This window comes from Saccopteryx bilineata, chromosome 4 (assembly GCF_036850765.1).
Source record: "Saccopteryx bilineata isolate mSacBil1 chromosome 4, mSacBil1_pri_phased_curated, whole genome shotgun sequence".
In the NCBI taxonomy this organism is placed as follows: domain Eukaryota; kingdom Metazoa; phylum Chordata; class Mammalia; order Chiroptera; family Emballonuridae; genus Saccopteryx; species Saccopteryx bilineata.
This window is the reverse complement of record NC_089493.1, coordinates 254,148,163-254,292,341: the sequence shown is the minus strand read 5'-3', so window position 1 is coordinate 254,292,341 and position 144,179 is coordinate 254,148,163. Positions and strand designations below refer to the sequence as shown.

The following is a 144,179-nucleotide window of genomic DNA, read 5'->3' as shown; positions in this document are numbered from 1 at the left end:
TCAAAAGACATCATTAAAAAAATAAAAAGGTACCTGACCAGGTGGTGGTGCAGTGGATAGAGCGTCGGACTGGGATGCGGAAGGACCCAGGTTCGAGACCGCGAGGTCGCCAGCTTGAGTGCGGGCTCATCTGGCTTGAGCAAAGAGCTCACCAGCTTGGACCCAAGGTCGCTGGCTCCAGCAGGGGATTACTCGGTCTGCTGAAGGCCCGCGGTCAAGGCACATGTGAGAAAGCAATCAATGAACAACTAAGAAGTCGCAACGCGCAATGAGAAACTGATGATTGATGCTTCTCATCTCTCTCTGTTCCTGTCTGTCCGTCCCTGTCTATCTCTGCCTCTGTAAAAAAATAAATAAATAAATAAATAAATAAAATAAATAAAAAGGTGAGCCCATAGGCAGAAAAATATTTACAATGCATATGGCTCATATAAGTCTTGTATCCAGAATGCATAAAAACTATTACACCTCAATAAGAATATAAAAAACTAAAAATTAGGCAAAAGATTAAAATATATATTTCACAAACGTGCAGCACATGAAAAATAGATTGTGAAAGAAAGCTCAGAATCATTAGTCATTAAGGAAAATGCAAACTAAACAATGAGATACCATCTCATAGCCAATGGCTAAAATGGGAAAAGACTGAAACAGCAGAGGTTGGCAAAGTTGTGGAACAATGGGACTGTTACAGGTGGCTGGTATAAATGTAAAATAATATAAGTACTTATAAAAATATTTGACAATTTCTTATAAAACTAAACATGTTAAACTTGTACCTTTTCTAAATGTACAGCAATTCTAACTTTAAGTATTTACCAAAAATAGCCTGACCTGTGGTAGCGCAGTGGATAAAGCGTTGACCTGGTATGCTGAGGTCACCGGTTCAAAACCCTGGACTTGTCTGGTCAAGGCACATATGGGAGTTGATGCTTCCTGCTCCTCCCCCCTTTCTCTCTCTCACTCTCTTTTCTCTCTAAAAAATGAATAAAAGTAAATAATGATAATATTTTAAAAAGAAAACTTTAAGTATTTACGAAAAATAAATAAAAAATACATCCATGGAATAACATTCAGATGAATGCTCAATAGCCCCAATCTGGAAAACAAACAAACAAACAAACAAATAAATTATGGTATGTTCACAACATGTAATACAGTGGTACCTTGAGATACAAATTTAATTCCTTCTATAACCGAGCTCGTAAGTCAGTCAACTTGTATATCGAACTGCCGATACTGGACCCGTGCGCCAATGCGCCAACTAGCGGCAGCTTCCCGAATCATGACTCGTATCTTGGAATTCCGCTCGATTCTCAAACAAAAATACGGACCGAGTTGCAAAAAAATTGTATGTTGATCTGTTCGTATTTCAAGACCACTGTACCCCTTATAAAGAAAAATAAATGAACTGTTAATTCAATGACAGCACAGAAAAATCTTACAGACATATTGAGCAAAAGAAGAGACACAAATGAGTAATTTCCTGTATGAAGTTCTAGAGTAGATAAAACTAAACCAAGTGGGGAAAAAAATCAGACCTGCAGTTTCCAGGGGCAGGGGTGGAGTAGCTTCATGGAAACTTCCCAGAAAGATGGAATTACTGTCTTGACTGTGGTGCTGTTTACAAAGGGATATACACTTGTTAAAATACATCACACCATACACTTGAAAGTTGTGCACCTTATTTACATAAATTACATCCCAACAAAGTTGATTTATTTTTCAAAGAATCTTTCTGTCTCAAAGTAACATAATAGGCATTTAAAAGCAAAAAATTAAAAGGTCCCTTTTTATTATTATAGAAAACTCCTTTCTATACAACTATCACAAATAGACTATTCTTCTTTTTTTAAATAATTTTATTTTTTTAATGGGGTGACATCAATAAATCAGGATACATATATTCAAAGATAACAAGTCCAGGTTATCTTGTTCAATTATGTTACATACCCATCACCCAAAGTCAGATTGTCCTCTGTCACCTTCTATCTTGTTTTCTTTGTGCCCCTCCCCCTCCCCCTTTCCCTCTCCCTCTCCCCCCTCCCCCCTCCCCCCCCCCCCCGTAACCACCACACTTTTATCAATGTCTCTTAGTTTCATTTTTATGTCCCACCTACGTATGGAATAATGCAGTTCCTGGTTTTTTCTGATTTACTTATTTCGCTTCGTATCATGTTATCAAGATCCCACCATTTTGCTGTAAATGTTCCGATGTCATCATTTCTTATGGCTGAGTAGTATTCCATAGTGTATATGTGCCAGATCTTCTTTATCCAGTCATCTATTGACGGGCTTTTTGGTTGTTTCCATGTTCTGGCCACTGTGAACAATGCTGTAATGAACATGGGGCTGCATGTGTCTTTACGTATCAATGTTTCTGAGTTTTGGGGGTATATACCCAGTAGAGGGATTGCTGGGTCATAAGGTAGTTCTATTTTCAGTTTTTTGAGGAACCACCATACTTTCTTCCATAATGGTTGTACTACTTTACATTCCCACCAACAGTGTATGAGGGTTTCTTTTTCTCCACAGCCTCTCCAACATTTGGTATTACCTGACAAATAGACTATTCTGACTTTTAAATTCTAATGTCCGAGTAACAAGCAGTAACAACAGCTACCATCGCTTCAGTGCCTAATAATCCACTAGATTCTTTGCCATACACTTACAAACATTTCATTCTCACAACAGCCTTGCGAGATAGATCTTATCATCTTAATTTTGGGTTGAGAAATTCAAGTCTCAGAATAGTTAAGTAATTTGTTCAAGAACACCCTGTTAGAAAATAGTAGAGGTAGCTGTTATCCAAGGACTGTCTCCATTACCCATGTTCTTTCTATTACTTGTCACTTTCCAGTTAATTCGCATGTCACATTTATCCTAAAGCCATTTACCTATGGGCATTAGGTAAACAGCCACTGCCAGTCTGTTCACTTAGTTGGCTTGGCCACAATCTCCTTGTCATGTTACCTTTAATGAGTCACTCATTTAAAAATTATCCCAATAATTAAAACAAAGAAAGAAAATCAAAGAAAAAATACTTACCTTCTTTTTACTTCACATGGCAAAAGTTTAACACGGACTTTATAATAGGCTAGACCTGTGTTCAAGATCTAGCTTTGCCAATTTTTAACTGAGCATATTGCTTAATCTCTCTAAGTTTCTATTTCTTATCCATAAAATGAAAGCATTAATAACCACCTTATAGGGTTGTTATGAGGATAGAATGTGACAATGCATCTAAGCACTTTGCATTGTGCCAGAAACATAGTAAATGACAAGAAATAAAGATGCTTGTTAATAATGAGAAAACAGGTATTGTTAAGAGAGACTGATTAATTGCTTATTTTTCTATTATTGCATATTTCCTTATTATTTCCTTGTTCTACTAGCAAGCTTGAAAAGGCCCTGTGCATTTGACTCAATTATTTGGACATCAGAGATTCTTTAGCCAAAAATCATTGAGGTTGTATACATTCACTTTCCACTTAATATTTATTTAACATTTTTACTCAAACAATTCGTTTAATATTTTCCATATGCCATTGTATTACAGGCCCTTGTATTACTTGCTAAAAACTTAAAGTATAAAATATATGCCACTGTCTTGATCTCATAAATCGCCCAAAATAATGGTCAAACTGTCCAGTGCCATTATGTGACTTAGAGGAGACACAATTCCCACAGACTAGGAGTTTTAGGTTTTCCTTTTTATCTTTTACTTTCTGGAAGAGATCTATGAAATAGTTGAAATGTAAGAGAAGAAAATAGGTAGAACCCAAAGAAACCAATGTTTATAAGTAACTGGGCCTGCTTTAAAGACTCCTAGCTTTAAAAGCCATTATATAAAATTCTTTTATTCTCTGCTTAGGGTATTAGATTATTGAGAAGTAAGATGATAAAATGAGTAGTATCTTAATGGTAATAGAAAGTATGGTTTGCAAAACTGATCTTAAACACAATTAGGGAACAGATTTCCACATGGGAATCTTCCATTTTGCCTCTATTCCAAACATACATAACCCTCAAATGTTCTGAGAAGTATTGTTTTTACAGGGAAGAAAAAACAACTTCATGTAATTTGCATTAGGTTGTCAGTAATTTGTTGTCTTGCTTCTCCTGGACCCCCAAAATAAGCAAGGAACCTTGGGTTAAGTTAAAGCAGAGGGATGACTATGGTGGGTTGCAAGTACTGCATGCGAGAAGCAGATAAAGAAAGATGCCTTTATTCCATACGTAGGTGGGACATAAAAGTGAAACTAAGAGACATTGATAAGAGTGTGGTGGTTACGGGGGAAGGGGGGAGAGGGAGAGGGAAAGGGGGAGGGGGAGGGCACAAAAAAAACTAGATAGAAGGTGACAGAAGACAATCTGACTTTGGGTGATGGGTATGCAACATAATTGAACGACAAGATAACCTGGACATGTTATCTTTGAATATATGTATCCTGATTTATTGATGTCACCCCATTAAAAAAATAAAATTATTAAAAAAAGAAAGAAAGAAAGATGCCTTAGTTAAGCATGAATGTCCTTCTCACTGCTATCTCACCATTTTAGAGGTTCATGACCAGGTTATATTGCTATATATATATGGCAGTGGAGCTGAATCCAGGAAGAACTGAGGAGCAGCAAGTAAACTAGGAGGTAGACCAGGCACACTATTCTATCAATTAAACAGAAATGACCTAGCACACTCCACAGCATAAAGAACAGTTGCCTCATTGTCATTGGACAGTCTGTAAGGCCCAATCATATCACTTGGACTTCATTTGTAGGCAGTTTTGCCAGCTGGCTGATCCCTTATTTTTGTGGTCAATATAACCAAATTACTTTGAACTCTGATTCACTGAATTTCAAAGACCCATTCTCCTATCATAACTTCACCTTTTCTCATTTTTCCATTTTGTTATGGTGATTAACATTATTTAGTTAATCACATATGACTATGCACTAAAGACACCAGCATAAAATACTTTTCCATTCCCTAGGGTTCCGCTTTTCCATTCCCTAGGTGGCCCAAGGGGATAGGTAACCAAACAAGATATATTTAAAATTCATTATTTCTGGAATTCTCCTACCCAGTCTGTTTACAGATTTTTTTTCCAGTTCAGTCTTGACACACAGACAAGTGTGTACCAACTGTCTACTTTTTATATTTGGGTGAGTACCTGGAAGTGGTATGTGGCAGAAGACAAGAACGAGGAGAAGGAAACACAAGCACACTGTTAACAGCAAGACTAACTTACCCCTCTCCTTCACTTTACGCCCAGTAAAAAGACTCTGGTTCTTCATTTCACTCTCTTACTCTTTCTGATTCACCTTTCTTTTTCTTTTTCTTTTTCTTTTTTTTTTTTTTTTTGTATTTTTCTGAAGCTGGAAATGGGGAGGCAGTCAGACAGACTCCCGCATGCGCCTGACCGGGATCCACCCGGCACGCCCACCAGGGGGCGATGCTCTGCCCATCCGGGGCGTCGCTCTGTCGCGACTAGAGCCACTCTAGCGCCTGGGGCAGAGGCCAAGGAGCCATCCCCAGCGCCCGGGCCATCTTTGCTCCAATGGAGCCTTGGCTGCGGGAGGGGAAGAGAGAGACAGAGAGGAAAGAGAGGGGGAGGGGTGGAGAAGCAGATGGGCGCTTCTCCTGTGTGCCCTGGTCAGGAATCAAACCCGGGACCTCCGCACGCCAGGCCGAGGCTCTACCACCGAGCCAACCGGCCAGGGCCTGATTCACCTTTCTCAATGTGCTCACGTCCTCATTCACTCCTCAACTCACCCCCTTGTGCTGGATGTCATACCTACCTCTTTTCTCAATCATTTTCCTCTATGTGTCTCCAACTTCACACTTTCTTACTTTTACTCTCTGCAATATTTTCACATTACATGGCATCAGAGCACATATGAGCATTAGTCTTTACCAAAGAACAAGATTTAGATGAGCTTCCTGAGCCCCAAGAATCTATGCTCAACCCAGAGCCCTTTGACTAGACATTGGTGTTCTGGGACTGGTCATTCAGTAACACTGTCATATGATTTGGGATTTCTATATAACAGTACTTTCCATTTATATGAATTATCCCCAAAATATAAATTCAGTTAACTATCAGGAGCATAGCCTTATGACAACTTTCACTTTTTGGTCAATGGGGCAAGCACTGCAGTTTAAGTCCTTAATATTGATAGTCTGGAAACTTAAATTAAAAGAAGGTGACATTATTCTCTTCCTCTTCCTCTTATGGTATAGACTGCAAAATCGTCCACAAAAAGAAAGTCTCAAGGTCAAAGTGAAATCAGCAGTGGATCTTATCAAAGTAAAGGTATCTTGATGTAGCTGCAGTTATTATTATTATTTCAGTGTTGAGTAGAAGGAATTGAAGTTTCTCCAATATTGTGAATAACAGTTTTGTCATTAAACAGAGAGCACAGTGTGTGTCTAGACTATCTCCCATAGGGCTCACAAACACTTTCAATTGTCCCCAATGTGGCAGCCACATGTTTGTTTTTAGCTGGCTGAGTCTTAAGCCAGAGTTGAAAGAAAGTAGAATAGAGAGAAAACCCACTAAGCGTCTCTTCAGGTTGTGTTACAAAGGGTAATGTGTTTCCCCTCCCTAAAGTATTGAGTCTGAAAGAAAACAAATATTGCACACCATTACTGTTCTTGCTAGATATTTATAGTCTAATAAGACATTTTTAAATCTGTTGGAGCAAATTCAAAAATATTGGTGAACCCACTCAGCTGTAAACTTTGAGAATGAGTGAGTGGATCCCAGGACATTCATTGAGTGCTCATGTGTACCAGTCACCACTATACAACACTCCAGAGCATCAATGTTTTCAAGAAGTATCTGTAAAACAAATAAATGTATATTAAATTCCACCAATGGAAAATAAGTGAAATGGAAAAATGACAGTCTGCAAACTCTAGCTCACACATAAATACATCCAATGTCTTAAAGTTCTACTGAAGTAATTATTTAATTAAATATTAATAATCATGAAACATTATAGTGAATGAATTGAAAGTCATTGAAATTACTTGGATATTCACAAAAATCAGAGATTTTAAAACCAGGAAAACTACTTTAGAAGAGATTTGGATTAATTCTTGATTCCCATAGATAAGTAAGAGCCAGGGAAAGTAAATCAGCTGTCCAAAGATACACACACAGCTTTTTTGTGTGAGCACCAGGATTGGAAACAAGGCTATTTTATCTGAGATCCAGCATAAACTTTCTTCCCTCCCATTAGAAGCTGCTGTGGTCGGCTGCTCTGACAGTGTGACCTCCATAGCAGAGGCCTTCCCTCAGAAACATGTGGTCAAGCACTAGCAGTTACAGGCTTCTCTCTCTGGGGAATACACTGTTCATGGGTGCACGCAGAATCTTTTTCAAATGAGAGATAATTATAATCTCTCCCTTCCTGCTTCTCCTATAATTTGGCCTGTCCATTCAAATTATATACACCTGCTTCTTTTTACTCTATCTTCTCTTTGTGGGTTTGGAGAAATCGAGTAGTTTAATTTTAACCACGGCATCAAGTCTGTAAAATAACAGCTGGAGATGTCTCTTACCGTCACAGAAAAAAATGACACAATTGACTAGCGATCGGTGGGATTTGCACTTGAATTTTTATCTTCATCATGTAGGCAATAGATTTGCTAATTTACTGGCAAGCTTCTACCTGACACCTCTTTCTGACCAAAGATGCTATGTGATCACGGGCAGAGAAAATCTAACTTAACTCAAAAAGAACCAAACTTGCATGACTAGGCAGTGGCACAGTGGGCAGAGTGTCGGACTGGGACTCAGAGGACCCAGGTTCAAAACCTCGAGGTCACTGGCTTGAGCGCGGGCACATCCGGCTTGAGGGTGGGCTCACAAGCTTGAGTGTGGGGTTGCTGGTCCTGAGTGTGGAATCATAGACATGACCCCACGGTAGCTGGCTCGAACCCAAAGGTTGCTGGCTTGTGCAAGGTGTCACTCACTCTGCTGTAGCCGGTGGGTCAATGCACATATGAGAAAGCAATCAATGAACAATTAAGGGGCCGCAACAAAGAATTGACGCTTCTCATCTCTCTCCCTTCCTATCTATCTTCCCTCTTTCTGTCTCTGTCACCCAAAAGAAGAACCAAACCTATCACCTTAAACTCAAAATTGTGTGCTCTGACTAGATGAGAGAACCAGCCACAGTTCTCTTAGTGTCACTCAGGGTTCTTTAAGTAGCAAACAGCAGAAATTGACTCTGACCACGTAAAGCCACAAAGGAGCACATTGGAAAAATAGAAGCTAAAGCTGAAGAACCAGGTGCTGAAAGGTACTGGTGTAACACAGCTCAGAGAAAATTGTGTCTCAATGCTCCACAGACACTTTTTTTCAGTAGTGGGAAGAGTGGACTCCAACATTTTTGACTCTTGTGTTCTTCTGCTCAAGATTCAAATACAGTACTAGGGAGACAGTTTGATGAACCAAGCTTGGATCTCATGATCATTACCTAAAGTGGTAGAAGACTCATGAATGCTGAGTCCCACAATTCAGTTGAGTAGAGATCATTTCCCAAAGAAAAATATGGTTGTTCTGGCCAGAAAAAAGGGAAATGGATGCTGGACAGTCAAATCAGCAGATGTCCACGACACCACCAAAATGCAGTGATTAAACGTGGAAAGACAGACACTAACAGAGAGCTGAATATCGAAGTATATCGACAGCTCCATGATGACACAGATAAAAGGCTATTAAAATCTGGTTTTGAGTCGTACTTTTAAATCAGGCCATTTAGCAGCCAGTTTTCTTTGAGACTCTTCCAGCGCTACAAAAAACCTGTGTGGTACGTGATGAACTGATCCAGTAAGTATCTCTTTCCAGTCAGCATTTCCAGTCAGCATTACCTACTTCCCACCCTTTCTCCTCTGGCCTCTCCCACTCCCTTCTCTTTATCAAAATCTGCATCCCAGCGCTGTTGCTTCAACAACTTCTTTGTTGAAATTAGAAGATCAATCAAACAATCTAAGACTTTTCAACATTTAACAAATGGTGGCTTAAGTTTTTAAAATTCAAACCTAATTATTAGCTGTAGAAAGAGAAAATAAAAGTCAGACAAAATGCTTTGAAGCTAGCTGTCTTCTGAGTGCTCTCCTAGGCAGACTTACTCTAGCCTCCTCCCCCACCCCCATACCCCCCCCCCCAATAGAACTTCCTGGGAGACACTGTTAAGGTGAAAGATGGCTCCTCATTTCCATTCAAAGTACAAATCCGGCCAGCATTCTGAAAAAATAAAAAATAAATACAGGTTTATGCATCCATTGCAGTGTTAGCTGGTTTTTGTTCCCTGAAAAAATTTCACTTTTAGTTATTAAAATATTCACTGTAGGAAACAACTTTCTAACCCATTTCTCATATTACCTACATACAAAAAAACAAAATTTGATATCCTGGGGTTTATTTGCTGAGGACACTTCCCATAAAATCGAGTCAGTATGCATTGGGAAATTTGTCTGGTTAACTCCTTATGGATGAATGTTAGTCACAGTCGTTCCGCCCCCGCCCCCAACTCTCGCCCCCAGCACCCTCCCCATCTCCTGACTTCCCGCCTCTCCAGGGCTGGTGACCTAATAGCATTTTTCTTCATGCATATTTTGGCGTCGCCCCATGGCCTGGCTGCCTTCGCCTGTCTGAGTCTTTTGAAATTCCTGCATGTTCGCCCCAGATTAAGCCGAGTGTGTCTCAGGATGTGTGTTCCGTTTTTGTTCTTTCCCCTTAACGCTCCCTGTGCAACGTGTCTGGGGGGAGGAGGACAGGACGCCGCGGGGAGGGAGGGGCAGAGGCGAGGAGCTGTCCCCCTTGCACGTTTCCAATCGCATTACGTGAACAAATAGCGGAGGGATGGCTGGGCCAGAACGGCTTGTGTAACTTTGCAAACGTGCCAGAAAGTTTAAAATCTCTCCTCCTTCCTTCACTCCAGACACTGCCGGCTCGCCGGGCGCCGCGCCGCTCCCCATCGCCTCCCAGAGCACTGGGAAAGAGGAGAGAGGAGGGTGCCACGTCCCAGCGGCCACCTCTACTGAAGCAGGGTCTGCAGCCCACCCTTGGTACCGCTTGGTGGGGACTAATATCCCCGCGCCTCTACCGCCTCCCCGGTTGAAGAGTTCTCCCATCCTCACGTGATTTAAGCCGCTTTTCTCTTAACTCTGAGCTACGTCCTCCCGGAGTGGGGGCAACTGGGAAAGGGAGCGATGCGCTTCGCCTGGACCGCGCTCCTGCTGGGGCCGCTGCAGCTCTGCACGCTGCTGCGCTGCGCCCCGCCAGCCGCCGGCCCGCAGCAGCCCCGGCGCGAGGCACCGGCTGCTCCCGGCGCCTGGAGCCAGAAGATTCAATGGGAGAACAACGGGCAGGTGTTTAGCCTGCTGAGCCAGGGCTCACAGTACCAGCCGCAGCGCCGACGGGACCCGGGCGCCACCGCCCCGGGCGCCGACAACGCTGCCGCCCCGCAGCCGCGCACGCCGATCCTGCTGCTCCGCAACAACCGCACGGCGGCGACTCGGGCACGGACCGCTGCCTCGTCGGGAGCCGCGGCCGGCCGCTCCAGGCCCGCCGCCCGCCACTGGTTCCAAGCTGGCTACTCGTCGTCCGGGGCCCGCGACTCCGGAGCCTCACGCGCGAATAACCGGACCGCGCCGGCAGAGCGCCCTGCGCTCAGTAACTTGAGGCCGCCTAGCCGCGTGGACGGCATGGTGGGCGACGACCCGTACAACCCTTACAAGTACTCGGACGACAACCCCTATTACAATTACTACGACACGTACGAAAGGCCCCGGCCTGGGAGCAGGTACCGGCCCGGATACGGCACCGGCTACTTCCAGTATGGTAAGCGCCCCAAGTTACTGGAACCACGCGCGCACCCTTCCCCAACGTGGCTGGTGGCTCCCCGACGTGGCTGCCAGGGCGCGGCAGGCCCTAGTCCCCGCAGATGCAATTCCTCCCCCTGAGCCTGCAGAAGCAGCCCTGGAATCTAGTGCAAACCGCGGGCCTGGCCCCTCCTGCTTTCTTTCCACTTCGCTTTGCAGCCCGGGGCATCCCTCATTCTCCTGTTACCCGCAGCCCCACAGCATGATTGGGCCAAGGATGAGGAGCTGGGACTCGGAGGGATCAGTAGCCAGGGTAGGGGGTGCAGGGTTGTCTCACTCCTATGCTCATCGCCTGCTGACGTTTAGGTCTCCCAGACCTGGTGCCAGATCCCTACTACATCCAGGCGTCCACGTACGTGCAGAAGATGTCCATGTACAACCTGAGATGCGCTGCGGAGGAAAACTGCTTGGCCAGGTAAGAGCTAAGAGCTGCTCGGCTTTCCCGTCTTGATTCCGGGGGCTGATCAAGTGCCTGGTCTTGACCACTCTTGTTTCTATAAAGAGTTCGGAAGTAGGTCATGCTGAGCATGCTTACCTGGATGGAGAGTTAAAATTTTGAAGATTGTGTGGGTTCTGCCTTTCAAACTACACACAAAGCAGGGAGATGGAGCAAACTCTTATCTTGGAGAGGGGTTGCAGATCTCACGTCTGTTTTCCAAGATCCTTCAACTTTGGAGCCAATAGCTTTGCATTAGACAATTTACTGTACAATAATGTGGGGGGAAATACTATAATCAAAGAGCTTAATACACCTTTAAAAGATTGGGGGGCTAATTTGCCAGTATGGGACCCCTAATTGGCAAAGGTTTTTTTTCTTTTGTCTGAAGCCATAATTAACTTAGTTATTTGGATATAACCTTTGCCAGAATAAGACCATGGGCAAGAACTTTGTTTTCCCATCAGTCCTAAAATAAAATCATAGCAATTTTGGGAATGGATTTCTCTAAGTTTGCTGCTGGGAAACCAGCAGAGGGAGCAAAAGGACGTGTTGATAGGTCTCAAAACATTTTAAGGTGTAAAATAAGGTCACCAATAGTATTTGAATGTCACCAATAGTATTTGAATGTATACTCACACAAAACATATTAGAAGGAACAGAGTAATGCTTATTTGTAAGTTTCTTCCACTTTGACCCTTTATAACTGTCAGGCTAAAGGAAAAGAAGAAATTGAAGCTTATTTTCATTCTTGAGTCTTGCATCACTTACACCATTGCACTCCCTATATTATCATAGTAATGCTGTTGTTTTGAAGATAGTGAAGTTACAAAATTATATATCTAATCTATGTGTACTCTTTTAGAGTTATTTCCCCACCGTACATCTTAGTTGTTCAAGAAATGTACTGCTAAATTCAAAGTCCTTAAGTAAATATGAATGATTTTTTCATAACTGGTGTGATTTCCACCTCAGTTTCACAAATTCATGATTAAACTCGATTATAAATACAAAGTTTACTTTTCACATATATATGTGATTTTGTTAGTTTTTTACATTTAAACTGAGGGTTTCCATAGTTGTCATGCATTCACCCATTCAACACATTCACAGTGCTCTGACTACGTGTCAGTATTGTAGGATCTGGAGATTCAGCAATAAATAAAATAAGCAAAATGCCCTGGTCTCTTGGAACTGAAAAGCTAATCCTGGGAGTGGGGCAGTCACTGTTGCATATTGAAAGGTTTTGCTTATAGTTTTGTCTTTAGTCAACACTCTGAGAAAATAACAGTGTTTCTTTTTTCAAAATGACAGCTCAGCATATAGGGCCGATGTCAGAGATTACGATCATAGGGTGCTGCTAAGATTTCCGCAAAGAGTGAAAAACCAAGGGACATCAGATTTCTTACCAAGCCGACCAAGATATTCCTGGGAGTGGCACAGTTGTCACCAGTAAGTAGAAGGACCTCCTGGATACTTCTGAATTGCTTTTTCATTTTTTCAAATGATTCTTATACAGAGGGAGAAAATTGCTGTTATTTACATTTAGAATTTTTCTCCATGTATTGTGGCATAACCAGTGGAGTCCATCTTTAAGATAGTACATCAATTACTAGATCCTGTTAGCTTTTAAATTAGAAACTATAAATCCAGCTTATTAAAACTGTTAATAGGAACCTGACCAGGTGGTGGCACCGTGGATAGAGCATCAACTGGGGATGCTGAGGATCCAGGCTCGAAACCCTGAAGTCACTGGCTTGAGCACGGACTCACCAGCTTGAGCGCAGGGTCATTGGCTCGAGCGTGGGATCATAGACATGACCCCATCTTTGCTGGCTTAAGCCCAAAGGTTGCTGGCTTGAAGCCCAAGGTTGCTTGCTTGAGCTCAAGGTTGCTGGCTTAAGCAAGGTGTCACTGGCTCAGCTGGACTCACTGGTCAAGGCATATATGAGAAGTAATCAATGAACAACTAAAATACCACGACTAAGAGTTGATGCTTCTCATCTCCCTTCCTGTCTCTGTCTCTTGCTAAATACACACTCTCTCTCTCTCTCTCTCTCTCTCTCTCTCTCTGTTGATAGGATATAGCAATTGGCTTCACTAGAATTTTACTCCAATATCTTGCAAGTAAGATTTATTTAAAAAGTCCATTGCATCAAAGATCATCTATAGTTAGTTAGCATTTAACAGCATTTGATGAAGATCACAAATGGTTACCAAAAGTGTTCAGAAAACTTTCTCAAAGGTGTATACGCTCTATTCCATGGGCTGAGAAGGATCTGTCTCCAATAGCTTCTTAAAGACCTGTATCAATACAGCTGTGCCTGTTCTGTACTGAATTTAAAGATCTGCACATTAGGTTATTCTATAATTTGCCTTGATAAATTGCCCAGGTATTTCTTGCCAGGAAATCCTGATGTGTGCCCTTAAACTTTCTGCAGTTTGAGCCATGTCCTCTTGTTCTTTCCTTTAATGTAACATGAACGGCTCAGCGCCTTCTCCTTAATGAAGGGATAACAACAGATATGAGCACCTAATCTGCTGATAAAATAGAATTACTGTATTTTCAAATAAAAGTTTATACCAGTTAAATAATAACGGTGGGTAAAACATGCCATTTTCCTCTTTAGCACTGTAGTAATGACTTCAAATCTATGAGAACTCAATTTTTTAAAATCTCACAGAAACCTCCCAAGAGTCATGTGCTCTTCTTTTTTGGAATGAAACATAAGTTGTGGCAGCCAAGGAAAACATACTAGAGAACATGTGTCAGGTTCCACTTAAACACAGATAATTTATTGTCTATTTCTATGTAACATTCAAAGATAAAACAGGGTATTATAGAAAAGCAAAATATTCAAAATTCTCAAATAAGTCCTCCTCACCACCCCAAATAGCAAAGTTTAAAGCTTATAATTTTGACAGATTTCTGACCCTGGTTGGGGTAGGGGGAAATCTAGCATGAACCTTTAAGAAAATAGTTTCCTTCTAAAGCACTTTTAAAAACTGTCTCTTTATTTCGATTTTAATGTGCTAACAAATGTGAGAGGCAGCAGGGAAGTTAACTAAAACTGTCATTGCCTTTTCTCTGTATGTTACTGACCACGGTCTCTGTGTTGTTTCGGACATTAGACATTACCACAGCATGGATGAATTCAGCCACTATGACCTGCTTGATGCCAGCACCCAGAGAAGAGTGGCTGAAGGCCACAAAGCGAGTTTCTGTCTTGAGGACACATCCTGTGACTATGGCTACCACAGGCGATTTGCATGTACTGCACACACACAGGTAGGTTGGCATTATCAAATCAGGGATCCACAGGCTTCAGAGAGAAAATAAAGGGGTCTTCTATTTTCTTTCCTCCTGCTTGTCTTTTATAAACTGTTTCATTTAGGGGGTCACCTAGTCCAGATGGAAAATAGTTGGGAAAACTGATGGCTTGATTATCTAAATTATTTTGAAAGTTCTTCATCATCATAGAAGGTCACCGCATACTCGTTATGTCCCACAATCAAAAGCAGCACTCTACTCTCTGAAAAAATCTGAATGGTTTCCAATATCTGTACTCATTCTGTACACTTTAACAGGCTTGGTAAATAACTACAGAAAAGATACCTGTTTTCTCACCTGCAAAATCATTCCTCCCTCCACCTAGTAAGCTAAAAATAGGATACCCAGTGATTGTGGTTAGCAAAAGGAGAGAAAATAGGTTTCTTAAAAAGCACTTTTAAAAACTGTCTCTTTTAATCATGCAAATAAGAGCAGAAGGATACAATTTCTTTCTTCACGCATATATATATTTAAAGCTACAGTATAATTGATGTCAGATGTTCTTTGGATGGATTTTTAGAAATCAGGCTGAACTAAGCAGTTTGTATGTCTTATAATGGGAAAATCTGTGTCAGTTAAAAGCTGTGCCAGTATTTCCATAAGAAACTCTAATTTGTAAAAGGACATTTTAATTTTACTCTGGCCAAAATCTTGGCAAGGAGCAGTGAATGTATATAACTCAGGGCACAAAGGGATCAGCAGCTAGAACCTGGGGAAGCAAATCCCTGGCTGCAGCAAGAAACTTTTTGGCGACTTAAATGTTACTGTTGCTTCTTTCTCTGAGCTTAGAACTTCATAGCAATTGGAGGCAGGATGGTGGTGGTGGTGATGATGGGAAGGTTGGGGGGGGCAGAGAGGGAAGTCCAATTCCATGTGCTCTGAGGCAGCACTTACTCTTTAAGCATAAGATGCTGTACCTTTCCCACACATTACATATATATGTGCATACAGAAATTCCCTTTTTCACTCGGTGATCTCCAAGTCCCATAGCACCTCCCTGGCAGAAACCTGGAGTTGATTCTCTTCATTTAGAAAGAGGCACTCAGGACAGCTCACAGCCGAAATGCTTGAATCTAGGACTACAGATATTTATAGCACTTCTAGTCCCCCAATTATTGGGTAACCCCACTCTACTTTATATGGTACCTTTCCTGTTAATCGTCATCCATTTGTGTCCTATTTAACTGTTATTCATCAGGTTTTGAATTACAACTGATTTATGCTTTGTGTTTTTCACTTAGACTGGTGTTTCATTTAAAGGAAAAAAAATTTTTTTCACAAAACCCCAATGTTGACTTAGATGAACTGTATTATAATGTTGATTAAATGTACCCAAATATAACTAGACACAACTTCCTTCTATTTATACTTTCATATAAGTTAGATAACAAATGTACATATTAAATTTATAGCCCTGGCCAGTTTGCTCAGTGAATAGAGCGTTGGCCTGGTGTGCAGCCGTCCTGGGTTCAAACCATGGTCTGGACACACATGAGAGGTGACCACCTGCTTCTCTTCCCCTCCCTCTCTTCCCCTCCTGCAGCCAGTGGCTCAACTGGTTCAAATGTTGGCCTCAGGCACTGATAATAGCTTAGTTAATTTGAGCATCAGCCCCAGACAGGGGTTGCTGGGTAGATCCTGGCTGGAGTGCGTGCAGGAGTCTCTCAAACTCCCCTCCTCTTACTTAAAAATAAAAATTATAAAAAACTAGAAACTGTCACATTAACCTCATTCATTTAATGTAACAAATGGTTGTGTTTTACCAAAACCAAATAGCTAATTTAGGTCCTCATTGAGTGGCTGCATGGATAGAGCATTGTCCTAGCTAGCAAACTGAGTCTGCAGGTTTAGTCCCTGGTCAAGGCACGTAACAGCGGGTGCACAACTAAATGGATAATATAAGTGGAACAAACTGAAGTGTTCCTCTCTTCCTTCCTCTCTCTCTCTCTCAAATCAATGGAAAAAGTTTAAAAAAATAGCTAGTTAGGCAGCCACTGGTAAGGGTCTACATTTAATATTTTTTTTAATGTCTGACTTTGAATTTATGAAATGCCTGTTTGCTTAATGGCCTTAAAAACTCCCATATTTGTTTGCTAGTTCAAAGAATCAAAGCTCATATTAACTTCTGACAGCTGAGTTACCCTAGAGTGCCCACTTCAGCATTCTTTAAAGCTCTTTTGTTCACTTGAGAGTCAGATAAACATTGTAGCATTATTTAAATTTGTATGAAAGAGGTATTTAATCTGATGAATCCCTTATAATGCCATGAATTTAGTAGTAGCAGTAGCAACAATAGTAACCACTAAGACTTCTTAAGTATTTATTATGTGCCAGAATCAGAATTATGTGCTAGAACCAGAAAACAAAAATGATTCATTATATATTTACTCCTTACATACTGGTTGGTGTGAACTAAGGTGGGTATATGGTAATCATTACCATGACACAGGGACTTTTGAGTGTGGCCTGTCCGTGCTATATTGTGCGCAGCACGACAGCACAATTCTCCCTCTTTCTTCCCGAATCAGGTGATAGCCCAATCAGCATTGGCAGGACATGCTTAGATGATTCTGCCATCTCTTTGGTGACCAAGGTGATCTTCAGCACCAAAGCAATTTTGGGTGCTGCAATTAAATGACAGTATTGAGTTAAAATGATCTTAGCATATGCTTTATAATTTACTTTAGATTGCCATTAGAATGAAAATGCAATAGTAAAACTTCTCGTGAAGAACTAATGGAATCATGAATGTACCTACGGATTTCAATTTGAACAAATTGCTCCAGACTAGAACTTTCTGGAGGGCCAGGACTCTGTTTCCTTGGTATTCTTCTGCTCTCGGCCCATAAAAGTCACTCATTTACTGAAATGAATACCTTAGCAAGTGGAGTGAGGTGGGATCATACGTTGAGACAGTCATCCCTTTAATTCAATAAATCTGTCAGTGACCATGAGAGAGAGAGTACAGTGTGGCGGTTAAGATCAGAGAATCCGGATCTGATTGCCTAAACTCAAACCCTACTCAGCCACTTACAAGCTGCATTTCCTACCATGCCTTGTGACCTCACTGTGCCCGATTCCTTATTTGTAAAATGAGAATAACAGCACCTACCTCATTTAGTTCTAGGAACCCAATTTACATATGTAACATGTTTAAAATTGTTCCTGACATGTAATAAAGTTAGTGTAGGCTATTCAAAAATGTATAAACCCTACCCTTAGAAAGCTTATGACCTAGATATGTTTTTATATAGTATAATTATAATTCAGAGCAGAAAAGGATAAATATTATAAAATCTATACACACAAAAAGTATCATGGGCAGAGTATCAGAAGGTAATTTCCAAAAGGGGAAACTGGAGAAGGTTGTACTGAGAAGAGGACATTTGAGCCAACCTGGTTATTATGTGGCCTTTATTCATAAATGGGTGATAGTCTCGAATTCTGGTGAAGGCCCATGTTGTCACTTAAGATTGTATTTATTTCTGGTGATTATGACACTTTTCAGAAGCTAGATGTACTACTACTTATATTAGTCCTGTATTTTTTTTAGCTGGAGGTGCTATAAGGCTGAGTAATGTATACTTCTCAAGGGAGATGCAATATAAGTATAGTTTTATGTCAAACTCTTGTAAGTACTAACTTAAAATTTAATTTGCAAATAATAAGCATATTCTTTAGCATATTCTAACCATATATCATCTTTTAAAATTTTTAATTCTATTTGTTTTAGGGGTTGAGTCCTGGCTGTTATGATACTTACAATGCAGATATAGATTGCCAATGGATTGATATTACAGACGTAGCACCTGGAAACTACATTCTGAAGGTAGAGACCTTTGAAAATACGTACTTGTAATTTATTTCGATTATAACTCAATAGATCTCTTCCTCTGGATTTAAATGTTAAATAATCATGGCCCTGAAATCAAATTATATGTCTCCTAGAGCTATTTTAAAAGATATATGAAAATTCTTCTTATTTTAAAGAACTCAAGGGAAAAAAATATAGCCTCTCCCTAAATCTTCTCCAGAGGTTTAACCACTTGTCTGACTTAACCCTCTCTGCTTCAGTGAGGTGAAGCATGCTAGCCCTGTGAAAATAGGAAGAAATTAACCAGTAAACACTGCTGATAGATCTGAAATATGGATGATGTTTGTGTTGCCTAGGTCAGTGTGAACCCCAGCTACCTGGTGCCTGAGTCAGACTATTCCAACAATGTCGTGCGCTGTGACATTCGCTACACAGGACATCATGCCTATGCCTCGGGCTGCACAATTTCACCGTGAGTCTTATCTGCCCAAGTGATACTCTTTCACAAAGCATTTTAGTTCATCAGCAGGCATTATACAGGAAGTGTCTGTTTACACTACTACTATAGCCTCCTTGTAAATTAGACCAAAGGTAGAAAGTGTTAGTCATCCTGGCCACTTGACTCAGTGGTAGAGTGTCTGCCTAGCATGTGGAAGTCCCAGGTTTGATTCCTGATCAGGGCACACAGGAGAAGTGATCATCTGCTTCTCCACCCTTTCCCCTTCTTTCTCTCTTCCTCTTTCCTCTCTCTCTCTCTCTTCCCCTCCTGCAATCAGCCATGACTTGGTTTGAGCAAGTTGGCCCCAGGCACTGAGAATGGCTCCATGGCCTCACCTCAGGCACTAAAATAGCCTGTTGTTGAGCAACAGAGCAGTGGCCCCAGATGGGCAGAACATTGCCCTTAGGGGGCTTGCCAGGTGGATCCCGATTCAGGTGAATATGGGAGTCTGTCTCTGCCTTCCCACCTCTCACTTAATAGGAAAAAAGAAAAAATAAAAAAAGAAAAGAACAGAAAATGGTAGCCTGGCCCTATCTGGGTAGCTAAGCTGGTTGGAGCATTGTCCTGATTCACCAAGGTTGCGGGTTCAATCCCCGGTCAAGGCAAATACAAGAACCAACCAAGGAATGTATAAATAAGTGGAACAACAAATCAATATTTCTCTATCCCCCACTCCCTTCCTTCCTCCCTCTTTTTCTAAAAAAAAACAAACAATCACTAAATAAAAAATTTAAGAAGAAAATGGTAGGGTTTACACTATCACATAGTTGAAACAAGCTTATCTTTCTTTTTTTTTTTTTTGGTAATGCTAGAGAAAGGGAAATGTACTCAGGTTTGTAGTACCCTGAAGCTTAGTTCTGAAGACAAGACATATACACAGAACATATTGTTTACCCAGAAAGCCTGTGTGGAGGCCGAATATGTAAAATATGCATATTTTACAGCTCATTGTGGGTGAGCTGTGGGAGCCCTAATGGTTGGGCTTCCTGCTCCTGCCGGAGAGTCCTTGGAGGAGCTCTGGAGAAATTCCTGGAGTTCTTCAAAGTACAGTCTGAAAAGTCACTGCCTTAAAGAATGCAACTGGAGACCAGACTGCCTGTTCTATAGAATCGAGAGTTGACATATTTGAGTTCTAGAACAAGTCCTAGGGAAATATCTATTTTGTAAAAGGAGGGTTGTGAGGAGGTGCCTTCATAATTCTCTTAGTCCTAAAATGAATGAAATCTTACATAGAATCTCAGCACATTTATTGTAATAGGGGTGGTGTGTTGACAAAAGTGCTTAAAGAAATCTGGGTAGGTTTCCTGCTTGTCTGTCTGTCCCACCCAGATCCCTTAAGTACTGCTGGCTCGACTGTTGCTGGGTTCTAGATTCTCACTACAGATGCCACCTTGAGTGACAGGTTCCAAAAAATGAGAACACCATTAGAGTGACACTGAACACACACCAGCTCCGCTTTGACGTCCGAGAGGCACCGGAGCCTCTGTGTTGTACAGAAAGGTCTCACAGATACACGAGACACAGTTAATGGGAGGACACAGTTAATGGGCATTTCTCCGTTACACAAACCAGAACAGTGTCTTGTGCACACGAACCTGTAGTTTGTCGTTTTCCCCAAGAGCACCTGAACCTGGTTGTGCGGGTTCTCACACCTGGGCTTCTGGCGTAGGGGGACACAGGGGCTCCATTCCCAGAGCCACCTACTGTGGCTTGGGCTGCACTCACCTTGCAGGTGTGCCTTTTCCTCATCCCCTTAGCGGAGCAGAACCTGTGCTTTACAAGGGTCATCATGACTATCATGACTACATACAAACGAAGCATGTAACAGCAAGGGGACAGCACTGAAAAAAAGAGATAAAGATATTCTTCTGAATATGTCCGTAATACAGAAAACCTAGATAGTTTTATGTCCTATATTACATAGGGTTGATCATATAGTATAACGCAAACCCTCAAAATATCAATTTAAGGTAAATAAAAAAATAAATGGATTAATTTCTCTTAATTTTCATCATTCCTTAGTTTATTCACAGTCTCTATTTATTCACTGGTATGCTCACATTGCACTATGTATTTATTAAGCTCCTACATTAGATATCAGAAAGCAACGCAAACATAAGGCTCCTGATTCTGTAGTGCTCCCTTATAACCTTACTACAATAACTCCAACTCAGTACTTGTCCCTTCCTTTGTTTAATGTCTGTCTCCTCTGTACTCTGTCATGGTTGGGACCAGCCTGCTGTCCACTGTCTATCCACTGCCAGGAGAAGGTCTGCTACCATGTAGCCTCCTATCCAGTACTTGATTAAGAGATAAATTATAGTTTCACAGGAATTTAGAACGGAGAGGGTGAGAGACACGGATAAATAACCGTAACAGAGAAGCAATAGAAAAAGTTCCATGAGGGGTAAAATGAAATGCAGTGGGACCAGGGCCTCTGTGAAAATTATCAAGGTGACTCCCAGGGACAACTGCTGACCTTCCTCTAGGAATAGGTCTGTGGAGGTGACTCTGTTGTTGCACAGAGCGTGTCTTGCTTTTCATCAGTAGAATCTACTGAACTGGATGTTGTCAGGTTATTTTGAGCAAATAAAGATTGTTTGCTCTAGTCTAGAGTTGCCTTTTTAAAAACCAATTACCACAACTGATGGTAACTAACCTGCAAGAATGTCTGAGGTAGAATTTTAATAATAAATACCAATCAGATGAAAATATGAAATGATTTAATGACCCATAACTACTGATTTGTAATAAAATAAAATCATCCTTATCTATGAGTGGGAAATAAGGGGAGAGGTGCAAAAACCTTGACTTGAAAACGAAACCCTCACCTTTAAGGCAACTGGCTCTTACATTTTGACGTGCACTTCCGACCCCCCTTGCTAGGAACCAGAGGTTAGAGGAAGGAGAGATTTCCTCTGGCTGAGAATCAGGGATGGCTTTAGGACAGACGGCCTTTGAACTGGGCCCTGAAGGCTGAGGAGGTCTGCTCTGGGGAGAGTTAGGCAAGAGCATGCGGGGAGGAGTCGTCCACATCACCAACACCTCCATGGCCGGAAGCAATTGCAGAACATGTTTGGAAAAGCAAACGTTCTAGTTTGGCTAAAACACGTTTCATGGAGTTAAGAGGCAAAAACAATGGAGAAGTGAGCTGAGACCAGATCAAAGAGAGCCCAGAAGAGCAAGCTAAGAAGTTTGAACTTCAGTTTGGAGGCCATGAAGAGTCTTGACAGTTTCTTGGGAAAGCAGTGTGCATTGCCTAAAGTTATGTGGTCAGTCTCTAAGCAGTGGTGTATATGATTCCCTTGGTAATGGTACTGTACTTTTGTTGTTGTTGTTTGACTCTTAAGGACATGTCACCTCTCAATTTACTGATGCTTTTCACATTAATGAAATATTTGAGACTATTCCATTTGTGTGAACAAACTACCCAGTTAGAAAGTATGTTCCTCTTATGTGTCCTCTTCTCCCTCGCTTTCCTCATTGTAAACAAAGCATATGGACCCAGTGACTCTGTGGTCAGTCCTGTTCTACAGTGCTACTATTAAGTTCTCTTCTCACAGAATCTACTGTACATCTATGGTTTATGATTTGGATTAAGTGCACTCTTATTTCCTTTACATAGGCATCTATGATCGTAAAATCAATACACTAATGTTTGATTTATTGGCTTTGATCCAGTGTCTTGCCCATTAATGCCTCATTGTCCATCCAGAATCATGCTGGAAAAGGTCTAACACAGGACAATGAAGAGGCCATGACCCTGCTTCTTGGTGCACGCCATACTTACTCCAGGGAGTGCACTCACCAGGGCAGGGCTGTTGATCTGATAAGTCCTGCTTTATACTTCATTGTTTCAGTGGATTTTTTTTAAACTATAAACATCAAGTCTGTAGGCATCAGGCATACACTTCCTGCTACTGACACAGTTTTGTTTAAACTAATATTAAAACCAAGTATTAATGGATAACTTCAGAAGGTGACTTGCTTAGGTGGAGGGAAAATGATACCTAAATTTTTAAAAAGGTCTCAAACTTGTCTACTATATTCATTTATAATATTATCAGGTTAATAACTTGTTTTATTTTGTTTTTTAATATAGGTATTAAGAAAGCAAGCCACGACTCCCAATGGATAAATCAGTGCCTGGTGTTCTGAAGTGGGAAAAATAGATTAACTTCAGTAGGACTTATGTGTTTTGAAAAAGAACAGAAATCAACAAAGGAATTTCTGTTTGAACTGTTTTATAACTTAAGCACATAACTGGATTTTGAACATTTAAATTGGATTCGGAAAAATTTTAATATTATTATTCATATTATTTTGTGAACTAACATAATGTTTCAATTCTGTAGTTGCACACTTGGATCTTTCAAAGAAATCCAAATTCCTTATGGTCTTTTTGAAATTATAATACAGAAGAGAAAATATCATTTCAATGAATGAGCCGAAATTACTTTGAACTGGGAATTTTCTAAAGTGCTGAAACTTTCAGTGGACCACCACAATAACTGGTTTATATATGTCCTGGCATCGATTAATTTAGAAATGGGATCCTACTGTGTAACTAGATATGGACACATTTGGTGCTGAGGAAGGAACAAATACATTGGTGTCAAGAAATATTACTATATAGCAAAGAAATGGCAGTATATGTATTCAGATAGTTACATCCCTATATAAAATTTATGTTTACATTTTAAATTAGTAGATAAATTCCTTTCTTTCTGACAAGTGTACAATTTCATTCTGACTTAAGTCAGCTTTTGTTTTGGAACAAATTAAGTTCTTGAACTGCCCAACTTCTCCCTGACATTTGTTGATGCTCCCCTCTACTCTCTAAATTTCCTTTGGGCAGAGACCCTTTAAGTGGCACTGTTTAAAATACCATTCTGGGGACTGGTATACGTAGAACCAATGTGTCAATGGGAAGTTATGCTGATGAGATATGATAGCCTATCCAAAGATAATGCACAAGTAGACTGAAATATAAGCCAAAAAAATTTTCTTTCTGACAGAAAATAAAAATCATACAAACAAGTCCCTCAATCCATAACTGTCGCTCAAATACTTTTAAAAACTTGAGAAACATCTTAGAATTTTTATATTTTCTACGTTTTAAAAAAAATATTCAGCTTTAAAAAAGAGGAATGCTAAAGAAAAGTTAAGTTATCCAGAATAGATGACATAATATGTGTGGATCCAGGAACCTTCTCCCAAGTCATCCAGGAATCAGTCATACATGTTCATGTGTGTGTGTGCGTGTGTGTGTTTGTCTGAAATATAATCGAAATTAGCCGAGCACATAGCATTACATACTTGAGGGGTTGGTGAATAAGGGGAAAAAGTACTTTCTGCAAAACCAAGGATGTGCTGCATAATGAGACAGCTGTGATTTTATTTTAAACTGTGAAACGATGTGCCACAACAGAATTTGGAGAATTTCTCTTTTTCCTAGATTCAAAAGGTGCAGAAAGAAATTAAATTACACTTTTAAGCTAGTGGTGCTTAAGCTGAAGTTTTCCTACATTAACCAGCATTAAAATCTCAAGCAAGGTATTTCAAGTGCCAGGACACATCAGGTAGAATTTAAAAATGAGTTGGCATCCCTGTATTATAGGTCATGGAGTTGTAAAGTCAACACCATTCCGCACTCATTTGGTGCCTAGCGTGTTGGGAGGGGTTAGAGATGGACAGTCATTGAGGGGCAGGTAATAGAGGGCCACAGAATCCACATCTACCAGGGCACACGCTTACCAATAGAGAATACAAACAGCTTAACAGAGGCCAGAACTTTCACTGGGCGAGTATCTGAGCTCTGGGAGAGCCTCTTTGATGTACCTCTTTGCCTTAAATTGCTTGTTAGTTTTAAGATTGTAGAATGATCCTTTCTTTTAAACTGTAATCTTTTCAAATATTTTAACATACTTGCTTTTTTAAAAAAAACTACTGTCAGTATTAGTACTGAGCCAGACTGGCATCTACAGATTTAAGATCTACACTTTCATCAAGATTCTTACCCCTGTATTAAAAGCTAGCCAATAGCATGGCCTTTGGATACACATGAGATGACACATTTACTATCATTCACTGGGCCCTCCATCTGTCCATTCATCATCTAGGGGCCTCATATATGCCAGGCATTCACAGGCCAGGCATTGTGATATAAAAAAGGTTGTCTCTAACCTCAATTAAGTATTAAAAATGTCATTACTACACTTTAGGTTCATCTTTTTTCATTTTTAACAACTATATGTCTAAAAAATTATATTTTAAGCACTATTGTTTTTCATGACTACATTTTATTTTAAAAATAAGTTAAAAATTAATAGTTGTATGCATGTATGTGTTACTAATAATTAAAAATATGTTTCCAATCCCTAAAATGTCTGCCTTTTAAATATAACCTGTACCATTTGGTTGATAAGGGGAAAAATTTCAAATAGGAGGCTAAAGATTCTCACTTATTCCTTATGTAAGCAATCTACCCATTCAGTTACCCTAAACACTACCAAATGACTCACAAGTCTTGATCTAACACTAGATACTTATAAGCCCCAAGGGAGCTCTTCCCTGAATAACCACAAAAACTCACAGAAAATGACAAACTGGTAAAAATTATCCATTAATAAGATAGGCAATCCAGCCTTACCAAACTCTAAATTTAAAAAAAAGTTTAAATAAAAAGTAGAAATGATACAAACAATATTGAGTACTGAAAAGAGTGGCTTTTAAGCTAAAAAAGATGTGAAAAAATGGGCTAAGTAGAAAAATAATTTAGTGAGTCTTCCATATGCCATTATTAGTGGGTTCATAATTATTCAGACCACAGTCTGGATTAAAGATGTCCTGACCTTGGAGGCTAGGATTATCTGCCAAGAGTACAAAAACATATGCATCCAGAACTTGTCTATTTCCAGGAAATCTTTATATTTTTACACAATAATTTTATTCACAATTTCAATCACTAGGCATTATCTATAATAATGAACAATATATTTTTTCTCTTTGAAGCTTCATAGGATAATCACGTTCAGAAGCATTCTCAATATTCAGATTCTAGAGGAAATACAGATCCTTAAAATGGTCATGGCACTGAGAATTCATCTTCAGCAAATTGTGTGAAAATGAAGAATTTCTTGTCAGAAGATACCTTATTTTTAAAGTAACTTGTTTTGATAGTAGCAATATAGTAACTGATAAGTAAAGATTACCCTTTTTTATATTTTTTATATTTAAAATTCATATTCACAATTAATATATTCGAACAGCAGCCATACAGGATGGGACAAAAGTAGGTTTACAGTTGTGCGTATGGAAAATAATAAAATAATTAAGTAATAATAAAAGAATAAACTGTGTCTCTTATACTCACAACTATAAACCTACTTTTGCCACACGCTGTATTTCATTTCCAGCTATGAAAAGTCCTGGGCCACTTTTAAACACTTCAAGCTCAAATGGTGCTGAATTATTTCAACTTGAATGTAAAATGTGTTGTCTTAGTTCACAGGATATAAACGTTTAATTAATATATAACTGCTCGCTACTAACTACATGTCATTTGGTAATGTAATATTTTTACTGAAGATTTAGTTTATTCCAAATTTTTCAGGAATCCTATTTGTAAAACACCTGTAACTTTTTTGAAGAGCTCTTATTTTAAACGTCCAGACGCTGGCTTTATATTCTTTCCTACACTCTCACATTCTTTTATTGTATGCCTATACTACGAGTGCAAAATTATATAAAAAATGCCTTGAATAAATGATTTCAAGTATCCATAGTGGTTATTTGTTGTTTCGTATAAATACATGATATGACTTTCATTTTAGATTAAAGTCTTAAAGCCATATATATATATATGGCTGGTGGTTTTGCTTAGTTCCCGCTTGTATTAACAAATGGTTTAAAAAGCTCACATGACTTGAAACTTGTCTATGATGGATAAAAAATCTAGCTAATGTTTTACAAAAGAAACTATCATACATGAATGAATCCTAACTTTTGTCATCATTACCAACCACTTTAAGGATACAGAGCAGGCATTCTGAGAACACCCACACTTTTAATTAGTATTTACAAGAAATATGCGTACGCATATATACACACAGGACATATCCATCTCAAGCTACAAACTATTTATATAAATAAATCGTTGCTATCGTAGTTATCCTTTTTGAATGTGTACCAGATTAACCTGGAAACTGGTAACCTGAGAGACCAAACCAGTCTCAAACTGTGGACACGTGTTTTTTTTTGGGGGGCGGAAATTCACAAAACCCACAAAACAATTCACCTTTAAAGAGTTCTTGCAGGTAAAACAGATGAGTGGATAAGAAAGCAGTTGTACGTTTACACAATACAATACAACTTGGCCAAAAAATAAAGGCACTCTTACTCTTTACAACAGCATGGATGGACCTGGAGAGCATTATGCTAAGTGAGATAAGCCAGCCAGAGAACGACAAGTACCATAGGATTTCGCTCACCTGTGTAATCTAATGAACAAAATGAACTAACAAGCAAAAGAGACAGATTGTTTAGCCCTTTGAGTTGTACGAACGTTCATGTATGTCCTCGTGCCTCCTGACCATCCAGAGTACGATCGTAACAAAAATTTTTATTTTAAAAATGTGTAAGGCAACATTAAAAAAAAGGTAAATATATGTTCTTCTTGTTTCTATAAATTGGTTATCAAACAAACATGATTTTAAGTTCATAAAACTGGAACTGGAACTAATTTCATTTTTTTGGAAAAAAAAACCTCACTCCCAGGGGTCAGCGAGCATGAAAAAAACTCACTACTCAAAAGGTTAATAAAGAGTAGACTGATAGATGGAGGGTGAGAAAGAAAGGAATTGAACAAAAAAGAAAAATAAAAGAAAGAACTTCATTCTTTTGGTTTAGTTTTTCCATGAGGAAGGAGGCTTTGTTGCCTGCAGATTTCAGTACTCACTTTTTTTTTTTTTTTGACAGTGACAGAGTCAGAGAGAGGGACAGACAGGAAGGGAGAGAGATGAGACGCATCAATTCTTTGTTGTGGCTTCTTAGTTGTTCGTTGATTGCTTGTTCATTGATTGCCTTCTCATATGTGCTTTGACTGGGGGGTTACAGCAGAGCGAGTGACCCCTTGCTCAGGCCAGCGACCTTGGCTTCAAGCCAGTGACCTTTGGGCTTCAAGCCAGCAACCCATGGGGTCATGTCTGTGATGCCACTGTCAAGCCAGCGACCCTGCACTCAAGCTGGTGAGCCCACGCTCAAGCTGATGAGTCTGTGCTCAAGCCAGCGACCTCGGGGTTTTGAACCTGGTCCTCCACATCCCAGTCTGACACTCTAGCCATAAGTATTCATTTACACAGCTTGTGGATCAGAAAGAAAATGGCATTAATGTGTTGCTCAAGTTTGAAAAATCCAGGGGAAGGCATTTCATAGGCACAGGCTGAGTTCATATGTCAAGTCAAGGAGGCAGGGTCAAGTAAGAGAATGGTTTACCAAGTCATTCCAAGTTAAATCACATGACTACATTTTTGGCTTTATGCATGTGTGTGAGAAAAAGGTGGGGAAAGGAAAAGGATTCTCCAGAGGAAGTAGTGAATTATTACGAATATTTTCAGTAAGATTACTGGCAGCCAACAATCCATCTACTGTACTTATTTTCAGTAAAAAGCTTAATAAAGTCAACATTTGCATAATCCAACTCAAAACCTTTCCTTCCAAGCTGCTCATCCACCTGATTTCTGTTAAGAGAACTCCATAGTCTCAGTATCTAAAAGCTGACTTTTCTACAAGAAAGATGGAATGCCACTTTATTCTCCCTTTGCACATTATTTCCATCACTTACTGCCAGCTCTAAGCAACCTTCTCCCTCCCACACCACCGTCAGCGTTTCATGAAGTCTTAGCAGGGCATTTCAGAAGGGAAGCTCGTCTTTACAGGTGAGAGAAGATCACAGTTTCTTCTAATTCAACCAGTCACAATGGAGTTGCAAAAAGGGTCAATCCAAAAAAAAGGGGGGGGGGGAGGAACAATAAAGGAGCCATACTTTTAAGGTTTCGTTCCTCCATTCCCAATGACCCCCTCTGGTCATCAGTGAGAGACTCTCTAGAAGGGATACCTTAGGAAGGGGGCATTGTACTCCTCATTTCTATTAGTTACATTGTGCTTTTGACACATTGCAGGCCCTGTAGAGTGGGTGCAGCTCAAGGGTCAAGTAAGGGGGCAGGAAAACCTCAGAGAAAAGCACAGCAAAATACTAGTGTTCTGGAAGAACTGCAGTGAATAATGAGAGGCTAGGGTGAGAGTGACAAGTAGTCAGTACACCCGACCCTCTCTCAATATTGTCTCTTGGTGCTCTCACCATTTCTTTTCATCTAGGGCATGGAAAACTGTACATGACATCATCCTAGGGTTATGAGACAGGTGTACAGGAATGACATCTCATCCCAGAGGTTTTTGAACCTGAGTTTGAGAGCAACAGTAACTGCTAAATTTTCTTTGCAGAGAAGAGATCTAAAGGGATGAGGTCAGAAGGATGGGATGGAAAATATACATATGGTGCAACTTCTCCACTAACTTAGGCAAGCCGCTCTCTGGAAAATGACCTAGTAAGCCAACACTGTTTCCAAGGCCAAGGCTGAGCAGAGATGCCTTTCAGTCCACAGGGAGTTATCCTGTTATTCTTTCAGAGTTTGAGAAGGCTTATCAGGAGCTAGGCACACATAACCTTATTCCCTCATCCCTTCTGCCCACTTTTTCCCAGGGGAATACTTCTGAATATTAGAGATGTGGAAAAAATGACATTCTTCTCTTCTCTCTCCTCACGTAGGGATTTCACAATTTAGCTACAGGGGGGCCCTCTGGAATTCTTTCTCTCTCAATGATCAACAAGAGGCCAATGTGAGTACTTTAACCTCAAACACTGGTCTCATTTGAATGTGCCAGAAAAAAATATCTAAGAGTGGATTTGGCCTAACACAATATTTTGGATCTTCACTCAAAACCAGTATTTCTATCCTGGTGACACTAAAATCACTTATGTTGGTTGTCATCAATACATACTATTCATCTCACTGAGGTAACTACTAAGGTAACAGTTTCTTAGTATTATTAAATATCTATTATAGTTGGTATTCAAATTTTGCCAATTGTCTTATAACATTTTTTTTTAACATTTTTAATTTTTTTAAGTTGGATTTTTTGGATCAGGATCAAACAGGGACCACACACTGATTTTGACTTTAAGTATTTAAAAAAATATATATTTCCCTTTTATTATTTTTTCTTTGTTTTGCTACTAATGTATGTGAAAAAGTAGGTATTTTTAATGGAATACCTATTCCCTTATAGAATTTTCACATTCTGGATTTGCAGATTTTATTCTAGTAGTGTTATTTAATACATTCTTCTGTTCCTTTTACGTCCTACTATAAAAATTAGATCTAGATCTGGAGACCTGACAGATATGTTAGGTTTGTGGTCCTTCATAACTGTATCACATGAGGAAGCCCATGACATTGACATCGAGCTGTCTTTTGGTCATGTTAAGAATAAACCTTGGGTTCAGTCTGATTCACTCACTACAAAATCCTCCATCAGATGTTTACCTCATTTTAGCAGCCATTAATGATCACTAATAGACCTGTTATCAGTTATCAAAATCAGTGATTTTTTTTTAAAGAACTGAGAGTATTTCATAATGCTTTTTCATTTGAAGTGAACTATTTGTTTCTTCCATTAATGTACTTTATTAAATTAAATAACATTTAATATGAAACTCGATAACTGACCTTTCCCCCTCCCCCCCTTTGAGTAATTTGAGATAGTTCTGGAACCTTATGAAAGACATTCAAGGTGCTGTGCTCTTTCAGAAGAAAAGCCAAACTGTTGTTTTTGGAGCTGTTTTTGTCATGTGCATGTGTATTTTCCCCCATCATTGTCAAATGTAATTTTAACCTTACACAAATGATCTGATGATTTGAAGTATCATGGGAACACTTTGACCTAGAACATTTTCAAAGAGGTTGGTTACTGGAAACACAAGCTAAGGACACTTGGCAAGGTGGTTATATTACATACTTTAAATCTCTACACACGTACATAGCTTCCTTCTTCCTCAGATTTTTCCGTTTTAAATTTAGTTTTTCGATTTCTTATAAATTTTAAGTGCCCTACCTGACATTCAAGGCCTTCCTTTATCAGACCCCAATTCCCACGCAGGGTTTCGTACTCTGCCACTTCTGCACATTCTCACCTATGGCCCAACCAGACAACTGACTGCTTCCCTTAGACCTCATGGGCCCCCGGGGTCAAGTCCTTCCCCTTGAATCACACAGGGACCTGACTTCTCTATCTCAAGGTGTGTCTTTTTTATAGATTCACATATACACATACTCTCTTAGACTTCTAGTGTACAGCTACTGTTTCTTGGCTAATATTTTGTTTTCCCATATTAAAGGAAATTAGCCCCTAATTTGGCATTGTTAATCTTGGGTTCCTACATGGGTCAGTAGATAGCTCCAGGTCCCAAACCAGATGAATTCAATGATGCTTCTCTTAAAGTTTTCATTGTAAACAAACTGACTAAAACACTGATAATGGTTAGAAATGATTAGTTGGCAGGCAGGTGAGTTTCTCAAGATTTAATAGCTAATTACTTAATGCCTGTCAAAGAACCCTAACTGTGTAATACGTATAGAATCCTAGAGGTAAATATGGCATGATTAGGTTTTAGTGTTTATTTTGTTGTTTTCTTGGTATTTCCAACCCTCTCTTCTTTCTCACTATACCCATTGGTCATTTCTCCAAATCCATATCTACTCAGGAACAAATATTAAAAAAAAAAAAAACCCGCCCTGGCCGGTTGGCTCAGTGGGAGAGCGTCGGCCTGGCGGCAGAAGTCCCGGGTTCGATTCCCGGCCAGGGCACACAGGAGAAGCGCCCATCTGCTTCTCCACCCCTCCCCCTCTCCTTCCTCTCTGTCTCTCTCTTCCCCTCCCGCAGCCAAGGCTCCATTGGAGCAAAGATGGCCTGGGCGCTGGGGATGGCTCCTTGGCCTCTGCCCCAGGCGCTAGAGTGGCTCTGGTCGCAGCAGAGCGACGCCCTGGAGGGGCAGAGCATCGCCCCCTGGTGGGCAGAGCGTCGGCCCTGGTGGGCGTGCCGGGTGGATCCCGGTCAGGCGCATGCGGGAGTCTGTCTGACTGTCTCTCCCCGTTTCCAGCTTCAGAAAAATACAGAAAAAAAAAACACAAAAAAAACCCCACAAGTGCCAGACAAGTTCTTAAATGTATCTGTACGGCTGTTTCCTCTGCCTTGAAAAGAACAAACAAAATTGGAACTGGAGAGAGAGAGAGAGAGAGAGAGAGAGAAGAGTGGGAAGTGAAACTGGAAAAAAAAATGGTTAGAAAGAGGAAGAACAAGAATTTTGAGAGGTTGAAGATGCTGAGTGAAAGGTTCTCTGTTTTTTCACCAACGGATAAGTTGTCATTCAACAGTCCTGGATACTTTTCAGTCCTCCTGAAGAAAGAGGTAAGAGAATTTGGATCTTTTATGTGAAGATGAGGATGAAGGAGGAGAAACCAGAAGAATGCAGAGGAGAGTGGGGCTTGCAATGTCTGGGGTCTTACACTCCAGCCTGTGATTCCAGTGTTCAGGACTGAAGGACCAAGCCCAGGTGGAAATGTGTGAAAAATAACAAAGCATGGGTGAAGACCTTGCTGGTTATCAGTTCCTTAAAATGACTTGCAGTTCCAGTAAGAAGAATGAGTGATAGGATTATGAATGATGGGATTATCAAGAACAGACCTTCCTAGAAATCAGGCATTTGTCACATGAAAGCTAAAGCCATAAAGGTGTATCAGATGTAAGAATCTAACTTTGGGGAGCACGTGTTTTGGTTGCCTCTGTTGGGGACACTGCTCCGCCGGCTGAATAAATCCTACTTCCTTCATCAAGTTGTTTGGGCGTTTTTTGTCCTTCTTTGCTTTCTGCAATGAGGGGGAGAAAAAAATAAAGCAACCCATGAGAAAAACCAAAACAAAAAAACCCTTACTGTGAGCACAATCAAATTGTAAGTGAATAAAGTTAATGGGAAATTCCCTACAAATAAGGCAGTGCTGGAACCAATGTTTTATTTTCTTTATTCTTTCCACTTAACTATAACTATCATATTTCTTTTATTTCTAACTGTAGTGGCTTTAACTTCCAGGAAAATGTTAAATAGAAATGTAATAACAATATAATAATGGTGAACTTTGTTATGCTTTTTCACTTCCAATATATCTTCATTAAACTCAACATTGGCTTTTAATCAAAGATACCCATTTTCATGTTGAGATATTATCCTTCTATTGCCAGTTTTTTAAGTTCTTTGTTTAAAAATAGATAGATTAATAAATCACAAGTCTTTTTATTGGAATAAAAAAATTTATTAGTCTTATTAGAATAATATTGTTGGGCAGATAAAATGTATTATGCTCACTTTGTTAAAAATGGCGCTGCCCACGTGAGGCCGTCATTAATGTGTGTTGAGAATCCTTGTAGCCTGGGGCTTGGTTTTGGGATTAAGCCTTTCCCACCCTTTTTGATGTGGGGTGGTACAATCCAATCATGCCTCAGAGAAGTGACTTTGTATTAGAGACTTCCCTGTTTTGTATATTGGATTAAGGGTTATGAATCTACACTATAAAGTGAGGGCAGAACGGGAGCTTGCTCTCTTGGTTCCTGAGATTATCATTAGAGGAGAGAGCAGAGAGGAGAGCAGAAAGAGGCCATGTGGCCAGGAGAAGCAGCCAAGATGGCGGAGTGTTGAGTGAAAGGCCAGTTTGTGCAGTTTGACGCTGGAGAAGGAAGGAGATGGGGAACAGAGGTGAATAAGTCTGGTGAGCTAGAAACCTTTGATTCTAGGAAACTCAGATAAGTCAGTAGCTTTGTGAGCACTGAATGTGAGTGGGTTTTGGAGCCCAGTGTGTGTTTTACTTGCCCGCCGAGTGTAAGCTAGAATTAAATACTATGGCCCACCAGTTTTTGGCTCTGTTGTTTCTTCACCAACTGTCTGAATCCAATGCGAACCTGCATGTGAATGGCCACGATGGCGGTTCCTGGCCTTACAAATATATTTAATCAAATTCAGTTCCTAAAATGTAATTAATCATGGAAATACTAGACAACTTTGAAAAAATATAGAGAATACAGTATTATTTAACATTTTCATGTCCACATTTATAAATAATTTGGCCCCACCCACCCACCCTCTATAATCTTTATTAGGTTTAGTTAGTGTCAAGAGTATCCAAGCTTCAGTAAAACTGGCAGCATGATGTAGTTGCTAACAACACAGGTCACCTAAATTCACATCCTCGCTTCACCACTTACAGGCTATGTGACATTTAATACGTCACCTAACCGCTCAAGATCAGAGTGATGAAACAGAATGTAAATACTACATGTAGAGGCTCTGAATAGGAACATAGGACAGGGATAGAGCTCACTGCCCTGAGGCTTTAATACGTCACCTAACCGCTCAAGATCAGAGTGATGAAACAGAATGTAAATACTACATGTAGAGGCTCTGAATAGGAACATAGGACAGGGATAGAGCTCACTGCCCTGAGGCAAGAGCCAGAGCAGCCTTTCTGACAAAACTACTGAGCACAGTACTGTGCTGAACACAGCATAACAGGGATGGAATGAGCAATTCTCATTAATCAAGAGGTGGCAATATTTGAGCTACTTCCTTGCCCTTTTATCTGCTCTAAAGAAGTTCCTCATTCCTGTCTCCCCTTCCTGACTTCCTCATTCACATCCCTGCTTCCATCTGTGCATATCAATAAATACCCCTAAGGACTGGGGGTCAGGGCCATCTCATGAAACCTGAATAGGGGGTTGGGAGGTAGGTGGTCTCCCCCAGGTCCCTCGGTGCATGTCATGTGGTCTTCGAGTAGTCTTCATTGTCTCTGTGGCAACTATAAACCTGCATAGGGTAGGAATAGAACGACTAACAAACATTGAGAGCAGAAAAAAAAGAAAAAGAAAGTTTGCCACTTCGTATTTTTATAGCTACAGTCAAAATATGTACTTTAAAGTAGATAAACATATACACCTGCCTATTTTTACATTTACTGCTATAAAGATAAATCTTAAGAAAGATAATACTACCAACTAGTATTTTAGTAGTAGAGAGAAATATTCTGAGAGAGGGAATATATTAATTTAATCATCAATTAGAATAAGGAGTAAATAGATACCTGTCCAAAGCAGGTTTTGACAAATACAGAGGACTAGCTAAATCAGGCACACATCTGTTTTTGTAAATAAAGTTTATCTAAATATAGCCAAGCTAATTTGTTTACATATTGACTACCTCTGCTTATGTGCAACAATATCAGAGTCAAGTAGCTACAACATAGATCTTATAGGATGCAGAGCCTAGAATATTTACTGTATTGCCTGTTATAGAAAATATTTGCTGACTCTTGTTCTAAAGCAATAAAATATTAAGTATAGCATATAAAATTATAATATAAGAATAGCCTCTATTAAAATATATAAATATTTTGTATTAGAAAAGAATCACTGACACAAAAGTTACTTGAAATGCATGGCAATGTGACTGCAAGCCAACCTCAATAGAAACACAGTCAGAAAACAATGAGATCTTTTCATAGTAATGGGAGAAAATAATTACTAACCAAGATTAGTTACCTTTGTAAAGCCAGTAGCCACAGCCACCATTACAGCCACCAGGCCCATGCAGGTTCGCATTTGATTCGGACAGACAGTAATGAAACAACGGAGTCAAGAACTGGTGGGCCATTAGTTTTAATCCTAGCTTGCACCCAGTGGGCAAGAAATACACAGTTGGAAAACACTTCCCTTTCCATTCAGGGCTCCCAAAGCCACTGACTTATCTGAGTTTCCTAGAATCAAAAGTTTCTACCTCACCAGCCTTATTCACCACTGTTCCCCATCTCCTTCTCTCTGCACAAACCCTGCACAAACCGGCTTCTCCTTCAGCACTCCGCCATCTTGGCTGCTTCTCCTCCCCTCCATGTGGCCTTTCTCTGCTCTCCTCCAGCATGGGCTCCTCTGCCCATTTTATAGTGTAGAAATCAAAACCTTTAATCCAACATACAAACAAGATAGTCTCTGATACAAAGTCACTTATCTGAGACATAATGTTACACTACCCCACATCATGCAACAGTCAAGGGTGTGGGGAAAAGTTTAGTCTTAAAACTAAGCCTTAGGCTATAATGACCCTGCCTGCTTACAGCCTGTCCCCCACACTCAATGCAAACTATAAGCAAGAAAATATATATATCATATCATATTTACAAATTATTTGACCAACATTCCACCTCTTTTGCTTGCTTCACAATCTAAAGCACAGGCATAGTCCTGCACAAGGAAATTAGGTGCATTACACAAATTACAAAATCATGACAAATTATATAATTCCAACAATTACAAAGGTACATTTCACCAGTCTCTGAGCACTTTGCCAAAAGCAAAAAATGTCCTCGGCCTTCTTTCTAGCCATTTGAAAAGCTTCCTGGGGCAGGGGGAGGAACTCCAGCAAAGCCACCTCCCACCCCCATCAGGGTATTTCACATTGTCCAAAATCCGTAAGTCCATCCAAGAAAGGAGCCAGTGCCCACTGCGGTCATGGTCCAGGAATCAGTCCATGCACATGAGGCCTCAGCCACCCCCTTCATCCCTGCCATCCTGGCAGGTCTTACACTGTCCCAAGGAGGAGCACGTGGCAATGACAGTCAGCATTTCCATCTCTGCTCCAGAGAGCATGATGGCATCCCCCACCCCTATGTCTCAAAATAGCAGATCTACCAGGGACATAGTAGGTATTTCTTACTACTGGGCTCTCACCTTCTGAGACTGCAGATCACAACTCGAGCCCGATTCTCCTCATCCTCCAAAGAGGAACTAAAAACATCAGTTCCTGCCACCAGGCTTGAGCCCTGGGCCGCCACCTTCTGCTCCGCGGGCCTTGCAGCCCCAGCCCAGGCCTCAGCCCTGGCCTCCTGCTGCTGCTGGCTCTCCACAACGTCCAGGGCAATTTGCAACTCATGAACCTGTGATTCCTTCTCCAGCGGCTGCTCCATTTCTAAGTGAATCTCAAGAACCCGGTCAGCCACCTCCGGTGCTTGCTCCAGCTAAGGGTCAGGATCTCTTTCTCCCACGTTTGCTCCAGCTCCTTCCACTGCTCGGTTTGCAGGTTTAATCCTAGCTTGCACCCAGCGGGCAAGAAATACACACAGTGGGAAAACACTTCCCTTTCCATTCAGGGCTCCCAAAGCCACTGACTTATCCGAGTTTCCTAGAATCAAAGGTGTCTAGCTCACACCAGCCTTATTCATCTCTGTTCCCCATCTCCTTCTCTCTGCACAAACTGCTTCTCTTTCAGCACTCTGCCATCTTGGCTGCTTCTCCTCTCCTCCACGTGGCCTTTCTCTGCTCTCCTTCAGCATGGGCTCCTCTGCCCCATTTCATAGTGTAGAAATCAAAACCTTTAATCCAATATTAAAGGAAGGAAAAGTTTAGTCTTAAAACTAAGCCTTAGGCTATAAGGACCCTGCCTGCTTACAGCCTGTCCCCCACACCCAATGCAAACTATAAGCGAGCAAACATATATATCATATTTACAAACTTATTTGACCAACAACTATATTAAGCAATAATGATAATGTCTAATTTGGAGATAAAGTTATAAGGAACAACTAAAATACTTGACAAATGCATGTAAAATAAAAAAGTGATAAGGAGTTAGGAAACCTACATTTTGCTAATAGAATTACTGAGATTAATTTATATTTTAAGAAAATATTCACTTAAAGAATTTAAAGGCAGTTACAAAAAGAAATTCCAAAATAGTAGAGAGGGAAAATAGGAAAAACACTTTAACTGTAATTGAATAAATTAAGGAAAACAGAATACCAGAAGCCTAGAAATCACAATGTATCCATGTGTCAGACATGACTAAAGAGCACACTAAGAAAATACTGCCCAGGCCCTGGCCGGTTGGCTCAGCGGTAGAGCGTCGGCCTGGCGTGCGGGGGACCCGGGTTCAATTCCCGGCCAGGGCACATAGGAGAAGCGCCCATTTGCTTCTCCACCCCCCCCCTTCCTCTCTGTCTCTCCCCCTCCCGCAGCCAAGGCTCCATTGGAGCAAAGATGGCCCAGGCGCTAGAAATGGCTCCTTGGCCTCTGCCCCAGGTGCTAGAGTGGCTCTGGTCTCGGCAGAACGACGCCCCGGAGGGGCAGAGCGTCGCCCCTGGTGGGCGTGCCGGGTGGATCCCGGTCCGGCGCATGCGGGAGTCTGTCTGACTGTCTCTCCCCATTTCTAGCTTCAGAAAAAAAAAAAAGAAAATACTGTATACCTTACTTAAGCAAACCATTTCCCAACTAATTCAGAGGAAAAGAACAAAACACAAATATGTAAAATAAGACTCTAAAGCCAGTAGCCACGGCCACCATCACAGCCACATGGCCCATGCCGGTTCACATTTGATTCGGACAGAAGGTAGTGAAACAATGGAGCCAAGAACTGGTGGGCCATTAGCTTTAATCCTAGCTTGCACCCAGACTGGCAAGTAAAAACACACACTAGGCTCCAAAACCCACTCACTAAGTGTTTACAAAGATACTGACTTATCCGAGTTTCCTAGAATCAAAAGTTTCTAGCTCACCACCCTTATTCACCTTTGTTCCCCATCTCCTTCTCTCTGCACAAACTGGCTTCTCCTTCAGCACTCTGCCATCTTGGATGCTTCTCCTGGCCTCTTCCACGTGGCCTTTCTCTGTTCTCCTACAGCAGGGGTCCCCAAACTACGGCCGGCGGGCCGCATGCGGCCCCCTGAGGCCATTTATCCGGCCCCCGCCGCACTTCCAGAAGGAGCACTTCTTTCATTGGTGGTCAGTGAGAGGAGCATAGTTCCCATTGAAATACTGGTCATTTTGTTGATTTAAATTTACTTGTTCTTTATTTTAAATATTGTATTTGTTCCCATTTTGTTTTTTTACTTTAAAATAAGATATGTGCAGTGTGCATAAGGATTTGTTCATAGTTTTTTTTATAGCCCGGCCCTCCAACGGTCTGAGGGACAGTGAACTGGCCCCCTGTGTAAAAAGTTTGGGGACCCCTGTCCTACAGCATGAGCTCCTCTGCCCCATTTTATAGTGCAGAAATCAAAACCTTTAATCCAATACACAAACAAGGAAGTCTCTGATACAAAGTCACTTATCTGAGGCATAATGGGATTTCTCATGAGAGTGGACCACCCCACATCATGCAATCAGTCAAGAATGTGGGGAAAAGCTTAGTCTTAAAATTAAGCCTTAGGCTATAACGACCCTGTCCTCCACACCCAATGCAAACTATAAGCGAGCAAACATATATATCATATTTACAAACTTATCTGACCAATAAAGAGAAAAGAGTTAACTACCCCAAAACTGCAGAAGTAATTTTAAAAATCAAGAGATTATACTATTTATAGTTCTGCAAATAAAACATATATCATGAATGACATGGTCACAATATTTTTTAATTGATTTTGAGAAACTGAGAGAGAGAAGACAAAAAGGGAGGTGAGAAGTATGAACTCGCAGTTGCTTCACTTTAGTTGTTCACTGATTGCTTTCCTATATGTGCCTTAACCGGGGGGCTCAAGCAAAGCCAGTAACCCCTTGCTCAAGCCAGTGACCTTGGGTTCATGTTGATGATCCTGTGCTCAAGCTAGTGACTTCAGGGTTTCAAACCAGGTACCACAGTGTTCCAGGTCAACACTTTAATCACTGGCCACTATGACTCAGGTGAAATGGTTACATTAAAAACAAAACAAAACAAAACAAAAACATAAGTTGAATTCTGCTGCGAACCAGCGTGGCTAGTAATTCCAGGTCCTAAGTGAGAATGGCACAGAATTAAGAAAATAGGCTTAGAGTAAAAGGGTGGACTCGGAGGCCTCTGCAATGCTGATGGCAAGAACAGAGCATGCTCAACACCTGCTTCCTGCTTTATTTATATGGCAACTTGGCCATTAGCAAATCAAAGAGATCTCTGATCACATTTCCAAGGCAACCCAAGAATTTTACCAAGTGCAGAAAACCCCCACCATACATAACATCTTAACTTCACAAAATAAAGGATAAAAGAAACTTGCCTCCAGTCTTTCTGGGGACATGGGGGACAGGATGAGTATAAACAATCCAGCACCATAGCAAATAGCCTTTAGCAACTTCACAGAACAAGTGAGGTGGGGGTTGGGCAGACTACTGTCAGCTTACTCCCAGATGCCCACACCTCTGTCCCTGAAAAATCTAAACTGCAAAGACCCTGTTGGCTTTCAGTCCCCAACAGAATTTAGGCAAAAATCTAAACAGATAAATTAATAGAAAAAAGATAAAGAAAGCTGTCAAAATGAACCAGGATGAATTTTTTTTTTCCAGTTACTAATTCTTTAAAAAACAAAACAGAAAAATCATAGTTATTTTCATAAATGCTTTAAAGGCACTGAATAAAGCTCAGCACGTAGTCTTAATTTCAAAATAATACAGCTCAGTAAGAGGGATAGATATTAACATAAACGTATTGAGCTACATCTAAAAGTCAACTTCATGCTTTTGGGGAAGAACTAGGAGTATTCTCATTAATGCCAAGAACAGACAAGGAAGTCCACTTTCAGTTTTATTAGCTTATGAAGCACTAGAGGTACTAGCCATGATAATTAGATAAACATTTTAAAATTAGGAGCAGGTAAAAGGATCATTATGTTAAAATGATAAAATTTAGAACCTGCAAAAATACAAAAGAAACAATGAAATAATTTTTATTTGTTTGTATTTTTCATGAGTGAGAAGTGGGAAGGCAGAGGGACAGACTCCTCCTGCATGCGCCTGACCGAGATCCACCTGACATGCCCACTAGGGGGTGATGCTCTGCCCATCTGGGGCATTGCTCCGATGCAACCAGAGCCATTCTAGTACTTGAGGCGGAGGCCATGGAGCCATCCTCAGCGCCCGGGCCAACTTTGCTCCAATGGAGCCTTGGCTGAGGGAAGGGAAGAGAGAGACAGAGAGGAAGGAGGGGGGGATGGGTGGAGAAGCAGATGGGTGCTTCTTCTGTGTGCCCTGGCCAGGAATCAAACCCGGGACTTCTATATACCAGACTGACACTCTACCATTGAGCCAACCAACCAGGGCTGAAGGAATGGAGTAATTATTAAAAACAGTAAGAGTTCTGTAAGATGGCTGAAAACAAAAATAAACTGTCAGTATACAGTAGTTCATTGCCTTCCTATATATACCAACAATAACCAATTAGAAGGTTAAATAAAGATCAGACATTATTTAAAACATGAATAAAAGAAAATACCATTTGGAAAAAAATCAGTCAAAAGACTAATAACAAAATAGACATTCTTTGCAAATAATAATAGGCAAAGCGCTTATTTCTCTAACATATGAAGAACTCTTACAAACCAATAACAAAAAAGTTAAAAGTCCCAAATAAATACAGTAAAAATACTGGTCATAGAAATGAAAATACAAATGACTATGCTGATTGCACTCACTTCAAATTAATGACAATACAATTCAAATGGGCCCAATACAATCCTAATGCTGCCCAGTAATCATACTGTTTCTTATTTCATTTATTCTCATAATTTTCCAAAAGCATTCATACCTTCTCCTCTATAATAAAACATCACCTTCTCTCCCACTCTCATTCTACACTGTTATTATCCAAGTAACACGTGAACTATTCTAATAGCCTCCTAACTGGTAGCTGTAGCTATTCAACTATAGGGAGTCATTAATAAACTGAAAAAAAAAACCCCAAAAAACTTGAACATATCTATGATTATTTATTCAAAACAATAGTACTCATTCAAATACTTATAGAATATGTATTCAAAAAGTAATATTTAACTGAGGATTTACTATGTACTAAGAGCTGTGTAAGTCTGGGACATGGCAGAGAAATCAACACAGTCTTTGCCCTCACAAAACATGGGGAGACTGACAACCATGTAAGTATATATGTCAGATGATAAATGTCATAGAGAAAAATCAAGCGAGGAAGAAGCAACTATAACCAGTTGATGTTTTTGAAGGGCAGTCACAGAAGCTCTCCCTAATAAAATTCCATTTACAGAGACCTGTGAAATTGACAGACAGAGCCTTGTAGACATCAAAGTGGAGAACATAAATTCAAGCACTAAAATGGGTAGGTAAGTTCTACACATTCATAATGCAATTATAGTGCTAATCTTTAAAATATCGATGGGCCTCAAAACGTCTCCTTTATCACAGGTTGTGCATATGATAAAAAAAATTCAAAAATAGTTCATGTGTATTTCAGAACTATTGAACTAAGTTGGTTGTTGTTAGTATATGTGAAGACTGTGAACTTCTGTCCACAATAGAGAGGGCTAAGCTGAACACTGAATATTCATGCCATGTTTAGTTTAAAAATAAACATAAATAACCTTCCTCCCCTCATTGACCCTCTAAATTTTGGCTGTTTTTACTGAAAAACATCCTTTTAATTTTATCCTGAAAACAACAGGGAGAATGACTTTCTTTCAAAACAAGTTTTCCCTTGAAGAGAAACACATGTTCAAAGAACAAACAACATTCCAGTATCTGACTTAAGGCTACTTAATCTTTGCAGAATGATGTCACGCTTAGGCTACTGAACATATTTCTGCATATACCATTTCTTCTACAATTCTATAATTGAGGCCTATTCATGGAAGCAGACCCATCCTTTTATGCAACTAGAGAACAATAAAGAGAACGTGTTTGAAGTACAAATACTTTCCAGGTCACAAATAATTTCTAAGAGTAATCCAAATTAATATTCCTACCTATTTTTTTTTAAAAATTCACAAGCTAAATTTAAACTTCCTTTGTAAATATATTTATATATAGAAAAACAGACTTATGAATGAACCAGGCTACTAGGTATCTAAAGAAAATACAAGGCTATAATAATTTTAAATGTAACACTGGATCAGAGAAATAGGTGAAAAGAAAAAAAGAAAGAGCTTAGAAACACTTCTGTTATTATATGGTGACATTTCAAATCAGTAGAGAAAGGTCAACCCAACTACTCAAAAATAGCATTATAAAAATATCCATTTTGAGAAAAATAGTTAAATCACAATCACATATCATACATATTTCAGAATAAACCTAGCTGCAGTAACAATAAACACCCTGAATTTCAGTCACTTAATCAAGTACTCACAGATTTCATGCTCATGTCAAGTTCAAGAGGCAGTTGATAGGGTTGGGAGATCTTCTCCATGCAACCATGTGGGTACCCTGGCTGATAGAAATTTCACCATCTTCAGAATCTATCTTGCAAGGTTGCCTAGGACATCAACATCTAGCTGGAAAACAAGTGAAGAAATATAGAAGATTGTTTGGAAAGTTTTGTGGGGCAGGAGAAAATCATATAATAATTTTTACCATATTCCATCTACTGGCTAGCATTTGTCTAACTCCAAGGAGGCTGGGAAATGTAATTTAGTTAGATACCTAAGTAAAAGAAGAAATGGATTCAATGAATACTTAAGATAGTTTTTAATACCATATTCCCTTCTGGTCACTAAGTATCTTATGGCACCTAGAGCACATTCCCCCTTTCCCCAAGTGAGACAATGTAAAATTCTATTCAGTTATTACGACCAGCTCAAAGTCCAAGAGTTATGAATAATGTACGGTACAGTTTTTATAAGTATCTTCCTTGAGCAACTTTGGGAGCCCCCAAATAGTTTTAATGGTAGAGCATCTGGAGGCTAAATGCAGGCTTGCAATTTCGTGGCCATTATAAATGAGCAGATTATGTTTTGGGGGGAAAGGTATCTCTCTTCAGTTCCATATGCTAGTAGCATTTCCCAAAGTTCTTTCCTACATCTAATTCTCAAGCCCGATTTACATTTCCCTCTTTTGACACATGCCTGACAGCTATGTTTAGGACGAAACGCCACACTTTTACTCAGGTCTGTCTTGGAGCCAGAAATCTTAATGGATCTTTATGCATAATCTCTTATCATCTAGGACTAGATGCTTTTCCATTCCTTTGCTTCTTGTTTTTTTTTCTTTTTTTTTCATGCTAGCAAATTAAGAAATTGCCACATCCTGTCTCCTTTTTTTTTTTATCACCTTGATAAATGTAGGTAGTAACAATCAACACTCACTACCACATTCCACTTTCCAACCTTTCTCCCAAGAGCTATAGACGGGTCCCTAGACATGGAATCTACAGTCCAATTGCAAATGACCATTTAAAAAAATCGTTTGGTCACTGCATGACACAAATCTTCAGTTTTCTAGGCTTGAAGATTAGCTTTCATCTTGACTGTCTGCTGGACCAATGCATGGATTTTGAATTTTTGTTACACTAGCATCCTTCCAGCACCAATTAGGGGTAATAATACCTGTTCTTTCAAAAAAAAAAAAAAAGAAAGAAAATCCCCAATTCTCTGGTTTAACACAATATATTTTGATAACAAGTCTGATTAGCTTGAGTAGAAGAAAGGGTTGATGACTATGATTCTCAGTCACTTAGGTTCCTAGGCTGATGATTGTTTCATTTTAAAAACACCAGTCTTCTAATGTCTCCCTGGGAAATGACATCCAGCTGAGGGCCAAAGGAAGAGTGGAGGACACAAGAGGATCTGATGGGCCAGACTGGAAGTGTTTTATATAATTGTCACCCATATTCCACAGCATTTCTTAAGACACATGACCCCCAACCTAATTTTGAGAAGTTGAGAGATGTGGATTACTAGTATACTAATTGACTTGATTAAACAGTTTCCCAATCTCTGCCAGGATACACAGGGGAATGTTCCAGGTAAAGGTAAACAAATGTAAACAAAGACCTATAAAAAGTACTAGTGGAAAATATAGAATTATTTAGGGATGTCAAGAACTTTTCAGGGTATGGAGTTCCATGGTCCTGTATAGGGCACCCAGCAGAAAGATGGCGGACAGAGCAGGTGAAACTTTCCTTGATGGTGCAGGCCTGGAAGAGAGGCTACTGCGGCTGCTGGAAAGACACAAATACTACCAGGATCCCTCTTCCCTACCGAGAAAAAGGCTTAAACTACTGTAATGTCATCATTGTTAGTAAGAGCGCAGGTAAAAACTCACAGTGGCATGAGTAAAACAAAAAACAATATTGCTGGGAAGGGTCAGAAAGCTATATTGCGTTGAGACTTGGAGAAGGGCAAGAAACTCTTCCAAATAGGATTCACCAAAGATACAGTGAAGACTTCAGCTGCCACAAGGAAGAGGGGCAGAGTCACTGGAAAGACATAATCCTAAAATCCAGCCACAATCTAAGGGTGAAAACCATGGAAAATATTTTAAAGACCAAGGGCTCAAAGAATTATTTCCATGAGTCCTTTTTTCAGAAATCTACTAAAGACTGAACTTCATCCAAACAAAAGGTGATTGGGAATACTTAAGCAATTTAGCCTTAATATAACTTAACAGCAAAAAATAAGATTAAAACTAAGGTTAGAACAAGGATAGGAGAATGTTATGTAATAATGCTCTATGCTTTGTGTTATGTTCCAATCAAATAAAAACAATGCAATAAATGGAGATGGGACAGGAAAGTAGAATAAACCCATGAAATGTAATTTAGACAAGAAGTTATTAAAAATGGAAAATATGCCTGACCAGGCGGTGACGCAGTGGATAGAGCGTCGGACTGGGATGCAGAGGACCCAGGGTTGAGACCCCGAGGTTGCCAGCTTGAGTGCGGGCTCATCAGGTTTGAGCAAAATTCCACCAGCTTGAGCTCAAGGTCGCTGGCTCCAGCAAGGGGTTACTCGGTCTGCTGAAGGCCCGTGGTCAAGGCACATATGAGAAAGCAATCGATGAACAACTAAGGTGTTGCAACGTGCAATGAAAAACTAATGATTGATGCTTCTCATCTTTCTCTGTTCCTGTCTGTCTGTCCCTGTCTATCCTTCTCTCTGACTCACTCTCTGTCTCTGTAAAAAAAAAAAAAAAAAAAGTAAAATGTAAATTTCAAATAAAAAAGTAACTGAGAATACTAAAAAAGTTTAAGCACAAAGCCAGCCTGTAGAATAGAAATACTATCCTTCCTAAATACCAAATTTAGAAATTTCTTTATTAAAGACACAGCAAGCACATTATAAAGAGAAACAGTAAATGTAATAAATATAATTACAGAGTAAGTCTGATAATTTAAAGCAAACATTTATCTCATCAACAACTGTGAAAGGGTTTAATTTGCTTATTAAACAGAAAGATTTTCAAGTTGGGTCATAAAGACCCTACCGTATGCTCTATGCAAGAGACATGCCTAAAACAGAAAGGCTGAAAATAAAGGGAGAGTCAAATGTAGTCCAGGGAAATGGAAATATGAACAAAGCAGGGGCAGCAACACTGTCAGGTAAAGTGAAAAGCAAATGATAGTAGAGAAAGATGTTCTAATTATGATTCCAAATCCATAGAAAAAAATGAAGTAAAATGAAAAGAAGAGCCCTGGTCGCTCAGCTGGTTAGAGCATTGTCCTGAAGAACAGAGGTTGCTGGTTCGAGCCCTGATGAGGGCACATACAGGAACTGCTATGTTCCTGTCTCTCCATTCCTCTCTTGCTAAAATCAATAAATAAAATTAAATAAAGAAAACAACTAATACATCTGACTACTTACAATAAGTGGCAGACGAATGATAGCAAAATAAACAACATAAATAAAATCAAAAGACAACTGACAAATTTTGGGAAAAATATCTGCAATACATATAACAGATAAAGTGTTAGTATCCCTAATATTAAAAATAAATCTTTAAAACTAAGGGGAAAAGACAAAAACAAAAATAACTCCTCACCAATGGAAAAATGAGCAAGACACAAATTCATAAAATTAATTCAAAAATAGTTCTTAAAAATTAAAGAAGTATTCAACTGTATCTATCATAAGAAAAATACATAGTAAAACTACACTGAGGTAAGGCAATTTCTCACCTATCCAACTGATGACAAAAATGTAAAACCCCAAACTCCACTGGAGAGGTTGTGGGGAAATAGGCTTCTCTCATATAGAAACACAAATTGGTACAACCTTCATAGAGGAAAATTTGGCAATTTTAAAACAAAACTACCTTAGCATTTACCTTCTGATACAACATTTATACCTCCAGGAACATAACCACAATATGAAAATGTAGCTGCTTTTCATATTTTCTTTGCAACATCGTAACTATAATACCAAATAAATAACCTATACTCATACATTGATGAATGGTTGAATAAATTGATAATTACCCAAATGGGCTACCATAAAGTTGTTTTGTTTTAATTTAAATGAAGATCTCCATGGACAGATTTGCAGTGATTTACAGGACATATTTTTTAATGAAAGTAACAAAATTCATAAAAGCATTTAGGGAATGTTAATTTTTACATAAGAGGAAATAACAAAATATATATACATTTGTTCATCTGTGCAAATAGACAGCAACGATAGACCAGAGACTAACGAAATTGATTATCTACAGGGAATGTATGGGAGTGAGGTGAAAAGCAGGGAGCTGCCACTTCTCTGAGTATAACTCTTTGTGTGACCTTGACTCATGGAACAATCTTAATGTTTCACATGCCTAAAGAAAAAAACATTAATCAAAATAGCAAGAAAGGATAAATCTGTAAAATAAAACACCATCAGAAACATATGACCTAATCCGCATTTCAAATGTAATACTACATAGGAGGAGGAAAGGGAAAACCATAATCCATGTAACATTTTTATTGTTATTCTTAAACTTACATACCATAATATTTGCATTTTAAAGTACATAACTCATTGGGTTTTTGTATACTGAAAAAACCGTGTCACCAACACCACCATCCAATTCTAGAACACATTCATCAATCCAAAAAGAAATGCCATACCTATTAGTCACTCACTATACCTCCATCTTCCAGCCCCTAGCCATCACTAATCTACTTCTGATTTCTATGGAATTCCTTATTCTGAACATTTCATTTAAGTAGAACTATATTTGGTTTTTGACTTCTTTCTTAACATATTTTCAATGGATTGTACGTATCAATACTTCTATCCTTTTTATGGCTACATAGTATTTCACTCTATGTACAGTTCACCTGACCCTTGAACAACATGGGGGTCTGGGGTACCAACCTCTCACCCTGCAGTCAAATGTCTGTATAACTATTGATTCCCCAAAAACCTGGTTGTCAATCAGGATCCACAGAGGATTGTTTCCAAGATCTTGGCTTCCCTTTGGATACCAAAATTCACAGATGCTCAAGTCTCCTATATAAAATGGCATAAACCAATGTATATAGTCACCCCTCCACATAGACTCCCAACCACAGATCAAAAAAGCAACAGGTATTTATTAAAAATATCTGCATATAAGTGGACAGTTCAAACTCCTGTTTAAGAGGTGACTATATTTACCACTTTTGTTTATTCATTGGGTTGTTTCCTCCTTTAAGCTATTATGAATATTACTATGAACATTGATATTCAAGTTTTTGTTTGAACATTTTCACTTCTCTTAAGGTCATATGACACTCCCATTATGCCTACGCTGGTGTACTTGATGGTACCCTACAAGTCTTTGAGTATTTCTTTTAATTCTTTTTTATGTTCCTCAGATCAAATCATCTTGACCTATATTTAGGTTCACAGTATCTTTCTTCTGTCTGCTCAAATCTGCTGTTTAGCCCTTCTGTTGAATTTTTTGTGTCAATTATTGTATTTTTCAGCTGTTTCTTTTTGTCTTTTTTATCATTTCTGTCTCCTCATTGTTGATAGTCTTTATTTGTTGAGATATTGTTCTCACTTTCTTTTAGTTCTTTAGAGTTTCCTTTGGTTCTTTGAACATGGTTAAAATAGCTTAATCTCATGGTTGAATAAATCCAAAGTCTGGTTCTCAAGAAGTTTCTATTGATTGCTTTTTTCCTGCTTTATATAAGTTGTACTTTGTTTCTGTATTTTTTTTTTTTTTTTAGAGACAGACAGACAGAAAGGGGAAGAGATGAGAATCAATTCTTTGTTGTGGCACCTTAGTTGTTCACTGATTGCTTTCTCACATATGCTTTTTTTTTTTTAATTTTTATTTTTCTGAAGCTGGAAATGGGGAGGCAGTCAGACAGATTCCTGCATGCGCCCGGGATCCACCCGGCATGCCCACCAGGGGGCGTCGCTCTGTCGCGACCAGAGCCACTCTAGCACCTGGGGCAGAGGCCAAGGAGCCATCCCCAGCGCCCAGGCCAACTTTTTGCTCCAATGGAGCCTTGGCTGTGGGAGGGGAAGAGAGAGAGACAGAGGAAGGAGAGGGGGAGGGGTGGAGAAGCAGATGGGCGCCTGTGTGCCCTGGCCAGAAATCGAACCTGGGACTTCCGCATGCCAAGCTGACACTCTACCACCGAGCCAACCGGCCAGGGCTCATATATGCTTTGATCAGTGACCATTTGCTACCTTTGGGCTCAAGCTAGCGACCCTGTGCTCAAGCCAGATGAGCCTGCACTCAAGTGGGGGACCTCAGGGTTTTAAACCTGGGACCTCTGTGTCCCAGGCCGATGCTCTGAGTCCCTGGTCAGGCTGTTTCTGCATGTCTTACCATGTTTTCTTGAAAACTGGAAGTTTAAATATAATATTGCAACTCCAGAAATCAGATATTCCCCTCTTGCGAAGTCTTGCTGTTACTAGCTTTTGTTGTTTAGTGACTTTTTTGAATTATTTTTGTAAAGTCTGTATTCTTTGTTGTATTGCCACTAAAGTCTCTGCTTCATTAGTTCAGGTGTACACTAATAAATGGACAGATTTCCTTAAATGTCTGAAATCAGTACTTCCCTGATTTTGCTGATGGGGCTGTTTATGTATTGGGGGACACCTTTAATACTTAGCCAGAAAGTTAACAATTTTACCTTAGCCTTCATTTCCTGCTTGTGCAAACATCTGCTCTTTTTGACATGTAGGCCTTTCTCTAAAACAGTGAGAAATATATACTGTGCAGGCCAACTAGTGGTGAGAATGCAGAGCATCCTTATGTTTTTCCTGAATATTCATGCAGCCTTATAAACGTAACATCCTTAACTCTAAAAAATACGCAAAAATGAATCAGATTTCCTAAGGATATTGAATTCTCCATATTTCTTCTTAAACTTTTTGATGAACTTCTTGTTTGCTCCAACTGTTATTCATTGCCTCAGGGAGCTGTGATGTGAAACTGCCTCTTATGTTTTCAAAAAATGATCTCAGGAAAATGGTTTTATGTACTGGGAAAGCTCCTTATTAAGACAGATTTGCAAGAGGGGTCTTTCAGTGAACTACCAAAGTGATCAAATGACAATTCTGAGAAAAATGTACCTTTGAAGCTCTAACCCTGTTCTACCACCTACAGTATTCTACTACCCAACTGGTCTTCATGACTACCAGGGATATAAGAAGTGAGAGATGAGAATAGGGCAAATGAAAATGTCACAAAGATCACTATTACTATGAAGAGTCAGTCATTTTTCTTGAAAAACATTCCCTGGACTGCTATAAGCCTTTGGTTAACTCTATATCTCTGAAAATGTTGATTCTGACAACATGGACAGTTAGTTTCCTCATTGCTTTTTATGGTGCAAAGAATTTACAGATGTCCTTATCTACCATTTTTGCTGACGTAATCCCAGATAACTTCCAAAACTAGTTTTGAGACCATATACCCTCTGGCTAAAGGGTATATGGTCTCAAAGAACTCTAACCATATAGTAAACTTTGTTTAGTACACATTTGTTTTACAGAGACATTATTAGCAATTCTGAATCTAATTTATGTGTTCTAAAGGGTTGACAAAGCAAGTAAATATATTGTGGACAATATACATTTCTCACTGTTGAGACTTAACTGTTCCGTCTCACTGTTGTAACAACATATCAGAAGAACCCAGGAGAAAGCTTGAGAAGATTCCCGGTTAAGTTAAGGACAAGTTGAACAAAAAAACAAATAACAGACTTCTATTTCTGACCGCTGTCTAATAACAGAAACCAGATTTTCCCTTCTATGTTAAAAGACTAGAAAACTGAATAAAATATATAAAACAAAGGTTTTCAAACAATGGACAAAAATCTGTGCAGGATATTAATACCTAAGAGAAAAAAACCAAATGAGTAGAGTACTTCAGTTTACTATTTGAAGAGTTTGCAAACTATAGTGCACGGGGAAGGAGCCCCCAAATAGCTCAGTGGTCTTACTGAAGAGACAGAGTTCAGAGTTTAGATAGGTTAATGAGACTAGAAAGCTGTGAGAAATCTCTGAGGAAGAGAAACAAGATGCACAGAAAAAAAGTGTTCTCTACATCTACAGAAGGGTTCCCTCAAGTCAATGCTGTAAGACTGATATGTGTGTGAAGAATCTATCAAGGCCAGGGAAGAAAATCACTAGAAAGGATTTAGTGGAACAATCTCAAGGACTTCTACAGTCCTGGAATAGCATGTGTCCTCACCAGACACAACAGAAAGATTTCCTAATAGACAAAGCATTAGGTAGTGCCTCAATAGTGGGGCCAAATTAGCCCTAGACCAAGGTTTCCCAACCTTAGCATTGTTGACATTTTGAGCTTGATAATTCTTTGTTGGTACTGTAGAATGTTTAGCAGCATCCCTGGCCTATATCCACTAGATGTATTCCCTCTCCTCAGTTGTGATGTCCAAAATATCTTCAGATGTTGCCAAATGTCCTCTGGGAATAAAAATTGCTCCAAGTTGAGATCTCCTGCAGACAAGATCATTAAAACAACTATTAATGTTCCACATGTTCAAGGAAGTAGAGAAAAACATGGAACATATAAGAGGACAAATAAATTATTATAGCAAAAATAATAACAATGTATTACAGGGTTACATATAGAAGCAAAATGTACGTAAATAACAGTACAAAGGCTAAGAGGAAGGAAATTAAAGTGCACTGTGGTAAGTAAAGTGGTATACTATTACTTGAGGTTAGACTGTGATAAATTAAAGATGTATACTATAAACCTTATAAGCCAATAATAGACACATAAAGTAATAAAAAATACCAAATAAAAATAAAAAATGGAAGATGTATCCATGTGACCAAATGGAAATAAATTTAAAAACTGAATTGGAGAGAAAGGAAAGCTCTTTCCTGATATAAAAAACCAGCTAGTAATTATAGAAACAAGAATTTAAAAATAAAATCACCATATACAACTACTACAGCAGTAACTGTTTCTAGTGAGAATTATGTTATAAATGAATGTTACAATCATGAAAATGTTAGAATAGTATATGCTCTCAGAGTATCTCCCTCCAAGATAATTATTAATTACAAAAAGAAAATAGCAACTTTCCATCGAAGAAACCTCATAGGTACTACTTGAAATAAGAAAAGTTAACATCTCCAGTATCAGGTCCCATCATCATAGGTCTTATCCCTAACATGCACCAAGATAAATATAACATCCCTCCTGTGATAGTCCGGCCAAAAGTGCCTAACTTGAACTTATTAATGGGAACACTAGACAAAACCAAATAAAGGGATAATGCAAAATAAACTGCTCGGTACTTTTGAAAAATGTCAATGTCATGAAATGCTAGGAAAGACTTAGATACTATTACCAAATAGAGACATGACAATTGAATGTACGACGTGATGCTGGCTTTTCCGTTGTTGTAAAAAGACTTTGGGACAACTGGCAAAACCTGAATACTTGATAACTGGATTGTGGTAATACAAGAAAATAGAGAATGACTGTTTTAAAGAGAGAATATAAAAAGAAAAGGAGAGAGAAAAAGAAGAAACATGAAATGGGGAGAGAAAAGGATGAGAGCAAGAAAGCTGATGTAAAGGGAGAAGAAGAGGGAGGAAGACAGAAAGAGAGGAAAATGGAAGAAGAGGAGGAAGAAAGGGGAAGGGAGGAAGAAGATAAAAGCCAAGGACAAAGAAAATACAGTAAAATGTTAATGCGATCAATGTGTGCGGAATATGGGTGCAGGGTATTGTGTAGTCAACCTAACCTTGCCCAAAGAGAAGCACTAACTTTGTCCTCAGCATCTTAAAGGTAATCTAAGTCATACCTGATAGGATTATCTTTGTTTAGGAGAGGAGCAGGCTCACTAAAAAAGACAAACCATGTGATTTAGGATAGGGGCTCTGAGTCATGTGGTATCAGTCCATCAGGAACCACCATATAGGCAATCAATCAATCATGCTTCGATATTGAAGGCACAGTAAAAATTCTGGACACTAAAGCTTAAGTTTCTCAGACTGGCAATCTACATATTGATGCCAGGATGATAATGTGTCCTGAGGACAAGAGAAGCTTTGCATATAAATCCTTCATAGATATCGCTCTCTGCATCTCTTCCTTTGGCTGATTATAACTTGTACACCTTCCCTGTAATAAACTCTGTGAAGATAACAGGTGTCAGTGAGTTCTGGGAGTATATGGAGAGCCCTCCACCCCAACTCTCCTCCCCACACACCACCTCCAGACCTGCAGTTGGCCTCAGAAAGTAGACTGGTCTTGTGTGGGCTCCTCTCTAACTTTGTAGTTGGCCCCTAACTCCTTGCAATTGGGGTAAAAAGTCTTGCACAGACCTGGCAGTCTGGAGGATGGTGCTCTCAACTTTAGTTTGGCTAAATCTGGGTAAGCACAGAGACATTGTCCTTCCATTTTTTCCTGTAATAAATTTTCATAATTAAAATTTTAGCTAAAATTAATTTCAATCTTACACAATTGAAATGTCAAAATAAAATCTGAAAATAAAACTAGAAAAAAATTGCGTTTAACACAATCATTTTCTTTCTGCATAGTCCTTTAAATTCCATTGCTGAAGTTATCTAAAATTTTAAGTTCTTGGAAAAGATAACCTGCTCACCAGAGGCCCTCCCTGCTATTTAACAGCACCGAAACTCAGAAAGGCAAAATCTCACTACTTTTATTTAGTTATCCAAGAACCTTTAATTTTTCCCAGAGCAGCAAAAATGAAACTTTTGAAGGGATTTTCAAAATCCTATTTTCCTTTTTCAGAGTAGTCCCTTCCTGAGTGAGTCATCTCATAACCTTTCTGTTCAGCTATCAGTGGAAATGCTTTCAATCATCCTTCCTTCAGAATTTGTTCATACAAATTCCAAACTATGAATCCTCAAAAAATGTTTCTGAAAGAGCACATGGCCATGTAATTATATGTTGTACATTCTGGATTTTTTTTTAATTTTTCTGAAGTTGGAAACGGGGAGGCAAACAGACTCCTGCATGCGCCCGACTGGGATTCATCTGGCATGCCCACCAGGGGGCGATGCTCTGCCCATTTGGGGTGTTGCTCTGTTGCAATCAGAGCCATTCTAGCGCCTGAGGCAGAGGCCATGGAGCCATTCTCAGTACCCGGGCCAACTTTGCTCCAATGGAGCCTCGGCTGTGGGAGGGGAAGAGACAGAGAGAAAGGAGGGGGGAGGGGTGGAGAAGCAGATGGGCGCTTCTCCTGTGTGCCCTGGCTGGGAATCAAACCTGGGACTCCTGCACGCCAGGCTGACGCTCTACCACTGAGCCAACCAGCCAAGGTCTTACATTCTGGATTTAACAGATATATTTAAATACAGTGAATTATAAAACCAATTTTAGTTGTGTTGCTACATTTAAACAATGTATGCTGCCTGTAAAGCCAGTAGCCACGGCCACCATCACAGCCACCTGGCCCATGCAGGTTCGCCTGGCCCATTAGATTCGGACAGACGGTAATGAACAACAGAGCCAAGAACTGGTGAGCCATTAGTTTTAATCCTAGCTTGCACCCGGTGGGCAAGTAGACACACACTGTGCTCCAAAACCCACTCATTCAGTGCTCACAAAGCTACTGACTTATCCGAGTTTCCTAGAATCAAAGGTTCCTAGCTCACTAGCCTTACTCACCTCTGTTCCCCATCTCCTTCTCTCTGCACAAACTCTGCACTAACTGGCTTCTCTTTCAGCACTCCACCATCTTGGCTGCCTCTCCTCTCCTCCACGTGGCCTTTCTCTGCTCTCTCCTCTAATGCTAATCCCAGGAACTGAGAGAGCAAGCTCCCAGTCTGCCTCATTTTATAGTGTAGAAATCAAAACCTTTAAGCCAATATACAAACAAGGAAGTCTCTGATACAAAGTCACTTATCTGAGGCATAAATGGGATTCCTCATGAGAGTGCACCACCCCACATCAAAAAGGGCAAGAAAGTCTTAGTCTTAATTAGCCTAAGGCTATGAGGATGCTGCCTGCTTACACCCAATACAACTCTAAGTGAGCAAACATATATACCATATTTACAAACTTATTTGACCAACACTGCCTAAATAATTGAAATATAATTCAGAAGTCCAAAATTGTCCTAGAAAAATAAGTCAAAAAGTACAAGATCACAATTAAAACTGTAATAAAAATTAATATTTATTTATATAATTATCCTTATACCCCTAATAAACATTACTATCTTAATCTTAGTTCTGCTAACAAGAATGACTTTTAGCAAAGGTAATCTATTTTAAATAGCTATAATTTCCTCATATTTGTCTATATTATTTTAAATGTATCTCAACAATTATTTTCAAGACAATAAAACACAGACCTAATTCAGTGAAATATACTTCATAATAGGCACAAATAAGGAAATCTGAGACTTATAATCTCAAAATCCTTCTATAAAGGGAACAGTACAGGTATATTTTAAAAAATAATTAATGTAGTTGATCTGTGGAAGGTTTATGTAAACATAAGTTGAACACACTTTAAAAAGAGAAATAAAGACAATAACAAACTTATTTCTACATCTCCTTTTAAGAGACGTATTCAAATATGAGTTTAAATAATGGATTGGTTAAAAAAACAAAAGAAGAAAAAGAATTTTTAGATGGAAATGTCCACAAGAAGAGGTCCTAATCAATCATCAAATGTTATTTTTTTCCCCTGAAACACAGCGATTTGAGACTGCTGCTCTTTGCGCCTCCGGCTGGCTTCCCAGGAAGGGTGGAGAGGCAGCTGTGACTGCCGCTTCGTGCTCTCGGGTCCTCTCTGGGCCGTCTTCATGAGCTGAGTCTTCAGCTGAGGTTCCTTTTGCTGAAAACCTGGATTGAAAAGCAAAAATAATAGAAACTAACTATATACTCAATCAACATACAAGAGAAATATACTTCATTGTCTCAAAGCAGTAGTAAAGAATAAGTTTAGTTTAACTGAAATGGAATACCTCACAATTTAAAGTCTAAGTCCAAGAGGTCTGAGGCTGAAATATTGGAGGTTGTAGTAATACATGAGCAGTCAGTTCTGAGACATGTTTCCTGATCCTTGGAAGAAGATGTGTTTTGTGTGCCTCCTAATATATGCTGTGCTCTATTTAAAAATATGATTTGCTTATGGTATCTGTATGTAGTTATAAAATACACGTTTTTACTAACACTGAATCTGACAACACTGTTGGGAGAGATTTATTCTTAAGGGTTATTAACTGATTTCACTCACTTCTGTTATTGAACAAAGTCCTTATAACAAGCTAAATTATTAAATCTACTCAAATACAAGGAAAAAAAATTTTTTGTTTTTGTTTTTTTTTACAGACAGAGAGAGAGTCAGAGAGAGGGATAGATAGGGACAGACAGACAGGAACGGAGACATGAGAAGCATCAATCATTAGTTTTTTGTTGTGACACCTTAGTTGTTCATTGATTGCTTTCTCATATGTGCCTTGACCGTGGGGCTACAGTAGACCGAGTAACCCCTTGCTCCAGCCAGCGACCTTGGGTCCAAGCGGGTGAGCTTTTGCTCAAACCAGATGAGCCTGCGGTCAAGATGGCGACCTCGGGGTCTTGAACCTGGGTCCTCCGCATCCCAGTCCGATGCTCTAACCACTGTGCCACCAGATTTTTAGTTATAATGTTATCTACCAGATATGAGCATGGCAACCTGTATTCTAGTCCTTACAGCCTCTTATATTATGAGGACTTCAATTATACTGTTTTGAACAACAAAGTACTCTTTGGGAGAGGTATACTGGCTTAAAAAGACATGAATCAATGCATGTTTATAGAATCAGAAAGAAACAGGGAGGCAGAAAGTTAATCTAGATATATTAAACAGTTCTAGGGAAGCATAATTTCTCCACTGTAACTTACACATCACTATCAAAAGCCTTTTAAAAACCTTCTTCAAAAACAAATGGCATACTCATCACTCAAAGTCAAGTTGCATATGGGTATGCAACATAATCAAATATCAAAATTACCTGGAGATGTTTTCTCTGAACCTATGTACCCTGATTGTTCAATGTCATCCCATTAAAATTAATAATAAAAAAACAAAAAAAAACCAAATGGCATAATGTTTTAACAAGTGCATATAGTCTGGAATAGCCTTTCCAAAATATCACTGTACACAGATTCAGAACATCCCGTTTCTTGTACAAATCACATGTGCTCCAGAAATTTATAATATTCAGAGTTGCTCTAGTGATGAAAAATGATGAGTTTAAATGTTAAATCAAACTGTTTATAATAATGGAGATTTGAATAAGACAATATTTCTAAATGAATATTATTTTGTAACTATGCAAAGTAAATTTGCTAGTATAAATAAATTGATAACTATTATAAATATTTAAGTTAAGCAAACCAAACAAAAATAACTTTTACATAGGTCTTCTCATTGGGAAAACATGGGTGTGCCTTCAGACATCCTGTTTGTAAAAATAAGGGAAATGAGGCAGAAGGCCATGTGTTTGCCAAACCCAGTCTTCTTATCCTAAGGTGAACAATCATAATGTATTTCCCATCCCAGTCCAGTTAGATGAGGCCCGGTAAACGAGTTCTAGTCAATGGACTGTGAATTAAAGACCCAATCGTAAAAACCTCACATTCAAGCTGCTACTTTCTCTTAAATTTTGTAGTACATTGCTATGAGTATGGTAATCTTTTCCTTCTTTCCAACCACCTCCTCTGGCACTACAAACTAAGACTTGTAGCCTGATTTGCAAGTGTTCACTGCCAACCGGTTTATCTATCTTTAGCACACAGGATGCTCACTTTTCAGCCTCAGGTATCTAATTTTTACCACCTGTCACTAAACTGCTAAGCCAATGCCAAATTTTTGTTATTTTAATGGCTCTTCCCTACTTCAGAATACCACTTAGAATATTATGCACAGTAGACTATAACAAATAACTAAAATCTCAGTGACATTTTCTTATTAACTGCAGTCTGTCTGCTCCTGCAGTCTTTTCCATCTTGTCCTCTAGGAGTCCTCTTTGCTCAGGCAGTAACTGCTGTATGCCTTCCCATTTTCCCCTTAAGTGGTTGAGAGGTTTCATTGTAGTTACTTTGCCCCTTCTTTGCCACTAACTATTAGGTATGAGTTGGAGGCAGTTTGTTTCTTTAATGCACAGCTACCACACTGAGCAGTCACATCCACGAGACCTGATGGAAAGCCCCGTGTCATCCTTCAGAAATCCTGGGCTTTGAGCTGCGTGCAACTTGGGGTTGGCTTTTCTGGGAAGGAGGGCGTTGTGCTCTATGTGTAGGAGGAAAAGTGAAATGGGCATCTGGTGATCAAAAGGAGGGTCATTATGAGTTCAAGAAATTCCACTTTCTTTTCCCTGCTAGTCAGACGGCATTTCTTAGCTCCCGTGGCTAGATGGGCTTATGAAATTGAACTCAGGCTAATGAAATGTTAAGCAGAACTCATTCCTGCCACTTTCAGGCCTGGCCCATGATAACCTCCTGCAAATTCTCCATGTACTTTATTCCCTTCTGTTGGCCAAATGGTGACTGTCTGGAAACTGGAAGAGGAAGGAGACAGAAGCAGCAGCTTAGTCCTTGAACAACTATGGGGAACATAGGCCCTCTGCTCATTCATGGTGGACTGTGATGTGAGTGAGCAATACATTTTTATTGCTTTAAATCAATTAGAAGTTTAGATTATACACAAAAGTCAGACAACTCAAATATATTAAACTTGATTTGTTATAAATTAATCTAAATATATTTTGATTTTACTTTCAACACAGAAAGCAACATACTTGTTACTGAATCTTTAACAGCATGGCACGAAGATATACCTTACATAATAATCTACTTAAAGAATACGTTAATTTAGTTCAAGATAAATTAAATAGAAGCAATATTTCCCAATAAGTTTTGTCTGTATCTTTCCCACTAGCAGGGCATAGGGGAAAAAACAATTTAAATTAAAAATTATATTGATAATTATAAGATGCTCTGTTTCCATTTTTGTATGTTATTCATTCAGGCTATTATGCAACCAAAATTTTCTATCCCTTCACTTTGGCAAAGCATTGCTTAATTGCATATGGAGGTCAGACAGACATTAATAACATACCTGGGGGCCTTGGCCAGTTGGCTCAGTGGTAGAGTGTCGGCCTGGCATGCGGAAGTCCCGGGTTTGATTCCCGGCCAGGGCACACAGGAGAATCGCCCATCTGCTTCTCCACCCCTCCCCCTCTCCTTCCTCTCTGTCGCTCTCTTCCCCTCCTACAGCCAAGGCTCCATTGGAGCAAAGTTGGCCCGGGCACTGAGGATGGCTCTGGTTGCAACAGAGCGATGCCCCGGATGGGCAGAGCATCACCCCCTGGTGGGCGTGCCAGGTGGATCCCAGTCGGGCGCATGCGGGAGTCTGTCTGACTGCCTCCCCGTTTCCAGCTTCAGAAAAATACAACCCCCCCCAACCCCCCCCCAAAACATACCTGGGGTGTTGCTTTTTGGAGCTTGTTCTCTATAATTTCTAAAAGAAGAAAAACAGCATTAGGACTTTTAAAAGATAAGTAAATCTTCTGATGTAACAGTCATAGACAAATACCATATGATTTCACTTACGTGTGGAATCTAAAGAACAAAATAAATCGACAAACAAACTAGAAAACAGACTGATAGATACAGAGAACAGGTTGACGGTTGCCACAGGGGAGAGGATTTGGAGGGCTGGGTTAAAAAAAATTGAAGGGATTAAAAAGTACAAATAAGCAGTTAGAAAACAGTCATGGGGATGTCAAGTACAGAATAAGGGACACAGTCAACAATATTGTAGTAACTCCACATGTTGCCAGGTAGGTATTGGAAATATTGGGGGCAACACTTTGTAGAGTATACGACTTTCCAACCACTATGTTGTATGCCTGAAATTAATACTGTTGAATGTTAACTGTAATTGAAAAAAAAAATTTAAAAGAAAACAAAAACTTCTGACTTAAGAAGATAATGTAATAAAACTGATAATAAAACTCATTCAACAGACTGTAGTACTCCCACATCCCACTAGCAATCTATAAAAAAAATTATAAAAACCTTAGGTTTTAGCTACATCAAAGGTATGTTAGGCCCCAATATTACTACAGAAAGATATGGAAATTTTCCTCTCTCTATCCTTCTACTGGTGGCTGGTCATAAAATATCCTATGGTTACCTTGTATCTACTCTTGAGGACTATCTAGACAAAGACTCTCAAAAAACTTCTCAGAGGGGTAATGAGTCACATGTAACAAAAATTCAGATTTACTTTGTGTGGCAGAAGAAAGGGATAGTGATGTGTTAATTTTCAAATGAGAAAACAATGTGGCCTTTGAGAGAGGTTTGGGAGAGCTAAGTAGTTAGGTTAACTATTTTCAAGGCTCCAAAGATTGTTATGTGTCTTTCCCATACTCTTACTTCCTTCAAAAATTTTCAACATCACATTTATCTACTAGATTAAAAATGAGGGCCCTGGCTGGTTGGCTCAGTGGCAGAGTGTCAGCATGGAGTGTGAATGTCCTGGGTTCAATTCCTGGTTAGGGCACACAGGAGAAATAAGTGCCCATCTGCTTCCCCACCCCCCTTGCTTCTCTCTCTCTCTCTTTACCACCCTATCACAGCCATGGCTCGATATAACTTGAGCAAGTTGTCCCCCCCGGCCTCCACCCTAGGTGCTAAAAATAGCTTGGTTGCCAAGGAACAGAGCAAGGCTCCAGTTGGGCAGAATGTTGCCCCATAGCGGGCTTGTCCAGTGGATCCTAGTTGGGGTGCAAGAGTCTGTCTCTCTGCCTCCCCTGCTCTCAATTAAAAAAATAAAAATGATCCCGGACCTATAAGTATATAAAAAATAGCTTACTGAAGAAAATAGCTGTTATTGAAGAAATTAGTTTACAATGTGTAAAGATAAACCCTAATGATGAAAACTACAAATGAAAATACTTATTTATTTTATAACAACAGCTGTGAAAAAAAGTAGTGGTTAACACCAAGGACAGTGACAGCAACAGCACCAAGTATAAAGCAGTCTGAGAAACTTGGTGTTAGGGCAAGCAGCTGTATGTATGTACTGAAACAGAAATGCGTAATACTATGACTGAAGTTCTCAATAATGGCCCTACATTAACAAAAAAACCCACATACCCACGCCGTATTTCTATCTATTCAGTTCTGTTTAAAGAGTGAGATGTGAGACATATTCAGAAGTTTTTCATCAAAACCTAATTCAACATTTGAAAACTTTAGTAATTGAAGGAATAAACTTCTATCAGCTAGAAAAATTATTTGGCTATAAGATCACATTTTCTTATGAAGCTAAATAAACATGTCATTGCCATATGTACTTGTATACATTATCCCAATACAAAGTTGAGAGAGGTCCAAGTCACAGGATTTATTTTGTGTAAGTTAGAATTATGTATGAGAAGTAGTCTTTTCTCTCATTATTACGATGTGTAAATATTTAATTTTGTTAACCGTTAAGAACTAATAATTATTTCAGAATACATAAATAATAATACCTTCTAGAGCTTTTAGATCCAGATAAAGAATGAAAAAACACCGATTCAAACTTCCTTGCTTCTGTATTTGGCTTGTTTTTGTCACTTCTTATACCCTGACAGGTTTCAAGTTTATCTTCTTCAGGGAACACTTTCTGGGGGCATTTTTGTTCCAAAACTGAAGAATGGCCACTACTTTCCTTTTTTCGTGTCCTTCTGACTTTGCCAATGAAGAAGTCATCACCACTATCACTATCTTCGGACATGGAAGACTGTTTGTAAAACCTTTCCTCTGTGCTATCATCAAAATACTCCTTCTCTTCTTCATCTAATTCTTCTCCATCACTGTTGCCACCAAAAGAGCTATCGTACTCTTTCTTTGTTTGGGTTTGATGTAATATTTTCATTTTTGAGTCAGCAGGTGTCTTCTGGGGTTCAGAGGGAACTACAGAACCCTCCGCAGGAGGCTTTGATGGACAACCTGGAACGTCCACTGTTTTGGGGTCATGTTCGACCTCGGCTACTTTTTCTTTTGAGCTATTTACTGATTTCTTTGCCAATATTTTGGCTTCTTTGTCCTTTTGCTCATTGATAATAACTCCTTCATGCTGTAACTGAATGGCATCATCATTTGAACAGGAAGCATCCTTGGAATGATTTTCTCCTGAAGCATTTTTTGATGACTTAACTTCAGTATCATTTTGTCTTGCATCTTTAAAGGCTCTGACAGCAGCTGCAAGAGAAATAACACACAACCTGTTTCAGCATCAAAACAAGTAATATAAAAATATCACTGCTGCAGCACAGAAAATTTCTTAAATTTTTGAAAAACATTTAGGATAATTTATTCATTATATTAAATATAACCATGCACCACAAAATGTCATCAACAATAGAAGGCATAAATGAAAGTAGTCCTGTAAGATTATAATGGAGCCGAGGTGTGCAGTAGGCTATATCATCTAGCTTTGTATAAGTGCATGTTCACTCTACAATGTTCACACAACTAGGAAACTGCCTAATGACCAGTCTTTTCAGAACGTATCACTGTCATTAAGTGATGCATGACTGTATATTTAACGAACAGATGTGAATTCAAAGAAATTTACTTGACTTTTTAGAAAGCAAATTATAAGAATGCTCAAGCATATTCATTCAAAATCCAAAATTAAAAGAAAACCATCATTTCATGCTTAGAAGTTTTGAAGAACAGTTAAGAACTTCACAAAATGTATCTATAGAATAAAATGCAACTTTAGTTTCTGTAGGAATAACGTACTGATACAAATGTAGAGCATTATAAATTGGCTTTGAAACAAAAAAAAATAAGTATCTTTTAATTTGTGACAGAGGCATTTAATTTTCTCAATACATTTTATAATACACATACACATAAATAAAAATTATGTGGCTAAGTAGTGGCATCAAAGGTAATAATATGAATTACATCAATAATTAGAAAATCAATTGTATTCAATATTATCATGACTATATTATATATAGTCATATATTAGAATTTAGAAAAAATACAGATTTAGTTTTTCCTCAGATACCATTCATATCTTCAAGCCCTTTCCCACATATGGGAGTATTTGAAAGATATTTATAATATAAAAGATCCTTGAAAAGAAAAAGAATCAGAAACACAAATAAATCAATAGCCATTTATTCAAAATAATTACACAAATGCATTTGTGTTACATGGCTAAAAATCATTTAATTCATACCTTTTAGCACATCTAGTTTTTTCTTCAGGAGAGGGTGCACTGCTAATCTTGCAATTGCTCTTTCAGTCGCTGTAGAATCAGGCTGCAAATTGAAACAAATTCACATTGACAAAAAGACTACTAACCTTGAACAATATAACTATTATGTAATCAATGAATAAATAGTCTTTGGGTACTTAGTAGCTTCCAAAATTGTGGTAGGCATATGTGTGCTATTTAATGTAATATAGCTCCTGCTTTCAAAGGACTTAAAAGATCAAGTTAAGACTAAATTAAGCCTGACCAGGCGGTGGAGCAGTGGATAGAGCACCGGTCTGGGATGCAGAGGATCCAGGTTCGAGACCCCAAGGTTGCCAGCTTGAGCGCGGGCTCATCTGGTTTGAGCAAAAGCTCACCAGCTTGGACCCAAGGTCGCTGGCTCAAGCAAGGGGATACTCGGTCTGCTGAAGGCCCGCAGTCAAAGCACAAATGAGAAAGCAATCAATGAACAACTAAGGTGTTGCAATGCGCAACGAATTACTAATGATTAATGCTTCTCATCTCTCCATTTCTGTCTGTCTGTCCCTGTCTATCCCTCTCTCTGACTCCCTCTGTCTCTGTAAAAAAAAAAAAAAAAAGACTAAATTAATAAGAAGTAAATTTAGTATTGTTTGGTGATATAACTATGGCTACTATAATATTTGAACTTCCATTTAATAGAGAAATGATCTCATCCTATATATTTATATTCTGAATGTCTGGTATTACTATGGCATTATGGCATTCTCAGAACTTTCTACCATAGCAACTGGCTTATACAACCAATACTTGATAAATATCTGATGATGATTGAATGGGAATGATTATATATAATATTTAATATATTTATGAATTTAAAAAATTCATAATTCAGGCTGCTTAAAAAGTCTGTGGGCTGATAATTTCCAAATTTCTACCTCCAGCTCTAACTTGAGGTATAGATTTATATATCTAACCACCTACTTGATAGATAGTTAAGAGAGTTCTTTCATTTTCTTCTCAAACCTATTTCTACTATAGTCTTTTACCCATCAATTTCAAGTTTTCTGGTTGCACAGGCCTAAAATTCTAAAGATTCTTCCATTATATTTCTCCTTCCTTCACACCTCACAATTACTCACAGCTAAATCCTCAGAACCAGCCACTTCTCACCATTTTTACTCCTACTACCTTTGACACCTCACTAATGGTCCTCTCACTTGGACCAATGTAGTAAGTTCATACCTGGTCACTCTCCTTAGCATCTTGCTCCCCTCCCCCACAGGCAATTTCCCCTATAATAGTCACAGTGAACTTTTAACATATAACCAGATCATGCTATCTGCCCTTGATGCTTAGGCTACCATTGCAAGATCTTCTCTACCTGGAATATTCTACTCCCAAATTTATACATGATGACTTCTCACTATATTCAGATCTCTGCTAAAATGTTATCTAAATTAATATAACACTTTTCTTCACTCCTCATTTACTTCATATCGCCTAATACTTCATGCCAGTGCAGATTATTTCCTTATTTGTAATGCAGAGACTTTGTCCTCTTCATTGCTATAGACCCAGTGATTAGAAGAGTAATGGGTAATAGTTGGCATTCAGTACACTTCCATAAAGCAAGTGAATAAATTTCATTAGTGTGTGAAAGGAGAGCTACCAGCTTCAAACATCTTTATTTTAAATTTTCCCTTCATTACAAACAGCCCAATATAAGGTTTTCTCTGCTCCCAGTAATACAATTTTACAAGTATCTAAGTAAAAGCAAGATGGCAGTTTCAGACCTATGCTGTTTGGAACACTGATCTAGATAATGTGACCCAAAAATATCTTTAAATTTTACCTGGGACAAGAAAAAAAAAGAAGAAAAAAATTTTTACCTGGGGCAAATCCCACCAGGAGCACCTGCTGTGTACTGGGTTGAATACTATTCTCCTAAAATTTATGTTCAACTAGAAACTCAGAATATGGCCTCATTTGGAAACGGGATCTTTGCAGATTTAATTTAAGAGCAGATCACACTGAATTAAGGTGGGCCTAAATCTATTATGGCTGGTTTCTTTTAAGGACATTTGTATACAGAGGCACAGAGGGGGAAGAAGGCTGAGGCAGAGATTCAAGTTATATTGTCACAAGCCAAGAAAGGCCTAGGGAGGCCAGAGGTTGCAAGTAGCAAGAAAGGTGTAAGGCCAGCAGTCGCGGCCAACCAGACCATTCACATGCAGGTTCTCATTGAATTCAGACAGATGGTAAAGAAACGGTGGAGCCCATAAATGGTGGGCCATTGCTTTATTAAAGCCTCACACCAGCTGACGAGCAGCATACAGGGAAGACACTTCCCTTTCACTCAGGGCTCCCAAAGCCACGGACACATTCTCTGGTTCCACAATAAGGAGAATCTTCTCTGGTTCCTCCTAGAACCAAAGGCCCCACCAGTCTCAGCAGAGCTCGCAAAAGCCCCTCAGCTCTGGTTCCCCATCTGCACGTCTTCTCCCTTCTCTGCCAACACGGCTTCTTTCTCTTCACTCTGCACCTCTCTGCAAACATGGCTTCTTTCCCCTTCTCCTTCTCTGCTCTTTTCAAAACTTTCTGGTATGAAAACCTTTCCTCCAGCAAATATTAGCAAAAACAATGGCCCTTCCTAAACAGGAATGCATTTGCAATCTGCTATCAACTGTCCTGCAATGAGGGCAAGCACACACATAGCTGCCCAGCACCATTTTCTAACAATAAAAGTGAGCAAACTCAAAAAATACAAATTTTACAAACTCATTTGCCCAAGAGAAGGGTTCCTTCCTAAGAGCTTTCAAGGAAGTATAGTACTGCTGACACCTTAATTTCAGGTTTCTAGCCTCCTGAAACATGAGAGAATAAATTTCTTTTGTTTTAAACCATCCATTTTGTGGTACTTTGTTATAAAACCCTTAGGGAAACTAATATACCTTGATTCTGACTCTTACATATATCATTTCTGTTCAACCTTCTCCAAGAAATGTAGTCTATTTGGAGTTCATTACATACAGTATTAAATCAATCCTCTGCTTCTTGCATCCATTGCTGGGTTTCCTGATGCAACACAGGGTATGGTACTCATTTTACCTACGCTGATGTGATAAAAGAGATATGGGAAGAAGCCCACTGCTGGCTTCCTGAGTCATTCACTGACAAGCTGGCTTGCTGAAGTTTATGAGTGAAACATGTTTGAGTTTTATAGAAAGCATATTAAAAGCTGTACCACAAAACCCCCAATGAAGAACATGATTTTTCAGGCTGAAAAGGCTCAACACAATATATGAAAACTGTCATATCAGAATATTGAGGTTTATAAGCTTTCAGAAGAAAAAACAAAACAAATTACCAAGAAAAAAAACATTCAGGAATCAGACTCAGAAGTGAAAAGACCATAGAGTAATATTTCTAATTTCTGCAGGAAAATGATTTTCAAACTATGTAAGAATAAAAATACTTTGAGACATGCAAGGTTTAAAAGTTTATATTCTTTGAAGCTTTCTCCCAAGAAGCTACTATTTCAGTGAAATGAAGGATACAAAAAAAAATGAGGAAGGTATGGGATATATACGCAAGAGGAGATCTAGGCAAAAGGAATTCTGAGAATGGTGACAAATTCAGATTTAGAATACCTAGTGTATTAAATATCTTTAGAATCCAATAACTGTTGAGGACTTTGATGTTACACTAGAAAGAAGATAGAAAACTAACAAAATAAGCAAAATTATAAACTATACAAAATAGAAATATGTAGAAAAGAAAAAGTAATAATCACTACATGACTTATAATTAATGTTCATCTAATCTAAATTTGACCTACACATACTAGGAGGATGGTAAGGTACATATATGACACGGAGGAGGAACAAGATTTAAATCTTTACAAGATCACAGAATGGTATCAATACCTAATGCTTAAAGTGTATTATTAAAAACCAACTGATATGGGAATAAATTCTGTAAGAATCAACTTAAGCTGAAAGTGGTGAAAAACTAATAAAGACTTGTCATTCTCTCTCTCTCTCTCTCTCTCACACACACACACACACACACACAACACAAACAAACACATACACACACAATCTTGTGGAAGTATTTGATTCTTATAACCAGTGGTTGGAAAATGGGCCCATGGGCCAGTTCTCACCTGCAGTCTATTAAAGTAAAGTTTTTGGGAGCATAGCTGAATTCATTCACTGACATACTATCTATGGTTATACTATGTCACGACGGCAAAGTTGAACAGTTGTGACAGACTATATGACCTGCAAAGCCTAAAATAATTACTATGAGGTCCCTTTACAGAAAAAGGTGTGACACTTGCTCTAAATTACATGCAAGTAGAATCCTCAATGGAAGTAAACTAAAAAATTATAAAAAAAAGAAAACATTAACAGGCTCAAGACATTTAAAAGTTAAATATAAAACAAAAACAACAGATACTTTTGTTGCCAAATCAAGGCACTGGGTTACAGCACTAAATGTGCTTATTACTAAAAGGTGACATAATTCAAGACTCAGGCTTAGTAGAAACAATTTGGAATTCAGTGCAATGGCAATACCTTTGTTTCTTTTTCTTTATTAAGTGAAAAGCAGGGAGGCAGAAACAGACTCCCACATGTGCCCAACCAGAATCCACTCAGCATGCCCTTTATGGGGCGATGCTCTGCCCACCTGAGGCTGCTACTCTGTTGCTCGACAACCAAACTATTTTAAGCACCTGAGGCGAGGCCATGGAGCCTTCCTCAGCGCCTGGGGCCAACTCACTCAAACCATTAAAGCCATGGCTGTGGGAGGAGAAGAGAAAGGAGAGAAAGAGAGAGGAGATAGAGAGGAGAGGGCAGGGGAGAGAAAGAGAAAGAGAGAGAGAGAGAGCTTTCCTATGTGCCCTGACTGGGAATCAAACCCAGGTCTGCCACTTGCAGGCCAACATTCTACTGCTGGCTCTGCTGCTGGTTCGGCAATACCTTTTAATTCTCAGGACAATTCCAGTAACATTGACATGTAAATACAGCAACAGTGACAACAGAAACAACTAGTCCCAACAACAAACCTTATACCCACTCCAGGAACCTGACCTTCTTTCAGGTACAAGGGAAAATAAGACACTCCAGCAGTAGTATTTATCTTTAACTGTTTTTCCCCTCAGTATATTTCCTATAGCAACTAATGTTTGCTTCAAAAATAATCCCCAACATATGAACATCTGTATTTGTAAAACAGGTAAATTAGAAAGTAACTATTCTCATCACATGGTTTAATTGCACATGTTTTTAGATAAAAAGTTTTGAGAATCCTAATAGATTCTGACTGAATGTATTCACGAATATTTGCTCAAAACATATCTACTACTGTTCCAAAATCCCTACTTTGACAACTTGCTAAAAGCTTTGATGAATTGGGTATTTTTCTTTCCAGAGTTAGCTACAACTTTCCATCTTAGTTATAAAAAGTCTTAGAAGAGCAGTGGTAATACCTGCATGACTAGTGCTGACTCTATGTAAATACTGTTTTGCTAAGAATCGTTTTATCATTGAGTTTATTTACCAATGTTATTTCTCTGTCCTGGAAGATATCCCAGTGTTACTTAATGATCCAATTCAGTAAATTCTATACTTTCTTTAAAAAAAAAAGACTCTAGACTAAGTTTAAAATTTTACAATTATGTATTAGTTGAATAAATGAAGATATTATTCTTATTTGTTGTCTTTCTCTGTAACTGTGTTTTTCTGTTACAACCTTTGTGGAAGACTTACTTGGAGGAAAAGAGCAGGTTAATAAGAAGTGAATTTAATTCAAAAAGAGCCACTGCATTGCATAACCCCAACTGCCACTCATACTGTAGCTGTCACAACTGGAGCTGTGTGCAGCCTGTACTTCATGAAGTAATATGTAACAGCAGTGAGTGTTAAGAACACAAAGGCTTGAGCCAGGAAACTGACTAGGTAATCTTGAAATCAAGTCAAAATGGTTAGTATAACTGTTAAATAAAATCACTGATCAATGTTCCCTTTACCTCTTGTAAAAATTTAAATTAAAAAAATTAAATAATTTTAATTGCTTTCTGAAGAATAAAATTAAAGTTTAAAGTATTAAGTGACATTTTTTACTTAGGAGAAATAAAAGTTCATTTAAATGATGGCTGTAGTTTATAAAATTTGATATTTTAAACTAAATTTCTTTAAATCAAACACTTTGAGAACTGCTTGTATCAAAGACAGGTTTCTGCATTCAGTCTAGTATGAAAATAGTTGTTGAAAAACAAGTTTTCTTCCAAACTATTTGAGATAACTTTTATTTTGTGACCCAACTCCAAACCCCCTCTCAAACCTTTTTGGAAAGAAATCCAATATAAACATAAAAGAAGGAGACTTGTGAAGCAAGTGGGCTCAGGGTCATGCCTTGGCAGTGCTCTGGGCGCTGTGCAATTTGCTTAAGGCCTGGGCGAAGTGCAGGGCCTCACCGGAATGAGCAGGCAGCCCTGCCGTGACAGACTCCTCTATCTCTCCTCACTCTCTCCAGTCCATCTTCCTTCCTACTTATGTTGGTACTTACACAAGCACGACTTACTATGCAAAGGTATGGGCTTACACACGAAGACAAACACCATCTTTGGAGGCTCATGATCTTGCTGTAACTTAAAAAGTTAAGACAAATGTACAAATAACTATTCCAAGGCAGAATATGATAAACTTCATAGACAAAACAGAAAATGCTATGGAGGTTTACTGAAAATTTTCAAATACAATCATAGATCTTAAATTTAAATATATTTATTTTGAAGCTTAAAAGGCTAAGTAGTCTCTGTGAACAAATAGTTTTTACACCTGCATAAAAGTCTTCACAATATTGAGGGGTATGAAAGAAACCGCAACTTTCCTTATTTAAAGTTGACACAATGTTTGCCATGGAAAATTCTCAGGAAACTGTGGTTTAACACACCTCCAGTTTTCTTCCATTTCAAATAAATTAAATAAAAAAGGGAAAACACCTAATTCTTTTAATGGAAAATTTTCATTTTGGCATATGGGTATTTATTGTGAGCACCAGATTTGGTGTTCAATTTTGAAAAATATTTTGAGAATGTGTATGTGAATATAAACAAGAGTCTATAACTGAAAAAGCTGTCTTATGTGCAATGGTCCTTCCTTTGAAACGATGCCTAAAACGAACGGACTCTCGGTGAACTGGTGGGGGTAGGATGCTAGTAGCAGTACTTTTAATGCTAACTGGGCTTCATTTCAATTCTAGGTTTTACCTAAAGATTTAAATCAACACGTTACTATTTATACAAATTAAAAAACATGTAACAAGAAACAGTCCACTTAGCCAGATTTGAAGAAATGTGGCAAACTGAGCAGACTAAGGTTAAGAGTTCACATTTAACGTAACAGACCTTTCTGCATTTGTTGAACTCTTATAATCCCTATGACATCACAATTCTAAAGTATAGTCTTATATATACGGAGACTTACTCCATCCTTGTGTCCTAAATTTTCATTTTGTAGAACAAAACGAGAAACCTGGGTTTAGACCTGAGATCTGCTATTTCCTACTGCCTGACTTTAGGTATGTTTTTTTTTTTTCCTACATTTAAAAAAATTTTTTTTTTATTTATTCATTTAGAGAGGAGAAGGAGAGACCAAGAGAGAGAGAGAGAGAGAGAGAGAGAGAGAGAGAAAGAGAGAGAGAGAGAAGAGAGAGGAGCTGGAAGCATCAACTCCCATATGTGCCTTGACCAGGCAAGCCCAGGGTTTCAAACCGGCGACCTCGGCACTTCCAGGTCGACGCTTTATCCACTGCGCCACCACAGGTCAGGCTAGGTATGTTTTTTACCTTTCTGGGTCCACAGTCTCATCTGTTAAATGGGGTTATCATCATCATCCCTGAGAAAGCTAACATACCCAAAGCACCTAATGAGTCAGGCAAATGGTACAGTTTAAAAAGTATTAATTTGCTTCCTCTTATCCTATACCTGTTTAATGTAACTGTCTTTTATTTTCTACTGGATTACACAGTCCTCTAGAAAATACAATCTTCTATTCCCCTCACATCTTCCACAATGCCTAGCCAATAGCTATGCATGCAACAGATGTTTTAAATTGAGACGCTCCTGAAATTCTAGCAACAGCTGTCTGGAAATGTCAGCATTCCAGTCCTTAAATTCTCTAGCTTTAAACTCTCATCATATACATTATTAACTGGCTACTTAACCTTTCTAACCCCCTTCCTTTATTTCAAAAATAAAGACACTACTAATATTACTACACACACATGAATACTTTCTATATGTGATCACTGTTTAAGATTAATGTAAGATAAGAATGCATAAGGAAGAATTATGCAAGCTGTTAAGATGTTACACAAATTATTTTGTTCTGCTCTATTCTAATGGTCACAAAACCTCAAATGCACAGAGCTCTAGGTCACAGACTCATTTCCTATTTGGTCATCATCCACTGAGTTCCCTTTCTAAGGCAAACTAAATAATAATCAGTGCCCTCTCCCAGACATATGGTGCCTGCCTCATTTCTGTTTAAGAGGTTTCATTTATTCACAGATTTTAATATGGAAGAACCTGAATCCCATGAAAGACTATCACAAATGAAATAAAGTAGTAATGAAGTCACTGAAATCAAATAGCTTAGGACGAATCTGAAATGATTCTTAAGCAGGGAAGTTTCCCTCAAGGGATCTCTCCAGAACTCGGATGAAACAGAATGTTTTCCCTTCCTCCCTCTCTCCACCTCCCTTCTTTCCTTTTGTTTGGAGAAAGGTACAAAAGGTCAGAAATGTAATCAGGGTTCACTTCACAATATGTCAGTCAGATAGAGTCTAAACTTTCTATCTGAATTACTATTATAAATCTCATAACTACAAATCCAGTTACATGCAAATGAATGTACTATTACAAAATAATAAGCTAATACAATATAGACATCTGTTTCCCCATTTTTAAGTTAAATGATACTTCAAAAGGCTGGAAGGTTGAACAAGGGGCTGTAAATGAAAGATACACTATACCCAAAAAAACTGATTTTACATATATTACACGTACATTAAGTGATATTAACCTTATAAAGTAAAAACAATCTGAGAAGTTAAAAAGGAAAAGACAGACACAGGATATTTTATTTTGGATATTTCTAAATTCAAGTTGAGTAACAAATATCGCTAAGTGTTACCATTAGAGTTTAGATGAAAACATAATATTATTAGGCAACTAAAAATAAATTGCTTTTAGCTTTCACCACAAATTAAACATTAATTAAATACTTTTAGAACTTAGCAACCAAAAAGTTCAACAAATTTATTCTGGTAAAAATCTAAAACATATTTTTTAAAATTATTAAGAGAAAAAAAAATATTCTGCCATATTTTTATACCATCACCACTGTTCCATTTAAAGTGTCATTTTGTGTGAGATATAGACCAAACCACAAGTTTAAACCTATAACAAAACTAAATTTTTTCCTGCTTTCTTATGAATGAATCCTATGAAGTATTATTTACTGTAAAATTACAGTAGTATAAAATAAAAAGGCTGCTGAAAAATCATACCCATGACTCTGGTGTTGCTTAAATTACTGATTATGTGAAAGCTTAAATTACTGATTTTAACCTTTCCTTTCCTTTTCTTCTCTTTATTTTTCTTTTTTATATTTTTCTTTTCTTTTCAAATAAGAGGATGGGAAATGGACAGACAGCCACATGTGACTAAACTGGGATCCACCCAGCAGCCCGTCTGGGGCTGATGCTTGGACCAACCAAACTATCCTCATTGCCCGGGGTCAAAGCTCAAACCAGTAGAGCCACTCACTGGCTATGACGGGGAAAGAGAGGGGAAGAGAAGCAGATGGTTGCTTCTCACGTGTGTCCTGATTGGGGTTTGAATCTGGGACGTGCGCATGCTGGGGCAACGCTCTATCCACTGAGCCAACTGGCTAGGGCCTAGATGGTCTTTTCTAATGAAAACATTTACTGCTATAAACTTTCCTACTATAAGTTTTTATTTTATACTACTGTAGTTTTACAGTAAGTAATATTTCATAGGATTCATTCATAAGAAACCAGAAAAAGAACAATGCAAATACAAATGCAAAAAGAATACAGATTTGAGCAAATGTCAATGAAAGTGAAAACGGAAAAGCAATACAGAAAAATCAATCAACCCACAATATATTCTCAGGTGGAACTCTCTTTCATAGAAATTAGTGAAAGGTAGCAATATAAAAAGGGAAATAGAAAGGAAGAAGAGTGGCAAATCCAAGGAGAAGATCTGTGTAAAAGTCCAACTGTGCACATAACAGTGGTATAAGCCTAAATCACCTCCCTTCATCAGTTTTTCTCACTTGTAAAAGGGGGTTAAAAATAATTGTTCACAGGGTGAATACAGGGGTTAACTGGAATATTCATGAATATTATTTGGAAAGTATAAAAATAACAATTCTTTGTTTGAATTACTAAGATTGACAAACTGTTATCTAACCCATAAACATCACATTAAGTTAGTTCAACCTATCTCTAAAGACCTTGAAAGTGTAATAACATGGAAAAGCAAGTTCATAGACTATTATAAAAAAAAGCAAGATTCATAGACTATTATAAAATATTATTTTAGTGGCAACACTGGAGTTCAAATTGGGAAAATTCATTATATACTATTAACACTTGGCTTCTTAATAAGTTTTCTCATCAAGGAAAAAAAGTAAAAAATATAAATAAAAAAACTTTTCCATTGTAGATATACCTTTTTGCAGATTTTTTCAAAATTGATATCATCATCAAGAGCAGATTTAGTTACTGTATCAGGTTTCAATTCCTATAAAAAAATAAAATAATTTTAGTTATATGTCTAATTTTAAACTGTCATTATTATGAATTTATTTACTTTGTTTTAAGAAATTTGTATTAAATAAATTCTTAACATTTAGGAGAGAATAATTCCTACTACACATAATAAAAAATGACCATGCTATAAAAAAAAGCCACAGCAAAATGAATTTAAGAGCTAATCCCCCCAATTATATTCACATTTTATGAAAGTCAGAGAATTCAATGTGCCATAAAATCTCTAAGACAAAAACATTTCTTTAATAAAAATAAGATTAAAATAATTCAAAATGTTAATTTAAGAATTCTTAAGTTGAAAGAAATTCTTATTTTACTGACATTATAGAACACTGGCAATTTCATCAATTTATGGAAAAAATGTAGACATTTACTGAGAAATACCCAATTTTAATTTATTTAAAAAATTCTAAGCCATAAAATACTTTTATATTATGCAAGATATTAATCCAGATTTATTTAAGAAATAAAAAAAAACAGAAAGCAGAAAAAAAAATAAGTAAAATTACCGGCAATGTTTACATGGTTATAATTTTATCACAGCCTTGTTCACATTTAAGATAATTTTAATTTGATATGCATTTCACTAAGGGAATGATAGATGACTTTAACATCATACAAAAATGAATTTTTTATTAAAATTATCACATTATTCTAATGTGCATAATTATATAGATGGATGGATGGTTGGATGGATGGATGGATGGTTGGACGGATGGACGGATGGTTGGATGAGTGGAGAGAAGGATGGATGGATGGATGGATGGATGGATGGATGGATGGATGGATGGAGAGAAAGATGGATGCATGGATGGATGGATGGATGGAGAGAAAGATGGATGGATGGATGGATGAATGGACAGATAGATAATCTGAAAATATATGTTGCTGGTTTTGAAGACAGAGGAAAAATTCTCTTAAAATCTCCAGAAGGAATACAGGCCTGCTAATATTTTGATTTTAAGATGTCTGATATGTACAACTGTTAGGTAATTAATCTGTTTTTTAAATATTTATTGCTTTTAGTGAGGGGGGAACGGGCTGAAAGAGAGATATATGTACATAGAAACATCAATTTGTTGTTCCACTTATTTATGCATTCATTGGTTGATTCTTGTATGCGCCCTAACCAAGGATTGAACCTGCAACCTTGGTTTACGAGGACGATGCTGTAAACAACTGAGCTATTCAGTCAATGCCAAATGTGAGTGGTTTTAAAACACTAAATTTGTGGTAATTTGTTACACCAGCACAAGGAGACTAATTTCCTACCAATCTACATATTATAAAATAACTCATTACAGCATATTATATGAACAAGCACTATATGACATAAATAATGCCTAGAATTAAATATTTACCTTAAAACTATCAAAGTAAAATTTAGACACACTTAAATGGCTTAAACTTTCCTTATTGCAACTCTCATACTTAGGTATTTTGGAGTTTGTTTAATGCCTTAGTTTTAAATATAATCATATGTATAAAAGGGTATATTGTATTATTTCTTAAAATATCGGTTATAACAAAATTTTTAAATGGTATTTAAATAGCAAAACTGTATCAATAATAATGCTGTGCCATAACAAAAATTTCTTTTCAGTGCTATCATAGTAGACACTGAGGAACTCATAAATCAAATGTTTTAGACAATGCAAAACTGCAACAATATACTATTAAGTTATTCCTCCTTACATATACTTCAATTCAGAAGAGATCAGTCATTGCCATTCAAATAAAACTCTTTTTGATGTGTTATCACAAATGAATAGATACTTCAACTGTCAGTATTCCCCTCAGAAGATAAGAGAAAATGTAACCCACAGCCCTTCTGAATTGTAGGAGTCTGCTGTGAAATATTTTTGGGAAGTTTATGCTAAACTCCTAGGATTTACAAGTCATCTCTTCACTATTTTCTTTCTTTTTTAAAGATTTTATTTATTCATTATAGAGAGGAGGGAGAGAGAGAGAGAAAGAGAGAGATAAAGGAGGGAGGAACAGGAAGCAGCAACTTCCATATGTGCCTTGACAAGGCAAGCCCAGGGTTTCGAACCGATGACTTCAGACTTCAGCATACCAGGTCAATGCTTTATCCACTGTGCCACCACAGGTCAGGTACAAATGATCTCTAATAATTGCTCTAATTACTAAATTTCTATACATTCCAACTCAGAATGTCTAACATAGTTCTAAGAGGGGAAGTTTTAAACAACTGTTTTCATTATTCTTGGACTGAATTTAATAGTTTTAACAATAGGCTATCATTTAAACACAAAATTTAAATGACATATTTTTAAGAACACATAACCTTAAAATTGATTATGAAGTCGAGTTGCTATAGTAAAATTCACTAGGGCTTTACCAGATCTGAAATTTAAACTGCAAAAGATATGGGAAAATGATATTTTTAAGGTCTTAAGTAATTCACCATTTTCAAAAAATGCCTGAGGTTGTGGATAATTTTCTGGGTTTATGACTGTCGTACTTTACTTGACAACATATCTACTCTCTTCATTGAAAATTAAGGTTTCCGACAAGAGCTCTGAAAAGCAAAGAACACTGCAAGCTTTGTGAATAAAACTACAAAAAGCAATAATTTAGGTAGAGAACTTTGAAAGGCAAATTGTATTTATAGGCAGGGACATTAAAAAGTTTGAACAATTCCAGCTTTCTGGCTAACTATCAATATTTAGAAGCAGAAGAATAATATATTCTAACCAGTTTGCGGGAAACAGTTCATCTTTAACTGTACAAGAAGGAAGCAAGCTTGAACAAGATCAGGTAGTAAACCATGCAGTCATAGGGAAATGGCCTAAGGAACTACATAAAATAGGGAATAAAATTTATGCTTATATTAACCTTTGCCATTTTCTTGATAGAAAAATAGAATGAAGAGCCTAGAGTATAAGTTCTTTGATGGTAAGAACAGCATATTATTAGCCCAAGGAAAAGAGGCGGAAACCACAGCGACTGCTGCAGTGGGCTGGTGCCAGCAACGCCCATACCCAAACACCCCAGGCAGCAGCAGAAGGGGCGGTGGTCCTGCAGACAGACCAAACCTAGGGAGCACAGAGGCCACACCCATTGAACTCCTGTGGATACACCCTTCTTATACACAGACAAAATGGGAAGGCAGAGAAATGCAATCCAAATGAATCAAGAGAAATCCCCAGAAAAGGACTTGAATGAGTCTGATATAACTAAATTACCAGATGCAGAGTTTAAAATAATGATTGTTAGGATGCTCAAAGATCTTAGAACAACAATAGATGGACACAATGAACACATAAATAAAGAGATAGCAAGTATAAAAAAAGGACATTGAAATCAGTCAGAAATAACAAATACAATATCATAAATGAAGATACAATGGAAGGAATTAAAAGCAGGATAGATGAAGCTGACGATCAAATCAGTGAGTTAGAGGACAAGATAAACGAAGGCACGGAAACAGCAGCAAAAAGGAGAGAATCCGAAAGTCTGAGGAAACTCTAAGAGAGCTCTTTGACAAAATAAAGAGAAATAACATCCGCATCATAGGGGTTCCTGAAGAGGAAAAGAAAGAACAAGAGATAGAGACCTTGTTCAATCAAATCATAGCTGAAAATTTCCCTAAATTGATGCAGGAAAAAGTCACACTGGTTCAAGAAGCACAGAGAATCCCATTAGAGAGAAACCCAAAGAAATCTACAAGACACATCATAATTAAAATACCAAAGCTCAGAGATAAAGAAAGAATACTAAAAGCTGTAAAAAAAAAAAGCAGTCTATTACCTACAGAAGAATCCCCATAAGAATGACATCTGACTTTTCAACAGAAACACTTGAGGCCAGAAGATAATGGCAAGAAATATTCAAAGGAATGCAACACAAGAGCCTACAACTAAGCCTTCTTTATCCATCAAGGCAATCATTTAAAATTGAAAGAGAAATAAAAAGCTTCCCAGCCAAAAAAAAAAAAAATTCAAGGAATTCATTAAAACCAAACCAATGCTGCAAGAAATGTTAAGGAACCTGTTGTAAACAGAACAAAGGGACAAAAAAAATAGTAAAAAAAAAAAAAGGAATGTAGCTTTAAAGAATAAAATGGCAATAAACAACTACATATCAATAGTACCCTTAAATGTAAATGGATTTAATGATCCAATCAAAAGACATAGGGTAGCTGCATGGATAAGAAAACAGAACCTATACATATGCTGTCTACAAGAGAACCACCTTAAAACAAAAGATACACATAGACTAAAAGTAAAAGGTTGAAATAAAATATTTCATGCAAATGGAAATGAAAAAAAAAAAGCTAGGGCAGCAATACTATAGCTGACAAAATAGACTTTAAAACAAAGGCTTTAGTAAGAGATAAATAAGGTCACTACATAATGATAAAGGGAGCAATCCAAAAGGAAGATATAACCATTATCAATATCTACGCACCTAATACAGGAGCACCTAAATATATAAAGCAGACTCTGATAGATATAAAGAGTGAGATCAACAGCAATACTATAATACTATAATAGTAGGGGATTTCAATACCCCACTAACATCACCAGATAGATTCTCAAGAAAGAAAATTAACAAAGAAAGAGCAGACTTAAAGAACACACTAGATCAACTGGATTTAATAGATATCTTTAGAAACTTGCACCCTAAAGCAGAAGAATATAAATTCTTTTCAAGTGCTCATGGTACATTCTCTAGGATAGACCACATATTAGGGCACAAAAGGGGTGTCAACAAATTTCAGAAGATTGAAATCATATCAAGCATCTTCTCTGATAACAATGGCATGAAACTAGAAATCAACCACAACAGAAAAACTGAAAAATACTCAAACACTTGGAAAGTAAATAGCATGTTATTAAATAACGAATGGTATAATAATGAGATCAAAGAATAAAAAAAACTCCTAGAAACAAATGATAATGAGCATACAAAAACTCAAAATTTATGGGACAAAGCAAAAGCAGTACTGAGAGGGAAGTTCATAGCATTACAGGCATGCCTTAAGAAGCTAGAAAAAGCTCAAATAAACAACTTAACCCTACATCTAAAAGAACTAGAAAAAGAACAGGAAGTAAAGCCCAGAGGTAGTAGAAGGAAAGAAATAATAAAGATCTGAGTGGAAATAAATGACATAGAGGCTAAAATAAACAATACAGAGGATCAATGAAACCAAGAGCTGGTTATTTGAATAGGTAAACAAGATTGATGAATGTTTAACCAGACTCACCAAGAAAAAGAGAGGACTCAAATAAATAAAATTAGAAATGAGAGTGGAGAAACAACAACTGACACAACAGAAACACAAAGGAGCGCAAGAAAATACTATGAAATACTATATCCCATAAAATTAGACAACCTAGGTGAAATAGACAAATTCCTTGAAACATATAATCTTTCAAAAATCAATCTGGAAGAATCGGAAAACCTAAACAGACCAATTATAGCAAATGAGATAGAAACAGTTATCAAAAAACTCCAAAGTAACAAAAGCCCTAGGCCAGATGGCTTCACAGGTGAATTCTACCAAATATTCAAATAAGAACTAACTCCTATCCTTCTCAAGCTATTTCAAAAAATTCAAGAGGAAGGTAGACTCCCAAACTCCTTTTATGAGGTGAGCATAATTCTGATTCCAAAACCAGGCAAAGACAACACAAAGAAAAAAAATTATAGGCCAATATCCCTGATGAATATGGATGCTAAAATCCTCAATAAAATATTAGCAAACCGGATCCAGCAATATATGAAAAAATCATACATCATGATCAAGTGGGATTTATTCTGGGGAAGCAAGAATGGTACAATATTCGTAAATCAATCAATGTGATTCATCACATAAACAAAAAGAACAAAAAACACATAATAATTTCAATAGATGCAGAAAAAGCATTTGATAAAATCCAGCACCCATTTATGATCAAAACTCAGCAAAGTGGGAATACAGGGAACATACCTCAACATGATAAAGGCCATCTATGACAAATCCACATGATACTCAATGGGCAAAAATTAAAAGCAATCCCCTTAAGATCAGGAACAAGACAGGGGTGCCCCCTTTAAAGACTCTTGTTCAACATAGTTCTGGAAGTCCTAGCCACAGCAATCAGACAAGAAAGAGAAATAAAAGGCATTCAAATTTGAAAAGTAGAAGTAAAACTATCATTATTTGCTGATATTGTACATAGAAAACCCTAAAGTCTCAGTCAAAAACTACTGGATCTGATAAAAGAATTCAGCAAGGTGGCGGAATATAATTTTTTTTTCTTTTTTTTTGTTGTCCCCAAATTCTAATAATCTTAATCCTTTATTTCAGAACCTATCCTAGGGGGTTGAAGTTAGACAATAGAAAAGATTTCTCAATAATGAAAGAAAAGAAAGAGGTAGGAGATGTGGGGCAGGAGTACCTCTCAACTAGCCTGTGGTCAATAAATGTGTGGGGAAGAAAGAATGAGTCTCAAAGCCTGGGCCCACCAGAACAAGGTGTTGGCTGAGCTGGATCTAAAACATAAGTAGGACAGACTGCACACCAGGGTGGCAGGAAGAAGGAGGGAATTCTGTAGCCTGCAGTTCCTCTTTTTCATCTCTCTTCTGGTTTTTATGTCTTTTTCTATCTCTCTCCCCCTCTGTGTCTCTCTGACAGAAAGGACAGGAAACATGTTTGTCAGCCTGATAGGAAGGCCCTCCCTCTTCACAGCTGTCTGATGATTCCAGGATTTCCAGATTCCCCAAGAGTGCTGATGTGAGAATCTGTCCCTACCTCTCTGCCTCTGTATCTGTCTCTCTCCTTGGTTTTCCAGTGAAACCAAAGGGTTCAAATACCTAACTTTACCACTTTGAGTCTCAGGCAAGTCAGGATATAAAATTAATACTCAGAAATCAGAGGCATTTTTATACACCAACAATGAACTATCAGAAAGAGAAATTAAGGAAACAATCACCTTCACTATTGCAACCAAAAAAATAAAGTACCTAAAAGTAAATTTAACCAAGGAGATTAAAGACTTCTACAAAGAAAATTATAAAACATTGATAAAAGAAATCAAGGAAGATACAAACAAGTGGAAGCATGTACCGTACTCTGGAAAGAAAGAATAAACATCATTAAAATGTCTATATTACCCAAAGCAATTTATAAATTCAATGAAATACCAATTAAAATAGCAGTGACATATTTCAAAGATATAGAACACATATTCCAAAAATTTATATGGAACTAAAAGAGAACATAAATAGCCTCAGCAATCTTAAAAAAAGAAGAATAAAGTGGAAGGTATCACACTTCCTGATATCAAATTATACTACAAGACCATTGTACTCAAAACAACCTGGTACTGGCATAAGAACAGGCATATTGATCAATGGAACAGAACAGAGAACCCAGAAATAAACCCACACCTTTATGGACAACTGATATTTGACAAAGGAGGTAAGAGCATACAATGGAGTAAAGACAGCCTCTTCAACAAATGGTGTTGGGAAAATTGGACAGCTACCTGCAAAAAATGAAACTAGACCACCAACTTACACCATTCACAAAAATAAACTCAAAATGGGTAAAAGACTTAAATGTAAGTCGTGAAACCATATGTATCTTAGGAGAAAACATAAGCAGTAAGCTCTCTGACATCTCTCGCAGCAATATATTTACTGATTTATCTCTACGGGCAAGTGAAATAAAAGACTTATGGGACTATATCAAACTAAAAAGCTTTTGCGCAGCTAAAGACAATATGAACAGAATAAAAAGACAAACTACACAACTGGAGAACATATTTGACCATACGTCTGATAAGGGGTTAATAACCAAAATTTATAAAGAATTTGTAAATTCAACACCAGGAAGATAAACAATCCAATCAAAAAATGGGCAAAAGAAATGAATAGACACTTCGCCAAAGAGGAAATACAGCCAGCCAATAGACTGATGAAAAAAACCACAATGAGCTATCACCTCACAACAGTCAGAATGGCGCTCATTAACAAAACAACACAAAATAAGTGCTGACAAGGATGTGGTGAAATGGGAACCTTCCTGCACTGCTGGTGGGAATGCAGACTGGTGCAGCCACTGTGGAAAACAGTATGGAGATTCCTCAAAAAACTAAAAATGGAACTGCCTTTTGACCCAGCCATCCCACTTTTAGGAATGTATCCCAAGAACACCACAGCACTGATTCAAAAGGAGAAATGCACCCCCATGTTTATGGCAGCGTTGTTCACAATAGCAAAGATCTGGAAACAGCCCAAATGTTTGTCAGTGGACGAGTGGATTAAAAAGCTATGGTACAGGCCCTGGCCGGTTGGCTCAGTGGTAGAGCGTCAGACTGGGGTGCAGAAGTCCCGGGTTTGATTCCTGGCCAGGGCACACAGGAGAAGCACCCATTTGCTTCTCCACCCCTCCCCCTCTCCTTCCTCTCTGTCTCTCTCTTCCCCTCCCGCAGCCGAGGCTCCATTGGAGCAAAGATGGCCGGGGCGCTGGGGATGGCTCCTTGGCCTCTGCCCCAGGTGCTAGGGTGGCTCTGGTCGCAACAGAGCAATGCCCCAGAGGGGCAGAGCATCGCCCCCTGGTGGGCAGAGCGTAGCCCCTGGTGGGCGTGCCGGGTGGATCCCGGTCGGGCGCATGCGGGAGTCTGTCTGACTGTCTCTCCCCGTTTCCAGCTTCAGAAAAATACAAAAAAAAAAAAAAAAAAGCTATGGTACAGCCTGACCAAGCAGTGGCGCAGTGGACAGAGCATCGGACTGGGATGCGGTTTGAGACCCCTGAGGTTGGCAGCTTGAGTGCGAGCTCATCTGCTTTGAGCAAGGCTCACTAGCTTGCACCCAAGATCACTGGCTTGAGCAAGGAGATGCTCAATCTGCTGTAGCCCACCTGGGTCAAGGCATGTATGAGAAAGCAATCAACGAACAATTAAGGTGCCGCAACAAAGAACTGATACTTCGCATCTCTCTCCCTTCCTGTCTGTCCCTCTCTCTTTCTCTGTCAAAAAATAAATAAATTTAAAAAATTAAAATGCTTAAAAAAAAAAGAATTAAAAAAATTATGGTACATATATACAATGGAATACTATGGAGCCATGAAAAAGAAGGAAATCTTACCTTTTGTGACAACATGGATGGACACGGAAACTATTATGTTAAGTGAAATAAGCCAGGCAGAAAAAGAAAAATATTATATGACCTCACTCATTTGAGCAATCCAAGGAATAATGAGAACTGAGAAACGGAATTGAGACAGAGGAGAGATCATAGGGACCAGAGGAAAAGAGGACAGAGGGAAAGGGGATGATAGGATGGGATAAACCTGAAGGGAAGGGGGGAGGGTGCTGTGGGGAGGGGGCAAGGGAGATGTTGAGGGGAATACAGGGGAGGGGGAATGCATTCAGGGCGACACTAGAATCTATGTAAACACAATAAATTAAAATCAATACAAAAATAAAAAATAAACAAAACAAACAAAAAAGACCAGCATATTATTCACCTTTGACTATTTGTTCCTAGCACAGTCACACATTTTTAACAGAATTAGACCAGAGTAAAGAATTTTAAGATGCCTATTTCTGAGTGAGCAAAGATAAATCGAAAGAGGTCAATAAAGTCTTATCAACAGAAAAATGAAATTCAGTATTTGCCAAAGAATGATCATTGCTAATGTGGGTTTTTGCTTTAGAAAAGCAAAGATGAAGAGAACAAATACGGGGAAAGCCAGGAGGACTACTTTAGTGCTGCAAAGTAGAGCACTTATACTGCTCTAACATATTCTATGTTACTATAATTTTTATTTAGAAGGTAAACACTGCTTAAGAACTCACTGAACCATAGATTGTTAATGGCTTGGAAACCATATTACCCAATAAGCCAGGCAACGCCAGCTCAAAAGTAATACTTTGCTCTTTCTGAGAAAACATTTATGCCAACTGGAAAACTAAGATCCATTTCTGAACCCAGAAATAAACATTTTAGATAACAGCTATGTACCTATCCCAAGGACATTTTATATATACTCAGTGTTGAGAAGTCATTTGGTCCCCTCTTACACCACACCTACAGTTAAGAAAATACAATTAAAAATGTGAAGAAAAGAGTTCAGTGCCTATATGTAATTTTACACTGTGCCATTTCCAGTATATGGGGTTAATTCCAGGTACAATGACTAACCAGAAAGGAATACTAAGTCTTCTTTTTCACAAAAGTAATACCAATGCTTTTTTTCAGATAAAGTATCTCTTAAATTTTAGAAAAACTTTAATTCTACTTTAAATTGAATATAACCATTTTAAATATTCTGTAATTTCAAGTGCAGAACAAAATACATTATTTTACACGGTAATCTAAAAATTTTATAACAAAGTTATACACTATAGACTTGGGAAGGAAAAAACACACACCTAAATATACTTTAATTTAGAAAAAAATATATTTTTTACATTTTTTAAATCAAAGAAATTTTAAATATGACCCAAACACATTAAGTGGCCACAAAAAAGTAAAAGATGTACTAAAAACACAAAACCATTCTCAACTAGAAAACCACAGATAAAGAAAAAACAAGGGGTAAGATGAAAATACTAGTGTTAACAGGTGCTAAATATAGAATATTCTGCACTAAACAACATTAAAATAAGTACAAGAGAGACTCATACTAAATTAGATGGTAAAACTAGAATTTTACTCAATTGTACAGAAAATGGTGCAAAGCTTTTTATTTTCAAATGTTCAAATTTATCACCAAATGCAAAGAAAATTAAAAATATCAGTAATTGCTAATAAAATGTTAACTGAGCTTCTGAAACTGGGTTTAATTAAGTACTTTCCTTCCCTTATATTCCCTTAAAATGGCTCAAGTCTGAAAAATATTAATCTTTCAATGTGGGAGCTTATTCATTAGTGAGCAGGGCTCTATATTGACTTGCATAAGACGCATTATTGTATTTTTACACATTCAACCCAGCTTTATTTTATACTACCAGTATAATTTATTTCTTTTATTTAACCTATCAAAAAAAATATCCAAACCATCTTAAAGACAAAAGAAAGTACTAGATTCTTCACAACATACATGCAAGTTACTAACCTATTCATAAAACATTAGTATTATAAGAGACATTAGCTATCATATAACTCTACACGTGTGCAAGAGACTCAGCAAGCCTGTGTTGCTCAAACTCTATTCATACCGGAAAAGGCCTGTCTTCAGGACTGGTCCTTGACCAGCTCCTGGAAAATGAGCTTATTTTTAAAGGCTGAAGGTGCCCAGGGCCGTTGGCCCCATCTACGATACTGTGGACGAGCCTAGGGTATTTCTTCCAAGAAGCAGGTAAACTGATCTCATTTGCACAAGGGCCACTTAACTATGTTTTGCTTGAATAGTCAGGTTTTTTATTCTTCCCTCAAAGATCTCTGTTGTGGGTGTTGATAGTCTTATTTTCTACTGCTTTGTTTAATACTGGGGTCCCCAAACTACGGCCCGCGGGCCGCATGCGGCCCCCTGAGGCCATTTATCTGGCCCCCGCCGCACTTCTGGAAGGGGCACCTCTTTCGTTGGTGGTCAGTGAGAGGAGCACATTGACCATCTCATTAGCCAAAAGCAGGCCCATATTTCCCATTGAAATACTGGTCAGTTTGTTGATTTAAATTTATTTGTTATTTATTTTAAATATTGTATTTGTTCCCTTTTTTTTTTACTTTAAAATAAGTTATGTGCAGTGTGCATAGGGATTTGTTCAAAATACAGTAAATGCTTTTGATCCATATGCAGGAGCATTTTCAGTTTAGCCAGTTTAGGAAATCCAGTAATAGAACAATGCATACAGACAATAAGCTATAACATGCTTAGCAGCCTCTCCTGTTCTGACAGAGGTTACTATAGATCTGGAATATGTATCCACTGTAATGTGGACATACGACTGTTTGCCAAATGAAGGTATATGAGTAACATCCATCTGCCAAAGTTGTCCTGGTAGGGGTCCGTGAGGGTTAACTCCAAATGAAGGGTCAGTATACGACCCCTTGGACAGGATTTCCCAATCTGCTGTGCTGCTTCCCAAGAAAGTTGAAACTGTTTACATCGGGCTGCAGCGTTCTGGTGATGAATAGTATGAGACTGACTTGCTCGGTCTGTCATGCTTGCTCCATATAATTTTCTTTTGGGTAGTTTGATCAACAAGGGCATTCCTAGGCCCTGGCCGGTTGGTTCAGTGGTAGAGCATTGGCCTGGTGTGCAGGATTCCTGGGTTCGATTCCCAGTCAGAGCACACAGAAGAAGCGCCCATCTACTTCTCCACCCCACCCCCTCTCCTTCCTCTCTGTATCTCTCTTCCCCTCCCACAGCCAAAACTCCACCAGAGCAAAGCCACCCCAGGCACTAAGGATGGCCCCATGCCCTCTGCCTCAGTCGCTAGACTAGCTCCGGTTGCAACAGAGCAACACCCCAGATAGGCAGAGCATTCCCCACTGGTAGGCATGCCAGGTGGATCCCGGTCAGGCGCATGCGGGAGTCTCTCTGACTGCCTCCCCATTTCCATCTTCAGAAAAATACAAAAAATAAATAAATAAAAGGAAAAAGACAACAAACAAACAAAAAAGAAAACAAAGAAAAAAAAAGGGCATTCCCTTGTGCTAAAGTTCCAGGGAGCATGGAGTGAGCTTAAGTATGTCCTCTGAAACATGGAGCTATATGTTGACATATAAGTCTTTGAAGAAGGAGGAACTGCTGAAATAGTTCATCAGCATTTGTCCCTAAGACAGCAGTCTTTATAGTGGAAACACCATAAGTAAATATTTGCTGTCTGTCTTACATTAAAGGGGGAATATGGCAAATGCTGAAAAGCCATGATCTTTGTGCCCCTCCCCTCCCCCAACCCCCTTCCTCTCCTCCCCCCACCCTGTAACCCCAAAACTGTTGTTCATGTCTCTGAGTCTCATCTTTATGTCCCACCTATGTGTGGAATTCATATAGTTCTTAGTTTTTTCTGATTTACTTCTTTCGCTCAGTATGTTATCAAGGCCCATCCATGTTGTTGTAAAAGATCCTATGTCATCATTTCTTATGGCTGAGTAGTATTCCATAGTATATACATACCAATGCTTTTTCATCCACTTGTCCTCTGATGGACACTTGGGCTGTTTCCAGATCTTTGCTATTGTGAACAATGCTGCCATAAACATGGGGGTGCATTTCTTATTTTCAAACAGTGCTACGGTGTTCTTGGGGTATATTCCTAACAGTGGTATAGCTGGGTGAAAAGGCAGGTCAATTTTTAATTTCTTGAGGAATCTCCATACTGTTTTCCACAGTGGCTGCACCAGTCTGCATTCCCACCAGCAGTGCAGGACGGTTCCCTTTTCTCTACATCCTCACCAGCACTTATTCTGTGTTGTTTTATTGATGAGCGCCATTCTGACTGGTGTGAGGTGATATCTTATTGTGGTTTTAATTTGCATTTCTCTAATCATTAGTGATGTTGAACATTTTTTCATATGCCTATTGGCCATCTGTGTGTCCTCTTTGGAGAAGTGTCTATTCATTTCTTTTGCCCATTTTTGGATTGGATTGTTTGTCTTTCTGGTATTAAGTTTTACAAGTTTTTTATAAATTTTGGTTATTAACCCCTTATCAGACACAATGTCAAATATATTCTCCCATTGTGTAGTTTGTCTTTTTATTCTGTTCTTATTGTCTTTAGCTGTGCAGAAGCTTTTTAGTTTGATAAAATACCATTTGTTTATCCTGTCTTTTATTTCCCTTGCCCATGGAGATAAATCAGCAAATATATCACTGCAAGAGATGTCGGAGAGCTTACTGCCTATGTTTTCTTCTAAGATGCTATGGTCTCATGGCTTACATTTAAGTCTTTTATCCATTTTGAGTTTATTTTTGTGAGTGGTGTAAGTTGGTGGTCTAGTTTCATTTTTTTGCAGGTAGCTGTCCAATTTTCCAAACACCATTTGTTGAAGAGGCTGTCTTTAATCCATTGTATTTCCTTACCTCCTTTGTCAAATATCAGTTGTCCATAGAACTGGGGGTTTATTTCTGGGTTCTCTGTTCAGTTCCATTGATCTATGTGCCTGTTCTTATGCCAGTACCATGCTGTTTTGAGTACAATGGCCTTATAATATAAATTGATATCCGAAAGTGTGTTACCTCCCGCTTTATTCTTCCTTTTCAAGATTGCTGAGGCTATTCGTGTTCTCTTTTGGTTCCATATAAATTTTTGAAATATGTGTTCTATATCTTTGAAGTAAGTCATTGGTATTTTAATCAGCATTGCACTGAATTTATAAATTGCTTTGGGTAATATAGACATTTTAATGATGTTTATTCTTCCTAACCATGAGCATGGTATATGCTTCCACTTATTCGTATCTTCCCTGATTTCTTTTAACAATGTTTTATAATTTTTCGAGTACAAGTCTTTAATCTCCTTGGTTAGATTTATTCCTAGGTACTTTTATTTTTTTGGTTGCAATGGTAAAGGGAATTGATTCCTTGATTTCTCTTTCTGACAGTTCATTATTAGTGTATAAAAATGCCTCTGATTTCTGACTTTTGATTTTTATATCCTGCCACCTTGCTGAATTCATTTATCAGGTCTAGTAGTTTTTTGATTGTGACTTTAGGGTTTTCTATATACAATATCATATCATCTGCAAATAGTGATAGTTTTACTTCTTCTTTTCCAATTCGGATGCTTTTTATTTCTTTTTCTTGTCTGATTGCTGTGGCTAGGACTTCCAGAACTACGTTGAATAAGAGTGGTGAAAGGGGGCACCCCTGCCTTGTTCCTGATCCCAAGGGGATTGCTTTTAATTTTTGCCCATTGAGTATGATGTAGGCTGTGGGTTTGTCATAGATGGCCTTTATCATGTTGAGGTATGTGCCCTGTATTCCCACTTTGCTGAGAGTTTTGATCATGAATGGGTGCTGGATTTTATCAAATGCTTTTTCTGCATCTATTGAAATTATCATATGGTTTTTCTCCTTCTTTTTGTTTATGTGATGAATCACATTGATTGATTTGCGAATATTGTACCAGCCTTGCTTCCCAAGAAGAAATCCCACTTGATCATGGTGTATGATTTTTTTCATATATTGCTGGATCCGGTTTGCTAATATTTTGTTGAGGATTTTTGCATCTAAGTTCATCAGGGATATTGGCCTATAATTTTCTTTTTTTGTGTTGTCTTTGCCTGGTTTTGGAATCAGAATTATGCTTGCCTCATAAAAGGAGTTTGGAAATCTTTCTTCCTCTTGAATTTTTTGAAATAGCTTGAGAAGGATAGGAGTTAGTTCTTCTTTGAATATTTGGTAGAATTCACTTGTGAAGCCATCAGGCCCAGGACTTTTCTTTTTTGGGAGTTTTTTGATAGCTGTTTCAATCTAATTTTTGTAATTGGTCTGTTTAGGTTTTCCGATTCTTCCAGATTGATTTTTGGAAGATTATATGATTCAAGGAATTTGTCCATTTCATCTAGGTTGTCTAGTTTTTTGGCGTACAGTTCTTCATAGTATTTTCTTACAATATTTTGTATTTCTGTTATGTCAGTTGTTATTTCTCCACTCTTGTTTCTAATTTTATTTATTTGAGTCTTCTCTCTTTTTTTCTTGGTGAGTCTCGTTAAAGGTTCATCGATCTTGTTTACCTTTTCAAAGAACCAGCTCCTGGTTTCATTGATCCTCTGTATTGTTTCTTTAGCCTCTATGTCATTTATTTCTGCTCTGATCTTTATTATTTCCTTTCCTCTACTAGCTCTGGGCTTTACTTCCTGTTCTTTTTCTAGTTCTTTTAGATGCAGGGTTAAGTTGTTTATTTGAGCTTTTTCTAGCTTCTTGAGGTATGCCTGTAAAGCTATAAACTTCCCTCTCAGGACTGCTTTTGCTGTGTCCTATAAATTTTGAGTTGATGTATGCTCATTATCGTTTGTTTCTAGGAATTTTTAAATTTCTTCTTTGATCTCAATGTTAATCCATTCATTATTTAATAACATGCTATTTAGTTTCCAAGTGTTTGAGTGTTTTTCAATTTTTCTATTGTGGTTGATTTCTAGTTTAATGCCATTATGATCAGAGAAAGTGCTCGATATGATTTGATTCTTCTTAAATTTGTTGAGACTCATTTTGTGCCTTAACATGTGGTCTATTCTAGAGAATGTACCATGAACCCTTGAAAAGAGTGTATATTCTGCTGTTTTAGGGTGAAAGGTTCTGAAGATATCTATTAAATCGAGTTGATCTAATATGTCCTTTAAGTCTGCTGTTTCTTTGTTAATTTTCTTTCTTGAGGATCTATCTAATGATGTTAATGGGGTATTGAAATCCCCTACTATTATAGTATTGCTGTTAATCTCACCCTTTAAGTCCATCAAAATCTGCTTTATAGGCCTGACCTGTGGTGGTGCAGTGGGATAAAGTGTCGACCTGGAACACTGAGGTTGCCAGTTCAAAACCTTGGGCTTGCCTGGTCAAGGTACATATGGGAGTTGATGCTTCCTGCTCCCCCCTTCTCTCTTTCTCTCCCCTCTCTCTAAAAATCAATAAATAAAATATTGAAAAAAAAAGTCTGCTTTATATATTTAGGTGCTCCTATATTAGGTGTGTAGATATTTATAATGGTTATATCTTCCTTTTGGATTGCTCCCTTTATCATTATGTAGTGACCTTCTTTATCTCTAACTATGGTCTTTGTTTTAGAGTCCATTTTGTCTGATATAAGTATTGCTACCCCAGCTTTTCTTTCATTTCCATTTGCGTGAAATAATTTTTTTCCATCCTTTTATCTTCAGTCTGTGTGCATCTTTTGATTTAAGGTGTGTCTCTTGTAGACAGCATATGTATGGGTCCTGTTTTCTTATCCACGCAGCTACCCTATGTCTCTTGATTGGATCATTTAATCCATTAATATTTAATGTTATTACTGATATGTAATTGTTTATTGTCATTTTTTTCTTTAAAACTGTATTCCTCTTTTGCTATATTCTTTTTTTCCTTTGATCTGTTTACAACAGGTCCCTTAGCATTTCTTGCAGCCTTGGTTTGGTTGCAGTGAATTCCTTGAGTTTTTTTTTTTTTTGTCTGTAAAGCTTTTTATTTCTCCTTCAATTTTAAATGATAGCCTTGCTGGATAAAGTAGTCTTGGTTGTAGGTTCTTGTTCTGCATTACTTTGAATATTTCTTGCCATTCCCTTCTGGCCTCAAGTGTTTCTGTTGAGAAGTCAGAAGTCATCCTTATGGGGGCTCCTTTGTAGGTGATAGTCTTTTTTTCTCTAGCAGCTTTTAATATTTTCTCTTTATCATTTAGCTTTGGTATTTTAATTATGATGTGTCTTGGTGTTGGTTCTTTTGGGTTTCTCCTTAATGAAGTTCTCAGTGCTTCCTGAACACGTGAAATGTTTTCATGCCTTAATTGGGGGAAGCTTTCCGCTATGATATGTTTGAACAAAGTCTCTATCCCTTGTTCTTTCTCTTCTTCTTCAGGAACCCCCATGATGTGGATGTTATTTCACTTCATGTTGTCACAGAGCTCTCTTAGAGTTTCCTCAGACTTTTTTGAGTCTCTTTTCTTTTTTCTGCTCTGCTTCTGTGCCTTTATTTATCGTGTCCTCTAACTCACTGATTCGATTCTCTGCTTCATCCATCCTGCTTTTAATTCCTTCCATTGTGTTCTTTATTTCTGATATTGTATTTGTCATTTCTGACTGATTCTTTTTTATTATTTCAATGTCCTTTTTTATATTTGTTATCCTTTATTTAGGTTTTCGTAATGGCCATCTATGGCCGTTCTAATGTCTTTGAGCATCCTAACAATCGTCATTTTAAACTCTGCATCTGGTAATTTGGTTATATCTGATTCACTTAGGTCCTTTTCTGGGGATTTCTCTTGGTTTATTTGTGTTGTATTTCTCTGCCTCCGCATTTTCTTTCACAGGAGTGGCTGTGATCACGCGCTCAGGCGCACAAGCGTTGGTGGCCTTGGCCTTTGCCCCGCCCCCGTGTGTGACGTTATGCTCGGTCCTGAGGGCACTGGCGAGCACCTTTGCTCAGCTGTGGGTCTCTTGCCTGTTTCCGGGCTTTTGCCCTGCCCTTGCAGGAGGAGCCCGCTCAAGGAACGGCTGCTAGCCTTGGCTCTACTGCCAGGCAGGACTGCGTGCCCAAGCTCAGCTCAGTAGCAGAACTCTGCCTCTTCTGGGCTCTTGGCTCCACCCCCGCGGGAGAAGCCGGCTACCAAGTCAGACCACAAGCCTGGGTTGCACAGGCGGGGCAAGGCTGTGCTCCTGTGCCCTTGCTCAGGGGCTGGTCTCCACCCTTTCTGGGGTTCCCGCCCTTCTCCCACAGGCTGGATTACAGGCTGCCGGCAGCTGAGCTTGACTGCTTTTGCACGCCCCCTTCTCCCCAGCCAGGCAAGATTGAGCTCACACCTGAGCCCAGTGGTGGCCAGCTGGCTTCTGACCCTGCCAGCAGAACCGCACTTTTGTCTCCCGCTGCCGCCCGCCCTCTGGCGAACCCTCAGCCGAGTGGGTGGGGGCGTTGCAGCTCGGACCCTAAGACTCACTACTGTAGACCCAAAAGCTCCCTCCTTCTATGCGACTCTGCACTGAGTGCCGCAGGGGAGCTTGTTTGGCTGCTCTCCTGCTTCCCTTTGCTGGTATTGCTGTTTCCGGGGAAAATATTCATTTCAACTTTGGGGAGTGACTCGTCCCAGGGGTTAGGGTGGCTATCTCCCAAAATGTTTCTCCCTGTGCCTCCTAGATTACACTCTCTTCCTGTTACTCTGGTCCTATTCTCTCTCCCCATCCCCAGGAGCCCCAGGTAAGTGGTTGTGAGAGAGATGTTCTGTGCGGTCCCTTTAAGAAGGATCCTGGGTCTGAGAAATCAGACTCTTTCTCACAAACAGTATCCTGATTTGTTTCCAGCTAAATACTGTCCTTACGCCTCTTCTGGGCTCTGGGGCTGCAGGTTGGGGCTTTTTTCCTGGGGCTCAGGACCCTTACCCCTTTGCCAAACTCACTTCCCACCACGCGAGTCTCTCCCTGCTGCCGTTCACTCCGGGGAGCTACGCAGCCCTCTCCGCATTTCCGCTTTTCCTACCAGTCTCGGTGTGGCTTCTTCAGTGTTCCTTGGTTGAAGAGTCCTATTATTTTTTTTATTAAGTATTTGTCTGTGAGCCAGATGCAGCCATCAAAAGAGCCACATTTGGCTCGCGAGCCATAGGTTCCTGACCCCTGCCAGAGTTGATCTTTTCCAAAGATACATAGTACCTGGTTATCCATAAAGGATTTCTTGTGTGCATTTACATTTAGGAATAATATCTGGAAGCTAATTGCCAAAGTAATCAATTCCCTAGACACTGTGGATTAGTAAGTGATTAGGTTTCTATGTATGTATATTTATATATCTTATACAGTTTGGCACAATATTTTAAATTTTGAATGTAACTCAATTTTAGTATTAATTGATACAGGCTTTTTAAAACATGGAAATATAAATAAGAAACAAATATACATTTTATTTATGTTTTAAATTTTTTTAATTTAGAAATTTAATGGGGTGCCATTGGTCCATAGGAACACATCGGTTTCAGGTATACATCTCCATACCATCTATTCACTGCATCGTGTGCCCATCACCGAACATCAAAACATTTTCCATCACCATATATTTTGCCCCCTTTATTTTCCTCCCTCTGTTAACCGCTTCACTTTTGTCTATGTCCATGAGTCTCAGTTCTATATCCTACTCATGTGTGAAATCACACAGTTCTTAGCTTTTTCTAATTTGTCCACTTCATTCTGCATAATCAGGGTCCATCTGTGTTGTCTCAAATGGTAATATTTTATCATTTCTTATGGCAGAATAGTATTTCATTATATATATGTACAACATCTTTTTTATCCAGTCTTCTATGGAGGGACACTTAGGTTGTTTCCATGTCTTGGCCACTGAGAATAATGTGATGAACAGGGGATTGCGTTTGTCTTTGTGTACAAGTGTTTTTGAGTATTTTTAGTATATATTCAGTGGAGGGATTGCTGGCTCATATGGGAATTCTATTTATTTTTTTGAGGAACTGCTATAATGTCTTTCATAGTGGTTGTACCAGTTTACATTCCCACCAATGGTGACTGAGAGTTCCTTTTTCTCCACAGCCTCTCCAACACTTGTTATTACTGTCTTGTTGATTATAGCCAATCTAACAGGTGTGAGGAAGTATCTCATAGTTTTGATTTGCAGTTTTCTAATAGCTAGTGAAGATGAGCATCTTTTTATATAAAGTACAGATTTTATTATTATATGTGTCCTTGAGAAAGGTTACTGGAAACATTGAATTCTAGAGAAAATACTTTGAAGGAATTAGCACTTGTAATAACAAATAGTTTGACTTCCTTGAGACCGAAAGATTGTCTTTTTTTTTTTTCAGTTACAAACCACTTTCTTTTAACACACTCCCAAGTCCCTTTTAGCACATCCCTATATCTTAGTCATAATTCCAATATTATAGGGAAATACTGCCTCAGTCACCTAATAAAATTTTCCTAAGGTCTTTTGATGAAATTCCTAGGTAATTCAGTGCAGGGGAAAAAATGTTCTATGGGCTTATGTAATTGTTTATTAAGTTTTGAGGGTTTTTTGTTTTTCCTTTTTCCTTTAACTCTTTGAGGTTGGGCGAGGAAAATTAAATTTGCAAATATATGTAGATTAAATATTTAGGAGTAAAATGGTAAATATATTTATATGAAGCTATAATTTTGTCCTATTTGATATACTGAATATTAAAAAATAATAACTATATAGATCACACCTCTAATTATTAACGTTATTGAGAAAACAAAAATAGTTTCAAGTATTTTATTTATTTTTTATATATTCTTCACAGAATTATGCTCTTTTAAACAAATATTTAGATTCCATTTCAAAAATAGTAAAATTTTCTCCCAAAGGTTAGGCATTCTGTTAGAAGGGAATCTCTAAAATGAAAAAAAAAAAAAAATCTGTTTACTCTGACTTATTCCTTAAAATTGCTAAAGTGCTCTAAGTAAAATCTTCAGGCTGATGCAATTGCTGCATTTCATTTTCTGTGCTTGCCTCCTTGAACATTCAGAAATGGATAATTTCATGTTCCAAGAACAGTGTAGATGTTTTTATTTGGCATTAAAAATGTAATCGTGTTTAATCATTTGAGTTGAACAAATTATTTTTGTCCTGTTTTCTAAAAGGCATTTGTACTGTGGGAGATAGGACTATATATGCCAAGAAGGTTTTGGAGCTTCATTTGACTAAATTATTTGATAATTTTAATGCTTAGTTAATATCTAATGTAATGCAGTGCTTAAATGTAACCCAAGTCATTGAACTATTGAATTTTACAAGTTGTTTTTAGTTTGTAAGTTATAAATTTTAGCTCATTGAATTTGTAATTTTTACATCGGCATTATTTTCATATCTTGATGAAAATAATTTATAGTTGAAAGATACATTTCAGTTTAGTTTTTAGAATATGAAGATTCAACTTTAAACATGAAAGTTCAACTTGGAACCAAAGTGAGACAGTACTATTTGTAGACATTTAGTAATTCTTTAACTGGCTGCCAGCAAAACTTGACACTAGTAAAAGTTTCTAATAGTAAACCTACTTTGTTTTATATATTACTCTTGTGTTCAAGAACGTAAATTAGCTTCCTATTGTCTACCAGATGGGGTCTAATTCCTTGTGGGTAGTAAGAACTATTTCATCAACTGAGTTCTCTCATCCTGACCAACTTTATCTTTCATCCCCATCTCTGACTACATACTATAGTCAACTTTATATCCCCTACACATACTTTGTACCATCCTGTTTTTGAGTGTCTCTAGCTTTCTCTATAACAACACAACCTTCCCCATCACCTCATAATGCTCTTACAAAGCCAGAATGAATCATTGTCAAAACCTTTATCAACTTCTAAAATAGTGGTTTTGGTGGTGGAGGTAGGGATAGATAACATGAGGATTCATACCTAATGACAAATATATTTTGTGGGAGTTTTGTGCAAACTGAGGAAGGACCCCAGAATGTGAAGAATCTTTTATTAGTCTCACTATTGAGAACCACAGCACTAAATAGAAATTATCCTGCTTACTTCATTTTCATACATATGTATAGTACTTATATGATCAATTTTTAACAGTTTACTATATTGTATCTTCTTTTGGGTTATGACTGTCAATTCATGTGCACATTATAAACTGTTCTTTTTGGTTATTTATCTTTTTTTTTTTTTTTACAGGGACAGAGAGAGAGTCAGATAGAGGGGTAGACAGACAGGAACGGAGAGAGATGAGAAGCATCAATCATCAGTTTTTCCTTGCGACACCGTAGTTGTTCATTGATTGCTTTCTCATATGTGCCTTGACCGCGGGCCTTCAGCAGACTGAGTAACCCCCCGCTTGAGCCAGTGACCTTGGGTCCATGCTAGTGAGCTTTTTGCTCAAGCCAGATGAGCCCGCACTCAAGCTGGCAACCCCGGGGTCTCGAACCTGGGTCCTTCCGCATCCCAGTCCGACGCTCTATCCACTGTGCCACCGCCTGGTCAGGCTATTTGTCTTTTTATACAGTGTCTGGTGTTGTGCACTGTAGAAGTCTCTCGTAACATATTTCACATATTAATGTACACATCTGTTAGAAATAGACTTTTAAAGAGATACTGTTAAATTTTGCTACAGATAAGATACATTTATATCAGTTGTGTATTTCTTAGTTTTTTAATCCGCCATTTAATAATAATGCTTGAGATTTGTTACTTAGTTTTCATTTCAGGTTTTAGAATTTGAATTTTAAATGTAGCTGACTCTTTGACAGGATAAGGGGTTAGGGACTCTGTCTCCTTCATCTGTTGAAAAGTCTACGTATAACTGTGACTCTCCAAAAACTTAACTATGGCTGTTTCTCAAGATTGATTCCAGGATCCCTCATGTATACCAAATCTGTGGATGCTCAAGTTTTGTTATATAAAATGGCGTAGAATGTTGCATATAGTTGGCTCTCTACATGTGCAGATTCCAAACTGCAGATCGATATCGATTTATAGTTTGTTGAGTATGTGGATACAAAACCTTGGGATGTGGAGGCTGACTGTATGTTTATTGAAAGAAAATTACTTCTAGATGGACCTACACAGTTCAAACCCATGTTGTTCAAGGGTCAACTGTAATGAAATTTATGAAGTAAAATTAGCAAGTATTGGTGACTTTTAAGATCTAGAATGGTATAATTATAAAAGCAAAGAAGAATAAAGTCAATTTTGTCATTTCCTGAAAATTTTAACAAGTTGGGTTGATACTAATTTTATACCACTAAATATGCAGTATCATTCTTAGCACAGTACTCTTTTAATATTTTTTTAAAGATTTTCAATCTCTCTAGTCTTTTGCTCCATATAAATGGCACAGAGGAAGTATTACTTAAGACAGCCACTGCCTCAATACTACTGTGAAAAATTATCATTAACTGAGGTCTTTTGGAGATCTATACCCTGTAGTCCATTGTCATTATCCATATTGCAACGTGACTTTAGATCAAAAGCTGAAATTATTCTTACTATTTTAGTTAGTATTATAGGATTTAAAAAATAAGTTTTACCTGATATTATTAAGTTCTGTACTTTGACATAAAAGCTCAAACACTTTTATATTTCATCTCAGAGCTGTCCTCAAGACCAAAAGCACTTTATTTCAGCTCAACAAAAACGTGTTAGGTCTGCACTTTGTTTACCAAATACTCTGCTAGTTTATAGAAATATAGAAATTAACATGGTACTTCCTTGAGAAGCTTAGACTCTAATGAGTGAGAGGGACCTAAGAACAGAGGATTTCAATACAGTGTATAAAACACCTATAGATGTACTGGAGGAGGGCCGCTTAGTACTTCTTTGAGGATTCCTGGAGGGCTTTCTGTAAAATGAAGCTGACTATGAAAAGTGACTATAACTTCAAAGGTACGGGATAGAAGTTTTAAATTTATATTGCTTTATTGTTTATGTTTCAGAAAAGTTGTAAAGGAAGCACGTGTAGAATTAAGAAATACAAAAAAAATACTTTAGACATCTCAACATGAACAAGATTAAAGATATTTTTTTGTTTTTAATTTAGAAAATTAAAAATAGTAAGCTTGAATAAAAGACAAAGCTATTAGATGAACTCACTGTAATAGTTCCTGAACAGGAACAGTGTTTACTGGCAGGTCTAGTTTATGCTCTATTCAATATTGAGATAACAGATATTCAGCTTAAGAACTTATAATACTTAGCAAGTAAAAACAACTTTAGTATCCATTCTTTCAGCAGGTATTTTTGAGCATTTACCAAATGCCATCTTGAGCTTCTCTAGGCACTTAAGATACACCTGAGAAACAAAAATTGACATTGTTCTATCTCTTTTAATTTTGGGGGGGCAGGACTGGGGAAGACAACATAATAGTTATTTAGTATGTTAGTAGCTGAAATGCTATAGAAAATTAGAGCAGGGTAGGAAGGATTAGGCGTATGATGTGAAGTAGTCAGTTTAATGTGAGTGCAGAAGACAGTACTGGGCTAGAAATAAGACTTTGCTGAGTTGTTAACTTGGACATGATATTTAAAGTCATGAGACTAGATGAAATCACTAAGGTAGTATTAGATAATGGTAAAGAGTACTAATGACAGAATCCTGGTCCACTCTTAAGCTAGAAAGAAGAGGAAGAACTATCCAAGGAAGAAAAACCAACAGTATGGGCCTTGAAATTCATACAAAGAAAGTACATCAAAATGAAAGGGGGAATTGTTCACAGTGGCTAGGACATGGAAACAACCAAAAAGCCCGTCAATAGATGACTGGATAAAGAAGATGTGGCACATATACACTATGGAATACTACTCAGCCATAAGAAATGATGGCATCAGATCATTTACAGCAAAATGGTGGGATCTTGATAACATTATACGACGTGAAATAAATCAGAAAAAACCAGGAACTGCATTATTCCATACGTAGGTGGGACATAAAAGTGAAACTAAGAGACATTAATAAGAGTGTGGTGGTTATGGGGGGAGGGGGAAGAGGGAGAGGGAAAGGGGGAGGGGCACAAAGAAAACTAGATAGAAGGTGACAGAGGACAATCGGACTTTGGGTGATGGGTATGCTAAGTGAACAAGATAGCCTGGAGCTGTTATCTTTGAATATATGTATCCTGATTTATTGATGTCGCCCCATTAAAAATAAAATTATTAAAAAAAAAATGAAAGGGGGAATTAATTCGTTAAAAAGTGATGATAAGCCGGGGAAGGGAGGAGCCAGATGCTGCAGCTATGTTGAGTAGGAGGAGTATTGAGACCTCTTCATTAGGTTTTAACAACACGGAAACCATTGATGACTTTTACAAGAATGGCATTGGTTGGAGTGACTGGAACAGGAGCCTGCCTGAAGTGAGTTTAAGAGAAAGTAAAGAGCATTTGGAGTCACCACATAATTTTTAATAGTGCCTCATTTCATTCTCCAGTGAGTTCTCACTTGAGTAACAAAATATATGGTCATTGTCATTGTTCTTTTATCATACCCAAATTTGATCAATGACCATCCTTTCAAAGTTAGTTTATATGACTTTTTAGAGAACCCCGTTAGTCCTTTTAATCATAGCAAAAAATTGCTGGCCTTATACTTTTCCTGACTTTGATCTATAACACTGGAAAACAAAATTTTTGTTCCATCCACAAAAACACACGTTCTTAACTAATTTGAATGTGCTGATCTCAAATCTGACATTATTTTTTTCTCTGTAAGCTACAGTATTTTGCAATTCAAGATTTAAGGTTTTCATCTTGTTGTAAAATTCTCAACATTTAGTTTAACATAATGAAGTAGAATGTCTTCATGGGCATCATCTTTGTGAAAATAGTGTATAGGCCCTGGCCGGTTGGCTCAGTGGTAGAGCATCAGCCTGGCGTGCAGAAGTCCCAGGTTCAATTCCCGGCCAGGGCACATAGGAGAAGCGCCCATCTGCTTCTCCACCCCTCCCTCTCTCCTTCTTTGTCTCTCACTTCCCTTCCCGCAGCAAGGCTCCATTGGAGCAAAGATGGCCGGGGCGCTGAGGATGGCTCCTTGGCCTCTGTCCCAGGTGCTAGAGTGGCTCTGGTCGCAACAGAGCGATGCCCCAGAGGGGCAGAGCATCGCCCCCTGGTGGGCAGAGCGTCACCCCCTGGTGGGCATGCCGGGTGGATCCCGGTCGGGCGCATGCGAGAGTCTGTCTGACTGTCTCTCCCAGTTTCCAGCTTCAGAAAAATACAAAAAAAAAAAAAAAAATAGTGTATAATAATTTATATAATGCAGTGAACACATTATTACACTAAAAGATATGACTGCATTAGAATTTGTCTACAATTTTGAAATGGAACATATTAAAACACTTATTTTAATCATAAAATTGCACAAAACTTATTTAAATTCTATTTAGGCAAAAATTTGCATTTGTAGCTCTTGTGTTTGTGTACTTGTTGAGGACAATCTTGTTTGATACTCCAGCAGTACTCTGCTCATCACTAACAGCTCCAAGATTTTCGGGAAACTTATCAAGGTGACTGTTCAGGAAGTGGAATCTTAACGCTCATGTTACATCCAATGTCACGGAAAGCCAACAGCATCCTTTGAACCAGAAGTTTATAGTTTTCTGCTTTTTTGTTGCCAAGGAAGTTATTACTGCCACCAAAGACTGCCATGCTGCTTTCTCCTCCTTTTTCATCTTCCTGGCAAATTCTTCGTCACGTATGTGGGTTCGAATTTGAGGTCCATTAAATATATCTGCTTTTATCTTCTCGAAAGACAAGGCAGGAAAAGCAGAAATAATATGTTGAAAGCATTCACTTTCTCTATTCAAAGCCTGAACAAACTGCTTCACTAAGCCAAGTTTGATGTGAAGTGGGGGGAAAATGATCCTGTCTTGATTAACTACAGGTTCATTCACAATATTTTGCATCCCTACTTCCAGAGCTTCACGTTTCAGCCACTCCTTCTGTGTCCAGTGTTTCTCCCGAGTCCCGCTGTCCCACAAACACAGAAAGCAAGGATACTTTGTGAAACCTCTGTTGTCCTAGCAGGAAATTTACCATTTTAAGATCCACAAAAATGATCCAGTTATGCTCCTCATACTTCAGAAAGTCGAGGACAATTTTTATGTCATTATAATCTTCTCACTGATGAGTTGAATAACCAACTGGAACCACTGCATAAACATTACTGTTGTGTAGGAGAACACATTTCAGACTCCGTTTAGAGCTGTCAAGAAATAGCCGCTATTCTGTTGAATTGTAAGTGGTAACACACAGCTGGCTGAGAAGACTACTGATATCATGACAATAAACAGAGTGTTTGTCTTTGGAAAAAAAGTCCACAAAAATTTGTTCACACTTCCTGAAATGGGATACTTTAGCTTACTGGTGAAGTACATTCTTTTCTTGAAGCCTGGAGGCTAATAACTCAGCTGCTTTCTTTGATAGGCCCAAATCTGTTACTAAGTCATTCAATTTGGGTTGGCTAAACTGCTGAGGGGTTAATAACTGCTAGGCATCAGAAGAAGACCCTTCAGATTCTACAACCATTTCCTCATGCATCTTATCAAAATACACTTGATCACCATGTTCACTTTCTTCGTCCTTAGAAGAAATAAAACCATTGAAAACTGGAACCGGGAGTGTATCAGAGTGTGGGATAGGTTGTATTGCTGAAGGAATATTAGGATATGAGATCATATGCTGTTTTTTCTTGCCTATGCCCTTTGTATGGATCAGAGAGAAATAACAGTCACTGCTGTGGTCCTTAAGTTCACGCCAAACCATGGGAATACCAAAAGGCATTCCTTTGCGTTTTCCTTTTGTCCAGTCACAAAGCATTTCCTTACAATTATGACACACAATATGAGGAGCCCAATTCTTGTCTTGATTGCCAAGGGGAACCTGAAAATAGGCAATATATGCACATGGCACAAATGATGAAATATTGTGCCTTTGAAGTTGGAGTGTATAACAGCTACATATATAACAGAAGATGTCAGGACTATTCTTACATTTATGCCTACTTGAAGAAGCCATGACTCAATCTTAAAACAAAATAAGAGGGTGTTTTTTATAGATAATAATTTTTTACATTTAAAAACAACTACAATTATGTAAAAGTGATGTTTGTAAAACATTAATTGCCTTATGGTTATGTTCAATCCAAGAGTCGTTGCCCTTTAACTCCAATTTAAAAACCAATGCATGTCATTAATTGTAACAAAAAGAAATTAAACTAGAACATGCACCAAAAAACGGATTTAAGATTTGGAATCAGTGATGCAGAAATATATAGAAACAGTTCTAAAACCTCATGCAACAGAAAATGAAAAAAAATGTGTTCCCCAGTGAAACCAAACAATTCCATAATGAAGTTGTAAGTCTATGGGTAGGATAATAGAAATCCAAAAGAGGACACAAATTTCAACAGACACTACAGCAGAGCAAGAAGGGGGCGATGAGAGCATAATAGAGGCATGACAAAGAGCCCTGCAGTGTCGGATGCCTGACCTGTCTAACCTGAGCAGCAAAGGCTGGAGATGCCATAAACTGCAATAGAGAACACAGGGATAGATGAGGGAGGAAGATAAAGATTTTTCTTTTTGGAAAAATTGCTTGGCAGTATGAAGACAGAGTATAGCCTATTGAAGTTCCATCTGGTAAAATGTATTTGAGAAACAGTAGAACAATATTTAGGAAATAAGGTTTTTATTGTCACTGAAGGATGACCATAATGAGATTCCCATCCTAGGAAAAGCATAAAGATTTGGATGTCAATAGCTCTCTCAAAAGTTATTAAAGATTCATATTTCAGAGAAGTGCATTTCTTGTCTCATTTTTAAATGGACAAAAACAATCTCTAAGAATGTGGACTTTTCTTGGCACCTTGTAATTCTTTGTATTGGGAATTAACCCCTCATAATATAAATATATTTCAGTTTTAATCACATTTTGGAAAATATTATTAAGTTAAAAGTGCAACCTTTTTGAGAGCCTTTTGGAATTTAAAGTGTCTATGGGCCCTGGCTGGTAGCTCCAGTGGTTAGAGCATTATGCCCATATGCCAAGGTTGCGGGTTCAATTAGCCTGATTAGGGCACATGCAAGAAGCAATGAATGCATAAATGAATGGAACAACAAATTAATGTTTCTCTCTCTCTTTCTCTCTCTGCCCCTCTTCTCTCTCCTCTTACGTCTCTCTCTCTAAAAAGCAATAGAAATTTAAAATAAGTAAAATAAAATGTCCGAATGATTACTGTCTCCAAGTTACCTTTTGTCTTTATATGGTGTCCCTACTCATAGCCTGATGTAAAGTCGTTTGGTTGCAAACATTCTTTCCCCACTCAGAGACCACACCACTGGTGATACAATTGTGAGTCAGTGTACAGTAGTCTTCCCTTTACCCATAGTTTTGCTTTTGTTAATTGCAGTTGTGGTCTGAAAATATTAAGAAGAAAATTCCAGAAATAAACAATTCATAAGTTTTAAATTGTGCACTGCGATGTCTAGGATGTTGAAATCCCCCATTGTCCTGCTGTTTCCCATGCAGGACATAAATCATCTCTGTCTAGCATTTCACATTGTACATGCTACCTGCCCATTAGTCACTTAGTAGCCATCTGGATTATCAGATATACTGTCATGGTATCACAGGTGCTTTTGTTCAGGTAATCCTTATTTTATAGGTCATTTAATAATAGCCCCAAAGTGCAAGAGTAGTGATCCTGACAATTTGGACATGCCAAAGAGAAGTTGTGAAGTGTTTCCTTTAGTGAAAAGGTGGGTACAGTATCGTAAGGTGTTTTGAGAGAGAGACCATATTCACGTAACTTCTATTGTCTATTATTAATATTTTTCTACTTTATCGCTGTACTCTAGTTGTTGTTAATCTCTTACTGTGCCTTATTATATATAATCTTTGTCATAGGTGTGTATGTATTGGAAAAATATAGTTTATATGTAGGATTTGGTGATCTCCATGGTTTTAGGTATTCACTAGAGTATCATTCACTTGGAACAAATCTTCATTGGATAAGGGCGACTCCTGTATTTGATCATTCAAACATAAGACTCTGGAGAAAAGAAACACAAGGATATAGCCTAATGGCCAAAATAGTGATTATGTAATTCCAATTAAGTATGCTATATTGAATACAAGCAAAGCATTAGAATCTGGCATGTAGAATAAAGGAACTGGAATGTTCTGATTATTAATGGAGGAAACTTGAACAATATTAGTTTTATGTGATTAGGAAGAAATTAAAACAATTTGTAATTTAGCACCACTACTGACAACAGGATATGGCAAAAGCAAAATGAGGGGATTCCAGTCCTTGCCTTCTTGTAATACCTTGAGTGAGTCTCTGAAAAACTTTCTTGGGCTATTATTTCTCCTTTCAAAACAAAGTGGGTCAAGGGTCCTTGAGATTACCCTAAAGCTCACTAGATCGAGTCACAGCACTCAAATATGCATTTATACTCTCAGTAGCAGTTCAGTACTGTTCAAGGAGACAGATTAAAATCAGCAAAAGGAAAGGGCACATGGATAACTCAAGAACAGGGGTCGAAACCTATGGCTCGTGAGCCAGATGTGGCTCTTCTGATGGCTGTATCTGGCTGGCAGACAAATCTTTAATAAAAAAAATAATAATGTTAAAAATATAAAACATCCTCATATATTACAATCCATTCATATCCTACCGCTCATGTTCATGGTTGCGGGTGGCTGGAGCCAATCACAGCTGTCCTCCGGGACAACACCAAACTTTTATTGGATAATGCGTACGTACACAGGTCATTGAGAGGTCAGGATGTAAATTTCCCTCCTTTTAATCAAGTACTCAGCTAATTAATTGCAGAAACCCTTTTGACAAAGATGGCTAAAAGAAAAAAAGATGAGGAGTATCATACTTTTCAGCAGGAATGGACAGAGGAATTCGCCTTTGTGAAGAGAACAGGTTCTGCAGTGTGTCTAATATGCAATGATAAAATTGTATCAATGAAACAGTCAAATATAAAGTGGCACTTCCACACATGCCATACTACATTTGTATCGAAATATCCAGCAGGGGACAGCAGGAAGAAAGCATGCCAAGAGCTACTGTGCAGAGTGCAAGCTAGTCAGCAACAACTCCGTGTTTGGACCCAACAAGGTGACTGGAATTCAGCTAGCTTTGCTGCTGCTTTAGCAATTGTGAGAAACGGAAAGCCATTCACAGATGGGGAGTATGCCAAAACATTCATGCTTGATGTTGCCAATAAACTTTTTGACGACTTTTTGGATAAAGACAAGATAATCGAACGAATAAAAGACATGCCTCTGTCGGCAAGAACGGTTCACGATCGTACCATCATGATGGCAAATCAAATTAAGGCACCACAGTGAAGGACATAAATGCAGCACCATTCTTTTCTCTTGCTTTGGATGAGTCAACAGATGTAAGCCATTTATCCCAGTTCAGCATGATTGCAAGGTATGCTGTTGGTGACACAGCACATGAGAAGAGTATTCCTGTTTTGCCTATGAAAGAGACAACAAGAAGGGAGGATTTATTCAAGTCTTTCACTGAATTCGCTAAAGAAAAATATCTACCGAAGGATAAACTTATTTTGGTGTGTACTGATGGTGCTCCATGCATGGTGGAGAAAAACAGAGGATTCGTAGCGCTTCTTCATGAACATGAAGAGAGACCCATCCTAAGTTTTCACTGCATCCTACATCAGGAGGCGCTTTGTGCTCAGATGTGTGGCGAGCAGCTTCACGAGTTGATGTCGTTGGTCATTCGGATGGTCAACTTTATTCTTGCCTGAGCTTTAAATGATCGCCAGTTTAAAACACTGCTGGATGAAGGTGGGAATAATTATCCTGGTCTGCTTCTGCACAGCAATGTGCGTTGGTTGTCAAGAGGGAAGGTGCTTGCTCAGCTGTTTCGCGGCCAGTCTGAGCAAAATCCGTACTTTCCTCAAAATGAAAACCATCGAGCATCCTAAGTTAGCTAACAATGAGTGGCTCCTGAAGTTCTACTATCTCGTAGACATGACTGAACATCTGAGCCAGCTCAATGTGAAAATGCAAGGCATTGGAAATACAGTCGTATCCCTTCAACAAGCAGTATTTGCATTTGAAAACAAGCTGGAACTCTTCATCGCTGACATTGAAGCAGGTCATTTACTACATTTTGAAAAACTGGGAGAGTTTCAAGATGCATGCACAGTAAGTGACCCTGCTCAACATCTTGATCTCCAGCACCTAGTGGGCTTCACAACTAATCTCCTGCAGTCATTCAAAGAGCACTTTGGAAAATTTCGTGAGTGCACTCGTCTTTTTAAGTTCTCACCCAGCCACACGGGTGTGCAGTGGACAGCGCCGATTTGCGTTACATCCCCAGTGTCTCCGTCAGAGATTTTGAGCTACAAGCTGCTGCCCTGAAGGCTTCAGACATGTGGGTGAATAAGTTCAAGTCACTGAATGAAGATTTGGAAAGACTTGCACAACAGCAAGCAGAGTTGATGAGCAAACACAAGTGGGGAGAAATGAAAAAACTTCAATCCGCGGACCAGCTGATTGTCAAAACTTGGAATGCGCTTCCCATCACATTCCACACACTGCAGTGTGTGAATATTGCTATACTGATAATGTTTGACTCTACGTATGCATGTGAGCAGTCTTTCTCACATCTAAAGAACGTTAAGACCAACCTACGATCACGTTTAACGGGTGGAAGTCTCAACGCCTGCATGAAGCTTAATCTCACCAGGTTTCAACCAGACTACAAAGCCATCAGCAAAACCATGCAGCACCAGAAGTCGCATTAATGGTAAGAAGTCCTTTATTCATCATTGGTTAGCAACAGCCTAACAACATTATTAAAAAGAACTCAGAGATTTATTGTACTTTAAAAGTGTTGGTCTTACATAAAATGCCCACATTTACTTGTATTTAGTGTCAAACATATTGTATAGCTCTCACAAAATTACATTTTAAAATATGTGGCGTTCATGTCTCTCTCAGCCAAAAAAAGTTCCTGACCCCTGAACTATAGTATTCTAATTATGTCAAATTATAAACAAATCTAATTTAGTCCCCAAGAGGCAATGATGATAAATCATTTCATTGTATTTTAACTTTTCAACTAATAGAAGTCATTAAAATTATAATACAAAAGCACATTTCTTTGTTAATACCTAAATATTCTTGCTAAAAGTGTACACTCAATAAATAGTTAAAGTAAGACAGATTAGGTTAGTAGAGTTTTAAGAAGATGGCCTACTGATTCAGATAGATTTGTACTGAGTCCTTTGCCACACTCTAGTACAGTGGTTCTCAAACTTTTTGATGTCGGGTGCATTTAAAATCCTACAAATAATTGTAGGCACACAATATACAAATTTCTGAGAAATATGTTATAATACTTAAGTCAACTATTAAAGAAAAAAGAAATAAAGCCCAAATGTGCTTTTATGAAAATTAAACAAAATAAATATGACAAAATTAAATTTATTCTGACATTAAAAAACATTTTTATGTTACATTTTTTGAGTTATGCTTTTTAGAATTCGTAAAAGACGGATTAAAATTTTTTAAAAAAAACAAAAAAGTTATCTTTTTATATATATAGATACATTCTTAGTAAGATTTAGTAAATTCAGCAGGTCCCGGTATACATGTGTTAAGTTTTTTCATTCTTGCGTTTAAGAGAAACATGAGCCTGATGTGTCATCCTAGCAATTTCTTCAATGTTTGGGCATATATTTGAAAGGCAAACTCTCATTTCCTCATCAATACATTGAAGAATTCCTCTCTTTTCTCTTAATTGTGTTGAATGCAGAAAACCCCCACCATACATATCATCTTATTTACACCAAAGGATAGAAGAAACTTGCCTCCAGTCTTTCTGGGGAACATGGGGGGTAGTGTAAACAATCCAGTACCACAGCTTAACAGCCTTTTGCAACCTAATCAGACAAGTGAGGTGGGGGGTTGGGCAGACTGTCAGCTTACAGCCAATTCCCCACAGCTCTGTCCCCCAAAAATCTAAATTCCAAAAACCTTGTTGGTTTTTTTGGTCCCCAACAGGCACCTATTTCTCTGGAATACCATAGGGTGCATCTGGAAATCTTGTAGGGTGCACCAGTGTGTCCTGTTGCACACTTTGAGAACCATTGCTCTATTAGCATAACTTTGGGCAAAGCAATTAATCCATAAATCCTCAGTTTCCACATCAGCAAAATGACACTAAATAGGATCCTTGAAGAGCTACCATGAAGATTAAAAATACAGAGGTGAGGAGAAGTAGGTTTACAGTTGTGAGTATGTGAAACAGTGTATTCTTGTGTTATTATTTATTCCTGTATTATTTTCCATGCCAACAACTGTAAACATACTTTTGCCCACCCTGTATATGGACGCTGCAGCAGAGAACCTAGCACAGAGTAGTCACTCAACAATTAATAAATAAAATTATTACTAAATTGTTCATCAGTAGTGTTCTTACATCTGTGGTTGAGCTTTCTAGTGCTATAAATAACTTAAGTCTGGGGTGTAAAGCTGTTGCTTTAAATAGAATCCTCAATGTCTGAGATTCAATTAAAGACTATCAAGGAAATATCAATTTGGCAAACCAGTAACATTTTTTATTAAACTGTCACCTTTTCCAGAAAACTTTCCCTGATTATTAGCTAAAGACAATTCTTAGTCCTTTACAATTTTTAAAGCATCTATCATAACAGCTTGTTTTTAAAACTGAGCATACCAGCTCCTTTGATAATATTTTTGCAGAGCAGGAACAGTGAATTACATGACATATTACCTTCCAGATATGCTTAATGAATGTCTCCTTAGTACATGAAAAAATTAAGTCAGTCACTGCTTCCTAATTAGTTATCTCACCTCCAGTCTCTTTTCTTTCTAATCAATCCTTCACTATCTTCAACATTTTTGTCTCCATTCATTCCATAGTCCAGCGAGGACATTAAATTATTGAAGAAATACTTGCTAAATGTCTGCTTTATGCCAATAAGCACTAGAGATAAAAAGACAACATTCTATCCTTACATGAGACATATAAAGAAATAATTATACTTCAATGTGTGAAATATTACAAAAGAAATATATTTTATTTTATTATATAATATATATATATATATATATATAATATAAAAAAATAGTCTTCTAAATCACACCAAGTGCTTTCAGACCAATATGCTCTTCTTTTGGTGTGTTCTGTTTACCTAATTGCCTTTTCCAAAGTAGAATCATATTTACTCTTTAAGTTTCAACTCAGTGCTCCTTATTCTGTAAGGTCTTCCCTAAATCCTGTAAGAAGTTAAAGTAATTGATACCTTCTCTAGGTTCCTGAAACTGATTTTAATACCGGTATAGTATATACCACAACAGACTCATATGCTTATTTCCCACAGAACAGTATGTGCCCTGACAGTACAAATCTACACATCTACATACATAGTAGGTTCTAAATTAAAGTTCATTTAACCTGAATATATAAAATTTATAACAGCTGTTCTTGAAATTCTGAATTATTTTTTCATTTGTACTTTTTGTTTTTCCTTTCTGGTTGCAAATTTTATGGGTCTTAAAAAGATATATAATCATAATAAACTGGAATGCTATCTTACATTGTGAAGAAAAGAATTATTAACTACCACCAAAACTCACAAGTTCTATTTTAATATACTGAATCTCAATACAAATTAAGGACTTAAAAAGTGAAGATTTCTCTCCTTACCTTCTTACCTTAATATGCCTTTTAAAGGGTTTGGTTAGATTTTATACAGAAAAAGAATATAAGTATACATTTTTATTATAAATTGCTAAAAAATTATTTTTATAATCTAGTGGCAGGTAGAGAAAACAAAATGAAATTCTTCATATTTAAGAAAAAAATAGAATACTTGAGATTCTCTTGTCACAAAATATTAATACTGAGTAGTAAAACACTAACATTAGTTATTCTAACACAAAGGAAAAATACACGGTTTCTATTATAATAGAAATCTAATAATGCAAAATAAGTGGGTATGCTAATGAGTAAAAATGTTTAAAAGCAACATGTCTCTGTTTAATCTAAAATTCAGGTAACAATCTTGTTGAATGAAAAGAAACTTTCATTTTCTAGACCACTTATTTACTGTTTTTATTGCTGCTTTTCTCTAGGACTCTGTATCACCCTTTTGTGTGTTTAAAATAAACTATGTTGTAATATTTGCCTCTTTTCTCAATCACCACATTATTTCATACTGACATTATGATAGTAATATTGATTGTCCAAATTTTTTTGAATTAATAGTTGTAAAGGGCTTTGGATACTTGCACAATTAGTAGGAACATTCTGCCAAGATTTTAAGTTCAAATTTGCAGAATTACAAAACTTAAAGAAATGAAATCAAAATAAAAAATAAATATTTTTGACTAAAAACTCATGTGATAATCCTTCCTTAGTTCCTACCCTTAAATCTTGTTTATAAACACACACAGTAGTCTCTAAAATAGGCTTAGCTGGACTGAAACAATTCAAAAAGCAGCTTTTTAATTTTAAAATTAGGTGTGTAGAGTAATTCAGTAAATGGAAATAGCCATTTCATCACTTTTGCCAATAAGAACCTGCAATGTTTCCTTTGTTTTCAAAGAGAAGCAAGCATGTTCAAAAACTGGGGGACACATACCATTTTTATTTGCCACAATTGCTCTTATTTAAAAGATAAAAACATTTTAAGGCCCATAGACTTGATATAACATCTTTCTATCGACACAGCTTATCGTGAAGATCATAACCCTACATATTAAAAATGAAACGCTGCTAAAGGTTATAGGACTTATTTAAAATACCGATTAAAGCTGTAGAAACCACATACCAGGAAGCAAACTAGAATTCCAACATGATGATCTGTTTCTAAATACTACTGCATGTGTGTGAGGAGAGCAGTATGTATACTATAATGATCTTTTAAAATAGCACTATGACTTCCTGGAGTTTATAATTTCAAATGTCACAAGCTGAGCATAAAGGATATTAAAATCAGGGTATCTTGCTCTGTCATAAGAAGCAATAAAAGCTGTCCCTTTTAAAAAACTGAATTAGAAGTTAAATGGCCCTAGAGGACTGGCCAAGAGGACTATAAAATGAAGAGCCTATCCACTCTTCTATTTCTGACATTTAACATTAAATCCAACAAAAAAATATGACTCTGGTTATAGACTCTTCTTAGTAATAGCTCAGTAACAGTCTACTTATCTACCAAGACTCAGAGCAACCTCAACGTTCTACATCTGCCACTAAAAGAAATTCTGCATTAAATGTCAGTCAGCTAGCCAGGTAGCATCACATTACTGGGTCTTAGGGATAAAGAATTGAGCAAAACTCCCTATTTTCTTAATAAGCTCTCTGTTAGTAGGAATGACATGAAAGCTAATTCATAGACTATGACTATGATTGTAGAAATATATGAAGGTAAAGGGGTTGTATAGAAGACATGGTGAATAATTATTTCGGGGTCAAGAGTGATGGTGTTAAGGAAAGTTTCCAAGAGCAAGTAACACAAGAAGTGAAGTAAAGGTTTTGAAATAAAGAGCAAGTCTTTATTCAGATGAGAGAGATATGCTATGTGCAAAAAGCCTGATCAAAGGCAAGTAGGAATGAAATAGTTTGGTATGTCTGGGATTCAGTATAGCTGGAACACACAACACAGTGTAGATGATGAGTTGTACACCTGAAACCCATAAAATTTTGTTAACCAATGTCACCTCAATAAATTCAGTAAAAAGGGGGGCGGAGTATGGGATACGTAGATGTTACAGTTGGAAGAGAAAGGCAGCTAGAGTACAGACCACAAAGAGCCTTGTGTGCCATGCAAGACAGAATCCTGATCAAATCTGCATTTTAGAAAGGTGCCAAACGAGATTCAAAGTGGGGTGAGGCCAAAGGCAAGAAGTCCAAGTGAGAAATAATAAGAACCTAAAGTAAGAAGTGGTTACATCTTTAGAAGATAAAAATAATAGATCTTGGTGAAGGACAAGATATGAGAACAGTAAGTAGCTAAGGGAAAATGGAACTCAAAATGATTCCTAGACTTCTGGCTTAGGAATCTAAATGAATGATAGTGTTAAAATCAAAATCAGGAATAGAAAAGAACATCTGATTAGAGTGAGTGCGGTGAGGTACAAAATATTAGATTCTATATTCAGATACTGACATCTTTTGGAATATCTACTCATCTGTCTACTTTTCTTTACCTTACAACACATCATCGTGTTTCTTCTTACTCCAAAAGCTGACTAGACTTAGGCCAGTGATGGACATCTATCCCAAGATGGCCCTAGAACTTAAGTCAATGTGTGCTCTTCCCACGAACAGAAGCATGAAGATTTCGGAGCTGAGGTTGCCACCATATGGTGATCCTGGGCATACCTAAGGAATGAAAGCTGTTTGGAGTCATAGAGAAGGGGAGTGAGAGAGAGCAGAATGGGCAGAACAGGGGAACATGAGGAAAAGCAGAAATGAAGCACAAAATGGAGCTAAAAAGATCAGGAAAGAAATACAAACAGTAATATGAGTTTCTGAGATATCTCAAGGTCCTGATTCTCATCCCTGCTGAGATTAAAATTCAGTGCTTGCCCTTAGGCTTCATAAGAAACTCCACAATCTTAACCATGCTTTTTAACTCAGATCAGTCAATCACGTAAAATATTGAGTTTTCGGTGCATCTGAAACCCTAATGGAGTTGAACATAAGAGTATAGTTCTTAGAGGAAAGATCTACATCAGAGAGAGATTATAAAGTGTCCAGAATGAAAGTAGCCATGTTAGAGAGTATAAAATGAGAAGATAAAGAAAGAACTTAGGGGCCCTGGATGGTTGGCTCAGTGGATAGAGCATCCACCGGGCATGTGGATGTTCTGGGTTCGATTCCTGGTCAGGGCACACAGGAGAAGCAATCATCTGCTTCACCCTTCTCTCTCCTCTCTCTCTCTTCTCTTTCCACAGTAATAGCTCGATAGACTGAAGTGTGTTGGCCGCAAGTACTGAGGATGGCTCCGTGGAGCTTCCACATCAGGCACTAAAAATAGCTCGGTTGCAATCATGGCCCAAGATGGTCAGAGTATTGGCCCCAGACCGTGGTCATCAGGTGGATTTTGGTCAGGGCACATGCGGGAGTCTATCTCCCCTCCTCTCACTTGGAAAAAAAAGAAAAAAAGAACTTAGGGGGAACAATAGCATATTGGGGGGGTCAGTGTCAGAATTTTATTCAAGAAAACTGATGAACAGACAAAGAGATAAACTGAGTGGGTTGCTGAGGTGATGGGAAGTGAGGATATCAATATCACAGTGGCTATGCTATTAGAGGTAAAGATGCTATCCTGTTGAGAAGGGGAAAGGAAGAAACCAGGAGGCAGTTAAAGGATGATAGTGGATGATATAGTATAAATATAAGTTACATAAGTTTATTGACTGACAAACATCCAGAGGAACAGAGTTTAAAGCTGTGAAATAACACATAAGTAATAAAGGAAGAAAAGGAAAGGGACATAGAACATTAACAGAGACTGGCCCAAAATAGGAAAAGAAGCAACTTTTCCTTGGGACCAATAAGAACAAAATATCAGTCTGGCATGACATTGTGAAAAAACACAGACCGATAAAAAGTTTTAGAAAGTCTCAATGTATATCATTTTTTAAAATACCAAATTGTATCTGTCTTTTTATTAAGGCAAAGATAATTATCATATCTTAAGAAAATCATTATTATCATGAAAGGTTAGCTGTCTAAAGGAGAAACATCTAGAAAAGTCTTTACCATAAGTATTTAAGTCATATAAGTATTACTACAACATGTAAAAACATGTCAACCCCTGCTCTGTTATTAAAATGTAAATTCCAGTTAGACTACTTCAAACAAAAATTCTATTTCAGTATGAGGCTAAAAAGCCTACCTTTTAGCTCAAGGTTGAAAGAGCAAGATAGCAAAGGTAGTCAATTCCAAGCTAATAGAGAATAAAGAATAGGGCATGGAAGCAAATGACTTTATTTATTTATTTTTGTGTGTGGTGACAGAGACAGAGTCAGAGAGAGGGATAGATAGGGACAGACAGACAGGAAGGGAGAGAGATGAGAAGCATCAATTCTTTGTTGTGGCACCTTAGTTGTTCATTGATTGCTTTCTCACATGTGCCTTGACCTGGAGGCTACAGCAGAGCAAGTAACCCCTTGCTCAAGCCAGCAACCTTGGGCTCAAGCTGGTGAGCCTTGCCCAAACCAGATGAGCCCGTGCTCAAGTGGCGACCTCGGGGTCTTGAACCTGGGTCCTCCACATCCCAGTCCGACGCTCTATCCACTGTGCCACCGCCTGCTCAGGCACAAATGACTTTATTTTTTAACAGACAGAAAAGGGGGAGAGATACACAGAGAAACAGGCACAGAGATAGAGATACAAAAGGAAAGAGATGAGAAGTATCAACAGCACTTTATTTTTTAGTTGCAGCACTTTAGTTGTTCATTGATTCCTTCTCATATGTGTCTTAATGATGGGTGTCGGGGAAGGGGGGACTGGCACTCCAGCTGAGCCAGCAACCTTGGCTCAAGCCAGAAGCCTTGGGCTCAAGCCAGTAACCTTTGGGCTCAAGTCAGCTATCATGGGGATCGTGTTTATGATCTCAAGCTCAAGCTGGATGAGCCTGTGCTCAAGCCAGCAACCTCAAGGTTTTGAACCTGGGACCTCAGCGGCCCAGGTCAATTCTCTATCCACTGCACAACCACTGGTCAGGCAGGAGCCAATGACTTTTTAAAAGATAATCTACTTAATCATATTCATTTTATGGATGAAGAAACTAAAGCCTACACAGATCAAAATTCATAACCATAATTATATATACCTAAATTTTAAGAATTAAGACCCAGTTTTCTAGTTTTCAAGTCATACCCATTCTACTTTTTTTTTCTTTCGGCCTATGGGCAGCAGTGCTAGATGGAAAGATGGTATTTTTTAATAAAAAAGCAGGCAAACATATCTAAAGAAAAACTCTACTCTGTTCCAACTTCTCTGAAGACTTTCCAAACAATTAACCCAGTTCATAATCAGAGTTTTGTAGCTTAAAATTTTTAACTGTCAAGTACTGAAACAGCTTTATTCAATTTTCAAACTATCAGTAGCTATTCTCTTATTATCTTTGTGGATTAATAATATCATTCATTTCTTTCCCAATATTCACAAAGCACAGATTTGTGACTAATTTATATACAAAACTTTCTCATTTTCACATTCAACTAAATTCTAATCCAAGACCTATGTTAAAAAAATTAATATGATTTTAAACTATTGTAGAAAATTAAAATAGCAACACACATTAAGATTTTCAAAATTCTTAGAATATAAAAACTCACTACTTAACATGCACATACCACTACAATGAACATATATATAATAAATTCTTCTTTCTATATTTTTGATGTACAATGAATATTATGTTAAGAGGGGTGTTTTATAATCTATTTTACTGTAAAATTCTTTAAATTCTCTACATAAAAGTATACCTACTTTATAAGAGTGACATCTCTATTTGTATAAAAAATATTAAATAAACATATAAAATAAAAATAGGTAATTCAAGATACATAATCCCTTGCCTTATTTTCTCTACATTAAGTTTATAACTTATAATTTAGTGATTTCTTTCTTTTTTATACAGAGATAGAGTCAGAGAGAGGAATAGACAGGGACAAACAGGAATGGAGAAATGAGAAGCATCAATCAGTTTTTCATTGCACATTGCAACACCTTAGTTGTTCATTGATTGATTTCTCATATGTGCCTTGACCATGGGCCTTCAGCAGACTGAGTGCCCCTTGCTCAAGCCAGCGACCTTGGGTCTAAGCTGGTGAGTTTTTGCTCAAACCAGATGAGCCCGTGCTCAAGCTGGTGACCTGGGGGTCTTGAACCTGGGTCCTCCACATCCTAGTCCGACGCTCTATCCACTGCGCCACCGCCTGCTCAGGCTAATTTAGTGATTTCGAGAAAAAAAATTCTCAATATCACCAGAAAAGGGACACACTAGATGTGATACTATATATCGTTATTCTATTGTAGCACTATAATTTTTCTCTGGGTTTAAAATATATATTTTCCAAAACACTGGAGGGAAACACAAACAAAAGAGGAGGAAAAAGCTGAAGGAAGACTATTACAAATCAGAGAGGGAAGAATTCAAACAGCTGTTCTGGGATGGGATCGCTTCCTCTACCAGGATGAAACTTGGGTCAAGTAGGTGATGGAGTATAATCTGCTTGTCAATATGTTGATAACGGGCCTTTCCAGTAAACAGGCTAATGATTTCTGTTAGAAGGAAAATCCTTATCTGAGGAATGCTCTCAGCAGGATGTTCCTTGTTAAGAAAGCTTACAGTAAATAAGCCCAGAATCTAAGGATTTCTAAAGCATAGCACACTGGAAAATATTGTGCAAGCTACACAACCCTGGGGTACACAATGGAAAAGTTTCAAACTCTAAACGCTCTCTGCTATGAGGTAATAAGTAGACTTCCTATTTAGAGATCTCATCTACTCTGGGCCAGAGTACATGTCTGATGTAGAAAGGAAGGACCTGTGAAATCACGCAAAGTCCAGCTCTCTCCTTGCTTCACCTGTGCCTTCTGAATGCAGGTGTTTTTGAAACTATCAGTAAAGGTGGATTCTAAGTAATACCTCTAATATGTGAATCTGATTTGACAATATGATTCTTGGTATTAGCTTACAAATAAAAGATGAAACTCAAAAATAATTATAATTTAACAATACTATTAATATTAATACTTTAATAGAATAAGTGAATTAAATGTTAATTTGACACAATTAATTAATACAGTATACTTACACTATAAATGAAACATATTTTTTTACCATATGGCAAACTTCTTTTTTAAGCACTCATATAAAAACACCTACAAAATCATAGTGTGTAAAATTACAGAGGAAAAAAACTCGATAAAAATTTAAAAGTATATAACCAGAAACATGACAAAATTTTAATTTATATGATGAATCTACAACCCAAGGGGTATGCAACCTAGAACCCTTCTAAACATGTCCTCTGAAATAAGATTATCCTTTATAGATTTGTGGTGAAATAAAATTCAAAAGATTTGATATGGCTATTATGTTACTTTGATGTGTTCTTTTACATAACACCTCTATAGATCATAATCTACACCACTTTCCTATTTGTGATCCACTAACAACCATTAAGCAAGAGACAAGTCAAGCCAAACAGCTAATGCAAGCTTAAAGGATGCTGTTAATAATAGAGACTGGAGCATGTAAAATTAGAAAAGAATGAAACAAAAGGAGAGTTTTAAAATAAAGAGTAGCAGGCAGAGCAAGGTCGCACAGAATAATATTCAAGTTTTCAATGAATAGAAATACTCAGTATAGGGAAAAGTAATGGCCTCAGAGAGAAGAAAGTAAAATGAAAAACAGCAGATAAAGTTAACTGGGTATATGTATTTAGCTATGAGGAATTGAAGAATATGAAAACATACTGCACACCTACTCGGGCCCCTTTTTCCTAGATGGCCAGTATCATGTTTATTATATTGTCTCATCCAATCACTAGAAGAGTATAGATGTATTTCAGAAGTTCTGGTTTTACTAAAGCAGTACAGCAAAGTGGCCAAGGTCACTAGCTTTATAACCCTAACAACTATTTGACCCTGAGCTAGTTGCTTAACTTCTCTAAGCCTTCGTTTCCTATTCTGTAAGATAGGAATAATGATACTTACCCTCATGACATAGTGAATGTAAAGTACATCCAGGATAAATAAGGCATATTTTACCTTATTGCAAATTCTTTAAACCCTCAGACAAAAAAAAAACAAAACAACAAAACAGCAAATACAGTGTCTGATAGATAGTATGCTCAGTAAAAGCCAGTTATATTAACTTCTTTACTGAGGAAGAGATTTCTTGTATATTTAGATCAATTTCATTGTCTGCCTTAATTTTACTATATCCTTCTCTAGCTAAATAAGTTAGGGATCTGTGAAAGTTGATCAGCTACTTTAATTTTTAAAAGAAAAACTGTTCAGAAGCCAGAATTTGTACCAGTATCTGAGTTAAAAGTAGGAATACTATTAGAAAAAGCAACAGAGTTGGTATTTATACATTATAGTGTATAAAATTGGAACCTATGATTTCATAGTATCATAAAGATCAGCACCCCCCCCTTTCTCTTGGCCAGAAAAAAAAACTCCCATTTCCAAAAATATCTCAGGTTTTCTCCTTGAGGAAGTCATCTTGCAACAAAATACCCTATTATCATAGAAAGAAAGTATAGGACAGTATGTCATGAACAAGACTATAAAAATGTAGTGGTATATGAGCCAAGGAAAAAAATTCATCTGGAAAAACGAATAGAGGTTTTTCTTCAAATGTAATTGAGACTGTGAGTTTTCTGTTTTGTGACTATTTCTTTGATACTCCCATATACATGATAAGCAGTTCTTTAAGAAATTACAAATGACCTTTCACTTAAAAAGATGCTCTATGTATTTGCTTCTTTTAGAAAAGTAGACCAATTTCATAAGAATCGTAAGTGAGGAATAAAATTTCACACATAAGAAAAGCAAACATAGTCTTACTCTTTTTTTCTGGTTTTACTTAAATTTAATCCAACTTTTAAACAGCATTACAAAAAAAGCTAAATTCACAGCATCCAATTTAGACCACCAGACCAACCTAACCGCTGCCATTAATTCAAGGAACATATACATATATATAAAAATGTATATTATATATGTTATATATAATATACATAATATTAACTTTATGAATTACAAAACTATATATAGGCTATGCATTTTAGCTTTCTATGAGGCAACAATTCCATAGTGGTCTTATATAATCACACACACACACACACACACACACACACACACACACACACAAAAGCTCCTATAAATATGATACAGTAATGTTGTAAACCTATAGAACTTTATTACTGAGTCTGATTTTTTATTGATGAGATGTAAGAATAAAATAAAACAAATTTCACATAGAGATCAAATAAGACAATTTTTCTTTCTGATTAAGTTTAAATTAAATCCATTATTGAGAATTACAGAAGGGAAGTATATATTTCAAAAATTGATAAATATAAAAAAAAATTTAATAAATATCTTTTGTTTTCAGAGTCTTCATACATGGCACATAGGCCCATTATATATAATATAATGCATTCTTTTCATGAAAAAATAAAATCAGCAATTATATAGCAGCTTAAAGCCTTTAAATAATATAGGACAACAACACTGACTATTCAGAAGAAATTACAGGGAAAAATTTAGATAAGGAATGTAATGATTCAGTAAAGACCTTTGTTAAAGTGAAAGAGCCAAACGGATATATAATAACTTCCTCTCAGGATTATCCTAAAAACAAAGCTCTCTAAAGATTTTATTTCTCATAGGAATTTCATGAGGAAAAAAGTATTGAATATATGAAAAAGCCTACATGATATGTAATCCAAAGTGACACAAATGAAAATCAAGAGGTAAATACAGAGTAATTTGATCAAATGATTGGACAAAAGGGGACTAAAAATTTATAAAACATACATCAAATGAATTTCATAAATTTTGCAGTCCTATAAATAAAAATAACTCCACAAAAAAACAAAACCGACCTCACACCAAAAAAAAAGCATGCCCTATATCTGTTTCTACTCAGATTAACTATGATAAGTAACTCTGACCTATAAAACACTTTATCACCCCTTCAAAATGAGAAAATGGTGAGAAACTATGATAATCAAACTCAATTAAAATTTTTTAGAGAATTCAATCATTTTTGTATCTATCTTAAAATTTGAAAGTTATACCAAAATGCAAAATGACCCTGCAATTAAGATAATTACTAGTACCAAATGTTGTTTTTAAGTTCTACAATAAAACAGTCTCCCAGACATTTAATAGTATGTCATTTGGTAAATGAAAGTTTCCACAAAGTAAGAGCAGCAAGAAGACCTAAAATTTATGCTAGTGAAGAGTCTGGCTGAACGAAACAAAAATATGGATCATTTTGGTCCAACACTAATTTTATTTCGAGTTACTACAGAGCTGAATAAAATGCAGACACCACCACACAAAAATTTATTAAGTTGGCAATAGGCAAAGCATGATGTCAGCCACCAATAGCACCATCCACATTACCAAATAGTATGAACACTTTAATTCTTGAACGTAACTTAGATTTCATGCCTAAAATTACAGTAAAAATAAAAATCTGAGGCATGAGGCATTATTAAACATAGATGAGTTTAGTTTGGCATAGTTTTGACTCAAATTAGTCCAGTACTTTTAACAAGTTCAGTAAAAAAAAATAAAAGAAAAATGCAAGTTTAAACATATTAGTTTTCTAAATGTGCTACATTCTTTCCCAAACAGACCCATAAAATAAATCTTAGTCAACTTGCAATAATATTCAAATAAGTGACACAATACACACACAAAATGCACACTGAGATGACACCCAAAAGCACACATATATACACACCCACACAAGTCCTTACCTTCATGGCGTGAATTTCTTCAAGCAATCGTTGTGCTCGTCTTTGGTTTTTCAACAGTGCATCTTCAGTACCCCTGAAAAAATTACATTACAATATGTAGCCAGGGAAAGCATTTATTATAGACTCATATCATAATAAAAAGTCTCTTCATTTCTTTTAGAAAAGCATAAAAAATATTTAAATACAAACACTGCCTTCCCCCTCAACACATAACCCAATTCTTTCAATAAACCCAAGTTTTTGCCAGAAATAAACATTGCCCTAGGATGATATCAATGATTATTACCACTAATAGACAGTATACCTTCTAATTCCTTAATGGGAAGCACAAATAACATTTTTTAATTAATTGGTTAAGATTACATTATATTTAATGTAAGTTCCATAAGCTATAATTAAAGGTTGGATATAATTTTATTTTATTAAATGAAATTTTGTTTTCTGGAATTAAAAGAATACATAAAGATGTTAAATATTTGATTATATCAGAGAGGAAGGCCATCTTCTGAAACACTTATGAAGGAAAACAAAAAAAATTAATCAGGAACAAAACACATGTGAAGACTGTAAGTATTCATGCTTAAAGCATAAGAACCATAAATAACATACTTTTCTCTAATACCAGTGACACTGAAAATACAAAATATTATTTTTCAAAAAATTAGATGGAACTCAATTTTTTTGTTTTTGGAACAAAATGTTTTAAAAAACACTTCCAAAAGTACTGAAGATTTCAAATTAATTATCAATTCAAAAAATAAAATGATACAAAATCTTTAAAACTGATTCAAGGTATTACTAGATCTGCTAAACTATATCAACATCTTAAAATTTCTTTTTTTTTTTTAAGAAAATATTTTATTTACTGATTTTTAGAGGGGGGGAGGAGCATAAAGCATCAATTCATAGTAGCTACTTCCTGTATGTGCCTTGACAGGGCAAGCTCAGGGATTCCAACTGGTGACCTCAGCATTTCTGTTCAACACTTTATCCCCTGTGCCACTACAGGTCAGGCTAAAATAACTTCTAATAACTTAAAACATATATATAACCTCAAAGGACTTTCATTTTGAAAATGGCCAAAAGGAGCCTTTAAAAAATACTGAAGAATTCATCATTTATTTTAATCAAGTAAGGTCTAAACTAGGACTAGTCAACCTTTTTATAGCTACCGCCCACTTTTGTATCTCTGTTAGTAGTAAAATTTTCTAACTGCCCACCGGTTACACAGTAATGGTGATTTATAAAGTAGGGAAGTAACTTTACTTTATAAAATTTATAAAGCAGAGTTATAGCAAGTTAAAGCATATAATAATAATTACTTGCCAAGTACTTTATGTAGAATTTTCGCTAAGTCTGGCAGAATAAATCTTTATAAAACAACTTACTATAGTTAAATCTATCTTTTTATTTATACTTTGGTTGCTCCGGTACTGCCCACCATGAAAGCTGGAACGCCCACTAGTGGGTGTAGGGACCAGGTTGACTACCACTGGTCTAAACCATGTAAAGACGTGCTGACACAGCACATTTAATCTCACTTAGATTCTCTCTAACTATAAACAAAGTACTGTATGAGTAAGATATTTAATTATTCCTCTAGGTCCCACCCTCAAATTTTGTAAATATTTAATAAAAACAACTTTTGATATTTTATTAGTCATAATACTGCTTTAAATGACTAACTTTTTTGACTTCAGTCTGCCAACACTCCTGACAAGTTTTCGGATAACCAAAACTCGAATTCTCTTCACTTCTTTTCTCATCTTCACAACCTTTGAAGAATAAAGCCAAAATTAGAAAGGCTATTAATTCAAGAGGAAACATATGTTTTTCTTTCTCTTTTTTAAATTTTATTTAGAAAATTAAATTTAACAGGGTGATTGATCCATAAGAGTACACAGGTTTCAGGTAAATATTTCTATAGCATTTGAATTGTTAACTATGTTGTATATCCATCACCCAAAGTCAGATCATTTTCCTTCTATTTGTCCCTCTTTACACCCTTCCCCCACCCCTTTCCCACAACCTCCTCCCCCAGTAACCACTTCACTTTTATCTATGTCCATGAGCCTGTTGTGTATCCCAACTATGTGTAAAATCATCCAGTTTTTAGCTTTTTCTAATTTACTTATTTCATTCAGTATAATGTTTTCAAGGTTCATCCAGGTTGTCGTAAATGTCACTATGTCATCATTTCTTATGGCTGAGTAGTATTCCATTATAGTATATACATATGTACCACATCTTCTTTATCCAATCCTCTATCAAGAGAAACTTTGGTTGTTTCTATGTCTTGGTCACTGTGAACAATGCTGCGATGAACACCGGGCTGCATGTGTCTTTATGTACCAATGTTTTCGAGTTTTAGGGGTAGATACCCAGTAGAGGGATTGCTGGGTCATATGGTAGTTCTATTCTTAATTTTTTGAGGAACCACCATACTTTCTTCCATAATGGTTGTACTAATTTGCATACCCAACAGCAGTGAATGAGGGTTCCTTTTTCTCCACAGCCTCTCCAACACTTATTACCTGTCTTATTGATAATAGCCAGTCTAACAGGTGTGAGGTGGTAACTCATTGTAGTTTTGATTTGCAGAAACATAGTTTATTTTGAGTCTTAATATTACAGACTAAGTCTACCATTTTAATGAAATTTTTGTTTATATTCATAGTTTGATGAAATCAAATTTCTTCCATTAACAGTAAAAAAATAAAGGAATACATCAACATTTTAAAAATATGTATGAGGACTTAAGAGAAACAAGTTGTTTTTTTAAAAAAAGCTATAACATTCTCAATGATCAGTATTTTAATATTATACTTGCTATGTCTTGCTTGGTTTGAAACTTAACAAACTGTGTGTACCCTGAGATCAGAAACTATCATGTTAATCTCTGAATCCTTGTGGTTTAAAACAGAGCTTCACCCATAATGGTGGAAATTAAACTTACTGAATGAGTGTACTAACAAAAGCAAATGCATGAATGTGATTATATTTATTTATAGAGTACCTCTTGCATTTATTTTTAACAAATTATTTGAGGCATAACTTTAAATGAAATGTCAAAACACAAGCGCACGTTGTGTGCATGGGCATGCGTGCACAAACACACATGCTTTAAATCATCCCAATGGAGATCAATACTGAATTCTAAGAACAAAACAACAAAAATAGAATGGCCAAGAAATGAAAATAGTCTAATGATAAAGAACTGTACGCTCTATCTCAGGGGTTGGGAACCTTTTTGGCTGAGAGAGCCATGAACGCCACATATTTTAAGATGTAATTCTGTGATACCCATACACGCCTCGTATACCTAACGCATTATCCAATAAAAATTAGGTGTTGTCCCGGAGGACAGCTGTGATTGGCTCCAGCCACCCGCAACCATGAACATAAGCAGTAGGAAATGAATGGATTGTAATACATGAGAATGTTTTATATTTTTAACGTTATTATTTTTTTATTAAAGATTTGTCTGTGAGCCAGATGCAGCCATCAAAAGAGCCACATCTGGCTTGTGAGCTATAGGTTCCCGACCTCTGCTCTATCTAGTAGTACTTAGTACAATGGGATGTTATCATTTTGAGGTTGTTTTGTCTATCATTATTAGGAGCCATACATCTTATATTCCTCCTGGAATGTCCTTTTTCTCCTCCTCCACTTTAGGAACTACATGAAATTCAGTTTAGATATAATCATTCCTGTGAAATCTTCAATGATTTATTCAGTTAGAGAAAACCACTTCATCCTTGGGGTTCCCAATATATTTTATAGGTAGACTCTATTTCAGTATACTGTCATTAATCACTGTGGCTTTCTTTTTCTATGGTCTCTGAACTCCCAGAGGACTTGCAATATTTCCATAGTGCTTTCTGTGGCTTGCAAGACTGCCTAGCACACACAATCCTACAAATTCTTCTTGCCATAATAACATCAAAATCATCCTATTTCTTCAAGGCTCTTACATTTGGCCGCAATACCTCTCTTATTTATCATGTATATCATTTACCCCCCTGCTCCCAGGTCCACCCTGTATTCCATTGAAGAGATTGACAATCAACTTAGAATTTCTCTCCACCCTGTAACCAATCTGGGTGATGCAGATCCGTATGATAACTCACCCAATATGACCCCTTTTTTGACTTCCTCTTTTCTAATGACCTAATCTATTCCATCTCAGTCATCCACTTCTATGGTCACACTGTAGTCCTTTAAGTACCATCACTTATAACCATTCCGTTTCTAAAACAATCTATTCAAATAATCCACAAGATTACAGCTTCTATCAGCTTGCTGGTTCAACTCTACCCACCACAATCACCTCTGACTTCACTGGGATCAGCAATTCATTGACCCCTATAATTTCAAATGGTTAGTCCTTTGCTTTTAATTTTCCTCCTTTTATCTAGTTTAGGTACATGGTCAACATCTGTCAATACCTTAAACTCTCCTATGGTAGCAATCCCTCTAGTTAATCTTGAATGAAAATAACATTCCGAGTTATTTATCACAGCATCCCAATAGGCCGGTAATACCTGATACATTCCATCCACTATTAATTTATCATAACTAACCTCAAATGGGCTCCTACGTTTCCTAGCAATCCTACATATTTTTTGGGTCAATTCATTCCACAATTTTTAAATCTTTGTCTTTCCTGATATATCTGATGTTCCTCTTAATTTTCTTTTAATTCCACTGAGAAAATAAACATCAGATGGGAACCATCATCTTTCTACCACCATTAATACGTATTTACTTGTATCATCCACCTTCTTCTATTAATAAAGTTACAATGTAAGAAGTAATCTTAGGCCCTGGTCAGTTGGCTCAGTGGTAGTGTCGGCCTGGCATGTGGAAGTCCTGGGTTCAATTCCCAGTCAGGGCACACAGGAGAAGTGCCCATCTGCTTCTCTACCATTCCCCATCTCACTTCTCTCTTTCTCTCTCTCTTCTCCTCCCCTCCTGTAGCCATGGCTCGATTAGAGTAAGTTGGCCCCAGGCACCAAGGATGGCTCCATGGCCTCAGCTGTAGGCGCTAAAAAATGGCTCCAGCTGCAACAGACCAAGAGCCCCAGATGGGCAGAGGACTGCCCTCTAGTGGGCTTGCCAGGTGGATCTCAGTTGGGGCACATGTGGGAGTCTGTCTCTGTCTCCTCTCCTCTCACTACATAAAGAGAAATAATCTCACACATATCTAAGGTTAATCTTCTAAAAACTATTTTGGATACCGTCCTTTCTACCATCTTAGAACCTTTACAATACATGATCCCTGCCCTCTAGCATTGCCAATCTCTTAAAAGGATGTTTCCCACTAATTTTTATAATGCTTAAGTTATTTTCATTAAAGACAGAACAAACCAAACATCCTCACTACAAAGTCCACAGGAGCACCCTCTGTTTTAAAGTGCATCATAGCCCAGCTTTTAGAGATGTTCAAACTCACAGTTTCCATTTGTACATACCACATAATTCCAGTTTGTGGAATTAGTTTGTGGTGTCCAAGATATCAATGATTTCTACATGTCCCTAAATCCAACAGGAGTTTTTCAGACTTTATTATACTTGAAATCTCAGTGACACCTGACAGTATTGACCACTTCCTCCTTCATTTTTTCCTTGGTTTCCATGACACATGACAATACTCTCCTGGTTTTCCTTTTGCCTCTCTAGCCACTACATTTTGGTCTTCTCTGAAAGCACATCCACCTCTAATCATAACTAACCTTAAATGTTAGCATTCAAAGGATAGTCCTAAGCCCGTTCCACTTTTCACCATACACTTTTTAGCCCTAAGTCAGCGGTTCTCAACCTGTGGGTCGCGACCCCGGCAGGGGTCGAACGACCAAAACACAGGGGTCGCCTAAATACATATAAATATGTATTTTCCGATGGCTTTAGGTGACCCCTGTGTTTGCAACCCCTGTGTTTTGGTCGTTCGACCCCCGCCGGGGTCGCAGCCCACAGGTTGAGAACCGCTGTCCTAAGTGATCTTATGTGTGCATATTGTTTTAATTTGCCACCTAAACAAAGATGATTCAAAAATTTCTTCCTTCAGCTGAGATCTCTTTAGGCTCCAGACCCAAAAGTACCACTACTTGACAGTTCCTTTGGGGTATGCTTAAACCCACTTCCATCTCACACTTCAACCCATGTTCTTCACTCCCAACTACACAGATCTCTTTTTTGGTGTTCTACAATATGTTTCAAGGAATGAAACAATCTTCTCAGTTAGAAACTTGGGGCTCATTATGGATAGCTCTCACTTCTAAATCCCTCACAATAAATCTATTACCAAGTCCTGCTAATTTTATTGCCTAATTATCTCTCAAGTTGGACCACCTTTTTTTTCTATCTTAATGTCCTAGCTCTCTTGGTTGAGTTACTGGTAACAACTGGTTTATCTAAATCCTCCTTGCCCCTCTTCTGTTATCCGTAACTAAGTTAGAATACAATTTTATCCTTTTTACTGAAATGATTGCAGTATTATTTACAATAACCAGGATGTGGAAACAGCCCAAGTGTTCATCAATACTACATGAATGGATAAAAAAGCTATGGTATATTTACACAATGGAATACTATGTGGTGATAAAAATGAAGGAAATCTTACCCTTTATGAGAGCATGGATGGACCTGGATGGACCTGGACAGTATTATGCTAAGCAAAATAAGCCAGTCAGAGAAAGACAAGTTCTATATAATGTCACTCATCTGTGGAATCTAATGGACAAAATGAACTGACAAGCAAAACAGAGTCAGAGAAGCGTAGAGAGCAGGATACATTTTTAATATACAGGTATCATGTCACACCTTTAACTCTCTCCAGTGGACTCCAATTGTTCTTAGATTGACCACATGGGCCCTTTTCCAGTCTTTTGTCCTTACTATGTTCACATCTATCACCAAGTCTTTACACCTGCTGTTTCCCCTGGTAGGGATGCTCCTTCTTCCCATGTTAGCTTATTAACATTTACCCTTCTGATATTGGCCCAATTGTCATTTCTCAGTCAAGTCTTTTTTGGCCTCCCTGAGGTGTGAAAATTCAATTATAGGCAATTATAGGCATTTAGAGTGCTTACAGAATTTACCATGAACATTATTTTATGTTTAATACTTTAATTTTAGTAGGATTATATTTAATGTCTCTTTCTCCCAATAAGTCATAAATTCAATGAAAGTCAAGTGTCTTGCTCTACTCAACACTGTGTCTTAACATCTATTATAGCGGATGATATACAGTTAAATGTGTTCAATAAATATTTGTTAAATAAATGATGAGAAAGGCAGCAATACTCACTTGTTCATCCACACTTATTTAAAAATTAATTTACTTCTGGCTTATAAAAAATAGACATCTTTTTCTCACATTTCCGAAGGCTGGAAGTCCAAGATCAAGGCTCCAGCGGAATTAGTGTTTGGTGAGAGCCTCTTCCTGGTCCACAAACTGGGTCTACCGTGTCCTCCATGGTGCAATGGACAAGGGAGCCCCTCGGGGTCCTTTCATTCTTTCATAAGGGCAATAATCCCACTCGTGAGAACTTTACCCTCATGATCTACTCACATCCGAAAGACCCCCTCCTCCTAATACCATCACCTTGGGGATTAGGTTTCAAGTATGAATGCTGAGGTGACACAAACACTGAGACCAAAGCACAATCCTACATTCATTACAATACAATCAGTGACTCAGAGTTGTGCTTCCGAAAACTAATGTGTACTAAATTACCTGGGGATTGTTAGAAAGCAGATCCAATCCTGTAGGTCTGGGGCAGGACCTGAGATTGTCAATTTCTAACAAGTATCCGGCTGAAGTATAAGATGTGGGACACCACGAAGTAGCAAAAATGTAGAAAATGTAATTTACTAAATGGATCTTATTTTCCTAAATAAATGTACTGGTATATATATTCTGGTCATCATACTGTTCCTTAAATGTCCGACAAATCAAACAAATACAGTAACAATGCAGAGTAATCAGGTTTCTTTTCCACTAGGTATGTTCATTCCTTTCGCATCTGTTCCAAAATCAGATCTATTTAGAAAAAAATCATACTTGTATAAATGAAAAGCCACTTAGACTACATTTCAGTGGGGAAAAAAAAGAATTGTGACATTTTATAAACATAAAAGAAGTTTAATGATATGTTGCTTGAAAGTTAAGTCATTCATAAAATAAATTAATAATGAGATAAATTTTGCATTAAAATATATTAAAAATGTTTCTAATTGCTGTACCCTGCAGGTGCATGAGATTATATATCATTTACTAACCACTGTTAACCAAACTTAACTAATAAGCAGTGGGCAGAGTTGGTCCTCGGTTACATTCCAATCATGGGAAAGCCAGACTCCAATTTTAAAATTCCAATTTAAGAAGTACTATGTTTATCATTACTGCATAAGGGAATCTAAAAGCAAAGGGAATGCTTCGTGTACTCAGTTTGATGTCAATGTCAAAGAATGCTTTTCTAGGTTATTAACTTTCTCAGTATTTGTGTACAGGCAGTAGGAAAATTTGATGTTTAATATGTTAAAAAATAAGTATATTCATTTTATGTAAAAATTGAATTATACTTTTATTTTTCTCACAGCTGCTCACCCCAAGCACTTAGCTTTCTTCAAGTGTTTAAATTTACTTTTGCAAAACTGATAAACAGCTACCAATAGCCGTTTAGTTAAGAAAAATCATTTTCTTATGAAGATTATGAAGCTGGTTGACAGATAAGCCAGAAATCAACAAACAGGACTAAAACAACTAATACCATCAGAAAGCCAAGCAATATACTTTGGTGAATTCTCCAACCAAAAGCAAATAAAACTATCACTGTTAGAAATGCAACAAGAATATGATATTGTTTGGGAGGGAAATAAGGATAGAAATATGAGCAAAGAGACATAATAATGGAAACGAAATGTGCTGACAGACAAAAAAACAAAGTGAAAGAAAAGTAGAAGGAAAAGAGTCTGATGACAGAAACTGAAGGACAAAGCAGGAGGTCATGACCACAACACTGAGAAGCCTAGCCTAAGTGCTTCCAAGCAGCAACAGAATGCACTTTCTATTATAATCTCCAAGAGCAGGAGTGAAAACACACACCCACAAACACACACATGTGCTGAACGTGAGGTGTCACCTAAAACCTGTCGATACAGATAATACCTTCAGTTAACCTGTGAAATCTGAACATAGTAATAGAACATGGATCTCTCCTTCAACAGACTGTACGAAAATCTGACCTAAAATAAATTAAGTGGAAAGCTAATATATACCCACTTGGGAAAACACTATGTAAGCATATGAGGAAGAAACAACATAAACACAGGAAAGGGAACCACAAAAACAAAAGCTGGCAGTGTCCAATTCAAGGAGATTCCAAATTGTACTGGAATACCTCAATTACAGGGATAGATGTAGCATAGCCCAACGATGAATCATGCAATTAAAACCTTTTCTGTGGTTCTATATTCCAAGCAGCTGATGTAAATTAGAGATAGGAAAAAATATATTTGACAATGACAGCATTACTGCTATGTTAGATATATTTCTGAATAAATGGTTTTTTCCCCTTAATATCGCCTCCTATAAGCTTATGTTTAATGTAAATTTCTTTTGAGAGGATGAGCTATACTTCTGCAATGACAATGTTAAGCAAGTTTCTGTTCTACAAAGCTGAGAACAAACACTGGAACACAAAGTAAATACTACTTGAATTGATTATTATTTTTTATGATTATTTAAGTGAGAGGAGGGAAAATAGACTCCCCCATGCGCCGGACCAAGATCCACTCAGCGACCCCATCTGGGGCCTATGCTAGCAACTGAGCTATTTTAAGCACCTGAGGTGGAGGCTCTACAGAGCCTTCCTCAGCAGCCGGAACCAACTGAGTTATGGCTGCAGGAAGGGAAGAGAGAGAGAGAAGGGGGAGAGGAAGACAAGCAGATGGTTGCTTCTCCTGTGTGCTGTGACCAGTAATCAAACCCAGGACTTCTACATGCTGGGTCGACACTCTACCACTCAGCCCACAGGCCCGGGATGAATTATTTTTGCATTTAAATGTTTTCATTAAAAGTTTGAAATAGGTGTGTTTAATTATAATACTGCCTTTTTTTTGAGAGAGAGAGAGAGAGACAGGGAGAGAGAAAGGAATATAGAACTGCTCCTGTATTTGCCCTGACTGGGGAATCCAATCAGCAACCTCCAGTGCAACAGGGCAACGCTCCAAACAACCGAGCCATCCCGCCAGGGCTTAATTTCTTTCTTGTTTTCAGAGAGACAGAGAAAGGAAAGGAAAGAGACCGGAGGGTAAAGGGAAATATTCATTTGTTGTTCCACTCAGTTGTGCACTCATTGGCTGCTTCTCATGTGTGCCCTGATTGGGGATCGAACCTGTGACCTTGTTTTGGATGACATTTTTAACCAACTGAGTTAACTGGGCAGGGCTCAATAGTGCCATTTTAAAAAATTAATTTATTTTCCATTTACATGTGACATACAATATTATTAGTTTCAAGTGTACAACATAGTGATTAGAGATTTATAAACCTTATGAAGTGATCACTCCAATTAAGTCCAGTACTCAGCAGACACATACATAGATAGTTATAACAATATTATTGACTATGTGACTATATTTTACAACTGGAAATTTGGGTGGGGGATGGGTAAATTGACTCTTAGTTGACTATCTGTTAGCCAGTTAACTACCCAGTTTCTCTTGGTAATGCACTGACTTTGCCATTCATTTGAATTAACCTGTAACAAAAACCCATGTTCAGTAGAAAACAATTACTACAAGAGCTAGTATTGTTCTCGGGGAGCTTACAGTGCTAGGAAAAATCTGAGTACATTCTGTGTTTCTCATAATACATTAAATCTCCTGGTTATTCATTACTCATCTATCAGATTGGCAGTAACAAAAAACTATGACAACACATTCTGTTGGTGAGGCTGTGAGGAAAAAGTCACTTTCACACACTGCTGGTAGGAATGCAAACTGATAAACTCCTTCCAGAGGAAACTTTGGCAATACCTAAAAAAATCCTACTTCTAGGAATCTAGGTAGAAAGACACACCCCCAATAATAGCAAAAGGTTATGCACAAGACTATTCATTGCAGCAGTCTTACAAAATGTTGCATAATAGATAAATTTTATATAAAGTATACACAGTAATATTTTAAACCAATGCAATAGATCTGCATGTATTATCATGGGTAAAACTTAAAAATAGTGAAAAAACTCCTAGAGTGATTGATATGTGCCCAATACCACATACAAAGTTTAAAAATATACAACACTAGGTATAAGGATAGGTATGTATGTTATTAAAAGTATGAAAACTATGGATGAGAAAATAACACTAAAATCAATTATTTCTGATTTTGAATAAATAGTGAGTGAAATTAAGCATTCTAATATGGCAAACTACTGACATTTGCTCAATATAGGAAATAGATTACAAGGACATTTGTTAGATCATTTCCATATATTTGAACTATTTGATAATTAACAAAATTATTGTTTCATACAGAGGGTTTTTTATTTGGCCATTATCACTTCAATACAGTTCTTTTTATTTCTGATGAGTAACACTTTAAAAATTCTAGAGTGCTTGGTAATTATTTACAAGTTAATTATTATTGAGAATATGCTGCCACCTAGCAAAACTTCCCAGAACAGTTTAAAAAAACAGAAAATGGTTCTCTTCCTATGGGTGGATCCTGATTTACCACTTCAGTAGAAATTATTAAAAAGTACTACACAATTATAAATTAGGAGCTTTGCAACTTCAAAATACAAACATAATTTTTGACATTCTTATCTGTTACAATATGTGGAGGCAAATCATTATGTTCTCTGGCACATTAGCTTCTACATTTACTATCTTACAGAAAATGGAAAATAACTTTCTAAAGGGCTTGTTGGTAATCTGCTGTCAAGAAAAACATAACATTAGTTTTATATAAAAGCCCTTGTATCGAATCCAAGTACCCAATCAGATTATTTCATCTCCTAATTCTGTTATTACATATCACTGCTACATAAAGAAACAGCTGAGTGGAACAAACTGAGTTCTAGTTTTGCAAATTCATTACTCACAAATAGTACAACAGCATTATTATTTTCAATTGTGTATCCTTTCTCTAGCTCTACTGAAAAGGGAGGGAAAAAAGTCTACATGTAGAAGATTTTCCCCCTCCTTTGAATATTAACCTCAAGTTGAGTTAGTTATCAATACTTTCATCTGTACAAGTATTTACCCGTTACTAACTGTAGACAAGATACTATGCCAGGGGTTAGGAAAGTTGCTGTGATAAGTCAGTTAAATATCCTCCCTTCAAAGTCCACAACAGTACTTTTACTGGTGAAGACAAACCATGCATTAAATAACCATAAAATGAAGAAAAAAGTGATGGTTTATTTTTTTTTTAAAAAAAGGTAAATTGTCACATTACTTCAGGAGAATAAACAAATTATTATTATTATTTTTTTTTTTTCCATTTTTCTGAAGCTGGAAACAGGGAGAGACAGTCAGACAGACTCCCGCATGCGCCCGACCGGGATCCACCGGGCACGCCCACCAAGTGCGAAGCTCTGCCCACCAGGGGGCGATGCTCTGCCCCTCCGGGGCATCGCCATGTTGCGACCAGAGCTACTATAGCGCCTGAGGCAGAGGCCACAGAGCCATCCCCAGCGCCCGGGCCATCGTTGCTCCAATGGAGCCTTGGCTGCGGGAGGGGAAGAGAGAGACAGAGAGGAAAGCGCAGAGGAGGGGTGGAGAAGCAAATGGGCGCTTCTCCTGTGTGCCCTGGCCGGGAATTATTATTTTTTATTTTTTGAGAGGAGGGGAGATACAGACAGGCTCCCGCATGCGCTTCGACAGGGGATCCCCCCCTCCCTCCCACCTGCAACCCTATCTGGGGTGATGCTCAAATCAACGGAGGTATCCCTCAGCTCCTGAGGCTGATGCTCAGGCCAATCAAGCCACTGGCTATGAGAGGGGGAAGACGGAGGGGAAAGGGAGGGGAAAATCAGACGATGGTCATTTCTCATGTGTGCCCTGAGTGGGGATCGAACCCGGGATGTCTGCACACCTGCTAAACATTCTATCCACTGAGCAACTGGCCAGAGTAAGAATAAACATATTTTAAGGGCCTAGAGTTAAGAAGTATTCTATAAAACGTCAGTCTAAATTTATCCTTGGAAATTTTTTTTAAGAAGAATGGAATTATTAAAGGTAGAGACATTGAAAGTTAGCATAATAGGTGTCTCTTGGAGGCAGGCTTTTATTTTCACAAAAGGCATTTTGGGTAATTATATTTCCCCATGTATAAGATGTTCCCCATGTGTAAGATGCACCTTAATTTTGGAGCCCGAAATTTGAAAAAAAAACAAGCACGAAAAAGCGAGAAATGAAAGTAAAAATAACTACAACCACTGTATAAGACGCACCCAGTTTTTAGAACCCAAAATTGTCAAAAAAAAGAGTGTATCTTATACATGGGAAAATATAGTAAATACAATGTAAAAACTCTAAAAAAAAAACATAAAAAATTACAATACAAGTAATCCAATCAAATATATCATGGATATGAGTGCCAATATCCAAAGATAATACCAGAGATTTATAGATGTTTGGGAATCTGATGAACATCTAAAGATGTCCCCCAGAAACAGACATGCAAACAAGTTACACATAATTTCAGGCAAGTATAGTATCCCTGAAACACATTCCTGGATCTCAATTAAGGAGAGTTAATTTATTAAGGATCATAAAAATGATGCCTCAAATTATTCATTCAACAGATAGGTACCGAGGATATGATAACGAACAAAAACTTATGTGTAAATGGAAGGAATAAAAAATCTCTCACACATTCACAGACACTAAGCAACTATTACAAGCGCTAAAAAGAAGTGAATTGTCGCCTGACCTGTGGTGGCGCAGTGGATAAAGTGTCGACCTAGAAATGCTGAGGTCGCAGGTTCGAAACCCTGGGCTTGCCTGGTCAAGGCATATATGGGAGTTGATGCTTCCAGCTCCTCCCCCACTTCTCTCTCTCTGTCTCTCCCTCTCCTCTCGAAAATGAATAAAAAAAAAAAAAAAAAAAAAAAAAGAAGTGAATTGTCTTACAAGAGCTTATATCAAGAATGCCTTCCCTGAGAAAGTGACAAGTATGAAATGGACCAAGAGGGAAACAGTTAAAGGAACAGCACGTGCACAGGACCTGCCAAGCGCTGTGCAGGAACAGTGGATAGAGGGCAAATGGACTTGAATACAGAAACAGAGCTGGGGGTGTGGGGGCACTAGGCAAGAAAGTCACATGATTAGATTTAGGTTTTGAAGTGAGCACCCCAGCTGCACTATGGAGATGAGATTGGAGAGAAAGAAGAATCACAGTCAAGTAACTGGGACGCGAATACATAGCGTTTGTGGGAGATACAACTTGAACTAGGATAGGGCTGGGGATGAAAAAGTAATAAGAAAATGTGAAAAGATAACAGCGAATTTGAACTCTTTTTTAGATATATTTCTTTCTTGGAGAAGTTAATTCATTTTTTACCAATTTTCTATAACATGGTTTCACTTAATTGCCATGAGCTACTGTATTTCTCCATGTAAAAGAGGCACCTTAATTCGGGGCACGAAATTTGAAAAAAAAAAAGTATTACATAAAGTTACTGAACTCAAGTTTTATTCATCATAAAATTGAAACAACACCTCATCACTGTAAAAAATCCCATTCATTAGCTTGTCCTCATCTGTGTCTGATGATGAATCACTGTCTTCAACAATGAGTGCAAAAACAAGAGCGAAAAAGCAGGAAATGCAAGTAAAAAAATCTACAACCACTGTATAGGACGCACCCAGTTTTTAGACCCCAAATTTTTCGAAAAAAGGTTATGTCTTACACATGAGGAAGTATGGTATTTTACAGTAATGATATTAGCCATTTAAGTTTGCAGTTTTTTCCTAATTGGTTTTGTCTTTTTTTCCCTCTTTGGCATGTATTTCAAATTTTATGTGGACAAATCTATATTTGTTTTTCTCTTTGTAGTTTTTCTTCCATTAATTTAAAATTATCATACCTTCTATCATCTCTTCTTTCGTGTTAGAACATAAAAGATTTACTGTAGGATGGGTCATGTAAACTTCCTAATTTGATAAGTTCATTTAGTCACCCAGCAAATATTTTTAGAGCATGTATGTTGTACCTGATAGACATACACACAAAAAGAGAGAAACGGGCAAACGTATAGAAAGCACTCTGGTCACATAGAGAACACTTAGCCTGGACTTAGGTGAATTACTGAAGACTTCCTAAAGGTCAAATTTCAACTATTTTGAAGAGGCCTGGAAATTAGCTATGTGGAAAAAGAAAGAGCCTTAGTGAGGAGTGATATAAGTCACTATTACTCTCAGAATAATTTCAAAATTGAACAGGAACTCACTAGTATTTCCAGTGAACTCCCAAGGACATCACTCCAATTAAGGCCTTTTACACCCCATCCGTAACCTAATGCAAAAAAAAAGCCCACCAAGTATTTTGTGGAATTAGCACAAGCTTAACCTATGTTTACGAATATATACTGAACACCTTTAGAGTTTCCCTCTCCAATAAACCCTGTACTCCACTGCCAAGTAAAATCCAGACTTGTTAGCCTGACAGCAAGGAAGTGATATATTTCAGTTCAATTTCTTACTTCATTTATCCCACAGGTTTTCCTCAATGGAGAGTTATCTACCCCGCCTATATCATTCAAGTGTTCTCCTATTACCAGCCCTTCCCTGCTTATAGTGGTCCATCTGCCTGTAATGCCCTCTCCCCCTTCAATGAATCACTGACTGAAATCTCTGCATAAGAGCCTCTAATACCAAGAACAAAACAAATACTGTACTCACTTCGTTCTACCATCTTTGGAAACTTTTCTGCACTAGTTTTTCTATATCATCGGTGAGTGTTGTTTACCTTTCCTACCTGAGTACCGATTGCTTGAAAATATATATAAAGTATGCCTTACACCAGGGGTCCCCAAACTACGGCCCGCGGGCCGCATGTGGCCCCCTGAGGCCATTTATCTGGCCCCTGCCGACTTCCAGAAGGGTCACCTCTTTCATTGATGGTCAGTGAGAGGAGCACATTGACCATCTCATTAGCCAAAAGCAGACCTATAGTTCCCATTGAAATACTGGTCAGTTTGTTGATTTAAATTTACTTGTTCTTTATTTTAAATATTGTATTTGTTCCCGTTTTGTTTTTTTACTTTAAAATAAGATATGTGCAGTGTGCATAGGGATTTATTCATAGTTTTTTTTATAGTCTGGCCCTCCAACGGTCTGAGGGACAGTGAACTGGCCCCCTGTGTAAAAAGTTTGGGGACCCCTGCCTTACACAAATATGTAACATGTACAGTGAGTTGCTTATAGCAGACACATATATCCCTTAAAGAAGAAAAGGAACTTCCTTTGCTGTAGCTGTGGGATCATTTGATTCTTGTTTTTCCAACTTAATTTTAGCATTGATACGACTTATGACTCCCTTGAATAGAGTCAGAAACTAGAAAAAGAATAGTGGCAGAAATGACAACCTGGTGACATCAGCATGTTATGGTGGAGGTGATGAGGGCAAATGTTTGAGACTGGATTTTAAGAGAAGGAAAGAAGGGGAACTGGGGGAAACAAGTATCAACAACTCTTAAAGTTTTACTTGTAAATTGAAGAAACGGGGTAGTAGCTGGAAGAAATGAGGTACTGATGCACATCTCCAAAAAAGATCTGCTCTCAGTAGTAATCAGCAAATTTTTAGGAGATGATACATAAGGCAGGTAATGTGTGCTGAGTTTATTGTTATGCTCTGTGCAAACACTTTAGCTAATTCAGGTAACTTAATTCTCAAAATCTTGCAAGGTAGGCACTATATTACCGCGAGTTTCGTTATATAGACGAGGACACTGAGTATAGAGATCAAATGATCTCTTCAAAGTCCCCCAAATACTAAGTCATCCTGACGGCCAGGGACAGGTCTCTTGCTTAAGGTACCTAGAAACCGCGGAGGGGAGTAACCGCTGCCCTACTCCAAGTTACAGAAAAACCACCTGGGCCCACCAAGAAGCTCCTCCCACCGCACTCTCTATCCCTACCCCGGCCAGGCCACGCGCCCTTCAGAATGCCCTAAAGGTCCGCCCCACACGCTCCCAGACCTCGGTGCTCACCTCGTTATTGAGGTTCAGAATCCCTGGCGATGCCATAGTAGACCCAGGAAGACAATCCGCCGCGGGCGGCACGTGAGCAGTATCTGCCGTACGGCGCCTGCGTCGCCACGCCCCCTCAACGGCGGCCTCCTTAGCCCAAAATTCATCAGTCGTTTAACTAATCAATGCAAGAACAAAAGGGACACTGACTCTGAAGGGAAGAACGAAACTGTAAGAGAATAATTTCCAGAGCAGAATGCTTCGTGGGGGAATTGTGCGTTTCTATGGAAACCAAGAGTGGGCAAGTTGCCCACTGGGAGCCCAGCGATGTTTGTAGCCATGCATGAGGTTTTCAGGTAGCTGAATTTATTGTATTCACTTGTAAACTGGGCCCGCCTTTTAAGGACCTTGATTTTTACGTCCCAGTGAAGATGAGATAGTTTTTATGAAAAAGCATCACTTGACCCACTAGTTTTTGCCTCAAAGTTTTTTGGGTTTTTTTGTTTTTTTTTGTTTTTTTACAAAGACAGAGATAGGGACAGACAGACAGGAACAAAGAGAGATGAGAAGCATTAATCATCAGTTTTTTTTGTTGCGACACTTTAGTTGTTCATTGAGTGCGCTCTCATATGTGCCTTGACTGTGGGGCTACAGCAGACCGAGTAACCCGTTGCTCATGCCAGTAACCTTGGGTCCAAGCTGGTGAGCTCAAACCAGATGATCCCGTGCTCAAGCTGGTGACCTTGGGGTCTTGAACCTGGGTCCTTTGCGTCCCAGTCCGACGCTCTATCCACTGCGCCACCGCCTGGTCAGGCGCTTCAAAGTTTTATCCAGAGCAGGGGTAGTCAATCTTGTTATACCTACCACCACTTTTGTATCTCTGTTAGTAGTAAAAATTTTCTAACCACCCACCACTTCCACAGTAATGCTGATTTATAAAGTAGGGAAGTAACTTTACTTTATAAAATGTATAAAGCAGAGTTACAACAAGTTAAAGCATATAATAATAATTATTTACCGACCCTGGCCGGTTGGCGCAGTGGTAGAGCATCGGCCTGGCGTGTAGAAGTCCCGGGTTTGATTCCCGGACAGGGCACACAGGAGAAGCGCCCATCTGCTTCTCCACCCCTCCCCCTCTCCTTCCTCTCTGTCTCTCTCTTCCCCTCCCGCAGCGAGGCTCAGTTGGAGCAAAGATGGCCTGTGCTCTGGGGATGGCTCCTTTGGCCTCTGCCCCAGGCGCTAGAGTGGCTCTGGTCTGGACAGAGCGTCGCCCCCTGGTGGGCGTGCTGGGTGGGTCCCAGTCGGAAGCATGCGGGAGTCTGTCTGACTCTCTCTCCCCGTTTCCAGCTTCAGAAAAATAAAATAAAATAAAATAATAAATAATAATTACTTACCAAGTACTTTATGTCAGATTTTCAGTTTGGCAGAATAAATCTTTATAAAACAACTTACTATAGTTAAATCTTTCTTTTTTATTTATACTTTGGTTGCTCCACTACTACCCACCATGAAAGCTGGAACGCCCACTAGTGGGCAGTGGGGACCAGGTTGACTACTACTGATCTAGAGCAGTGGTCCCCAACCTTTTTGGGGCCACAGACTGGTTTAATGTCAGAAAATATTTTCACGACTGGCCTTTAGGGTGGGACGAATAAATGTATCACGTGACCGAGACAAGCATCAAGAGTGAGTCTTAGACGGATGTAACAGAGGGAATCTGGTCATTTTTAAAAAAAATAAAACATCGGGCCTGACCTGTGGTGGCGCAGTGGATAAAGTGTCAACCTGGAAATGCTGAGGTTGCTGGTTCAAAACCCTGGGCTTGCCTGCTCAAGGCACATATGGGAGTTGATGCTTTCAGCTCCTCCCCCCTTCTCTCTCTCTCTCTCCCCTCTCTATAATGAATAAATAAAATCTTTATAAAAATATATAAAATGAATAAATTTAAAATAAATAAATAAATAAATAAATAAAACATCGTTCAGACTTAAATATAAATAAAACGGAAATAATGTAAGTTATTTATTCTTTCTCTGAGGACCAGTACCAAATGGCCCACAGACCAGTACCGGTCCGCAGCCCAGGGGTTGGGGACCACTGATCTAGAGCGTGTATGAAGATTCCTGTGCCTCGAACAGCATGCCTTATTAGATACAACTTTTTGTTTCACTCTCACGTTATATCTCAGGCATGAACATATTTTCCTGCACACTGTAAGAAAGTTTAATTAGATGATGACCATTTAAAGCAAAACCAGGATGCATATTTGCTACCACCTGTGGGAAGGGATATTTTAAACTATTAGCCTTTGGGCAAAGAAGACATGAGGGAGTGAGTCTGAATTAGATAACATAATGATTAATACTTAACACCTGTAGTACTGAGCGTTAACATTGAATCAAATGCTGGGCCAATGCTTTGTATGAACTATCGTTAAAATAGCCACAGAAATTCAATCAGATAGGAACCATTATTCTTATTTTATAGATATGGAAACTGATTTATAAGAGCCGAGTGTCTTCCCCAGAGTTGCTGAGGTCTGGTTGTAATCTATGGAGCCCAGTGCAGAATGAAAATGCAGAATTCCTCATTCAAAAAGTAGGAAAAAGTTTCTTCCGTGCTATTGCCCTGTCATATGTTTTTTGTTTGGTATTTAATCTGGTGCTCCCTCAATCACAGGAATCCTGGTGGAACAAGTGCACACCTGGACAGGTGCCTAGGACCCCTACCCCAGGACTCGGGGAGGAGTGCATATGCTGGAGCAAAGATTGCAGCAGTGGCCGGGCAGAGACAGGGATATGGGAAGCCTGGGAACCCAAATGGGAGGCAGTGGGAGGCGGGACCCCACATAACCTGAGACTAAGCCCTTAACATGTGTTGCATTGTCTCACTGCACTCACAAAACTCAGATTCACTGATGAAATGATATAAAGGTAGTTTTTGTCATTAATAAACCATACACTAAATTGTAATTGTCTCCTTATCTTTCAGCTTCCCCTCATTAAAGCTGAACTCCTGGAGTGTAGTGGCTACTTCACACCAGGTGGGTGGTAGACACTCTATACAAATATATGGAGGAAATTTAAAAATAAATGTAAAGCATTATGGAAAATGTGTTTTCATACTTGGGAGAAAGGTGTTAATATAATTTTATTATGCTTCAGAAAATGTATTCTTAATATGAAGTTTGTTTGTATCTCTTCAAGGCTGTAGTGTTTTCTCCTGACCACACCTCTTGTTCTCTAACACCTCCTATTTCTGACAACTACAGTCTCCTCGGGCTCATTTGTTTTCTACCTTTTCTTAGCCCAAGCTCTTCCCTTTGCCTATGATGCTCCCCCTGCCAGATGTGCTTTCTCAAGCATTACTTTACAAGACTATGTCAAATTTCATCTATCCTTTTTAAAAATCCTTCCCATAGACCCCAACAGAAGTTAATTTTTCTCATCAACTGCTTATTCTTATATTATTTACAATAATCTAATTTGAAATTTCTTGTGTCCTCTCTATTCCTTTACATGATAAGCTCTCAGAAACCTAATTGCTCATTTTTAAAGTGACTGGTAGTTTTCCATTGTCCTTGATATATTACCGGTATGTCCAGGTCAATTTCATCCTTCCCTTTCAATGCAATGATTTCAAAAATTATTTTGATTTTTTTACATATGTACTAACCTGCTCTCATTAAGCTGTGCACATTTCCTCTAGTAATAATAATGTATTTGTATAAATCAGGTTACAAGTTTTTCTAGAGAGCAACACATTAGACCACCTCCCCCTTTATTCCTGAAGGGATGACATGGATGAGTTAAATGCTATATGAAACAACAAAACTAACAATATTATCATTAAAACAACTAATGCGAGACTTTTTTCCTCTTTATTGCAGTGGTCCAATCAATAGAAGTAAGGATCTAAAGAATGTTTAATGGGGATTCAAGTTTTTCAAATTCAAGTTTGTCAAGAATTACTCAAATTTCACTGTATTTGTCTACTCAGGCTGTCATAACCACATACCAGACTGGGTGTCTTAAACAACAGAAATTTTTTTAAAAAAGTAAAAAAATAAACCACAGAAATTAATTTTCTAACAGTTCTGGAGGCTAGGAAGTCCACTATCATCAGGGTTGTTTCTGATGAGAATTCTCTTTCTGGCTTATAGAGGCAGACTTCTTGCTGTGTCCTCATGTGGCCTTTCCATGTGCGTCCCTGGAAAGTATCCCTGGAAAGATGCTTCTCTACTGTCTCTTCCTCTTCTTATGAGGGTACTAATCTTATTGGTTAAGGTTCCACACTTATGATCTCATTTCACCTCAGTTACTTCCCTGAAGGCTTCATCTCCAAATACCATCACCTTGAGGGATAGAGCTACAATATATGGATTTTGGCAGGATGCAATTCAATCCATAACACCCACTGTTTTTGAAAAAATAAAATTATCTCAAAAGTAAACTTTTCCTTATCTAACATACCTGATGACTGCTATTTTTCACTTTCAAAAATTTTAGTCATACAATCCTAGATTACAACTAAACATAAAGATGCTTAACAATCAGAATAGAATTGAGAAATAGACCTGCACATATATCAACAACTGATTTCAAAGACAATTCAGTGGTGAATATGTAGTCTTTTTAAAAATTGCGCTAAAACAATTGGATATCCATATGGAAAAGAGTAACTTTGACCCATATTGTATAACAAATACAAAAGCAACTTAAAGTGGATCATACACATAAAAGTAAGACTTAATGCTATAAAACTGTAGATAACATAGAATGAATATTTTGTGACCTGTGGTTAGGCAGAGATTTTTGGGATTTCAGAACAAAAGCAGAACTGCTATAAAAATACATTGATAAATTGGAGTGAATAAATATTAAAACTTCTACTTTTCAAAATACAGTTAGGAAAGTAAAAAGAGAAGCGAGAACAATTTTGCAAGTAACATGTTTTATAAAGGACTTTTATGTATAATACATAAGGAACTTTCCAAGCTCAGTAAGTAAACAACCCAATAAAAACACGGGCAAAAGATATGAACAGATACCTCACTTAAAATGTTATGTAGGTAACAAACACATGAAAATATGTCCAACATCATCATCAGGGAAGTGCAAATTAAAACCACAATATGATATTACACGTCTGTTAGAGTAATTAAAATTTAAGTCTGATTATACCAAGTACTGGTGAAGATAAAGAGCAACTAGAACTTTCAAGCATCATTTGTGGGAATGTAAAATGGTACACTCACTTTAGAAGTTTGACAGTTTCTTTTTTACATCCATCAGCCATATGATCTAGACTTTTCCCTCCTAGATCAATAAAGAAACGAATACACATATCCATATTCATATTCATATTCATATTCATATTCATGAGTATTCAAAGAAGATTCATTTCTAATAGCACACTCCCCAAAAAACAACTCAATTTCCATTCAACCGACAAAAGAATAAACTATGGTATATATACAGAGAGCCAGATACACACACACACACACACACACACACACTCACTGGACCACCGCTCAAAATAAAAAGGAATGTTACACACTACATTATGAATGAACTTTAAAATTATTATGCTGATGGAGTTCAGACAAAAGAACTACATTCTACTTACGTAAAATTCTATAGTAAAATATACATAGGTCAAAAACTTTGCCCAAGGAAATGGGAGGAAGGATGGACTGATGGGAGGGACAAATCACAACAGAATAGGAAGATACTTTTGAGAGTGATTGATATGATCATTATCTTGATTTTGGGCATGGTACCACTAGCAATTCTACTTCTAGAAAAACATATTAGAGTTATATTGGTACAAATTCATTATGTATAGACAAGAATACTTACTATATACAAGGCTCATCTTAATCTATTCTTTAATGAATAAGTCAAGTGGCATTAAACTATAGTATGCTATCATTTGTGTGTGTTTGGAGGAAGGATATGTACACA

General features: G+C 37.8%; 2 protein-coding genes and 1 long non-coding RNA gene across 7 annotated transcripts; 2 read left to right on the top strand and 1 right to left on the bottom strand.

The window, feature by feature from the left end:
* The first annotated feature begins 9,876 nt into the window (after positions 1-9,876).
* On the top strand, positions 9,877-24,909 carry LOX (lysyl oxidase). Of its 2 annotated transcripts, XM_066274173.1 has the most exons (7): positions 9,877-10,859; positions 11,207-11,315; positions 12,651-12,788; positions 14,469-14,625; positions 18,401-18,496; positions 18,838-18,953; positions 23,083-24,909. In XM_066274173.1, exons 1-7 carry the CDS (start codon positions 10,229-10,231, stop codon positions 23,087-23,089), a joined length of 1,254 nt encoding a protein of 417 aa, XP_066130270.1. In that variant the 5' UTR covers positions 9,877-10,228; the 3' UTR covers positions 23,090-24,909. The 2 variants fall into 2 exon arrangements, with proteins under 2 accessions (XP_066130270.1, XP_066130271.1); XM_066274174.1 differs by lacking the exon at positions 23,083-24,909 and having other exon boundaries at positions 18,838-18,957.
* A 30,527-nt stretch (positions 24,910-55,436) lies between these two features.
* Positions 55,437-138,316, bottom strand: SRFBP1 (serum response factor binding protein 1). Of its 2 annotated transcripts, XM_066274179.1 has the most exons (8): positions 138,235-138,316; positions 122,694-122,782; positions 121,008-121,080; positions 74,287-74,358; positions 63,519-63,600; positions 61,813-62,524; positions 59,755-59,792; positions 55,437-56,128 (listed from the first exon to the last, which is right to left on the bottom strand). In XM_066274179.1, the coding sequence occupies exons 1-8, from the start codon at positions 138,268-138,270 to the stop codon at positions 55,944-55,946; spliced, it is 1,287 nt and encodes a 428-aa protein (XP_066130276.1). In that variant the 5' UTR covers positions 138,271-138,316; the 3' UTR covers positions 55,437-55,943. The 2 variants fall into 2 exon arrangements, with proteins under 2 accessions (XP_066130276.1, XP_066130277.1); XM_066274180.1 differs by lacking the exon at positions 74,287-74,358.
* A 90-nt stretch (positions 138,317-138,406) lies between these two features.
* On the top strand, positions 138,407-142,813 carry LOC136336353 (uncharacterized). Of its 3 annotated transcripts, none has more exons than XR_010731431.1 (4): positions 138,407-138,569; positions 140,701-140,811; positions 141,205-141,256; positions 142,376-142,813. It is a non-coding gene; the product is annotated as an uncharacterized lncRNA (long non-coding RNA). The 3 variants fall into 3 exon arrangements; XR_010731429.1 differs by lacking the exon at positions 142,376-142,813 and adding an exon at positions 142,103-142,261; XR_010731430.1 differs by lacking the exons at positions 141,205-141,256; positions 142,376-142,813 and adding an exon at positions 140,893-141,160.
* Positions 142,814-144,179: the final 1,366 nt, after the last annotated feature.

Coding starts and splice junctions, on each gene's coding strand:
- LOX (XM_066274173.1), top strand. CDS start 10,229: ATGCGCTTCGCCTGGACCGCGCTCCTGCTGGGGCCGCTGCAGCTCTGC. Junction 12,789..14,468: donor GAGTGGCACAGTTGTCACCA/GTAAGTAGAAGG, acceptor TTCGGACATTAG/ACATTACCACAGCATGGATG. Junction 14,626..18,400: donor CATGTACTGCACACACACAG/GTAGGTTGGCAT, acceptor TATTTGTTTTAG/GGGTTGAGTCCTGGCTGTTA.
- SRFBP1 (XM_066274179.1), bottom strand. CDS start 138,270: ATGGCATCGCCAGGGATTCTGAACCTCAATAACGAG. Junction 122,783..138,234: donor TTCTGAACCTCAATAACGAG/GTGAGCACCGAG, acceptor TATTCTTCAAAG/GTTGTGAAGATGAGAAAAGA. Junction 74,359..121,007: donor AAGAAATTCACGCCATGAAG/GTAAGGACTTGT, acceptor ATTTTTTTATAG/GAATTGAAACCTGATACAGT.